Source organism: Scomber scombrus, chromosome 16 (assembly GCF_963691925.1).
Source record: "Scomber scombrus chromosome 16, fScoSco1.1, whole genome shotgun sequence".
NCBI classification, from domain to species: domain Eukaryota; kingdom Metazoa; phylum Chordata; class Actinopteri; order Scombriformes; family Scombridae; genus Scomber; species Scomber scombrus.
Genome location: NC_084985.1, coordinates 27,813,963 through 27,936,984, shown reverse-complemented (window position 1 = coordinate 27,936,984; position 123,022 = coordinate 27,813,963). Strand labels below are relative to the sequence as shown.

The following is a 123,022-nucleotide window of genomic DNA, read 5'->3' as shown; positions in this document are numbered from 1 at the left end:
CATTTAATGAACTTACTAATATACTTTTGTTATCTTCTATTTCTTCTGTTTTTAACCAACTCAGTTTGGTGAGTTTAGTGACAGTAAGATTCATGAACATATCACTTAAAGACAGGCTGGAATCTGTGTTTAGATCTCCTAAGATCTGACATGATTCTTAAAGTTGGAATAGGACAAATGTGTCTTTTTACATGGTTGATCTCAATATATACTGTATCATGAGTTCAGTTATACAATAAATATATAGTAAATCATCAGCAGTGTATGATACTGACAGATGTTACTTTGAACAGTAATAACTGTAAACTTCAGTGTAACTCAAGCATTTCTTCTTACATGTTCCACTGACTGTAACTGGTAGGTTCGTCAGAAGCATGCGTCGTGTCATAGTTAACCTTCGGGGTTTCTGAGCAGACTTGCTGTGTAAACACAATGTACTTCCTGTGGTGAATCACAGGCCACACTGAGGGAAACAAGCAGAGGGAGGATGAGGAAATAGATCCCTTCAGGCTGTGGGTGTGGGTGAACATGCAGCTCTCGAATGCTAGCCCTCGTGAACAACTGCCTCAGCCAAACAGGAGGCGAGTGCTCGGCCGCCTCAGCCAATCACAGAGCGCGTCTGAGGGCAGAGCAACGCATGCAACATGCTGGTATCGTGATATGATCATAATGATGCTGCCGGCTACAGACACCTTAAACATGAGAGTCAGGTTTATTAAAGAGCTCAGAAGTATACTCATGAATGTGTCATAAATAAAATACAAGGTGTATCCCTAATGTGTTTTAATAATATATTCATAATACAACCAAACTGTCATCTTCATCAAATGTATATCATACAGTCAGTGACATACTGTCAGTTTGAGGAATTGGGATCAGACCACAGGGACAGTGAATATCAGACTGTGGCTGAGAGTTAAGATTAGTTTCAGTGAATGAGTGATAAGTCAGGACTGAATCAGAACAAAAGGACGTCACATAGTCTGTCGTCTGCATCCGACTTTTAATTACTGTTTAACGGCTGCTTTCTTGGCAGAGTCTTTGGCTTTGAGTCAACACAGTTCAGACCTCAAACAAAATTCCCCAAGACACCCAGATCTGTAAACCAAAACAGAAATTGAACACAGTTAGATATGATGTAATGCTGTGATCCTTTGTGATAATGGATAAGTGAAATGTTATCAGAACACTGTAACCCAGACTGTAATTATACTTTATCAGTGAGAGAATGAACAGAGGGTGGAGTTCCCTTTTAACCAAGTGACCAAGTGACAATTCATTTTGGGGCATGTAGTCATCAGAACCAACAGGGGATAGAAAGGCCACTGTTTCTCATTGTTAACAAATCCGTGGCAGCCTGTCCAGTGTTCCATTTCCGGTCACTCCTTCCAGCCTCTCTCTCTCTCATTCTCAGGGTTTTTTTCATCCGTCCCTGAAATGAAATGAAACATGTTCCTGAGATGACTTTTCATACTCTAACATAAATGAGTTCCTGCTACACACAGCACTTGATGTTACAAGTTAAAAAAAGTGATATATCAATCATTTGTAGTATGTAAAAACACTCCAGCTCTCATGAACATTCGCCAACACACTAGCACGCAATATTACATCATTGAAACTTGTTTTTGTTCATACCCATAATACACACCCACACCCTCTTCTGTTATCTTTACAATGTTTCACCTGTCACAAAACTGTTTACACTGTTTGTTTTACTCTGTTCTTTTCACTATGTGTAAGATATATGAAATGATTTAAAAAATGTAACATAGATCTTTTGCATGTTACATTAAATACATCATTTGAGATTTAAATGCAAAATTTGGTAATATAGAATATCATTTTGTTAGTAATTTTACCTTTATTTGATAGTTGATAGTGTGCATAAGTAGGTTATTTTCATATTAGTATGCTGTTATTTTATATTTCATATTTAATACTAGGCTACACAGTATCCATGGTAACGATGCTGCTTTAAAGCTCATCACTGGGGGAGCAAGTCAGGCCAGGCTTGTGACCTGTAAATATTCATCTCTAGCCTATCAGAGAGAGACTTTATTATCAACTACAATTGTATTGAAATCCACGTGTACTGATCCATCTGTATCAATGCTGTCTTTGTGTAATTTGTAATATATTAACCCTTACATACTCTGAAATATTCTGACTCATAATTAGTCTCTGCTCCAATTAACTTTCATACGTTCTCCATCAGTCATTAATAAATGTTTGATTAATCCTTAATGAAGAGTATATTCTATTTATTTATTTTTAAAGACATTCACAATCACTATGTTATGGTCAAGTAAAACATTTGATAGAATATGAAGAAATTAACATGTTTGGAAAAAATAGTGAAATCTGGACATCAGCTGCACAAAAATGATGCATTTTATTTCCATTTCTACATATTTAAGGTCACATTAGTCAAAGTCCATCCAGGTCCAAATTTGACCCTGAACAGTATGTAGGGATGAAGTCTTTGGGCCTGGTCAAGAGTGGACCCCTTGATTTGTCATTTAATGGTTATTGATCATTAGTATTGTAAGTTTCCTTTGATTAGTAATATTATTATTATACTGAATGGTTTTATGAGACCAGGTTTGTAGCTCCCAGATCACAAAGTGCTTGTAAGCAATTAACAATCAGCTACTAACAGTCAGCTGTTCTTCCACCATCATCATCATCATCACAACACAAAGCAGAGACTGTAGGCTGTCACCTCTATCAGAGGTAACAAAGAGACTTAATGGGGCTGTTATAAACTAGAAGCCTTCCTGTTAAACTCTTGACCTTTGTGACTTTCTCTGATGATCTATACTTTACAAAGACCTTAACTAAACACATAGAGTATACTACATGTCCTTACTGAAGTAACACAGTTCTCCATGCAACCCTTACTGGGGTCACATCTCCTTACAGTGATTCAAAGAACACAAACACAGAGCTGGTGCAGCAGCAGTCTCACAGTATATGTCCTACATCTTCAGAATGATATACAAGGAATGTCTAGCAGGTGAAACCATTTCTGTGAACTGACACAGGATACAAATAGGGCAAGACATGAAGAGTGCATGGACTGCTGAGATAAATATGGACTGGTTAAACAAAGAGAGACATGTTACTGTACATACAGTAGGTGGTGATGTTATGTTATGTTGTGTTGTGTTGTGTTGTGTTGTGTTGTGTTGTGTTGTGTTGTGTTGTGTTGTGTTGTGTTGTGTTTTGTTGTGTTGTGTTGTGTTGTGTTGTGTTGTGTTGTGTTGTGTAGATGTAAAGAGGGCATGGACTACTGAGATTAATATGAGTGGTTAAAGAAAGAGTGGCATGTTACTGTACATACAGTAGGTGGTTATGTTCAGTATATACAGTCATTTCTACCAGTGAATCTCAGTGTAGTCTTCAGTCTGTTTTAATATACAGTAATGAATTCAATGCATTGCACATTTTGTGGTTTAGACTAAAATAAATAAATATAATTTTCAGGCCAGCATGCCAGCAGAAATATGCCTCTCAACTCAGTTTTATTTTTTTAAAGAAAAAAAGCTGACATGTTGGTCAACATACTGTAGGTTCCCCATAGACATGTTGGGTAATCTATAGACATGTTGGGTAATATAAAGAGAAAATGAAAATCCTACCACAATACTCACTTGTAAATCAGAAATGTAAATCAGTCTACAAAAAATGTAATAAAAACCCAAAGAGGCAGACATATTCTAGATCACTGTGTCTTGAACAACAATGTTGGCTTGTCATGACATGATTCATGCATTTTTTCAAAGAGTTCTGGAACACAATAATTATTTACGCTGCTAAATAAAGGCGTCTATGCCAACAAAATCTTTAAAAAAAAAAGTCATGTTATTGACCATAATTGTAGTTTGTAAATTGAGTTTAACTACAAAAAATGACCCAAAAAGTAGTTGAAATACTTGACGCAGCACAACATATGAATGTAGTTTAACTACCAGCAAGTTACAGCTAATTGTAGTTAAGCTATGTAGTTCAACTACATGTAGTTTAAGTCTAACCAACACTGCCTCTCCTCTGCTCTTCCTACTCCTACTCTATCAGACTCGGTCATTTTAGTTGGCCATAATGCAGGATCGCTGATATTAAATATCTGATCAGTCTCTGATCCATCCTGCTCAGACTATCTGACGGGGCAGCGGACCCCTCCTGCTCCACTGTGATTCTCTCTCTTTCTTCTCTCTCATCGGTAGCCTGACTCTGTCCCTCTGTTGCGGGGCAGCTCTCCCGCATCACTCTCTCTGTCACCTGACTGCAGCTGGATCTCTAAAAAAAGCTTTTATGTAACTCAAATATTACACATTTTTTCCACAAATAGGCCCATTTTGAAAAATTATTCCATAATTTAATGAGGGCCCAGTTCATGACTCCTGTGTAGAACTGGATCAGTAGCTCCTGAACAGGTTGAACTTCTGGAGCTGGTGCAGGAAGTTCATACTCTGCTGGGTCTTTTTGATGACTGTGTCAATGTTGAACTCCCACTTAAGGCTTTGGGAGATTGTAGAATCCAGAAACCTGAAGGATCTCACAGCTGACAGTGCTGTTGAGTATGGTGAGGTTGCATGGGAAGGCAGCAGTGGGAGGATTCTGAGTGTGGTGAGCTCCAGATTGTTGTGACAGCACCACAGGACCAGCTGTTCAACCTCCCATCTGTATGCAGACTCATCACTGTTTTGTTTCAGATGAGGCAGATGACTGTTGTGTCATCTGCAGGTTTCAGGAATTGAACAGACGTTCTCCTGAGGTGCAGTCATTGGTTTAGACTCAGAGGGAGAAGAGCACGCATCCCTGAGGGACGCCAGCACTGACTGTTCCCCTGCTTCAGCTGCTGCTTCCTGGCTGTCGGGAAAGTTTTGATCCACGGACAGTTGGAGGCAGGCACAGTGAGCTGGGTGAACATCAAGCTGAAATCCCCCTGGGGAGTCGAGGTGTTGCAGGACCTGTTTGCTTGATGGCAAACAGGTCAGTGGATGATGCCTGCATGACTGAGTGCTATAGCACTGAGTGCTATTAGCACTGTCATGTTGACTGCATCATCCACTGACCTGTTTGCCTGGTAAGCAAACAGCAGGGGGTCCAGCAGATGGTGGTCCTCGATGTGGGTCTACACCGGCCTTTTGGAGGACTTCATGACTACAGACGTTAGGGTGACAGGCCTATTGTCGAAACCTATACCTGGATATCCATGTAGGGATATGCTCTAATGAGTATTTCTGGCAGCAGGACAGTGTGTGTGGGACTGAGTCAAAATAAACTACAGTGTGTGTGTGTGTGTGTGTGTTCATGTCACTCAATGAAACAGTGTGGCTCATTGTAGCTCGATGACAGAGGAATAACATATATCAGGCTTTGGATACACACACGCAACACTTAAAACTAAAAACTTTAATACATGGTTGCAGAAACATACATGATGAGTGTGGAAATGATATGAATCATACACTTTGGCCTTCACAGTCAGCAGGTGTCAGCCCAGCTCTCAATCAGTCAGCAAAACACAAAATGAGGGAGTATGTTTTGGGAGATGATGTTAATCCCTCCAGTAGGACTTCACACGCCTGGAGAATCTCTGATAAGATGAACTGAAGCTGTTCTGGAGGCTCGTGGTGGAGCAACACATTACTGATACACTTTATGTTGTGTTTTACTGTCATTTGTCAGTTTGGTTTTAGAAAATCTGCTGTAAGTTTAATAATCTGACCAGTCTATGGAAATACTGATGTACATGTTTACACATAACGTCCAAAAGCTCAGTCTTTAACCAGCGTTTCCTCTGAGACTGCTGCAAATCTGACAGCGTGGCAGTGAACAGTGGGACTTAAAATAGAATCCAACATGAGGTCCAGCTTGTAATATAATTATTGTAATGTATGCATTGTGTGTATTTAATATATATTCACTCACATAACTTCAGAGACATGTTTGATGCTGTTGAAGGTTTGAATGTGTTGTTGAGTTCTCTCGTAAGTCAACTTGAATTTCTGTGTGTCCATATATAGACATTTGGTATCAACATGCGATTGTAGTTATGTTCATACCAAACTAGAGATTATAATTCTACCCCAAACCAAAAAAGTTTATACATTTAAACCACTCATCTCACTTCTTATTTCTGCCTTTATTTTATGATTTCATGTGTTCTCCATGTCCTCTAATGTGTTGTTTAGCTTGTGTGAAGTCAGTTATGTAATGTTGTCTTGCACTAATAAAAGGGTGATGAAAAAAACTGAAGGGGGCCAGCCTCCGGTTTCTCTTCCATGTTAGTCTTTCTAGGAAAGCAGATGGACAGCGGACATGTGGACAGACGCGGGTTTAATTAGTCAACCTTTGCTCTATATCTGACTGTACCCTCCCTCTGCCTCCAGACAACCCAGCCTCCTCCCCCCCCTACACACACACACACACACACTGGTGGCACAACATTTGCACATTTTCCCACACCTTTACACCTTTCTCCAACCCTCCACCTGTTCTGCATTATTAATTCATATTTATGTTATGTTTATATGTATCTGTTTTGTTGTGGCAACTTCAAATGGGCACAAAACTAAAAGGAAACATTACATTTTGCTGCCAGTGGTTTGTTCAACGTGCTCATAGATACTTAACACTGCTGCTAAGTGTCACACACAGCCCTGTGGAACAGTGCTTAATGTGAGAACACACAAAAAAGCAAAGAGGATGTATAGAACAGGAAGGAAGAGGGACAAACATGAGCAGCTTAGCACAGACACTGGAGACAGGGGAACAATTAGCCTGGCTCTGCACGAAAGCAACAAAATCTGCCTCCCAGAACCTCTGAAGCTCATTGATCAACATGTTATTTCTGCAAAAACCACAGCGTCAAAAAATAAAACAACATGATTTCACAGTGTGTACCTGTCAGTCTATTTATTGGCGAGAACTAGAAACTTCTTAGAGACAAAAATAGAGTGACTCACTCCCCCATAAAACCATATCATGTTTTTTGAACGCATTGGTTTTTGTATGACGTGATGAATGATGGTCGGGGGGGGGGGGGGGGGGGGGGGGGGGGGGGGGGTATGGTCCCTCTGAACACCATACATATCCATGCTACTCCCCTCATAGCCATAGCTAGAGTACAGCAGAGATGCAGAGCAGCAGTCCCACAGAGTCTGTCAAAGATAAAGTTTCCTTATCTGTTGCACTCAGAAGGAACCAGACGTCAGCAGAGAGAGAACACTCTGAAAGGAAAAAAAAATCCTCAGGCATGTGGCTGCACGCACCCGTACACCAGCTGGATTCACTGTGTGTAGAGGCTTACACATTTTAAATACATTCACACAGATGTTTTGTTCATAATACAACACAGATCCTGAAGAACCATGATGTCTATAGAATATAAAAAAACATCACATGACATGTTTCAGTCACAGAAACACTGGCTCTTGCTGTAGTCATTCCTCCTGTTCATACTGACCATTAGTAGATCTCTTCATAATGCACTTACAATGGAAGTGATGGAGGACAAAATCCACAGTCCTCCTTCTGTGTAAACATGTATTTAAAAGTTGATCTGAAGCTAATATGAAGCTTCAGCGTCCAAATGAGTCAAATCTTCATCTTCTATGTTTCAACGTTACAGTGTTTTTAGTGTCAAAGTCTTTTTGTTACTATACTTCCACCACAGCTCAACAGGGAAACACTAAGAGGGAATTTGATGCTAAAAAGACTGTAAATGTGTCAGATATCACTTGATATGACTAACTCACACTGATGAAGCTCAATAGAAGCTGATCATCTACTTTTAAATGACTGTGTGGACACACTGTGGATTTTGTCTTCCATCACTTTATATTGAAAGCACATGTGAAGGAGATCTTTTAATAGTCAGTATGAACAGGAGGAATGATTACAGAGAGGAAAAACTCTTTACTGTTCATATGAACATCTGACTGCTGCTTTAGGACACTAGAAAAATTGTGAACCTGTCCTTTAAAAATGCAACAACATCTCATCACAGTATAACATCACTAGTCCTGATCAGTTCTCAAAACATCATTTAGATCAGCATCCAGACAGGTGACAAGAAACTGTCATGTCACAACAGATAATAGTGGTTTACAGTTTGGTATTTCCAGATATGAATGTTAGCTAATATTCTTTACACAGTAAATGAATCCCAAATCCTGCTCTGTGGCAGACTGACAGCTCTCATGCCAGCATTGTTTTTCAGGTTATGACTCTATAACTGTCAACAGGGTTAGTTGCAATGACATAATATTAGTTTCCAAAATGAATATGCTTTCTACAGTCTCCATGTGTTGCTGAAGACGGCAGAGATGTGAGTTAACTGAAGGAAAAAGCAAATGCAGAGTATTGATATTGAACATTTCTTTATTAAAAAAAGTTAACCCATAGGGTTTCATACAAAAATACTTATTTTAAGTATCAAGAATGCATTACAAATATATCTCTCACAAATCAGTCTTAAACAGTGATTATTATCTTTGAACCCTGAAAGAATAGAAGTTGTGAAACCACCACAGGAAGGATCTCACAGTGAAATGTTGTCTAGGACAACTGCAGATCAGATAGAATGATTATCCTCACATGAGGTAAGCTCCATCAGTCTGGAGCATGTATGTTTTATAGATCGTGTTTGGCACTGGCAGTGCTCAGAAACCACCGCTCACCACCAAACCTGGGTTTGGAAAATAAATGTGAGGCTTTCAACAAGTCTGGAGTGTTTTACCTACAGGGTTCACTCTAAACATCAGAAACATTGTTCAAACTTAACAAATAAATGCTTGTAGGCAGTAGTAGAGCAAAATGCATTCATAAAAAAAGTGCAATAAAAACAAGAACAAACCATAATTGTTTTCAAACACTGATACATATGAAACTATGGATGCTGCATGAGACTCTCTCTGCATCCAGGAAAGATTATTCTACATGCTGTAATTCTCAAAGGCAACAATATTCAAGACTAATTCTTAACAGCAACACAAACTGACTGGACAGAAGTAACAAAAGGAGGTTTTTTCTAATGAATCCTTAACAGGTACAGGGTTTGACTGGAATGAGGAAAAGACAAACCCCTAAAAAGCAAAGCTGTCACAGCAGGTTTGGGCATGACTCATTTAACGCTTGGCCCCAATAACAAAGTCATAAAGTGTCTGTGATAGGCAATGAGACCCTGATCAAGAGTCTCTGGAAGGGACAGCTTATTCAGATACGTAGTGCTCCACAGACTGTGTGGCTCGACCTTCACATCCACGACCTGAAGAACACCACCATGAACACTCAGTCAGGATCAGCGAAGGCGATGAAGCGCAGTGAAGACAGCTGATACAACAGGCAAGTGTCTTTCTGTCCACCCCCACAGTCCTGGCTTTACTTCTCCATCCAACACATCTTCTCTGGAGTTTGGACCTTCTGCTCCTTTTGAAGTGCCTTAAATTAACGGTCCCTGAGAGCTGGACCACAGTTCTAGAAGCTCTGCTGGACTTCAGAAGACAGGAAGCATGCGAGCGTTGCCATTGAACTCCTCCTCAGCCTGGAAACATATGAAGTACAGATTTATTAGATAAGCATACATAACTACTTATTAGCTTGAGTGAGTGTTTTACAGTGACTCATGGAAACCATGTGTTTGAAACACCTACCTCAGTGTAAGGTGGCGGTGATGGGAATGGGAATGCGTTCATGAAGATTGGGCTGTCGTCACCATCAAAGTCATCCAGGAGTGGAGTGAGGGGCTGGTCCAGGCCGCAGTCGCGGGGGATGTCGCTGTAGCTGGGCGGTTCAGAGGGCATCCTGAGAGACACCCAGCTCTGAGAGGCGTTGCTGACTGAACCCTCCTGACTGCTGACGCTGTTGCTGCGGCTGCCCAGACCGGCAGTCCCGATGACCAGAGGCAGCTCCAGGATCAGTTTCTCACTTCCTGGGATGTGGACATAAATCTAGAAAAAGGAACACAGACATAAACATTAGCACTGATTTTAAATTCCCAGTTTTCAAAAAGGTAATAATTAAGATTGATGGCTGCATGTAGAAGCTTAAGTCTTACCATGAGCGCGTACTCCACACGGATGATGTTGCAGCTCAGCATGGATGGTTTGATCTTTGGAACCCTGATGCTCTTTCCCTGCCAGGCGTCACACATGCCAGAGATGATGTGGTTTCCACGCACTGATGACAGCTTCTGACGGAAGACCTTTGTCCGACCGTTGGCCTGATAGATGTGTTTGGCAATGATGGCTGCTTTGGGCACCACGATGCGGGAGCAGGTGTTCTCAAACTTTGCATTGATGCAAATGTCTTCACCTTCACAGAAGCCACGGCGGTCGATCTTAGCATTAAGTGACACCTGACCATCTGGAATGAACATGCAGGTGACCTTCTTCTCCTTCATGCCACCTGTAGGAGACTGAGGAGAAACAGGAAACTTAGACTCAACTCATTTGGAGGTTATGGTTATCAAACTCAAGCAGCACTCTCATATCAGTGAACTCACCAGCAGGTCTGGGGTGTTGACATCCAGAGGCTCTTCCACCTCAAAGGGTTTCTTGCACTCCAGAGGAGGCTGCTGTGGCCTCTCCATCACGGCCTTCACAGAGTAATGGACATACCCAAATTTGCCCTTGTATGAAGACACCAACTGCCTGTGAGAACATGAGTGAAAAGTTAAAACCAAGTCTATTCCATAAAATAAACCTAAATGAAAAGCCTCACATTCTAAGATGGATTAAGAGAGCTGACTTACCCTTGCTGTGGGAGCTCAAATCCAAAGGTGTACTGGTATTTGTTGCCAGGCCTCAAGACGACTGATCCATCAGAGTCTGGAAGAAGAAAAGGAGAATTCATTAGAGCCTGTCATCCATCAATGACACCATACTTCTTATTGACTCTGGTGTGGCTGGCAGCCACCAACAGCATTTTAATAGAACGTGGGGGGACACCAGTGTAACTTAATAAGTATCCATATTAAGTCCGGGGAGACTCCCTCTACTATCACTGTACTGAGTTTATCATTCCAGGAATTAATCTGCTGTCAGCCAGTCATTACTCAAAGTCAACACAGCTATTCACACTAGTAGAACATGCCAAAAGAAACTGAATATATCAAAACACTTCTAAACTAACAAAACTGCTCATTTCAGACATCCCAACCTGCAAAAAGTCATTTCAGGGAGTTTCGTTCCGGGGGGGGGGGGCGATCGGTGTCGGTCTAATAAGCAGCAACACAGAGCTATAAGGACGCGTTGCATTTATAGTCACACAAACACAGTCACTCTCTAGTGCGCGCTCTGCTCGCTCACTCCAGATTCCGGGAGATTGAGTCTCATTAGCAGGCGTCAGGGAGCCGCTATCAATATGCGGGAGACTCCCGGAACTTCCGGGAGAGTTGGGATGTCTGTCATTTAAATGACATTAACACATATATCGACAGTGTGCTAACTTCTGACAAAAGTTCCAGTTTGTACTGTGGTGATATTTGACTGCGGAGGGTTACATGATTTTAATAAAGTGTTCGTACCTGTGGGCTGGTCGTCAAGCCGCAGAACCTCTTCATATCTCAGGTATTCAGCCTCCTGACGACAACGCTGCTTTCCTTTAGCATATTCCACTTTAGCACAGCCCAGAGCCCGAACCTTCACTGCGGACACACGCATCACCTCGTTCACTTCCACCTCCACCCGTCCAGACACCTTGTCTCCTCCGCAGTAAAACGTCTTACTGGGATCAGAAAAAGCGACCTGGAAGGTTTTTACTCTCTTTGTCATGGCCACCATGATTGCGAATAAAGGTTATCCAACAAGGAGCTAAAAACCGTAATGTAGTAGAGTAACGTGTAGAGCCGTGTGGTCGTTAGATAGAGCCGCTGAAAAGCGATAGCTCGTATTCGGAAGCTCTTGCTTCCACTTCAGTCTGCTGTAAACAAAGAGGGCTCGGTTGCTTTTATACGTGGAGCCTGAGCTGCCCATGAGGAGCCAGAATGAACAGCATGGCTCAGCGCGTGCACACCGCTCCCATTGGTGGAAAAGTGTTGTTTGTGTGAGCTCTAGCCAATCAGCGCCCTGAGCCGACGCGTGGACAACGCATGGCTGGGGGAATGTACAGCATGCTCAGCAGATGTAGCACAGGAAATGGAAGTTACACAGAGAAAAAGAACATTTGTAGTAAACATATTGAAACCAGGTAACGTGAGTTATGTGTGAATAGATCAGAATTGTGAGTCATCAGGTGAAGAGTTTCATCCCGAAAACTCAGTCAGTAGGGATGGGCTGGAAATAGGTCACAAATACAGACATACATGTATAAAATAGCATGAATACGTTTTCACATAAGATGTATTTCCTAATAGTATATACTGATATAATTTAATATAGCCTATAATTAGGTTCAAATGAATGTGTTAGTTGGCAACAGACACATTTATTATAGGATAAATAAAGTAGTTTAGTATTCGATTGGGCTGCCTTATGAAAATGTGGTTGTAAAGTTATACAGTCAGTACAAGTAAATGTACTGAATTATAATGAATGTATTAAGGCCTTTTATGTATTTGTTGTAGATTTGACAGTGGAGGCAGGATGAGAGGGGAGATGGATGAGAAAGGTCACCAGCTGGACTTTAACTGAGGATGTTGGAGGTTCATGTTTAACCAGGCCAGTGGTTCCTAACCTTTTCTTGTCAGACGTGTCAGATGAACTCAAGTACTACGTCATCTAAATCTGTTCATTTAGATATAATAAATGGTATACTATTTAACTTTAAATGACATAAATGTAGATATTGTTGCCCATGCCAACATGTGGTACTGACAGAGCGGATGCTGTATGTGTTTTTTTGGTTGTTTTTGTTCTTTCCATGTGACTTGAGGCTGCAAAATGAATTGCGGGGATAAATAGAGTTGTTTGATTGATTCATTGATATTGTTACAATATGTTTTCACAGCTCTAATGCTGTCAGTCTTAATTAAGGTTTAGTTAGGTTTGCATTTGTACTACTAGCACTTAGGGTGGCACAAGATAGACGTTTCAACACTGGGACATGTCATCCATGTGGACCTAAAGGCTCATTGTTGCCTTTGATAACAGCGGCTGATTAGTTGATTTGAGATGTGAAAGTGGGTCGCTGATGTTAAAGGACAATGATAATGTCGCATCCACCCTGTGGTATATGACCCACACTATTATAAAGTCAAAACCACACCTTAGTTACCGCACTATATTCACACCTGCAAAACAAGTATATCAAGGACTTAAAACATCAGCATATTCTGCAAAATAAGGCCTCTCTACCTACAGTTACTTTTAAAAGGGCAAGAAACATAAGCGGCAGCACGTAACAGAGCATGTTAACATTGTGAAAGGTCCAACTGTCAACTCACAACTAAACCTCTTCAAGGCAGTATGAAATGTGGGGCATGCGTAAACTGCATGTGAAGTCTTTTAACAAAGCGCTCTGTTTTAATACATGCACAGTAGCAGATTTGGCAGTCGATATATCAGTGACACTGCAGGTCATTTTCAGTGCTTATCAGCTGGTTCTCTATCACGACAGAGATAAGAGTTTACACTGAATTGTATTGATCTCTGTGGGAAAGTGAGGTAATGAAGCAGCAAAGAATTTGGACCAATGCTCTCCAGCAGCTTAAAAACCAAAACATACTATAATACAAACAATTTAAAATGATTACTTTTATAAGTGGTAGAACTGTGTGTGTGTGTGTGTGTCTGTGTGTGTGTGTGTGTGTGTGTGTGTGTGTGTGTGTATATGTGTGTGTGTGTGTGTGTGTGTGTGCGTGTGACCCCAGTAAGGTCAGTTTCACTACCACACTCACAACTTCTGCAAATGTTTCAACATGTGTGCATGCGCATATATATTTACAATGTGCACATCATGCACACAACCAAAGTGTATCACTGTGTGTACAGTTGTTTGTTTGTTTTTTATTTTTTTTATTTTAGTTCCTTATCCATTTGCTACCTGCTGTATAGAGAGAGTGTTTCTTGCACTACTGCACATGTAACTATACCCATGCACGTGCTGGCAAAAAAGCTATATATATATATATATACACTGTATGTATATGTTACATATAATGTTTGTTGCAGGGATGTTGCATAGGATTGCATTTTATAAATAAATGTTTCTGTAACTTTACCTTGCCCTTATAGGAGTACTGAAGAAATGCACAGAGATACAGTGTCCTCATATTGTTTCATTAGCAGAAGTCTTGTTATTTGAGGAAGTGGATACAGTGATCCAACATGGCGTCTAATTCTTTGCAGTCAGTCTTGTTGGTGCAGATGACATGAGCATCAGTCCATCTGTGGCTCTGCACGGCTGCCTGTATTACTGTGAGCTTTAAATATATATAAGAGCTAATGTTTCACACTTCGATGAAAATAATATTTTGAATGTGTGGCATTCTCTTCTCTTATAGCGCTTTCCTCTTTAATGTGCGTAGTGAGTGTGTGTGTGTGTGTGTGTGTGTGTGTGGTGTCATGTGACCTGCACAGCCAGCTGCTGTTCCTTGTGGTTTGGACTAGAAGCTGTTTTGGATCTGTTGACATCTCTTTGTTCCCTTCTGTGAACTTTCACCTGATTTTTTTCTTAGACGCCATGATTCCATCAGCAGTATTTTCTTTAAAGGGACACTCTGCCCAAAACCTCAGTCATATGAAAATGAATCACCCCATCCTGAAGAAGTGCAGGGCGGTTGTGAAAGTTACCAGCTTGCATTTTCACTGAGAATGTAGGATGTTATGAAGGTTAACTGATCCGTCCTGACTTTACGTAAAACAAAACATGTGTGCATGTATGGTTTGCAGTGTTCTGTTACATGTTCACTGAAATAGAGACTTATATAATCAGGTGGGAATAACTACCTACCATGTGCCTGCTGTTTTGTTGTCAAGTAAAACTGTTGATGAGTGATGTGTTTTCAGACGAACTCAGTAAACAGAAGCCAGTCCAACCAATGAATTAGTTAGGTGCAAGGTCAGCCAATGAGTGAGCTCCAATAGAATGAGGTAATGTGCACAAAGCGGTGCATGCACCTGTCCTGAGCTGCACAGGGTCATGCATGTCGACTCATACTGAGAGAACATATGGACGAATGGAGAAAAAATACTCAACAATCTATAATGTTGACTCAATATGAAAGGGAGAAGTAAAGATGGTTGTCTGGAGACATTCTTTTGTGTTACCCAATCAGAAAAGACTCTCCTTTTTTTAGGATGACTCCTATTAAGGACATAATGAAACCTGAACTCATTGTCTGCTTAAGAGCTGACAGTTACTCTGTTAGTCAGAGCTGCTGTTAGTGTGAACATGCTGCCACCTAGTGGAGGAAAAATGCAGCTACAGAATACATAGATATATGGTATGTTGGACATAGATGTATTAAAAGAGCTAATAATATACTTTATTTGTATGGCACAAACTAAAGTTACAAGATGCTTCACACAATGCAATAATTATATTGAGAATAACATACAAAGCAATAATCAAGCATAAATAGATGAAACAAACGAAACAAAGAGCAGCAATTATACAGTATTATAAAAATGCCTGTCTGTACAATAATACATCTAAGCATAACACACAATACATCTAAGTCGTTTCTAGGAGGATCAAATAAATGACTTGTAATACTTCATGTTTAACAGCATCTATTCACATCTGTTGATGGCTCCTCCATTAACTGGCTGATACTAACCAGAGCAGCTTGTTGGTGCTCAAATTTTATCCTGCACACATTGGGAATGAGGAGTTGGCACCAATAAATACAATAAGCTACATTAATACATATCCCTTTCCCCCCAAACAAATTAAATTGCGATCACACATAATCCTCTCCTGTAGACATCTCTGAATACATCATGGTAGTGACTGAGGATGATTCGGTTTGCCCTTAATGAGAAACTTCACATTTAAGTGTGAATCAGCAGTTAACTCTAGTACCAATGCATACCCTGAGACATGTGTAGCCTAATCTCTTCAGTATTTGGGCTGACATTTATATCAACATTGTTTTTAAACCAAACATCCATGTCAGCCCTTTTTGTACATTGCACTGACTGATCTTATTGTGTATACTATAGAACTAAATGAACTGTATTCTATACTGCTATCAGGTATTGTGTGTAGATGGAATATGCAGATCTGTACACAGTAGTTTCTAGAACTTCACCTACTTCCATTGTGCTCGAAGAGAAAAAAGACCCAGAAAGTGAAAGCTCCAGCAACTCTTTTATAGAATAACTTCATTAATAGTTTGACCTCAGAATATGCTGATCAGCCATGATTCCTGTAACAAGGTTTATCTTGACACTAAAGTCACCCGTTTCTACTTTGACCGTCAGAAACTATACATCCTGTTATCCTCATTGTTCACATATTAGACAAAAAGACAAGTGACGAGGTATGGAAATACATTTTTTTTTATTGCACACAGTAGGAAAAACAATACAAAATGTGAAGCAGTGAACACATCCGTTTTTGTAGATGTGACGTATTACAGAGGAAGTGATAGATCAGTGTTGACAGCTGGTCTCAGATCTGCTGCTTCTGAAAATAAAGAAACAAAGTGTTGAGCTATTGCACTCAAAATGCTACACTGACTTGACTAACAAATCACTTTAAAATAACAATGTTACAGTTGATCAGATATGATGTAAGACTGGCAATGAGACAAAGGCTGGTTCATGTACCCAGCAGAACCTCTGAGCAGGCTGCTGCAGAAGCCCACTGGGATGGGATTTAATTTCTGGTCATGTCCACAGCAAGTCAGGAACTGGAATACCTGAAAGCTTTGGTATATGACCAATCACAGAGCAGAGAGGCAGTGTGTTACTCACAGTGAAGCAGGCTGACAGTTTCCTGGGATGATATCTCCAGCATGATTCAGCAATCTGAAATTAGATAGTTCTGTTTAAAATACATCTATAGTCTCTTACACATTTCCTATATTTTCACAAAATCTCATGTTAAGCATCAGTCCCATTTTCTGGATTAAAATTGTCTAAACAAAAAGCATGACATCACATCTTCATGCATCAGAAGGATTCTTGCTATGTAACATACTGATTTGCCATCTTGAATCAGGTTTTCAACATCACCAAAAGTGGACATACTTTGATATAAACCCTGTTGCACTCAAAGTGCTACACTGATTTAACTAACGCACCACTTTAAAATAACAATGTTACAGTTGATCAGATATGATGTAAGACTGGCAATGAGACAAAGGCTGGTTCATGTACCCAGCAGAACCTCTGAGCAGGCTGCTGCAGAAGCCCACTGGGATGGGATTTAATTTCTGGTCATGTCCACAGCAAGTCAGGAACTGGAATACCTGAAAGCTTTGGTATATGACCAATCACAGAGCAGAGAGGCAGTGTGTTACTCACAGTGAAGCAGGCTGACAGTTCTCCTGGGATGATATCTCCAGCATGATTCAGCAATCTGAAATTAGATAGTTCTGTTTAAAATACATCTTAATACACACCTAATACATACATACACATTTCCACAAAATCTCAGGTTAAGCATTAGTCCCATTTTCTGGATTAAAATTGTCTAAACAAAAAGCATGACATCACATCTTCATGCATCAGAAGGATTCTTGCTATGTAACATACTGATTTGTCGTCTTGAATCAGGTTTTCAACATCACCAAAAGTGTGTCCTGCAGTTATATCCCACAGAGCTCATTGCAGGGAACATATGGGTAAAGCGAAACTACAGATTTGCTCTCTGAGGCATTTCCAACGACATGACTCTACAGATCAGTGTCTGTCGGGATAGACCTCAGTGTTCAACTAATAATCACTTCTTTCTGTTCACTCACCTTTGTTATTGAATATCTGCTCAAGTCTGGGACAGAGGCTCACGCTGCATTAGAAACCTGCAGGAAACACATGACAGTAAAAAATCAGACAGTTCAAAGGGAGCACTTCTATTACTTTAAAATACTATATTTCAGTCAATTCTATTTGATTTAAATGGAGCCAAATCTAACTCTAGACACTTTTTAAAAAAGTGGTTTCAGAGGACGAGTTCAGATCCATGATTAACATAGGTTTTCTTATAACAAAGGTGTCAAACATACAGCCCACAGGATAAGTGATGCAAAGTCTGATGGCAGACTTCAGGAGCAAGTCAAACTGAGGAGCCCGTTTCATGGAAAATGTGGCTGTGTGGCCCTGGAACTAAAATGACTGACACCCCTGTCTTAAAGGATCTGTGTGTTTCAACACAAATACCAGGACTCCACACACATGCAGTGAGGAGACCAACGATGCCATATGTTGAGATTCTCTAGCACTGACTTATGAACAAACCAGCTGATGATCCAACTGGCTGCAGATACCGTACAGTGCTGTTACTGACTGTGTCATCATAGAAAGACAAACCCACTTACCACTGTCACAAGCTCAGTCTCATGTTTCTGTTCCATCAGCAGCATGACCTGAAAGACAAAAATGACTACTTTTAGTAAAAGGGAGGGGTAATGTTACTGTGGAGTCAGTCTCCACAGGTCAGCATGTGTCCTGCAGTTATATCCCACAGAGCTCATTGCAGGGAACATGTGGGTAAAGCGAAACTACAGATTTGCTCTCTGAGGCATTTCCAACGACATGACTCTACAGATCAGTGTCTGTCGGGATAGACCTCAGTGTTCAACTAAAAATCACTTCTTTCTGTTCACTCACCTTTTTTATTGAATCTCTGCTCAAGTCTGGGACAGAGAGGCTCACGCTGCATTAGAAACCTGCAGGAAACACATGACAGTAAGAAATCAGACGGTACGCAGATCATCTCAAGTTTATTATTTCACTGGAATCAGGACTGGGAGAGCAGGTAGGCTGTGACTGCCTGCACTACACAAACACATCTGCTGGTTTGAGTCAACACTGAAAACAATCAGAGCCCTAAATCATCACTAAGTAGAGCTGACAATGATTTATATCTTTTGGGTTCATGATAATGTCTTCATGTATTGATTGAATTAAATACCATCTACATAATGGGACAGATTGTTTCCATATAGTCAAGTTTCATTTAAAACCGTAATCACATTGACTGAACCCACATTAGCTTTCCGGCTCAAGTCCTGTCTCAAAGGGAGCATTTTTATTATTTCAAAATACTATATTTCCATCAATTCAATTTGATTTAAATGATGCCAAATCTATATAATCAACTATAGACACTTTAAAGAAAGTGGTTTCAGAGGACGAGCTCAGATCCATGATTAACATAGGTTTTCTTATAACACCCCTGTCTTAAAGGATGTGTGTTTCAACATAAATACCAGGACTCCACACACATGCAGCGAGGAGACCAACGATGCCATATGTTGAGATTCTCTAGCACTGACTTATGAACAAACCAGCTGATGATCCAGCTGGCTGCAGATACCGTACAGTGCTGTTACTGACTGTCCTGTAAAACATTTCTGCTTCCTCCTGCTATCAATGCTCTATCCATCCATCTTGGTGGGGTGTACTTACATGCTTCAATGCAGAGAGCTGAGGGGAGGAGGCTGTAGAAGGAACCTGCAGGAGGAAGAGGAGAGGATGAAGGACATGTTTCCAGCAGCATTATCACAGTCAGTTATCAGAGGGTCTTGTGTTGTTCAGAGAGGCAGCTGTCATTCACAGTTCAGAGCAGTTGAACATAGCCAATCATCATAACAAGTCAGCAGTGGATGTGTTCTGGAATAAAACTTACCCTGCAGGCTGCTGCTTTGCTCTGCTCCTCCACCTGCAGACACACACACGTTTAAGTTCTACAATAATAACAGCAGCAGACATTAACAACATGTCACAGTAGAAGCTGTCACTTCTCATAAGTAACACTGCTGCAGAGAGTTCACAGCAGTGGGTTGCAAGAGAATGGGTTGCTCTTTGCACTGTGTGAGCTCCACAGCCCACCTGACAGGACCAGAGCTCACACTGTGCCAAACATCTTAGACTGGAATGATGTGCTGGGCAGTTAGAGTAGACAAACACTGACTGTGGCTTCACCAGCAGGTACTATGTGCAATAACACTGATTTATGACTTTCACATTTATCCACATCAACTGTATACAGTAGGGTGATGGGAGTTAGTCAGGAGAACTGAGCTGTTCACTCTAGTCTGTAATTCTGGCCAGAGAGGCTTCATTTATTGTCTTCCAGTGACTACAGTAAGAGCCATTATCAAGATCACACATACTAACCTCATGTCCCAGAGAGGTAGGGCATACTGCCGGGCATCTTCATCATCACACTCCCAGCAATGAGGTCATAGCCTACAAAAAGGGAGGAAAGGCATCATTAAAACCAAAATACAAATGATCTATCAGTGACACCAGTGTACAGAGGGTGAATGTACCAGGCCTCATTGACACCGTTCAGCAACCATCAGTGCAGAGGTGAAAGCAAAACCTGATGTTCTATAGCCACACTGATACTCTGGGATCAGCCCACTGAGAAGGACAACCCCACTGACCAGTCTGTACTGTGGCACTGAGGTGGACTCACCCACTGGCGGGGGTCACATGATTCACACATCTGCCTCCACCCAAGCAGTCATTTTTTGGAACATGGCAGGTTTAATATTGCTTGTCAACCTGGGTCATTTGCTGTCACTATGCATTACTGTTGTATGCAACATTTGACAAACCTTCTAGGCCAGTTGAGGACACTTGTTGCTGGTTTGAACAGCTTCTTCAAAGCCATTTCTCAGGCAATTCTCCATTTCTCAACTAAAAGGTGTCAGCAAAGACATCAGCTGTTTTCTTCTTTCAGCTGCCATCTACAATCAAAGAAACAGACACTTAATGACAGACACACGCACATGTGCGCACACACTTTTGTTCAAATTATTTTCTGTAATACCGTGAAATGGAGGCTTTAAATAAGCCCATTCTGTATCTTCCTGCACTGTTATGTCATGTATGTAAAGTTTAACTTGTGCAAATAATCTAAACTATTTCCCTCTGTAGCATTCAAAGCAACATGTTAAATAGTAAAACAATTACAGGATTAGCACTAGCTGTTACATTTGTTTTATTAGTTAATTCATCTCTTCAGAACAGTATTTTACAGCTTTTCCCGCTTTGTTTGCAGTTTCCCCAAGTAATAGAAGCATTGAGTTTGACTTAAGACACTACTAACATGCTGTTACACATTCATATTAGCATTAAGCTAACTGCTAGCTAAAGTAACTCGGCCACACGAGGCAATGCAGGCGCGACATTTGAAGCCGTCCCGTTATAATTACAGATTAAACCTCCCCGTCTGAAGCACAGTGTTTATATATGAATATTAACTGCTACATATGTTAAAAATAATGGAAATATCTTTAGAAACTTGCCTGTTCCACGCACTCTCGTTCAGACGTGTTCGTTCAGAGGAGGACAATGTCGGAAAGAGCTTTCTCGGTCCTGCTGAGTCATTTATAAGATTGCGTTACGACAATTCCAACTGCTTTTTGACTCCGCCGCTGCGCGTCATAGCAATTCAGTAAGCAGCCAATCCCCCAGTGCCGTAAAAAGTTTTATACTAACGCTCTATGTCCCCACGAGTACGCTGTTTACTCACTTTATGTCATAAAGTTTCTATTATTATGATCTTTAGAATCATTTACACTCACTTTTCTTAATATTTCTGTGTTCGGATAGTTGACTAGCGCAGTTTGCGAGGCAGCATTCTCTCACTCTTATTCTATATGTGTGTCTGCATTACTGTTTGTGTTTTATGTGATGCAGCAGACTGTTTTATCAAGCTGTTCACAAAAGAAAAATATTGGATGAGCCTAGAAATTACTATTTCAGACTAACTCCTTGTGATTCTGTAATTCCGGGTTCAGTGGTCTCAGAACAGATGAAGGATGGGACATGAAACCAGATTATTATTATATTATGATGAGAATGACTCCTGAGCAGAGTGTACAGCTCAGGTTAACATAGTCCTGATAAGTCATATAGTTGTTAACCCTTACATACTGTTTGGGTCATATTTGACAGCTGTAAAAACAAACCAAAAATGAAAATATTTTAAAATGTTATACTTTTGTATAGGTGCTACACATTTTTGTCCATTGAGGCTGTTCTGGGTCAAATTTGAGCCGTACTATCTATTGACATGTGTTTATGTTAAATGAATAGTTAATAGTTGTAATCATTCTTTTTATGATGTAGCAGTGAAGACTGATGGCTCTAATGGTTATACAATAAACCCCACAGTTCCATAAAGTTCTTGTCATTTTCACTTTACATTAAATACATTTACATCATTATTGCTATGTTATATTTTCATGTCTTAGGTAAAATAGGACATGATGATATTGTGTGATAGTAGATGTTTTTTCTTCTCTCTCTGCTCTCTGAAACATGAATAATTTAATCACACATTTATTGATCAGTCAGATCCACTATTGATGCTTTCTAAACACATCTGTGATTTAAAATTTGGTATAGACACTTTATGAGGGGAACATACTGTCATGGTCTAAAATATGAACAGTATGTAAGGGTTAAAGTAGAATTACATTATCAAGCATCACTAGTCCAGACTTTGTCCAATGTACTTTACATTAATTACATGTGCTATAAACTAACCACTGGTGTAGTAGTTTGTGTGTTGTCCATTTGCATTTGTCATGTGTCTCCCATGTGAAACCACTCAATGTCCACACTGCACTTTTCTGAGAGCATACAATAATTAATTTTCATTTACCAGATCATTCAGACAGACTTCTGAGGCACCAACCCTCTGAATCCTTGTTAAAACCTGCTCATATGTTCAGTGTTGGGCAAGTTTGGATGTGAAGACCCCAAACTCTCACATCTACTCCATGTTTAACACAAAGCAAGATGACTGTGTGCAACTTCAATGTGAAGACATGTGATTTGTTGACTTGGATCAGAGCAAGACCGACACGCTTACCATCACTTAATGATTAATTGTGTCATTTCCTTCATAAACTGAGGGCCATGTGTATCCATGTCCACTACAGAAGGATCAAATTGGAGCTCATGTTTTGGGAGTTTGCCATCACTGGCTGAATTTAATTATTCAAGTTGACATTAACATCACATTGAAACTCACTTTCTGATGTGTGGTCAACCTTTCACACAAGGGCATTCAAGTGTATACATTTGAGCTTTCATTAAAACCTATTTTACTTGATTGTGTGTAATCTGACACAAATGTTATCAAGTACAATTTTAAAGAATGCCAACAGCCCTGAATAATGCTGACTAATGGAAGAACAAAAATGTCAAAGTACTACATCCTTTAAATAGAAAAACAAAGACAAATGGATACTTGGCTTAAAACCCTCTGCTCACATTCTTTTTTTTAACAAATAATTTAGAAAAGGTTTGCATTGAAAATGTTTAAGATAAGACAACAAATTAACCCAAAATCCTTATCATACAAGTTTTTTCAAAAAAAAAGAAGTAATTCAAATATGGTTACAAAGGAAGGTTAACACAACAGAATAACTGATCAGGATTAAACCATTATAGATCTGTCCCAAATTTAAAACGTGTTTTCATGTATAAAAAAAAAACAAAGGTTTACAGACAGCAGAGTGTTAATGTTTAAAAAGGTCCCTTCACACAGTTATTCTACAATTAAAAGGGTTTTGCAGGAACAGGGTTGATGTAGAATTGCGTTGTGGTTGAAGCACATTCAGGTACTCTGCTGTTCCTTCACTCAGAGTCCTGGACTGTCACCGCTCGCATCTAAATTTAACTATTATTTCTCCGCACGTCAATTTGGTGCATGACACTACTGTGTGAGTTCAGCTGTACAGTTCTGCAGTAACTCTACATGTGCTTATTCAGTCGTTCAGGGTCACTCCATGCTGTCTGGGTCTGCCTGTGCCATGTAGGCATCCAGCTCAGCGTCCAGGTGGCCTTTGGTCTTTGACATGTAAGCGTCCAGCTGGTTGTCCAATTGTTCGCGGGTGACGGTGGGTTGGTGGATGCCACGGCCCCCCCGCCCACGGCCACGACCGCCGCGGCCGGCGAAACTGCCACGCCCACGCAGCCCACCACGGCCTGTCAACACACACACAGAGCAGTGGTGACTGGAAAGCACTCAACGGTTAGCCGTAGTTAGATTTTAAAAGCATGAATAATAAAGAAAATCAAACAGGTCGCCCCTCACCTCTGACTATTCCTCCTCGTGCTGCTCCTCTGGACAGAGCTCCTCCACGGCCGGGGGGTCCTCCACGGTGACGCCCTCCTCTACGCATTGCCATACGGCCAGCAGCACCACGGCCTCGCATGGGGCCGCCTGTAGCCACTCGCTTCCCTGTGCAACACAAGACGCACACATTTATAACCATGACAGTGGATCCGATGATACCGAAGTGTACCTTTTATCTATCATGTTTTCTAGAAATGTGAAATGAGAGCTGCACCTCTCAGGGACAGAGCACCCCTCATCAGTCCTCCTCTGCCTCGTCCACGTGGGCCTCCTCTGGTCATCCCTCTCATTCCTCCTCTGCCAAGAGCTCCTCCTCTCATCAGAGCCCCGACGGGCCGGCCCAGCCTGGCCTGGATGTTGCTCTTTCCCAAGCGCTGCTTCAGGCTCTGACAAAAGTTATTCAGACACAATCAGGACTATATGAAATGCTCACAGGTCAGTGATGGCTCAACTAGTTCATCAGTCAGCCACTTGATAAACTCTACACATTACTGCTGTTTCTAACACCTGTCAGGGCAGGCCTCTTTCAGCCATATCATTTAACTATTGAGTCAATTGAATGACTTTTACATTTCAACGTGTATCATTATTTTTTACAGTCATTTCTCCGTACTTGCATACATTGAAATGAAATTCCATTTCTCCCCACAACAAAAACGGAGCAATTGCAGAATAGAACAATTTAAACAAATTTAACTACTAAAAATATAAAATTACTAAAAATATACTTAGCAAAAATATATTAAGGTTCGAAACAAAGTAAAGGAAAATAACTACAAAATAGTACAAAAGCCTTAAAATAGCAAACAATGTTTTCACCTAAAGGCTGTGTGAATAAGACTAAGCTAGTAAACATGGATGTAAATATAGGATTCTAAATACTTAAAATTGTCTTTATAATGTTTTATGAGAAAAGAAATGCATTCAACATGTTAGATCTCATAGATACACACAGTGGGCCTCAAGCAAGATTCACTCATACAAAACAAATTCTCAAGAGGCACATATGACTCACTTAAAAGGAATGTTTTCAACCATCTTTTTCTGTCTAAGTGGCTAAAGGGGACAACACATTTAGAAACTGAGCGAGAGCATTCACCTAGTTGGAGAGAGGACTTGTGTACAGAATGTGTAGCTTAGTGATAGTTTAAACATTTTCAAAGTCAACTCTACTCATGCAAGACTTCACACAATCACACTTCTCCTTGAGTGAGACTTTGTTAGACATAACAACAAATGGGCCAGATAAAGTGAAAGGTAAAGATGTGTGGTGGCTTTCATAATGTTGTGAGACACTAAAACAAACATTGAGGGGTGCTATTGACCCAAAGGATTACACTGCAGTCTGTTTAGAGGCTGCTGGCTGAAGCGCTCTCACTCATTCTGGACCAATTTCAAAACTTGTTGTCCCTATTAGTCACTTAGTAATTTCACTTTAGGAACATTTCTGGCATTCATAATTTGTCCTCATACAAATGTTCAGAGGTCTGAACAGAGTGTATGGGTGATCTAGATCTGTCGCAACTGAACAGAGAGTCTGCTTTTCAGAGGAAAACATTTAACATAGAATAGTAATGATTTCATCTCAATGAACCTAGAACTTAAATATGATACTTAAAAAGAGAAACTAAAACAGAATGAATGCAAAATTAATACTGTTCAATATATCACCCATCATCATCATGGCTGCCAGTTTACAGAGAGGTTATTTTTAGATTCTCATTGTTTTTTGCTTCTGTGTCTGCAGCTCTCTGTAGTATCATGTGTTGCAGTTTACAGTGCAACATTGCCTACTCAACACTATAATATTCATTCCTGTAATATCTGATCACATTCCTCTCATATTAGTCATAGTGCTTTGCCTATGAAACACTCCTAAACGTAAGGCTCTGTAGCATATGATTCTTGTGAATGAAAACACAGGGAGCAGAATAGTCTTATATGGTCATTTTAGAGGGGGGGATTAGAGTAAAAAAACATTCTCAAACATGCACCTCCTTGTGAACAGGTGACATCCATCACACTGAAACAAATGATTTACAACCAGTTTGGGCAGTTAAGAGAAATGGCTGAATTTGACCTGGAACACTCAAACCTCACACAAAAGTCAGTTTAAGGAGAAGAATAAGAACATGAGGTCACATGGGTTTTGTGGAGTAACATTCAATATAACATATCAACTGCACTGGACACCTTAAGCACTTCACTCAGTTTACTAGTCATGTTTAGTACTACTCAGCCTGTTGAAACAGTTGTACACTCAGAGTTGCATTATGTGTATATGGAACTGAGGGGAGTAAAAATTGGTATCTCGACCCATTATCAGATCTGTCACACACACACACACACATTTCCCCAAGTTTTTGGAAGTGCATTTCGAAATCAGTCAATAGATGGGTTAAGTTACTGCTGATGTAAACATTCCCTGCATTACTGATTCATATTAAAAGCTTTTAAATGACTACATAAAAGCAGCCTTTCATTGAGTCGCATTTACAGGAAATTCTATCTGTGTCTCAGTGCTTCAAACTGGTCAACACGACAAGATTTGGAGCTCTTTGATGAGCAGTAAACTATTCATTTTAGTTTGCCCTGCTATAAAATGGAGTTGTGGCTTTCTGTGACTGTTAGCAGAGCAGTGAATGTGCTCTGTAAGTGGGGCGAGTGCCTGCACTAACCGCAGATATAGCTATTTACAGCTATACTAGTATGAAGTTAGCAGCAGTATGGTTGTGAAGTGCAGTGTGTGTGTACAGTTTAGGCTCATTTTAGTTCAGGGGCCACATACAGTCCAATTTGATCTCAAGTGGGCCGGACTAGTAAAAGCATTGCATATTAAGCAATAAATAGTATGTATGTTATATATAATACATATTATAACTTTACTGTAATAATCCATCTAGGGTTACCATGGTAAGAGATACTGATAAAAATGTGTCAAAGCCCATCGAGGTAAATTCATCCTTCAAATCTTAATCACACTGCAGTGTCTCACATTGTCAATGATCTGAAGTTGGACATCAATGGGCCAATCAGAAGCCTCAACTGTGAACAGTGAGTGAAAATTAGTGAGACTTGCAATGTGTTTTATTGAAAAACTGGAATTATTTTTCTGTAATATTCATACTTTGCGAAGTGGGCCGGAATGCACCCCTTGGTGGGCTGGTTCTGGCTCGCGGGCCGTATATTTGACACCCCTGGTTAAGGCTATGTGAATAAATGCTAAAAACTAGTCACGCCTATTTCATGTGTCCTGCTTGTTTCTGCTGAAAACAAGCAGAGACTCAGGAGGATATGAGAGCAGCTGCTGCACACACTCACACTTCACAATTGCAGTCTCCATCATTCAACTGAGTACTGATAACACACTTAGTATTTAACAATTCGCAGCTTTCTATTTGATGAATGTGGGCGCTGATATGTGAAAATTAACTAAGAGGTTTTATTAAAAAAAATGTTTTAAAGACGAAAAAACAAAAGGCAAAACGACTGTAAGGGGGGATATACGTCTGTCCATATATATCACTAGTAACACAGTAAGACATTTAGCTGATATCTGTTTCACATTATATTGTGTCATTTAATTGTTGATATCAAACATTGATTCCTGCAGGTTTCAGTCGGCTGCACCAATCAATATTATAGTCTAGAGAAGACTGTGCATATTTCATGCTGTGTGTGCTGCTCACTAGCTACTAGGGGTGTGACGAGATCTTCAAATAAAAGAACAGTCATGTATTTCCGCATTGAAGTTTCTTAAAAATAGTTAAAATCTTGTCTCGTCATCTCGTGAGCTGAGTATACCGTCACACCCCTATTAGCTACTGTCATTAAAAGGTCATTCTGAGTCTTTAATAATCATTGATAAATCTTTGTTGCACTTTTTAAAAAAAAAACTACTAATCATGTGATTATCAAACCAAAGTCGCATCGCAAACATCAGCATTACTGATGAGTGTTGTCTTGGAAAAACAAGAAGCTTGATGCCTCCTCCATTACCTCACACTGTTGTAGTATTACTGTAGGTTATTTAACAGTTTACAACATAGCTCTGTGGTAAAAAGCTCCACTGACACTGTGTTTGAACTTTCTCCTCACCTGTTTGTGATTGAGAGCAGCTTGCACTGACGGCCGGTTCTCCATCTGCTGGGCCAGCCGGCGATTGCGGGCACTGGCCAAATGCTGCTGTTGCATGGTGGCTCGAATGCTAACCGCAGTGGGCTGCTTGTTCTTCAGCATGTTAGTGAAGCTTTAGAGGTGGGAGGGAAAAAAGAGGGAGGAAGTAAAAGAAGGGGACAGGGGATATACAGAAGAGGAGGAGGAAGCAGGGTTCCACATCAACTCATTTCTCATGTTATGGTTGTGGCCACAGAGACTGAGGTGGCTCTTTTGTCATTTAAGACTCGTAGGCACTCATTTTCTCTCTCAATCATATGACAAACCAGAATTATTTATACAGTCATTTTTGCATGTGTTTCTTTAAAACCAAGCACAAGAAGAAAGGCTACTCAAAGATAAAACAAGAAGAAACAGAGTAAAGAACAGACTGAAGGACAGAAGCAGAGGAAGGTGCCAGGAGAGCAGCACAATTTGCCACTTACAGGCCTCCAGCTGACTGGCCGGGGTGTCATCATGCTGCAGCAGCAGAGGCCCTGGACGTGAGGAGTGCTCGGTAACCCAGCCACTTACAGCATGGACCGTGACAAGTGGGTGAACCACTGAGTGACTGAGCAGGGAAGGCGAGGTGGGAGGGGGAAAGGGGAGCTCTCGGTCACGTCCAAGCTAGGACTGGGTACCTGGTGTTTTATAGGCTTGGAGCAGAGAGAGAGAGTGAGAGAGAGTGAGAGAGAGAGAGTGAGAGTGAGAGAGTGAGAGAAAGTGACAGATGAGGAGGATAAAAGGAGCATGTGCTTTACTTCCACTGGTTTGAGAGAGAAACGTCCCTGCTTTAGTGTAAGTTTTCCTCTCCCTCTGACAGCGTATACATTATGTATACTGTGATGTGTAAGTAACAGGGAGCAGGAGTGCCATGGCATTTTCAGGACAGTGGTCTTGTCTCACATAGGCTTACCCAGTAGGACCACTACCCTCTCCCCTTGTCTACATGTGTACACTGCTCACACAAGACATCCAGCCCAGGCGAGCCCCTTCTGCTCCACCACGCTATCACATTTAACTCTGCCTGTGCATCAGCACGTGTTAACAGGACTGATGTTGAGTGAGCAGTGCACACAGTGGGGCCAGTCAGAACAGCATCCATGTCGGATCCGGTTGCCCGACAGTAGCCTTCCGCAGAGAGCACTAGAACCTTCACAAGCCAAGGCTGGCCCCCTTGCATCTGGTGTCTAACTGCTGACAGGGTGCGTGGCGCCTCACCGCTCATTCAGGGACACTTTGGTGGTGCTTTTCAGGACAACTTTTTGGGAGGAGGCAGCACTCATTTTGACAGGCTCCACGTGCAGGCTCCTGAAAACAAAATGGGACAGAAAGTTAAAATGAGGTCACGAGAGAGATTTACACTGCAATAATATATGACTCATGTATGAGACTTATTTTTATTGTCATATTTATTTTCAGTCTAAAGCACAATGTGTAAAATGTCGAAATCATGAAATCATTATGTTTAGTCAAAAAATAATGCAGTACTGTCAAGACAACAGGTGACTGTCTCTGGCTACCTTGTAGTGAATTTGATGTATGAGAAGAACAGTCTGAAAATGACTCGGCACACTAATATGTGCTCTCTGTTTGTGTTAGCTGACAAAGTATCACTGACTGCATAGTTTCCAGATTCTACATTATACAGTCGGTTTAATGATGTGCTCTACTTAGCCAAGGTATCTGGTATCGACAGTCAATAGCTGTGTAGGATAACTTGTATTTTATGCTTAATGGTAGCATTGAATGGAGATTCAGGCCTTTTATAATTGTTGCTCAACTGTCTTAAAAAAGAAAACCATCCGTTTTAATCCTGCAATCGTAATTGGACCCAAAGCTTTTTGAAGAGGAAAGCTGTTGTATTAGATTGCTGTTGTTCTTAATAATGCACTCAGTCAGTTTACAGCCCCCATGGATGCATCTCTTCATACATGCTACATTTCAAATAACAGTTTGTGTTGCTTCCTTTACTCAGTTCAGAAAAGCTTCCAAAAACACCCCCACCTCCTTTTATATGACCCATTTCTATTAGATCCTTGAATTAAGCTTGTTATTGCTTTAGACGAGCTGCTAAAGCCAGCTGTTACAGAACAGTTATCATGAACCAGGTTCACTGAGTGGGTGATGTGACACAGTTAACACCACCCACACCTGCCAGGCCATAATTTATGTCACTGTGAGACAGACATATGCACTGGAGTATGGGTAGCAGAGGGGCTTCCCTTCTCATTTACAATGGAATGACCGTGAGGGTTTGATTCCAACACAACAAGCTGGTTTAGATCCGGCTTTATGCCTTCTACCTCCTCCACTTTACATGGAGCTGTATCAGTGTAATTAATTAAAAGGTTCCCACCAGTGCTCTACAATGAAAGTGCCATTGTTCATAAACACAGAGCTCAATCTATCAGGAATATTATAGCTAGTCCAGGGAAGCTGGGTTACGTAGTTTAGAGTTACGTAGTTTAGAGTTACGTAGTTTAGAGTCAGGAATACAGAACGTCCTTCTCGAACCTAACAAACTAGCTAAACTTAGCGTAGTTAGAATATAAAGAGGCCTTATATAAGCGGCCCGGTTTATCAGCTCTAGCTGTAAATATATGTGCTGAATTATATAAGACGGCTAATTGCAATTCAAATGTTTAATACATTGCAGCAGTTTTTACTTACAGTGAATGTATCGTTGGTGGAGAGAAGCCTTAGAGCCAGCTCGGGTTAGCTTCAGTAGCTAGCTGGTACTAGCACGGTATGTTCTCCTGCTTAGCTAACCTATGCAATGCTTCGCTTCAGAGCTAACGACTGTAAAAGAAACGAACCAAGTCTAATTGAATTCAGGTGTTCTTTTCCCAGAGTAACTATAAAATGCTAAAGACAGGAGTCTGGCGATACGTCTTCCTAAAATGGTGCTGGCTAAGTGACTCTCCTCGGGAAGAAAATGGAGAGGTTATGAAGACTCCAGCGTCATTATGGTACGTAGTTTCCGGTGTGGCTGTGTTGATGATTTACTAAAATGGCTGCTGCTGCGTTAGTAGAGACTTCTGCAGGGAAAGATGTTATTGCCGAAGGATTGCTCGATCTACTGAAACCAGCTATTCAGCAGCTGGACTTGCATGTCCACTCAGTCAGGTAAACCAGTGTCGTTGTTCTATCTTGAGTTGATGATCTTTATTCATGCGGATCACACACCTCTTCTGTCTGTCTCATAACTCGTGACTTTGTATATGTCTACTCGATGTGTATAGCAGCTTGTTATAGTTCATATTTCCTGCTGTCTACGTGAGATCTCACTTCAATACTTATTTGCTGTGTATGTCCTTTTTAAATGTTTGTTCAGGATGTTTATGATTTCAGTGAAACTTCCTGTTTCAATCATAAATATACACTAATTTTGCAGAAGCCTGCTGCATCTGCTCTTCACAATTCTGCATTTTGACACAATCCACTTTGCGATTATTGTAATGATTTTGTATCTTTGCAGAGAGAGCCAGGTGGAATTAAGAGAACATATAGACAATCTTGCCACAGGTAAATAACTATATCATGTTTGTTAATGGATGAGTTCATTATTTTAATACAATTGCCATGTGCCCATAAGTGCATTGAAATAGTTTTGGTCGATGTAGTTCATCCTCAGAGACCCACCGATATATCAGTCAACTGATATTATCAGCCCATATTGACCTGATCACAGATATCTCTGTATCTGTGTATATGTGCTGATATTTTTTCTCAAAGATATATATATCCTATATAAGGATATATACATATTAAATTCACAGTTTACTGTTTCAGTGCACTGATGTCATTTTATGAAAAATCAAATGTATTCTTAAATAGTAAAATATCATGACCTCTAGTATATATGTTTGTCACAGTGTATGGTAACCACATCTGCAAAACAAAGTGTTTGTGTACTTTCTGTTTATGGGTCAATGACGTATAAGGATTTGCAACAACTCAATTGTAGAATAATAAAAAACAAGCATATCTAATGCAGTAGTTCAAACATTCAGAATGTTGTGTACCTGAAGATCCATATTATACATTTGAAATTAAGTGATTTTAGTGGGTTTTTTCAAGATTAATTGGCACTGGCCTTAAAAAAAGTCATGTGGTGCGACCATGATTCATCTTGAAATAAATCAATTTACTTAACACGCTTCACATCTTTTTTTTTTTACAAGTTTTCAGTAATATAAAGTGTTTGGAAACAAAGTATCTGAATTTTTTTTAAAATGTTTTTAAATGATGATCTTTTATTTATATAAGATATTTCAAGATGAATCATGGTCGCACCAAATGACTTTTTTTTCAGGCCAGTGCCAATTAATCTTGAAAAAACCCACTAAAATCACTTTCAAATTGTAATATGAATTTTCAGGTACACAACATTCTGAATGTTTGAACTACTGCATTAGATATGCTTGTTTTTTTATTCTAAAATTGAGTTGTTGAAAATCCTTATACGTCATTGACCCTTATATAAGATTATCAACCGAAATGTCAATATCTGAATTTGTTTTTCCTCCCTAATATCGATATTGGCACCACACCCAAAAATCCAGTATCAGTCATGCTCTACTTCTCACCAAACTGGCTTCAAATAGATCCCTTTTTTGAACAGAAATGCCAGTCTAAGTGATAGAGTAATGCATTGTCAACACTCTTTTAAGATTCAGCTGACGCCAATATGATTTCATATCATTATCTTGGACCAGCTGAACTGAAAGCTGCATTTTTACACAGATCTGGACTGTGATTTTTTTAAATTCAAAACTTCAAAACTTAAATTTATAACCCTTTAAAATGGATCTTTAAGAAGGAATATTGTTCAGAGTATGCACAGAAAGAACAACTACAACAAAAACAACATTTCAGTGAATATACAGGTGTGTCGGTACAGTTTTAGCACAGGCTTCAAAACATGTAACTGATATGAGGATCCATGAAAATGTTTAATATATTTGAAGTATCTTAAATAACAAATGTGCTTGCTGATAAGTGTTTTGCTCTTGTGTTTCTTTTAATGTCCTTTGCAGAGTTATGCAGGATAAATGAACATCAGAAGGTGGCTTTAGACCTGGACCCCTACGTAAAGAAGCTGCTGAATGCAAGACGTAGAGTAGTGCTGGTTAACAACATTCTGCAGAATGCTCAGGTCAGTGCAGTCTTTGGTGTGAGACTCCTGTTCAGATATATCTGAATGACTGTGTGTAATGGTAAAGCTGTTGTTCATAGTGAGAATATCACCAACTCTGCAGCTTCCAGCAGCTCCACTGAGCTTTGTAGCAACTTTAGCTTGTTGTTTTGGTTTTTAAACTTTGCTTTCACCAGCCTGGTTTCCAAAAGCAGTGGTTTCAAATCTCTGATTAACCACTGTACACTGCTGATCAGCTGCTTATTATGGTGGAGCTATTAGTAGCTAAAGAGTCAGATATATAACTGCTACCATTGCTACTACCACCCCTATTACCACTGTACTACTTCAATTACTAGTATCACCATCACTACTATTTTACTATTTTCACTACCATCTTACTATTATACTATTATTACTGTTGCTTCTAGAGTTCACCTGGTACCCCCCCCCCCCCCCCAAAAAAAAAAAAATACAACAGACAAACTCAATGTATCAAATGAATCTCAATATTTTGTCCCCAGGAACGTCTGAGGCGACTCAACCACAATGTAGCCAAGGAGACAGCGCGACGAAAGACCATGCTGGAGGCATCAGGAGTGTTCACCTCCCGCTCCCCCAGTAAACCCTGAGTTTCCTCCTCTTCCTCCTCCTCTTCCTCCTCCTCCTGCTGCTTTGCACAGCAAATACTGTGGACTGTCCCGACCAGGAGGGACACATCAATACAGGAAACTGTAACACGAGGAAGACGAGTCTTCCTTTGACCTTTAGAGAGCTGTTTGTCTCATGGCATGCTCATGTTCTGCACTGCTTTGTCTGATCTTGTCATAATAAAAAAAAGCCAGGCTGCCACCTGCTCAATGTCAGGCAGCTGCAAATAGGTTAATGTCTTAATCCTCTGATGAAACGCATCAGAGAATCAGCTTTACATTATCACCTGATAACACTATATCACACATTTATTTGTAGTTTGTCCTATCATCAAGTCAATTATGTTCCGGCACTCTGAGGGTTAATAATTTATATGCACTGATTCTACAGTCAAAGACAAATGAGATCAATTATTCTACAAATGAACAAATGTTAGAAAAATGTGGAATTGTGATGTCACTGGGTATGCAGCAGGATAGATGATGATACTTGGCTGCAGTGATGTTGTGGACCAAAATAACAGATTGTTGTTTCACTGCTTGAAGGATTGCAGTATTGTCAGTCTCCATGTGTTCTTCTGCTCTCTGTCTTTGGTTATTGAACAACATGAGAAAGTTTGAGTTTAGCTGACTTTTATTAGATTGAAGTACAGAAACTGCTTTGGGAGGCTCTGCTGACACAAATGTGCTGTAGCAAATCAACACAGAGCATATTGATTGGTTTAATATTAGATGATGGAAATCAAACTGGAGAATGTTGTGTCTCCATGATTATGCAATATAATGCCTAAATACTGCTTCTGATTTCTACTTTTTGTTCAGATATTTGTCTTTGTGGATGTTTTGTAAAGTATACATTAACATTGTGTTCTTATCTTTTTAAGCTTGTGCATTTCTTAAATGACTAATTCATCATAATGCTTTCTTAGTGCCAAGATGAGACTACACTTTGTTTGAAGGTAACACTACAGGAAAGGCCATATCATTACTGAGTTCAAAAGTTTCAAATTTCATGGCAAACTTGTTGGTAACATCATTTCACAACTTTACTATTACCTATTCATTTCCTAATAATTTGTTGAAATTTAGGTTTTTGAAACAAATGTGAGTAAAAATCAGGCAGTTTGAGGACTTTACATGATGTACTGCTTCATTTAAACCCAAACAAATATTTCAGTATTCATTTATTATTGGACACTTAATTCTTCTACATACATGTTGAATTGTGTGCTTACCTGTAGACAAATAATTCAGTGAACTGACTAAAAAACTTTAATTGGAAGAGTAGCAATGTAAAAATGTCACTATTTACCTCTAATTAGTAAATGACATAATTCTTTACAATTATTGACCAGAATATACTCTCTTGTGACTATGAATATCCACATTTCATTAAAAGTCAACTATTGACCACCAAAGTGTTGGTCAGGGGAAATATGTACCTGATCTTTGCACTAGAGGAAGAGGGTGCCCAAATTCAGGAGGAGTCATCCTCTGGGGACCATCAACTTTATTATTATATTTTTTCTTTTGTCATCATGGTGGATCAAAGTGTTGAGGGGCTCAGCACTGACAAGCAGATGACGTCCTGGAAGGTTTAAAAAAAAAAAAAAAAGTAGTAGAAGTATTAATTGATTTTTGATTCCAAAGTAGCAGATCTATATGATATTGGAATACTGGCATGTGAGTATTTTCACATAATCAATGGGGAATTCCCTATATGCTCTTTAAAAAATCATGTGAATTATAGATTCTATAGCTGAACTCGTTTCTCCTAGCTATATGACTGAACTAATAAATGAATTCGAGTAACATGTTGCAGGGGTCATGAGATTTTAGGATGTAAAAAATAGTGTAGCAGCCAAGAAAAGATAGAGGAACTGTAAAGTGTTGGGCAAAACATTGAATCAGTCATAGTTGTTTTTTTTCAACGTGTTAACTCTGCTCATAAAACGAGGGGAGAGTTGCTCAAATAACAGTTGCAGTTCGTGTGTGTGTGTGTGTGTGTGTGTGTGTGTGTGAAGGAGGGGGAAGGGGGGGGGGGCTAATCTCAGCGGCGCCACCTTAAAAAAACAGTCTCGCGGGCCTGTCAATCTAGACGAACCAGACAGACCCTGACTCGCGGCCCTGCTGTGAGAAGCGCCACGCGATTGGCCGAGAGCGGTAGTCCCTGTGAGACCTTACCGCCTATTGGCTGCGGCGTGTCGAGACACCGACGCGCACGACGTCTCCCCTCTATTGTTATTGTGGCGTGCGCGAGAGGAACAGGCAGGATGCACGAGGAGACAGTGGGGCTGATAAAAGGATAAAACAACTGAGAAACACCAAGCTAGCGCACTACATCGTATGAAAAATAAACACTTAGCTCTTTACATTACGGCAACTCACAGAAAAAAAGCAAACCTGTAAACACAGAGCAGTACACACGTCTAACACAGAGGGGAATAAACACAAATACCAGCTCTGCTCAACACATACAACAACGTAGAGAAATCTGAGTACAACACTTCAGCTCAAAGATCTGTTCTGTTCCAAGTTCTTCTTCTCCACTCCGGCTGATGTGTAAGTAAAAAAAACAATTTATCTCAATCGTTTTGTTTTCTCGTGCTCTCGCCAGTATTCCAACCAGACCAGACAGCCGAGCATATATGAGGTGGAAGTCAGTCAAATGAACGTTAGCTTGCTAAAATTGTTGCTTACTGTAACCTGCTTTTATCCTCAAACAAACGCTGTCCTGCTTGTCTCGGTGTCTCAATGTTACGGTTCGTACTGGGCGAGATGTGTGTTCAGTATTGTGTTTTTCTCGGTTTACATTAGCTCCCGTGGCTTATTTTACCCTCTATTCGTTCAACTTTAAGCAGGTAGGCAAATGAACCCCGTGTAGAAATGAATCATGTGTCATGTATGTGTTTATTCACTATGTACGCTGGTTCTTTGAAACATGTTGAGACGGTGGACTTCGTGACGCATGATGACCAATATGGGGGTCAGAGAAGTGAATGTATAGACAAGAAATTGGAAACTGTAAAAGAACAAAATGCCAGAATAAACAGGGGGACTCCTATAGTAGAGGAGGAATTACAATTGACAATTCTGAAAGAAGAAATAGACCAAATATATACATGAATATGACCAAAGTAGCCCTTTATACGTTCTAGAGCAAAATGGCTGGAGGAAGGTGAGAAGAATACATGCTATTTTTTTTTTGCAATGGAAAAAGGACATTTTAAGAGAAATAATATTACATCTTTAAAAATAGATACAGCTATAAATTCCAATCCTTCTGATCTAGTGAATCATACATTTCAGTTTTATTCTGATGTATATAGTTCCAACTGTATACAAACAGTGAGAGAAAAGTGTCAATATTGTGAGATCATTTACTCCACGAATATCAAATGAATTTACGCTTGATTGTGATAAAGCTGTCTCAAAAGCTGAAATGCTTGAAGTTGTTAGCACTGGTAATGGACGGTCTTCCCATTGAGTTTGAATGTTTTTGGACTTCAATTTAAAGTCTGCTTTCAGTATGTTAAATTGATGTTTCAATAATGAAGAAATCACTGCCACTATGAAGCAGGGTGCTATAACACTGCTTCCTAAACCAGACACAGATCATCTGTTGATCGATAACTATCAATAACCAGAATATAAAATACTCTCACTAATCTTTGCTCACTTTGTGAGGCAGCTGGATTCAGGAGGTCACGACATCATGAGATTACTCGAGAATCCATCTAGTCAGGTTTCAAGTTTTGTGCGTTTGTCATCTCATGAATCCAGCTGCCTAACAAGGTAAGAAGATGATAGACAGTGATAGAGAGATGGTTCATCCAATCACCCACCAGTTACTTTTTTGAAAGTGCCAAACAGTTTCTGTGGTAACTTTTTTATAATGGTTTGAAACCATGAGGCACGTCAGGGTAAATCTGTGCCAGACACTTACAAAAAGTGAAATCATAATGAAACTCAAACTGGTTTCATTGCTAATCGACACAGAAGTCATGATAACTACTTTTATTGGATGATATATAGTCTCAGAAATAATCATGATAAATGATATTATTGTCATTTAAAGATTAACTTATACCACTGATATAATAATAATATAATAATATGGTAATGTAAGGGGGGCGGATTGGAGAGTGGGTGCTACACTTGTGTAAAAACACAGACTGCCTTTATGGTTGGGGACAGAGTTATTTACCTTTAATTCTTCTGTAGTCTCCACTCAGGATGAACACAGTGAGGAATGGAGGACACTACTAGCTTAGCCAATGTGACATGCATTAGCATAAATCATTTTCATTTCAGTTTACAAAAAAAACCCCATCTTCGATATGGATTGGATTATTTATCCAATAATCTCTCTAAAGGAAGTAAACAACACTTTAATTCATTTTTTTGTAAAAAGGGAGATTTTAGCAGCAGGCTGGAGAGGTAAAGGAAAATGGAGAAACTGAACTATACCTTCAAGTTAAAATGGATAAAAGAATATTTGAAAAGTCCAGAATCTCTTTGGTACTGTGCTTCATACTGCAGAATATCTTTAGAAGAATGGCAGGCCTAACGTTTATATTACTATGTCATTCTGATGGAACAACATTACCACAAAAGTTGTCGGAGTTTCATCAACAGGTTCTTACAGCAGCAAAATGATGCTTTATCTATAATTTCTCTCCCCACAAAACTATTGTATGGAACAATGAGTGCAATGAGATCTCAGCAGCTTCTTCTGTCATTCATAGAGAATATCAAATAGTAATAAATGCTCCTCCTTTTTTATAGAAATATGACATCAGTGCACTGAAACTGTAAACTTCACTGGGAATTTAATATGTATGTATTAAACTGAATTAGGAAAAATTATTAAATATACATAAAATGCGGCCTATATATCTTTGAAAATAATATCAGCACATATTGGACAGAAAAAAAGAAAAAAAATACCGATACACGTATATCTGAGATATCACGATAATATCGGTTGGCCGTTATATTGGTCGGGCTCGACTAAATACACCTGCTCACACACTGTACTGTTTGTACAGTCTTGAGGACTGAACCTGATTCACATACTTCCATTTTATGCTACATTCATTTGACACCTGTTGGTTTTGGGGCTGCAACTAACTTTTATTTTTATTACCAATTAATCTGCTCATTATTTTCTCAATGAATCATGCAGTCTTCTGTAAATACCCAGAATACATCTTGTGTTATCAGACCAACAGTGCGAAACACAGAAATTCACTCATTAACCCAGAACACTAAGAGACTTAGAGAAGTAGTTTGGCATTTTAGCTTGAAGGACCAGTGTGTAGAATGTAGTGGCATCTAGTGGTGAGGTTGCAGATTGCAACTGACTGAATACCCCTCAGCCTCCCTCCTCTCTCCTTCCAAAGGCTGATTTATGCTTCTACATTGTGTCGACGTCAAGCCGACGGCGTACCTACACAGAGCTCTCTGCGTCGCTGTGAACCCCTAACCGTCCCCTGACCTGCACCTCCCCACAAATGTAACTACGCGTTGAGGCAACGCAGACCACAAGGGCTGTGATTGGTTTGCTCGGTTGCAAAAAATATCCACAGTAATAATTAATAAATAGAACAATGTTGTGTGACAATCATGTGCATTACAACAAAACACTGCAGAAACTCAAAATAAATCTTTTAGTCAAAATAAATCTCATTACACTTAAAATAAGACTCATCACCAAAAAGTAACTGTTTTTAAACAACTTTCACTTGTTTCAAGCACATCTTCACTTGAAATAAGTAGCTCAATCTGCTAATGTGGAGCAAGTTTTTTTAAATACCATTACACAGAAAATATAGTGTGAAATTGTCTGTGTCATACCTGGGAAGGGACTAGAGACACCACTCTGGTGGTGAATTGCACCGCGACGAAACACAACGCGATGGAGAGATGCAGAACTTCGAAAAGGTGCACGACGGTGTCGGGGCACCGGCGTAGTTACGGCTAGGAGGTTACGTAGAAGCATAAATCAGCCTTAAGTGTGTAGGAGAACATACGGTGGACACATAACACGTGGAAGACATGAAAGGTCCTCTCTAGAGTCAGTGTTTGGTTTGTCTGTTCTGGGCTACTGTAGAAACATGGTGATGCAATATGGTGGGCTCCATGAAAGAGGACCTGCTCCCTATGTAGATATAAAGTTGTAATTTTAGGTGATTTTACCCCTACGAAAACATACTTATGAATATTATATTCTGAGTCCATTCTGCCACATGCCACTAAATTCTACACTGCACCTTTACAAATGACTGAAAATGTCTTAACAAAAGCAATTCATTCACTTTTAATTGAATAATTGATTAGTTGACTAATTGTTTCATCACTAGAAGATCCGTTTCTTAAATTTAGATTTTTACAAAAAATAGATTTAACACCAGTTTATAAAGTAGTTTAAATCAGTCAACCTGTTGATCAGCTACAACATTAAAATACTTTCCATGATAATACCGCAGTGCTATAATACTCATAAAATCATCACTTTGTATAAAAAGCAGTATTACTTTTGTTAATAATAATGTGCATTTATTTAAAGGAACAATCCACCAATAGAAGCACCATAATGTTTGGTTTGGTCGGCACATGGAGTCCAACTCAGTCTGTGAAAACACCTTTATTATGTCTTGTGAGAAAAACCTGAGTGATGTCATCAGGGTCTTTTCAGTTTGGGCTTGTTACAGATCAGGAGTGTGTGGATTCAGTGTGGGAGATTGTAGGATTGCAGTATTAATGCAGCACAACATCTACTTTAAGGATCTGAATACTTCTACCACTGATCATCTCTAATAACCATTGGCTTTGCACCCACAACTGGCTTTGACTAATTCCTGGTCTCCCCGCTCTACTAACAGGGACTGATTCAGAGTTGGGCCATCATGATCCCAGTGAACTTTCTGGTCACTCATTGGCTGATCAACTTAATACCAGGTAAGCATGTATAACAGCAATACCGAGTGTTTTAGATCTCAATGGCTGTAGTACTCTCCAATATTACCAACACTAGTAGAAAGGTGGCTAATGTAGAAACTAAAAGAAGACTGGACATTTGAATTTGACTGTCTTGTGGGTGGGATGTAACATGGAACTGGATGAATAATACTAACCAGGGGACTGCTGCTTTGGTTTCAAGCCAAAACTACCATAAATGAACGCTGACCTGTTTTTCTAGTGAGCTGATTTAAAGGATGGGCTTAGCATTTTTCAAGACTGTCTTAAAACAACAGTCAGCAGCCCAAATGAACAGTGAAACCTTTTTCTTGTAATCATTCCTCCTGTTCATACTGACCATTAAAAGATCTCTTCATAATGCACTTACAATGGAAGTGATGGAGGACTAAATCCACAGTCTATTTAAAAGTTGATGTGAAGCTAATATGAAGCTTCAGCCGTCTGAATGAGTCAAATCAAGTCTTCTATGTTTCAACGTTACAGTGTTTTTAGTGTCAAAGTCTTTTTGTTACTATACTTCCACCACAGCTCAACAGGGAAACACTAAGAGGGAATTTGATGGTAAAAAGACAGTAAATGTGTCAGATATCACTTGATATGACTAACTCACACTGATGAAGCTCAATAGAAGCTGATCATCTACTTTTAAATGACTGTGTGGACACACTGTGGATTTTGTCTTCCATCACTTTAAATTGAAAGCACATGTGAAGGAGATCTTTTAATAGTCAGTATGAACAGGAGGAATGATTACAGAGAGGAAAAACTCTTTACTGTTCATATGAACACCTGACTGCTGCTTTAACACAAGCTTGAAAAATGGTGAACCAGAATCCTTTTATAATAAAGGTTGTGTTGTCTGGTTGCATGTTTGGCTTGTTTTCTAGCTGTCCCTAATTTCTGATGAAACTTAAAATATCATTCATCTCCAATAACCATCCAGTTGACAGCATCATGCAAACCAGCTTTGTTTGAATGCTGGTTTGCTTCATTGTCTTACATCAACTGGCAACCTTATAAGAATGTCGGCAGTGCAGTATGACCAATTAAACTCACCCTTTCAGACCTGCTATTATGTGTGTCATGTGTTACCTCAAGCTTTTGGTGTGTTGTTTGTTAAGATCCTTTTAACTTATTTAAACCATCTGTGAGTAGCCTGAAAAAAGATCTCAACATGGAATAAATCAGTGACTGTATTATTCTCCATGCCTCCATTAGTAGGATTTAAACCCACTGTGTGTTTTCGTTAGTAAACTTTATTTAACTGGAATACTTTCTTTTAAGGGAATATTCCACTTCCACCTGCTCCTGTAACACTGACCACAACCAAGCATCAAAAAGTGATACTGCAGAATCAGATATATTCTCTTTTTATTCCACCCATGATCATTTATGTCAAAAACCTGGCACCTACATTACCCACAATGCAACTTGACAGCCAGATTAGTCGGAGCTCTAGTTATGCTAGTAGAGGCCAATGTAGCCTGGGATCATGGATGTGTTATAAGAGCTGGTTAGGGCTCTATTGTGAACTTTTGATCCATGGAGGTTTTATATGTGTAAAACTTAAATCGAGCCCAGAAAAGCCATTTAAAAATCTGTCACGTCATCACAATGTAAAGTCTGTGGGCTGAGCAGGAAACACTATTACACATGTTCAGTGGGCCACATAATATAGAAGATAACTCTGAAGCTAGAAACTTTTTTGGTGTATGTGCCAGCTGAGCGATTCTTATTGGACTGAATGGGCGCCATATTTGATCTGGTATCCATCTCTTATAATACATCCATGCCTGAGACTGCTAGACGTAAGCAGGGCTGAGGAGTGACATCACTTGTATCACTTTATCAGCTTTCACACAGCTCAATCTGGACACACAAAGCTCCTCAGTTTGTCTTATTGCACCATTTACACATGTTCTGGACATTAGTTTCATTTCAGGACATTTCCATCTAATCACTACCATCTTTTTTTTGCTTTCTTTGACCAGAAAAAAAGGGATTAGCTGTTGGTGGCTTGATAAGTGAATAGAAAAAACATGGAGTAGTTCAACATGGGATACAGGGTCCCTTCAGATGCTTAAAAAGTCTTAAAATGTCTTCAATTTAGTTTTTAATATTCTAGGTGTAAAATGTGTTTAAATGTGTGGAACTGTAAGAGTTAGGTGTTACATTAGATGTGAGCTGGTGCAGAGTGAATGAGTGTAATTATATTTGTTCAGTTTATGTTATTTATCATTATTATCATTATTTTCTGATTATTTTACATAACCAACCAATCAACTTATTCAAGTAAAAAAGAATCAGCAGTTGGAACTATAATGAAACTAATCATTAGTTACAGTCCTCTATGAATGACTTCAATATGAGCTCCATTTAACTCACTACAACAGTCAAATCTGCTTTTACATTATTATATCTCTCATTGTTATATGTACTTACATGAACAACTTACAACATGGTAATGCATATTATTACTGAAATGAGTTAAGGATCTAAATACTTCATCCGCCACTGTTTGCTGAGCAATTTTAATACAATAATATGTTGTTGTTATGATAGAGGAAAAGAGCTTCACATAGAATAAATACATAAAGTTATTAATATGGAAATGATAACATAACTTAGTGTTGTGCTTATCATAATTTTATCAGAAATAAGTTTGTTATTGCACTGTCTATGTCTCGCCTTTTTCAATTTCAGTAATACTCATAACTGTGTATACAGTAGTCTAATTTGTTATATTCTTTTGTGGCAGCAGTGGTTTTATTTTTTCCTTAAATAGGTTTTAAAAAGGTCTTCAAAGTTATTAAATGTGTACTTAAAGCGATGGTCCGGTGTAATTTTGACCTAGCGTCATATGCACCATTACGTCTATCTAATCACCGCCTCAGCCCTTTTTTTATCATTTGGTCGCAAATTAGTGGAGTTAGAACCATCAGCCGAATGGCTTAGTACAGGCGCTAACGGACCCACCAGTGTATCTCGTAAATTACTCCACTAATAATGCCTGGATTGTTATCAAACTTCTACATTAGTACAAATAGGGTCTTTACTCATAAATCGATGCATTGGAAAGTTTGTAAGTACACCAGGAGTTTATTAAAATAAACACTTACCTGATGGCTTTTACTCTGCTGCTACTGCTAAAGCTGTAAACATAGTCGAAATCTCGCGCGATCACTGAAATCCCGTGTGGTGGCGCGAGATCCCTCACAGAGCACATCTCTATATATATAGATACTGTATGGCATGTTGTCCTATCCTTCTACGCATGTTGATGTCTTCTGCTGTACTCTCGCTTCTTGCTCCTTCTTCACTACTACTACTGGTCTCTTCCGGCAATAGATGTGCTCTGTGCGGGATCTCGCGCAACCACACAGGATTTCAGTGATTGCACGAGATTTAAAGAAAGCTGCACTTCCTGTGCAGCTTTCTGCAGAGAGTCTGTGATGAAGCCGGTCCCCCAAAAACCATTTAGAACTTTAAAAACAAGTAAAAGAAGCTTGAAATCTGTTCTAAAAGATACTGGGGGACAATGAAGTGCAGCTAAAACTGCAGTAATATCTGTATGTGACTAATGTATGTTTCAAAATGTATCAGTCAGCAGCCCAGAAAACATCTGCTAGTGAAAATGAAAATCAATCTGTAATTTAAAGAGGATGAAGCATGAAAGTATTGGCGCTTTTCCACTATACAGTTCTTGCAGTACTCGGCTGGACTTGACTCGGTTTGGTACCAGGAACGATCTTTTCCATTACTATAGTACCTCCTCAACGTGTGCGGGGTCGTCATAACACGGCTGCGTGAAACTGCCGTGTCTTCGTTTTATACGCGACACAAACACATAAACAATGGAGGACATTGAGGCAGTGGTGTACTTGCTGCTCTATGAGGCTTTTTGTCACACACAAAGCAAGAACGTTGAGCCGTATGGCTGTAACTATGGTTGTAACGCTGCTGCCGGTATTTAAAAATGCCTGGTTTGATTCTTATGTGGGACGGCTCATGACTCTTCCAGTGAAGACTCTCTGACCAATCAGTGGCCTGCAGTCTGTTGACGTCATCTTTAGTATCGGCTCGGCTCGCTTGGAACCTCACCAGAGCAGATTCTAAAAAAGTACCAGGTACCAGGTACTATCCCTGATGAAAACGCAAAAAAAACGAGTCGAGTCGAGTAGTACTAGAACTGTATAGTGGAAAAGCACAATATTATACAAGTGTTATTCCAGTATGAGTGGACAATATGAGCTTATTTAACTTAACAAGCCCTCCCCTTCCTCCTCTTGTGTCTTTGCAGCAGCATCATGTCGGTGAATCCTCCGAGCAGCAATGACGCCTGCCTCAGCATCGTCCACAGCCTCATGTGCCACCGGCAGGGCGGAGAGAACGAGGGCTTCGCCAAGCGTGCCATCGAGAGCCTGGTGAAGAAGCTGAAGGAGAAGAAAGACGAGCTGGACTCGCTCATCACCGCCATCACCACCAACGGTGTACATCCCAGCAAGTGTGTCACCATCCAGAGGACGCTGGACGGACGGCTGCAGGTCAGTACTTAGGAATTTCTACAGATTTGGATTGTTGTGGTCCCAATATGATTCAACATTAATTCAGCGTTTATATATTCACAACATTAGAATAGTAATTTTCAGTTAATATCAGCTGCTAATGACTGATAAGTATTTATTTCATGAATATATCCAGCAGGTGGCAACATCACATCAATCATATATTGCAAGTAGCCAAACAAGGTGATGGCACATAAGTCAAAGCCAAATTTGCAGACTTTGTGAAGCTATTGTTTAACATCTTTCTCTTTAAACTTGTTCATTCTGTCATGTTTTATGGTGCTGTCACACTTAACCTGCAGCGTGGTTCAAATGAACTCTGCTGTGTGTCACTTTGGTTGGTTTTGTTGAGGCGGTCTCTCTGCTGCAGACAAAACAAGCAGACTGAGACTGGTAAAGAGGGTCTCAGCTCACCTCCAAGTGAACCTTGCTGTAGTTTTGTTAGACCTGTGAAAGCAAAGCCTGTACATATGTGATTTCAGTATATTATTACATCCATCAGCAGATCGGAAGTGTCAAGAAAGTGATGTTTTGACCTGCATTAGTAAATGTATTTGGTATCCATGGTAACATAGATTTGTCAGCACAGGAGTGTGTGTTCAAACAGAGGTGTGTTGTGTGTTTGACTAGTTATTAAAACGTCAGTGAGACGTAGCAACGTCACACTAACTATCAACCCCTGTCATAGTACGCAAGTCAGTCACCAGAATTAGATTCTCCTCCATGAGTCAGGATGACTTCACAACTGTTCAATAGATTAGTTAGCTGTCAGTCCATGTGACATCATAGCTACAGCTGTTGATTTGTTTGTAGTAAGGTTGTTAACAGTCAGCCTGGTTACACATTTGTACCAGTGGTCAGTCATGGTCCTGCTACAACCACCAAGCAGTTCCCCCAAGACACATCAACTCAACTTACAAACCATGTCATGTTTAATGTGTAACTACTGTAGAATAGTTCCAGGTTCATCCATGTGCACAGAGTCATGTGTGTGATCATTTACAGGAGGAGGTCCAGATAAGTGTATCATTTTGTAGCATTACAATATTTATAAAAACACACAACACATTTAGACATTAGTGAGATGAAAAGTGAAACTAATATGCTCACTAAGGCCCGATCCATACTGGATTTTGGGTCCAATGCTGACACAGATATAAGGGAGTTAAAAAAAATCCCAATATCGATATATCAACAGATAATGTTATATATAGAGAATTTATACATTATCACACATTTATTACAATGGTCCCTCAAATCTGGTTAGCAAACACTTTCCACAAAGCTATGTAATGGAGGAATGATGTTTTACAGTTTAAGAGTAAATGTAATTTTTATAAAATGACATCAGTGCACTGAAGCAGTAATCTTCATTGTGAATTTAATATGTATATATTAAACTTGAATTAAGAAAAAAGCTGTCTCAGCCAATAGCCATGTTTACAAGAGTTTGACTAGTTTTAATATTGGTGGGATACTGAGTTAAACGTTTCCAGCAGCTACTTGCACACAGATTTCATTTGAACTTGTTCATAACACTTCACTATAAGCTTATTAAGTTCACTGTGGTTGACTGGTAGTGAATGAACCATTGCAGACAGAGCAGGTAACATATTGCATGTTTAAGCTTGTTGAACAGCTGCTTTGATTAATTACTCTTGTTTTATTTATCATGAAGCGTTTATCGGACTTACAGTAAAGAGCATAGTTTTATCAGCTCCAGCCAAACTTCCTCTTTCACTTCACTTGGTTCACTTCACTGCTCTGTGTGTGTATGTGCTCTGTCACAGACTACTTTGGGGACAAATATCAGACTTAGTGAGACGAGTTAATTGGGTGACTGCTTGTCCAATTGGAGACAAAGTGTTTTTTAGGTGTTTCTTTGGGTTGTTAAGGTTAGAGTTAGGTTAAGTCTCCAGGAAATGAATGTAGGTCTATGTAATGCCCGAAAAAATGTGACCACAGTTTGAAATGTGTGTGTATTTGAAGAGGAGCTGAGCTTCGTCCCTGGTCAAATACTGACATAGAGAGCAGAGGACAGGACAGAACAGAGACCATACATGACACCATAGTTCCCATTCTTTCCCCAGTAGCTCCAGTCAGCTGCTGAAACTGGGAGAAATATTGTGATGTTTGAAAATAACCAGAAAAAGAAAAAAACCTGTGTACAAGTCTCATTGGAAGCACAGTATCCTGCTCTCTAAATAGACTCAGTAATGTAACACAAACTGATGGGGCCCCCAAGCAGCCAATCTTGGATGAGCCCCTTCCTGTCCGCACTGACAGGGAGCAGGCTGGTCCATTACTGAAATAGTTGAGGAAATGCTTTTATCATTTAAACCTTCACACATGCATTTTTAACATGCTTCACAGTTGTCATTTTAAAGAGAAGCCTGCAGAGTCTGACATCTGACTCTCCCCTCATCTGACCCTGTGCCCCACTGCTTTTAAACACACAACTGAATACATGTGTTATTTTGTAATGCTACTGTAACTATCACCTGATGGAATGCAGCCTGAACAGCTGACAGGATTTGCTGTTCCAAACTGAGTGCAGTGGAGGTCAGCGAGGAGACGTGTTTCTGGATTCTTCACTGCTTGTAGGACAAAGAGGAGCTCTTCAGATGATTAACACTCTTTTATGTCACTTACTAATAACATTAGTGCCTCTCTCCACTGCTTTAAGATCAAGATCACATTAAATCAGCATGTTGTGAGCTGGTTATCAGAACATTCAGCTTAATCTTAGAAACACTAAAGAGATGATTGTAGACTGCAGGAGAGAGTTTATATTTTCATTCCTAATAATTATGTAAAGAAATGCTTGTCTCTTCATCACTACCTAATAAATGTGTTGTTATGGACATCAGTGTTGGCTTTGCTGAACTCTGTCATAAGCATTTATCTATTTATCCTCCCCTCAGCAGCTAGTGAAGCTCTAAAAGATGTTAAGAACTTGTGGTCATGTTATTGATCATCTGAGCTGCTTATTATATAACTAATTAGTTTCTATGCTTCAGAGACACATTTATAGTAATGACTGAAAGCCCAAGTCCTCCTCATTCTGTAGCAAGCTGGGTGATTGACAGACAAAAGACAAGATATATCGGTCAGCCGATATTGGCTTATCAGATATATGGGTATCGGCACATGTTGTCCAATATGCACTTTTTTTTTTTTTTTTTTTTTTTTTACATTATATACGCAGTGTTTTATGTGTATTTAATCCTTTTTCTTAATCAAATTAATGTTTATAAATATGTTTAATTACTTATGGGAATCAATAATGATTCAATTCCCAGTGTAGTTAACAGTTTTTAGTGCACTGTGTTTATAGTTCAACTGTAAAATATCATGCCTGCATCACATATCTTTATCACAGGGATTTGAAAAAAAACAACAACATACATATTCTGTATAAGATAACTGGCCAATATATCAATAACTGATTTTTTTTTAATTCCCTTATATTGGTATCGGCATCTAACCCAGCCCTAGTTCTAACCTGTTTAATATCTTTTAATATAATCTTCATCTCTGTCCACTGCATAAAACAGAAGTAAAGAGCTGATGCAGCAGGTGTTTTTACCTCCTTGTTATCCTTTTCTTTGAACTTTTTTAAGAACACCTTTTCTCTACACGTCACAGTGTACATCCTCCTCTCACCCCAAGTCATGATCAGAGCGGATACTGTATACACTCAGGTCTTTTAGGATACACTCAGGTATTGGGCTTGTTGACAAGCAGACCTGATATGCAGCAGGGCAGTGAGATCCTGACCTGACTAAGTTGAATTTAGTCATGTCTGGATTCCTCTGAACTGAGTGGACCTGTGGATACCTTTAGACTAAAGCACAGAACACCTGTTACTATAGTTTTTACAGAGAGAATTGGTCATCTTACTCCCACATAGCAACGTTGATAGTTCATGGAAGACAATAAACACTGATCACAACAACAGAATTATTGAATTTAACTGAGTTGGTGGGTTACTCTGAGCATTTGGTGTAAAATAGTGACTGTATCAGGCAGTGTCACCTCAGAGGAAACTGCAAACTGCCTCCAGCTGTGTTCAGACCAGCATCAGTCCTGAGCAGAGACACAGTCCTCTCATTCAGTTGACAGTGTGTGTGCAGTGACATGGTAAACACAAACACAGTAAGGGTCATACAGAAACATAGCTCAACCTGCTCTGCTTTTGTCAGACTGCAATGTGCCATCATGTGGCAAGTTACTGTGTCAGCTAATTAAATACATGCAGGTACACAATCCAGATGATTGTGTAACATCTAACATCTGTTTATGTTGCTGTTGTTGTGAAGAAAACAGTTCTCACGGTGGTAACCTTTAATTGTCTCATTACATTAAACACACCGTGCAGTGTTTTGGTGTGTGATAAGACTTTAACCTTTAAACCTTTAAACATAATATTGCCCCAAATATTGTAACATTGATCGGCACTGATACTGGATTCTTCGGGGCGATGCTTGCTGATATTGATTGTAAGCGCTATCTTTTCCAATAAAAGATGCTCTTGTCTCTCGGTTTTCATGCCTCCATGTCCGACGCGCTCCGTGCGTTGTTAAAGGGTTTTCCAGTTTCCATGAAATCCAAACACTCTTCTCTGGTTCAATATATTTATTTTCAAAAAACTTAGGTTGCTTACCGCAGCATGGAGTGACAGACAGATCAGTTTAGTTCACTTCCTTCTTTTCCAATTGTTCAAACAAAAAACAAAAACAACACATAGCAGCGGTCTAAAACTGTATGGCTGCGTGCCTAAAACCGAGAGCTCCGCCGGCCCCACTAGCCAACACTAATATACCCAGGTGCTGCAGTCACCTGTCTATAAAGAGGAGGCGGAGGTGAGAAACGGCATCAATTATGCATAGTCATGCCGGCCTCAAAATAACCAGAATTAACAATAATCAGAATTTCATAATTCTTACCAATTCAACTAATAATTCAAACCATAATATTTTATGTTCGTATCTCATAATTAATTAGATAAATAATAATAGTAGACCAGAAAAAATCAAATATTCATCGAAACATAAATCAAGCATTTGGCTCCAACATTCCGGCCCCTAATTGGCATGTAGGAACAAATGTCAATTATCTAAAACAAAACGGAGGAGCCAAAGTCCTTTTCTTTTTTACAATCAGTACAGTTTCAAAACATTTTTTTTTTTTTTTTTTACAAAAGTCCATTATGAAGTCTGTAGATCCTTGAAGACGATGTACATTGAGTATGTACGAGCAAAGAAGTCCAAGGATGTGTGCATGTGTGTGTAAGTGAATCATGGGGGGGCTGTGGGGGCATGTGTGTGTGTATTTCAGACTCTCTATGGAGCCTCCAGGATAAGAACAAGTTTGGTGATAGGCCTGCAGAAGGTGCTGGTCTTGGTCCGAACTTGCACTTGTCTTACAAATCCCTTGGAATCCGGTAAGGTTTCTGTGACTTGGCCCATAAGCCAAGAGCTTCTTGGGGCTGTATCGTCAATGATTAGGACGATGTCTCCTTTGTTAAAGTTTTGCGTTTTCCTTGTCCATTTGTGTCTTTGTTGAAGTTCAGGCAAATATTCTTTTATCCATCTCTTCCAGAACATATCTGCCATGTACTGAACTTGACGCCATCTCCTCCTGCCGTAAGAATCATCTGGACTGAAAACTCCAGGCGGTATGGAGGGTTTTGTTTTGAGAAGTAGGAGATGGTTTGGTGTCAAGGGTTCCAAATCCATGGGGTCGTTGGATGCTTTAGTGATTGGTCTATCGTTAATGATAGCTTCTACCTCACAGAGTAAGGTGGCAAGTCCTTCGTCATCCAACGTTTGCTGGTGTAGGAGAGTGCTGAGAATTCGTCTTATAGTACGGATTTGTCTCTCCCAGACTCCTCCATGGTGTGATCCTGCAGGTTGGATAAACAGCCAAGAAATGCCTTTATTAAGAGCAGCAGTTTGAATCTGAGAGTTGTCCAGAGTTTGAACAGCTTCCCGCAGTTCACGCTCTGCTCTGAGGTTGGTCCCATTATCCGACCTCATGACTTTGACAGGGCCTCTTCTGGAGACAAATCTCCTGATTGCATTTATGCAGGAATCAGTATTGAGAGTATGTGCAATCTCTATGTGAACTGCCCTGATATTGAGACCTGTGAATACAACTCCATATCGCTTGACAGTAGACCTTCCACGCTTTATGTTGAATGGACCAAAGAAGTCTACACCCACGTTGGTAAAAGGTGGTTCATCTGGAGTGACCCTTTCCTTAGGTAAGTCAGCCATGAATTGCTCACCTTTCGCAGCACTCATCTTCTTGCAGAGGACGCATTTGGAGATGATTTTTCGTATGGCTGAGATAGCTCCTGGTATCCAGAATTTTTGTCTCAAACGTGATAGAGTATGACTTCTGCCACTATGTCCAATATTCTCATGGATGTGTCTGATAATGAGTTTTGTCACATGGTTGATTTTTGGCAAGATGACAGGGTGTTTGGATTCTGATGGCATAGCAGACTTGCTTAATCTACCACCGACTCTTATCAGTCCATCCTGCAGAATTGGTGACAGCTTATGGATATGGCTGCTTGTTTTCACTGCGTTTCCTTTCTTTAAAGCGGTCATCTCATCTGAAAAGCTTGTTTCCTGGCAGAACTGAATGATTGCAACTTCAGCTTCTTGCAGATCTTGCACAGAGAGAGCTTGTTTGTCCTGTTTGTCCTGTTTGTCCTTTTTATTCCCAGGTAAATCCTTTTTCTTTGTAATTGCCAATTTTAGTGTAGCTTTGACACGAAGAATCCAGGCCACAGCTCTTTTAAGGCGGTGCCAGTCAGAATACCATGAGAGCATCCTATTGACGGTGTTTCCGCTCTCTTCCACAACAGCAACGTTTGATACAAGCACCTTAACCTCTGGATCCTCAGGAGTGAGGGTTAACTCTGAATCTGGTGTCTTAGGCCATTCAGATTCGGGTTGCTGAAGAAACTCTGGGCCGGAAATCCAGGTCATAGACTTTAAGAAGCTGGGTACAGAAACACCTCGTGAAGCACAGTCAGCAGAATTCAGACTGCTGTTGACATACCTCCACTGAGAAACATTGGAAGCAGATCTAATAGTTGCGACTCGATTGGCGACAAAGGTGTTAAATCTAGAATTCTCATTCCTTATGTATTTTAGCACTGATGTGCTGTCGGTCCAGAAGACTGATGGCACAAGAGGGACTTCAAGCTCTTCTTGTAACATCCGATCCATTCTTACTGCTACAGTAGCTGCTGTGAGCTCCATTCTTGGAATAGTTATAAGCTTTAGAGGAGCCACTCTAGCTTTGCCAATAAGAAAAGCACAGTGAACTTGCTGGTACTTATTTGACATCCTCAAGTAGGAGACGGTGCCATAGCCACTCTCACTCGCATCAGCAAAATGATGAAGCTGTGCTGAGTCAAGTTGTCCTAAACCATCAGGTTTGGGGCATCTCCTAACCTTGTAGTCTTCCAGCAGGCTCAAGTTTCTCAACCAGGTAGACCATTTTTGATGGAGACTTTCGGGAATTATCTCATCCCATCCAAGCTTCAAGCAGCAGAGATCCTGCAAGATCTGTTTAGCAGGAAGGATGACCGGAGCCAGCATTCCAAGCGGGTCATAAATGGAACTAACCATAGATAAGATCCCACGCCGGGTAAGTGGCTTGTCTTGGAGCTGGATTTTGAATTTAAAGGAGTCTGTCTCAATGCACCATTGCACACCTAGTGCTCTTTCGACAGGCAAGATGTCTTGGTCAAAATCCAGGTCTCTGACCTCCTTGGCTCGGTCCTCCTCAGCTATGGAGAGAATCAACGCTCTGCTATTGCTGATCCACTTGTTCAATCTAAAGCCTCCTCTGGCGCACAAAGCAATTAGGTTTTGAGCAAGGGTAAGTGCTTCATCCTCACTCTCTACAGACTTGAGACAATCGTCTACATAGAAGTTTCTGAGCACTGTAGAGATGGTTTCTGAGTTGAATTCTGCCAAGTTGTCTGTTGCACACTGCCGCAGAGCGAAGTTCGCACAACTTGGAGAAGATGTAGCTCCGAATATGTGTACAACCATTTTGTACTCCTCAAGCTCTTTGCTCCAATCTCCGTCAGGCCACCAGAGAAACCTTAGAAGGTCAGAGTCTTCCTCTGGGACTCTGACCTGATGAAACATCCCCTCTATATCAGCCATGAAGGCAACAGGTTTCTGACGAAGTCTAGTGAGCACACCAACAAGACTATTGGTCAAGTCAGGACCTTGTAGCAGATGGTCATTCAGACAGGTACCCCGATAGCTAGCACCACAATCGAATACCACCCTAAGCTCGTGTTTTTTTGGGTGGTACACTCCGTGGTGTGCTATGTACCAAATCTTCCTGCTCTGGCTTGTCTTAGCTTTGTCTTCCGGCGTTAATTTAACAGCAAAGCCTTTGTCCAGAATGTTAACCATGAACGTCTTGTACTCTTCACAGAACTTATTGTTCTTTACAAACTTCCTCTTCAAATTGAGTGTCCTTTGTTCGGCGACACAGCGATTGTTTGGAAATTCAGTGTCTCCTTTCCTCAATGGCAGTCCAATACTATAATGTCCATTTACCAACTTGATGGACTTGGAGACGCTTTCCATGAACATTCTGTCCTCCTGTGACATTTCAAGGCGCTCTTCATGCCGACGCTCTGGGAAGTCTTGTTCGATTTGCTGCTGCAGCAATTCGTCTAGATTGACAACAGAAATCCTGTAGGCCATTACAATCTGTTTTCCAGCTTTTGAGACACTGGTCTTTCGAAAAGGACCATTTACAGTCCATCCCAATGCAGTTTTAACAGCATATGGTCCATTTTCCTTGCTGCTTATCACTTTCCATGGCTCCAATGCCTTTGGAACATTGCTGCCAATCAGCAGACCAATATCTGCATCAATTTGAGGGAGGTTAACCTCTTTCAGATATGGCCATTGTTCCAGATCCTTTTCTGTAGGAATATTTTCCTTTTTTACAGGGATTTCCTTCTGCATGTAAGTATCAGGGAGACCAATGTATTCATTGCTGTCTAAGCTACATATCTCCAGATCAGACGCTGTAGCTGTCTTGACAACTTGCTCTTTATTCATTGTGCGTAACAGTATGTCAGTTGCCCTTCCAGTCAGTTGTAGCTGCCTGAGAAGTGCCTTGGTACAAAAGCAATCAGTGCTGCCTGGATCTAGGAAGGCATACGTTGTGATTGTTTTGTTATTTCTTTTGTTTTTCACTTTCACAGGGACGATAGCCAGGACGGATTCAGATTCACCGGCCCCAGTATCACTCGATCCATGTTCTTTATTCTTTATTTCCACCAGACCACTTGTGATAGACTTTTCTTTGTTGTCTTTGAAGGCTGTTAATGCTTCGCTATTGTTGATATGTAAAGTGGTGGGGTGCTTGAGTAAACACACTTGGCACGTAAGCCTTTGAGAACATCCTTTGCTCATGTGCCCTGCCTCTAGACATCCAAAGCACACCCCTTTCTTTTTCAGGAACTCCAGCTTTTCTTTGTGGGCTTTCTTATTAAGTTGATAGCAGGAGTCAAGTTTGTGAGATCCATTACAAAATAAACAAAGCTTGCCAGGTCTTTTAGTAGCAGATGGACCAAGGAGAACAGTGCCCCCTGCTGTGGGCTCTGTAACTGGTGTCACGCTGGTGACAAAACCACTCTTGCTCCTATTCTCCCTGCTAGATCTTGGCACTGGTTGCACAGAGGAGCTTCCTCTTGTGGTTGGGGTAATGTCCTTTAAACTGCCAAATACTGGGTGAGACAATACTTGAGCCTGATTATCCACAAACCGCACCAGGTCTGCAAATCTAGCTCTTCTTCCACCCTGATCTTGTAGCTCACATGCTTTGAATCTCCATTTTTCTTTTGGCTTATAAGGAAGCTTTGAGGTAATGGCTTTCATGTTGGCTGGATGATCCAATTCCTCCAAATAGTCTACTGTATTCATAGCGTTGAGGCAGCTATTTAGAAATAGTGAGAAGCACCTTAAAGCTTCAGCATCTTCCACTTTTATAGCTGGCCAGCGAAATGCCCTATCCAGGTAGGCTGTTGCAACTGTGTAGTCATCTCCAAAGTGCTTTTTTAGCAGTCTTTTTGCCTCCACATATCCTCTGCCTGGTGGCATGTACTGGCAGCTGCGTACCAGCTCTTGTGCTTGGCCAGTTGTAAACTGCTCCAAAAAGTGAAGTCTGTCTTTGTGGTTGTCCGTTCGCTCCTCAATTCCATGCTCGAAAGCTCTCATGAAAAATTGGTATTCCAGTGGATCACCTCTGAAAACTGGTATAGTGAGCGAAGGTAACAATGACATATTTTGTTGTTTTACAAGAGCTTCTGTTATCTTGTTTTGTTTTTCCATGATTCCTGACAAATTGTTTATGCTATTGTTTTCTTGTCTAGGCACAGTGTCAGGCATTTCAACTATGGCAGGTGTGTGCTGCTGCTGCTGCTGCTGCACACCAGATCTCCTGTGCGTTTGCATGTCTTGTCTTGGTAAGTACTGCATGTCAGGAGCTCTGCCAGGTTGTAAGGAGTATTCAATGCCAAGAGCTCTGACATGTGGTCCTTGTGTTGTTTTTGATCTCACCACCTGTGGCTGCTGCACTTGTTCAGGTAAGTATTCATGAGCATGTGGTGGTTGAACAGCTCCTTTTCTAAGATAAGAATTCATCCCATCAAATCCATCAGATGCTTCAGAGCCCTGTTTTGATCCCATGGTCTCCAGTACATTGATTTTTGCCATTGCTGCTGCAAGTTCTGTTTCCAGTTCCAGTTGTTCTTGCCTTTTTTTTAATTGTTCTTGTTGTGCCTCAAGGTCATGTTTTTTCGTCAGGGCCGCAACCCGCTCCATAATAGCAGCCTTTTCAGCTTCTGCCTTTATGCGAGCATATGATGTTGATGATGTGCTTGATGCACGAGACTTGGACTTGATCTTTGATTTTTGGGAATTTGAAACACTGTCACTAGGTCCGATGTCATCAGAGTTTACAACACTGGGTTGCTTGTCATCTCCAACAATGGAGGGTGAAATTATTTGATGTCCATTTTCAACACTTGTTTGTCTAATTTCACTCAACCATATTTGCACACCCTGTCCAAAAGCAGTACATTTGTCCATGTTTTGATTAAGCCACTGAGTTTGCTTTTCAAGTTCATTTTCAGGCAGAAAACTCTTCAGTGATTTCTGATATTCACATGCTTCCTCACAAAGCCTGTCCATTTCATCCAAGTGACCTCTTATTTTATTTGCATTTTCATTTGATTGCATGAGCTCTTTCATTGTTTCCATTAGTACTTTGGTTTGTTTGCATTTTGAGTTTCTTGCTTTTTGAGTGTTTGCCAAACACAATTCCAAACCTTTTGCAGTGAATTTAATAACCCTTTTTTCCTTTTCAGGTTCCATCAAATGTTCATATTCCATTCCAGTTTGTGGCTCAACATCACCCTTTTGTGGCTGAATATCAGAAAGACTCTTAACCATGACATCTTCATCCATTTTCCCTTTGTTCAAACGTCACAAGAACACACATGAAATCCTCTTATTCCAAGTTTAATCATTAGTGATTTGTTTGATTACCACAAGTGTTTGTTTGAGTGCACACTCCATTTAAGTTGTAACATTATAACATTCAATGATGTATTGCCGGATCGTTCCCATTTTGAATGACGTCATGCTTCGTAGGCGTGTCCACACACTTCATTCATTCAATTTCCAGTTGACAGGTAGCGTAGTAAAAGCATATAAACATTTGCTGATGCTCCGTGCACATAAACGTATTCCGCAATTGCAAATCGGAGATGAACCTTTATGTGTCCTGCTTGACTGCACTACAAGCTGCTGACGTTCCTCGTGCAGTTGAGTTTTAGACGAATGTAAGCGCTATCTTTTCCAATAAAAGATGCTCTTGTCTCTCGGTTTTCATGCCTCCATGTCCGACGCGCTCCGTGCGTTGTTAAAGGGTTTTCCAGTTTCCATGAAATCCAAACACTCTTCTCTGGTTCAATATATTTATTTTCAAAAAACTTAGGTTGCTTACCGCAGCATGGAGTGACAGACAGATCAGTTTAGTTCACTTCCTTCTTTTCCAATTGTTCAAACAAAAAACAAAAACAACACATAGCAGCGGTCTAAAACTGTATGGCTGCGTGCCTAAAACCGAGAGCTCCGCCGACCCCACTAGCCAACACTAATATACCCAGGTGCTGCAGTCACCTGTCTATAAAGAGGAGGCGGAGGTGAGAAACGGCATCAATTATGCATAGTCATGCCGGCCTCAAAATAACCAGAATTAACAATAATCAGAATTTCATAATTCTTACCAATTCAACTAATAATTCAAACCATAATATTTTATGTTCGTATCTCATAATTAATTAGATAAATAATAATAGTAGACCAGAAAAAATCAAATATTCATCGAAACATAAATCAAGCATTTGGCTCCAACATTGATATTAGGGAGGAAAAAACTTCTGATATCAATACATCAGCTGATAATCTTATATATACAGAAAATATACATAACACACTTCTTTTGCAGATGTGGTTACCATACACTTGTGACAAAAGTATGTACTGGAGGCTGTGATATTTAACAGTTTAATAATAAATTAGATTTTCATAAAATTACATCAGTGCACTGAAAGAGTAAACTTCACTGTGAATTTAATATGTATTACATTTAAATGAGGAAAAATGATTAAATATACATAAAATATATATATATATATATATATTTTCTAACCTATATATCTTTAAAAAATATCGCACATATTGGTCAGCTTAAACACCAATACCAAGATATCTGTGATCAGGTCAATATCAGCTGATAATATCAGTTGACCGATATATTGGTTGGGCTCTACTGTGAACTATGAGCTTATTACTATCACTAGTAAGCCAACAGCTGATTTCTGTTGGTTGTGGGTTGGGACATTGATGTGAATGTAGAGTACAAGACCATGTAGATTTTTGCTCTGTTGAGCTTTATAAGGCAACGTTACATGGATTTCTCTGAAAAAAGGCAAATAACTACTGTTATAATGAACACAACAGACTGGAACCAGCATCAATTGATAGTATAATAAATATATATTATACTAAGAGTACAATAATATAACAATAATACTACAGAGCTGACATGAAAGAGCTTTGCTTCTGTCCTCTGTTCTATGCTCAGAAAAAGGAGAGCTTTGTTAGTACATGTTCATTCAGCAGTAAGAATGTCTGCTGTCTAATATTGCACCACATCAGAGAGCACACTGCTGGCCACATCGCCCAGTGCAGATTCTTTATGCCACACCTTTATTCCACAGGAAAACCAACTCAAATATACATTAAGTATAAAGTCCTGTTTGACTGTTTGTAGCAACTCAAGTGTTGAGGCCAAAAATGGAAAACAACAGGACAAAAAAACACAGTGAACCTCTGCTCTGCTGCTCTGCTGTGTGGAAGCCTTATATTTAAATGTAGGTTTGCTCCAGGCAAACATTTTATCATTCAGACCGCAAGCAGACAGACAACATCACAAACATATATTTAAACACACAACCCAGTATTGAATAACAGGCTATCCCTCTAAGGTTTGCATAGAGAACACTGTGTAACTGATTCACAGAGTGACGTCCAGGCTGCTGAGAGCAAAAATGGAAGTAGAATAAAGTGGCAGTCCTTGGAGTAGATTGATAGTCCAGCACAGACTGTACTGGCAGTGTTGTAATGATGCTGTGCTCTCTCCTCAGGTGGCAGGAAGGAAAGGTTTCCCTCACGTGATTTATGCTCGGCTGTGGCGCTGGCCCGACCTCCACAAAAATGAACTCAAGCACGTCAAGTTCTGCCAGTACGCCTTCGACCTGAAGTACGACAACGTGTGCGTCAACCCCTACCATTATGAGAGGGTGGTGTCACCAGGCATCAGTAGGTTCACAGCTTCATACTTTATCCTGAAATGAGCTGATTGATGCTTTGTGTTCTGTAGTTTTCATTTTTTTCATTTCTGCTTCTCTCTGTCCTCTCTCACAGTTGGTCTCAGCCTTCAAAATACAGGTGAGCTCTATTTGACAGCAGCACATCATCATTTATATATACTACACGCTCACTCATGGCACCACTTCTATTTCTTATTCATGTGATCACAAACATGTTCACCTCCCAAGGCCAAGAATTTCATTACATTTTCATATGTTTCAATACAGTCACAGCATACATAAGGTTAAGACACTATTAAGCACAGTGGATTATATGATTCTGTATATGTTGTAATAATGAGGTGGGCCACATTTAACCCTCACATACTGTTCATATTCTACACCCTCTGGATCAGTTTTGACCCGGTCTAATCTCCTCATAAAAAGTGTCTATACCACATTTTGAACCACAGATCAGTTTAGAAAGCATCAATAGTGAATCTGACTGATCAATAAATGTGTGATTAAATGATTCATGTTTCAGAGAGCAGAGAGAGAAGAAAAAACAGCTACTATCACACAATATCATCATGTCCTATTTGACCTAAGACATGAAAATATAACATAGCAATAATGATGTAAATGTATTTTATGTAAAGTGAAAATGACAAGAACTTTATGGAACTGTGGGGTTTATTGTATAACCATTAGAGCCATCAGTCTTCACTGCTACATCATAAAAAGAATGATTAAAACTATGAACTATTCATTTAACATAAACACATGTCAATAGATAGTACGGCTCAAATTTGACCCAGAACAGCCTAAATGTACAAACATTTGTAGCATCTACACAAAAGTATAATATTTTAAAATATTTTCATTTTGTGCATTTTGGGCCACTTTAGAAAAAGTTATCAAATTTCAGAATAAAAGAACAATATTAGGGGTGTTTTTGCAGCTGTTAAATTTAACCCGAACATTATGTAAGGGTTAAAGCAGGCTGAGTTAAAGTTATAGCCTCTTGTTAAATAAAGGTGATGATAAGTTTGCTCATCAGTCCTTTGAGTAAATAAGAAATTCTTCTTATGTCAGATAAAAACATTAAAAAAAAAACTAAACATAAGAATTAAATGAGAGTTAACGTACTGAATTTCTGTGCTTACACATAAAATAAGATTCACAGAATTCCTTATTCTCTCATTGGTCATGAATTAAAGCTTCAAGTATAAAATCAAATCCTGTGAGAGAACAGACAAAGTGTTCTCTGGTGTCACTTTTCTCCAACTCAGCACTGTTCTCTAGCACTGACAGCTCTCCTCTCTCTGTAGACCAGGCCACACATAGAAATGCTCCTGTCATATGGAACAATGATGTAACCCTAACCCATCTATAGAGATGATAGATGAAACCTGCAGTGGCACACTACATGTCTGAAAATGGCTAAGCCCACCAGGAAACTCTAACAGACCACTTTCCTTCCTTCAGATGTGGCTCATACTCAATCATGAGGTGTATGCTCAGCCTCACAGACTGTGTTCTAACCACAGGAGGGAAAGTGTGTGGTCTCAGTGTTAGATTTAAGAACACATCAGGACACCACAATGTATTTCACAGCAGTGTCTCCTGGAGGGGATTCCACTCTGTGTAGTTTAGTGGTCACTTTGACTGAAATACTGCCTTTCAGATCATTTATAGCTGGTCAAAGTTAAAAGTGGTAACCTGGCTGCTCGGCTATATGACCAATAACAGCCTTTTTATTAGACTGTTCATTACCTGAGCACCAGTGATATTCAGGGCTTGGCTGGTTGTTTTCAGATTTAGTAACATCACTACCAGTGAATGTGGCCTTTACATGCACTACCCTGCAGTGAGTCCTCCACTCAGTCTATCCTCCTCCTGCCTCCTACAGCACCACCAGGCGGGCTGATCAAAGAAGAATACATCCATGACTGTATACAGATGGACCTCCCACCTGGCATGCCTCTGTCTGACCACCAAGTGGCCCTGAAGCTGCCTCCTCCAGACCACTACGGCCAGCCCCTGCCCCCTCCACAGCTGTCCTCTGAGCCCCATGGACCCCCACCTGTCACCAGATACACTAACCTGCCTGTCTCACCCAAAGGTCTATATTCATTATTGAATGTTTCCATATCTATTATTAAATGTTTTTATCAGTGTGTGCAGAAGGCAGGTCTCATGTGTTCTCTATGTCTCTCAGTGTCTGGCTCCGGCTCCATGCTGCCACTGCAGGCCGGTCACAGTGACAGCCGCCTCCAGACCGCATCTCCGCAAGCTCAAGTCATGACTCCAGTACCACGTCCCCCAACCCCAACCCAAACCCCTCCTCAGCAACAGGGTCCCCAACAACCCCAGCAGCCCCCACACCCACAACAACCCTCCCTACCTCCTCCTCACGGCCACGTGCAGAACGGGTACAGCAGCAATAAACACTCTCAGAGTCAGGCTGCCTTCCACAGTGAGTTCACACACACACACACACACACACACACACACACACACACACACACACACACACACACACACACACACACACACACACACACACACACACACACACACACACACACACTACACGCCTGCATACCTGTCTTACATTCTACCCTTCAGTGTTTTTCTGTGCAGGTTGGGTCAAATTTAACTTTGAACTTTTTAAATAAAGCCAAACGTTCTACAGTCTTTGGGAAGCAGCTTTTCTTCTAGCGCCACCATGAGGTTAGCATTTGTGCAATTTAGTGAAATGTCTCCACACCTATTGGATGGATTGCCATGAAATTTGATACAGACATTCATGTTCCCCTCTATGAATCAAGCAGCCATAGTTCAGTACATGCAGTGTAATGGCTGATGCTGGTGGCAGTTATGCAAAACAGTTTGACACCAGTTGAAGGTGTTACAGATTTGAATGCATGGTCAGTGCATGATCTGTATGAAGAAGCATCAGTAATATAGTGAGTGATTAGAGAACACTGAGTTGTTGCACTGTGTTTTAACATCTAACATGAGTCATCTGTTACTTTGCTGTATTGTAGCAGTTTGGACAGGCAGCAGCACAGCCTCCTACGCTCCAATAGGACCCCCCCTGCAGAATGGACGTGGTCACCAACAACCTCCCCTCCATCATCCAAACCACCACTGTAAGATGATACAAAATCTCTGTTTTTTCTTTGTTTTATATTAAGGTATTAGATTATAATATAGTAAAATACCTTTATATGATCTTAATGTCTACAATAGCCATTATTAGTTGTTGTTGTTGTTGTTTGTTTGTTTTGGGCTAATCTACTACCTCTGCTTCTCAGGGTCGCAGCATCACGGTTCAACCTCTTTCCCTCCTTCTGTGTCCAATCATCCAGGTAAGACACTGTATGAAGGTAGATTGAGACATTAACCTTAAACTCCACTAGGACACCGGTGTATCCGGCCAATATTACTGTCTTTTTTGCCGGTTCAGTTTTAAAGCTAACTACTGATATACTTGTATGAAACTAGATGACCTAAGACATCCATTGGTACCAACCATGTCATGCTAACTTGTCGAGAAGGGGCTAAATAACACTCCAAAGGTAGGCTAAATTTTGGTGAGGGCAAAACAAAGGGGTTCCTTGATCTCTCTGCTAAGATAACTGATACAAGTATGTTCCATGGGTACCCATGAGTCTCCCCTGTACAACCATGCCCACTGTTCTCATGCAGGTTTGGGCAGAAACCATGCAGTTTGCATGCAGTGCAATCATGTTATTTTAGCCTATTCTAAAAATGGTATATTGTGTGTACTGGAGTCTCTACAGTCTTGTAATTACATAAATTGGGCCCGACTGGAAAACTGAGACTCTTGTAGATTCAATGAGCCTCATTGTATTCATGTGTGATGATGTTAGTCCTCATAGTTCATTGTAGTCAGACCATTTTTGAAACATTTACCTTCACTTGTATATAATGACCTATTGTGGTAATCACAGCCTCATGATACTTTACAACCACAGACTACAGATACCCCCCCCCCCCCACACACACACACACACTAATTATTATTGCTCTTATTACTATAATTGTTGGAGTTGCTATACTGTTCCACTCAGCTATAAAAATGGATTTAAATGGATTTTTAAAAAAACACTTTCATCTTTATTTGTGTAAAAATGGTACCAGCAGACCTTAGAATATCAAACCTATATCTTTAGCAGCAGCGAGGTGTAACATTTTAACAATGTTGTGGGGTTTACCTGGGTTAGTTATGGAACACCACATGATATGATGCTTTGGTTGTCTTGGTATTTACATTGCTAAATGTCTGAGTTACTTTCTTCTGTAATCTCCAATTGTGAAAAGTTCTTGATACCAAATCCCAGCATGGCTTTTTCTATGGTGTTTCTCCAGGTCTCTGTGTCTTAATCTGGTATTTAGTTTTGAGCATTTTTATCAATTCCTGAGTGCTCATTTTGCACCAAATATGGTATCAACCCCACAATTGCCGCAACAGCTTCTCCATCATAATATCTAAAGTTTCAACATTTGAACAGGTGCCTAACCAAAACACAATGTTCATTACAGATTTGACTAGAAGAACTTGACACACAGAGCTAAGCTGCATCTCTAATGAATCTGCAGGTTCCCAGCTTTCACATGATGTATGTCACTTCTATGTGGTGTATACTGTTGAGCTGCTGTCTCCCTCTGTAGAATAAAAAAAGACAAATATGAGTCTACTGGAAGAGGTTGAACTCTTATTAAAACATGAATGTTGCTTTTATTAATTGGTGCTGACAGTAAATATTACATTTCTGTAGAAACATATTTGATAGAGATTGATTATTGTATTGTTTATAAATGATGTGTTTTATTAATAATGTGTTTTTTTGAATGCAATTTCTTATTTTATCTAAATATAATTAGATACTTAATAAAAAACATAAGTGATATATCAGTTATATGTCAGTCTGTCACACACAGTGTTTGTTGTGTTGTCATTGCAGGACCAGAGTTTTGGTGCTCTATCTCCTACTTTGAGATGGACGTTCAGGTGGGTGAGATGTTTAAGGTGCCCTCCAGCTGCCCTATAGTGACTGTGGACGGTTATGTCGACCCATCAGGAGGCGATCGCTTCTGCCTAGGCCAGCTGAGTAACGTCCACCGCACAGACGCCAGTGAAAGAGCCAGGTGTGTGGTGACATCAGACATTCTGTTACTCTGCCTCATAAATGCAGTCAACCCTTACATACTGTTTGGGTCAAATTTGACCAATTATAACATTTGGAAGCAATTAAAAACCCACATCATTTAATTTCTTTTAACCTGAAATTGTATGACTTTTCCTACAGTGGCCTAGAATGTCCATAAATGGAAATATTTTGGGTGTTAAAGGTTAAATTGTGAAGCCTAATATTCAAATATTGTTGCATCCTTCACTTTAAATAAATGAACAGAAATAATTATGGCTGTTATGTTCTCATTTTAGATAACATAAGGTCATATGTATTTTCACTATAATAGCGTCAAATCTAAAGAAAACATGAACACAAAATACATTTGTGGTTCAACATTTGGAATAGACACTAATTATAAAGGAATAAGCTGGGTCAGAATGTGAACAGTATGTAAGTGTTATGATCACACCTCAAACAGTCACAGTTTGACATAAGACTATGTTAGTAGGATAGATTTAAGCTCTCAGTATGCTTTAAACAAGCTTTAAAACAGCTGTTTAGAAAGGCCTCATTTGAAGCCTAGTGAAAAAAATCAGAGCCAGAGAGAAATTCAAAGATGTTTTCTGTCACATAACCCCGGCCCACTGCCCTCACAGGAAGAAAGTTAGAATTGTCTCAGAGTAAAAGTATAATATTATTATAATAAAGTGGCAATTCATTCTTTGTCCTCGCACTTCCTGTCTGTCACTTGACTGTCAACTGTACGATAAAACCAAAACACTTTTTTTTTTTAAAGAAAAGAAAAGAAAAGACAAATAGTGAAAGTCATTGGGTTTTATAACTTTATAACTAGTACAGTATTCTGTCATTCATCACACAACACAGCAGAGCTGTATGCTGGTTTTAGGATCTTCAAAACACAACTGTACACATGAACAGTCAGGCAGTCCTACACCATGCACATATAATCCAAACTACTTAATTTAATCCTAATATACAACATGTTGTTATCTCAAAATACATATAACAACCTCTTTTTCCCCCATAATATTGTGACATGTATCCTTTATTCTTGTAGGATTATCCATTTTAATGGTTATTGGTATTGGTATTGTCAAAACTTTACAACCAAAGGAACATCAAATTATAAAACCTTATTCCTAAAATGTCAGATTTTCATTCATTTCATTCATCTGTTTGGAAAAGGGCACTTTTCTCACCTTGTGAGGCAGATGGATGAGAGTCCTTATAGGATGCTGATTGGTCTGAACCAGCAGTGGTTGGGACACAGGCAGCTGACTTGAAACCTGTGATCTTATGATGTTGTGATCTGAATTAATTTCAATTCAATTCAATCCAATTCAATGCCTTTATTGTCATTGCACAATGTATAACAAAATGAAGTGTCTCCAATGGTACATCATTACATACAGTAACTAACAGACAAGTAGACACATTACAGTCTGAATTCTAAATGAAAACAGTACATGTACTCAGTTATATTGCACATACTGAATAGCACAGATGATATTGCACATGATCAGGATATTATTGCACGTGTACAGGATAGGATTGTACTTACTGCCTGATATACAGCAGTTTAGTCCTGTGCTGCCTCACAAGCTATCAGTGTTGTATTAGTTCAGTATGTTGTGATGTTCCACCTCTGCTTCAATGATGTCTTTCTGTGTGTTGCAGGCTACACATAGGTAAAGGGGTGCAGCTGGAGTGTCGTGGAGAGGGTGACGTGTGGATGCGCTGTATGAGTGACCACGCTGTGTTTGTACAGAGCTACTACCTCGACAGAGAGGCGGGCCGAGCACCAGGTGATGCTGTGCACAAGATCTACCCCGGAGCCTACATCAAGGTCTGGATCCAGCTCCCACGCATTCATCATTGTTATTAAACTATTGTGTTAATGTAAGAAGAGCAGGAATAATAACCTCACACTTCTATTTGAAATGAGACATTATTATCTGCAAGTGTACTGTAAAGTGTTACTGAATAATGAATGTTATGTTGTGTTGTGTTGTGTGTGTTGGCTAGGTGTTTGACCTGCGGCAGTGCCACAGACAGATGCAGCAGCAGGCAGCGACGGCTCAGGCTGCAGCTGCTGCTCAGGCTGCTGCTGTGGCGGGAAACATTCCTGGTCCAGGCAGCGTCGGAGGCATCGCACCTGCAGTTAGTGAGTGTGACATCACATCAATAATACATGGTGGATTCTTATTTGAGATGCAAGATGCTCTGTGCTGAACCATCTGTTTATGTTGTCTTTATTTAGGTCTGCATTAGACTGTGCTACTTTGGCAGGTTCATGTTATATGTACAATGTGCTGCTGCTATGGTGTAAAAGATTGGTTACTAAACTGAATAATAGGTTAAGACATATCCATTTGTTACTTTAGGAATTATCAATTATCAATCAATCATTCATTAAGAATCAGTCGGTGACAGAATGAACCTTTCTGTGTGATTTGATGGGGAATGACTGTGATGGAGCACACTGATAGGTGCAGCTGGTTTGATTCCAGCCAGGGATCTTTGTTTCATGTCATACCCATCATCTCTGTCTCTCTTTGTTTCCTTGACTGTCCTCTTCTCTGTCCAATAAAGGCACAAGTGTCAGATAGTGCTGTGATCAGATGCTGTATATCTGATGTGAGTGTCTTGTTGTCCGGCAGGTCTGTCTGCAGCAGCAGGGATCGGCGTGGACGACCTGAGGCGACTGTGTATCCTGCGGCTCAGCTTCGTGAAGGGCTGGGGGCCTGACTACCCCCGACAGAGCATCAAACACACCCCCTGCTGGGTGGAGGTCCACCTGCACCGCGCTCTGCAGCTTCTGGATGAGGTGTTGCACACTATGCCTTTGGCAGATCCAGGGCCTGCTAACTGAGGATGAACACCATGTTCAAATTCCAATCTGGATCCTATGAATGTGCGCTCACACACACACACACACACATACACACACACACACACACACACACACACTTGAATATTTCTGCTTCAGGCCAAATATACTATCTAATTGATACACAAAGGAAACCAATCAAGACACACAGAAATCATAAATGACCAACGACACATTATGCTTGTAACAATCAATGTACACATCACACACACACACACATATGCACACGCACACTCTAACCAAAACGTCTGTGGCCAGGCAGACATAAAACTGCTGATGTCTTGGGGATTTTTCTAATGCTTTACTCTCTACAATCTCAACTCCAACATGAGGGAGTTGGATCTCTGAAGGTAAAGATTTTGACTTTGTGTTCTGACCAGTTTGTCTCTGTCCTAAAGACATTTGTATGCACTGTAGAATTCCAGGGATGTTTCAGAAATCCAGTTCCCCTATATGCACTTTGGATTTCTTCTCATTGTAGAAGCATCGTGCACATTCATTAACGGAACACACACAGACGTGTAGAAATCATGCATGATTCAGCTGCAACAAGCTGCAGCTGAACATCCAGGAGTCAAAAACACTCTAGATAACTTAACTGCATACCTCTGGAACATGCTGTCAGTAAACCCACAGCATGACAGCTCTCTGTACGTCTTATGAACAGAACTGATGTATAAATATGGATTAGGGATCCAGTGTTATGTCATCTCTGTGCTCGTACTGTGCTTTTCACTGTCTGTTGATTGAAAACCCAAAACTGTTAGCACCAATAGCTCGTTAGCTCCCTTATTATACGCTCAGCTCAAGTTCTGTTATTTTTATACCAAAAAGACTAAAACGCCAAAAAAAAATTTAGCTTTAAAGTAGTGTTGTCGTTCTTTGTAATGAAACAGTGCTACCCTGTATGTAACCAAATGGTTGGTGCAAATCACCAAAGCCAGAATACCTCATAACAACAGTGCATAGCTCTAAACCGCACACACACACACACACACACACACACACACACACACACACACACACACACACACGCACACACACACACACACACACACACACACACACACACACACACACACACACACACACACACACTCTCTCTCTTCATCGCTGACAGGCTGCTCAAGTTAGGAGGAGTCATTCAAACATATAGAAAGTCATTACTTGCAGTGCTGGGTACATGAACTGCTATCTCTTACTTTGGAATATTAGTTACACTCTACAGTTTTACAGAATTATGAACGGTTACAGGAATGACGGTTACAGGAAAGATGGTTACAGGAGAGACGGTTACAGGAAAGATGGTTACAGGAGAGACGGTTACAGGAATAAGCGTTACAGGAGAGACAGTTACAGGAACTTGTTATGGTTGTACAGTAAAACAGCCAGCAGTCAATCCAGAGACAGAAGCCTGAGATCCCCAATGATAAGACCCGTGCAGGTGGCACCAGTACCTTCTGTTCTCCTGGATATCATCTGTGATATCTTCTAGCATTCCAGGCCTGGTCCTAGCAGTTTATTGGAACTCTGCTTCTGCCACTAGCTGTGTGTGTTTTGTCATCAAAGAATAGGGCCCTGCTCTTTAATACAGGTTTAACTAATCCAGGATAAACAGATCCTCTGAATTCTCAATAAACTAAGTGGCTTTAAAAAGAAGGCAACATGAGTAGAGAGTTGAAAGCATCATCAGTATTTATATGATTGGCTGAGCACTGATCATATGATTGTAGTTACATGAGGCAGGTAGGTTGGGAAGCCTCCCAGCATGCATTTTGTGTGTTCTTCCATTATTATTAGCGGTGCTATTTTGTTCTACATTGTGCTCTATCATGTTTCCAGTGTCCACACTTCAGTTCTAATATACAATCAGTTATTTGTGTGTTCAGACAGATTTGCTTTGTACATTGATAAAACCCTGCAGTATGTGCATAATGTTTGCTTTTTATGATAGATTCAAATGACAAGTTGCTATCATAATGTCATAGTTTAATGTCAGGTTTCCTGTTTACAATGGTCACAATGTTTGAATTGAGCCCATTTCTTTCATTTTTAAGAGTATTATATTTACTTAGTTGAATATTTTGTGTTGAGCAAAAGTAACAAACACACAGCTGAACATGACTGAAGGTTTAAGGAGAACCACAAACATCAGTGTCATTTTAGGGTAGAAATGACTCTTATCTGTTCTGACAACATGTGGATATAGTTGGTTAAGCAGAAGTCATATATAGAAGAGACAACAGACAATAAAAAGACAATATAAAGGAGGTGTAAGAGTATGATAAAGCCAATAGTCAATAGAGTTGATTATAAAGTGCAAAATAACATGATTTAGCTCTCCTGTCCTGCTCTCATGTTCACAGTAAATAATAACATGATAAAATATACAACAAAATAAAATCAGTGCACTTCAAGAAGAATCAGTTAAACTATGTTAAGAAGAGTGTCACTGCATTGTAAGAGTATGTCAGAGCTTTAGCCCTTCTGTAGCCTTACTGCCATCCCAGCCAATCAGCAGTCAGCCAATCATATCAGTTCTTTTCTCTCTCTACATATGTTGCCTTTATAGCAAAAAAGGAGCACACTATAATCCAAGATTATTTTATCTGGGTGAGATTAAATGTAGTCTGGATTAGTTGAACAATCCAATCAATTTCTTTTTTTAAAATAGTTTCTTTATTGACACTTTGCATCCATAAAACATGGCCTTATAAAATATACAGGTATTGTATACAATTATCATTAGTTCAAGAATGTTGTATGTCTGTTTTTTTTAATGAAATAGAAATAAAAATCAAACAAACAGTAAAACAAAATAAACAAACAGGTAAAAAACTAGAACAATCCAAGAAATGCATTCCTAGCTGAGATTTCAGCGGTCACACTTCCTCAAATGAAAAGTGGATATCTTTCACAGTCTGTCTTGTTAGGACAAAACACCCTGTGTGTGTCTCCACTAACAGTGTCTACCTTCCAGTAGATGAATGAAGGTTTGTTGCCAGAGCAAAAAACATGAACAGTAAACCCTACATATGATGAAAAAACACCCACTGGATGTGTCTAACTCAGGCTGCTGCAGACTTGGAAAGGATTCACTTCAACTCTTTCATCATAAGCATGATATTAGATAGACTTCCAAATAACTGATAATAATGAATAAAAACAATGTCCTTCAGTTCACCAGTGATTTCAGAGTTCTAATAAACTGCTCTTTGAACTGGCTGTTAGATACTAAGATGAGATCTGCTGTGTCATGGTACAGTAGAATCAATATCACAATCTCAAATCTTTAGACAAATCAGAACTGTGCTGTACTGGGAATACTGTCCCTCGATCCGGATCCAAATGTGAATAAATGCACAGATGAGTTGAATTTTTAGAGGCGGGGGTTTGTGAGGCGAGAGGCGGAGTTTCATCCTGTCAGGAATCTGTTTGGAATCTGAGAAAACATGAGTCATCGGATTCAAGCTGCTTTACAAAGATCAGCCGTAAACATATGCATATTCGTGATTCGTGCCTTTTGTTGTCAACAGTAGACGCACCAACACTGGATTGTAAGACAGACGCTATAGTTTGTCTTTAAACATAGAAAGATTCACATTGCACATATTTGATTTGGTTTTCATCTGTTGGAGATCTTTCGATGATATTCTGTGGTTCCCTCAGGTATCCGTGTAGCTCACTGAAGATATCAGACTGGTTTATAGTGATAGACATAACTATTAACAGAGCACTCATCATACCTGAGTAGTATTATTTATTGCCTTAGTCTTGTGTGAGTGTAAAATATGACTGAGTAAGCTTGGCACTATTTTAATCTTAGCATGGACGACACAATTAGATGTCATATTTATCTGTTCTCTGCCCATATTCAGGGAAGTACAAGTGTTCGAGTAGGCGCTCTCAGATAGTAAGCAAATTCGTCGTCGTCATCATCATCATCATCATCATCATCATCATCCGATCTCTACAATCACATCACTGCAGATCACATCAGCTCCATGATGTGTCCAGAAATGCTTTGCAGTTAACACCTGTACGTCCTCACTGTGTCTCAAGACTGATGTAACCATGCAGAGAAGTTCCACACAACTCAAACCAGCCTTCAACCTCATTACATGACAAAGCTTGTACAGCTGTTTGACTGGATGGAGTTTGGTACTGTCCAGTGTGTCAGAGTTAAAGACTGATGTTACTGCTGCTTCTCATACGGGACCATCATCAAATATGCATTTATTCTTCAGTTTTTATTGGTCAGTTTATTCTTTTTAAATGTTGTTGCATGCTGTCTGTATACAGTCTTTGCATTGTTGTGTGTTCAGCTGAATGAATTGGAAATGTACCAACTCAACAATGTCTGTTTTTATTGAAATGAACACCCACTACACCAAGAAAACTGTTGAGGAAGTTAATAGTTCAAGGAATTGTTGAGCTTACCATCTTTGTCCAGAACTAGTGCTGGTTTCCTTGAGAGCTCAGCAGGGCTGGATTAGTACTCCCAAGGCCCCTGGGCACTGACACTCATGCTCATTCCACTAGTTGATCATTTTTCCCACAAACCTAACCACCGCACATTGTGGCCTGCTAAACAATCATCAATTAAATCAATTATCAATCAATCCATTTTTATGTATATAGCGCCAAATCACAACAAAAGTCATCTTAAGGTACAATCATCACTTGCCCAGCTATCAAATTGACAAATCAAACAGTTCATCATGTTACTTATTTTACTGGAAACAGCTTTTATTTTATTCGGATTGGATGTCGCTGCTGTCGGGTAGAAAACCTTGTAACTCCATGTATTGTTTTGGACATACTAGGTTTCCAACAGCAACGATAACTATCAGCATCAAAAGAATAGCTCAAACTTTGTGTCACACATCTGACAGCTCACACACAGGACCTGCAACTGGTTTGAATGTGCTGCTGCATTATAACACACACACATACTGTACACACACACACTCCAGCCATGACTGCCTCTACGCCCTCCCCCCCACTCCCAGCCAGACAATTCATAGAAATCATATTTGGTCCAGACTCTAGAGGAAGATGAACAAAACAAGTCAAGGTCCACTAAATAAAATAATATTTAATAAAAAGCTTTTTTCCCAGACAGTATTCAGTTCATCAGTGGATGGAGTTTGCTCAGACAGACATTCTATAAGAAAAAGTGATAATCAGACATGAGAGAAATCTCCTCCATCTGCTGAAGAATCCTGTGAGAGGTGGTTAAAAGCTCTGAAAACACTAGTGAGATAAGACTGTTTTTGTCCATCCCATTTCTGGAATCTGATTTCTGATTATACCCACTGTTTCTACACCATCATCATACCACTCAGAGGAACTATTATAGTAATCATAATGACATGAGTTGAAGCTGCAGTTCTGCACCTCGCTGTACAGCTGCACCATTTTTCTCCACACAGCCTTACCATAGACTGTAACAGTCCATACATACATACATTACATAGATCTTCTTTTAAGAGTGCTGCATTCTGAGTAGAATGTTGGCAGTAGTTGATGTGACACACAGGGAGCTGCTTGTGCTCCAGAGAAGAAGACAGAAGGCTGGATAAATATACTGCTTTTTTTTATTTATTAGAGTCCTGCACATATTGAAGAAGGTTGAGGAGTCAGAGGGAGTTCAAACAGCAGACAGGGTGTGATGGAAAATGGAAAAAAGTTTTTATGTTACATATTGGGGGAAAAAACATTGAATTGGTACCACAATTTTCAAAAACAGGTTCAGGTTAAATATTCAAAATATGTAATTTATTTATTGTCATTTCTTACAGTGTGATGTAGAGGGACAACATGTAAAACATTTCTGGACAAAGTCTGATTTCATCACATACAAAAACCACCAATGATCCATTTATCATTCATCACTGATCTGTTTTAATGTCTTTTGTGAATTTTGTTCAGTGTCCTAATGTTGACGCAAGCAGAAAAAATCTCTACATCATCCCATTCATAAAACATGACACATTTATTCTGACACTTGATATAAAAAATATGTACTAAAGAATTTCATTTGGCTAGAGTATTGTTTTTGTTTTTTTAAAATCTTGTAGTTATTTTATTGTAAATATGTGCTGCTCTTGTAATGTGGACTGTATATTCAAATAAAATAAACATGACATTGTCATATTTATACAAACTTTGTTGATGAAGTCTTGCTGCCAACTGATAACACAATCACTATCATGCTTCACTCATCAAGTACACTGGGGAGGACTCTCAATTTACACAGTCTTGTGTTTGTCCCTGCAGTTTTTGTGTTATTAGTGAGATTGATATAAACGTATATAGTTGCACTATTATGTATTTACATGTTTAGTTTTTTATAGAAACAAACTGAAGACATTGACCTCATTGTGTTTCTCCTCTGAAACTGGACCAACACACTCACCTCATAATGATACTTAGATGACTCATAGAGGGAGAAGAAATGAAACACTTACCTCATGATTATCACATATAATGACACTTATATTGAAATATACCATGAATGCACATACGGGCCATACATATACACTGCAGGTGTTTTGCTGTCATTAGTCAAGTGTTTAAAGAAGTAAGAAGTAATTCATTATCAATAAAATCTTTCCTAACGAAATATGGAGTTCAGTGTGTGATAAAAGCTGAATAGATGATAGGAAGCAGTGGTAAAGTACGGCTGTTCAGCACATGGTAATACAAAGTGAGTGTCCTACAGGCAGCAGAACATGTTATGGGTGAGGGGGCACAGAGGGACACTCTGGACTCTGGAGATGGATGTTAGATGCCAATGAGTCTTTACATTAAACAGCTAAAGAAAGTTCCACAGACAATTCAACACCTAAACGTATCTGCTGGTACACACTTAACACAGAGTGAGACTGGAATAGCGTATGTATGATGTCACGGCATCCACAGAAAAGAGGTCAAAGGTCAACACCTCAATGTTATGTTGTCACACATACTGCTCACACAAAGCTGTTTGCTTAAAAGCTTATGTTTATTCTGAGTACTGATTTACTGTGAGCCAGTGAAGACTTCCTCCAAATCTGTTCTTTGGAGTGTGAAGAATCTTATAACACCTGACTGATACGCACAGTATAATCACACAGTTGAGGAAAAATGAGGATGGCAATCACATAGTTTAACTGAATGTGACACTGAAGAATTACAGTCATAAAAAAGACTGAAACACTGCTGAGGACAGACACCACTAGAACATGTGAAGAGGTGAGTTGGGGTCGGCTTATATAATGCACGAAATCATGACATTTAATGTAATATTTGAAACAATAAAACTTATCACATGATTTAACTACAGCGGTCATTTTATTGAAACATGTTTATGGAAGCAAAGCTGTTTTAAGATGTTTAATAAGGTTTCATTTTCACAGCAACATTAATCACAATCTAACCACATTACAGCAGTAACAATGTAGGAACATAAAATGAAACTTATTCCATGATTCTATTGTACTAAAATCAATCCTGACACTGCCTTCAAAGAACCAAATTAGCTGGATGAGAAAGAGCAGGATTATTTGATCCTGATAAAAACATGTTAACCTGGATGAGTTGATCCACACTCAACCAGTGAGAGGCGGTAATGTTACCCAACCACTACACACTAACACACCAGGAAGAAGAAGAAGAAGAAGAAGAAGGACAGACACGGAAGAGTTCATCCGTGTGCGAGTAAAAGGAGCTAGTAAACAGACGGTTCCGTGCTAACATTCTCCTCAGAGTAGTAGTTTTAAAGCACTAGCCGTCAGTTCCATTGTAGCAACATTAAGCTGCTAGTTAGCAGCTAAGAGTAGCTGACATTAACAGGCAGCAGTTTGACAGCTAACTAGCTTAGCAGCTGTGACAGGCCGACAACAACAAGCTAGTATGGACTCTTGGGTTCGCTTTAACTCCCAGAGCCAAGCAAAGGAGAAAATTATTAGGTAATGTTCTGACTTTTACTAACAATAACAGTTTTAAATAACGTTTTGAAGCTCACTGTAGCTGCATATGTTAATGTAGCTAAAGTAGTTAGCTAGTTAGCCAAACTGCTAGTTTAAAGTCACGTTAGACAACTGATAACAAGTGTGTGTTGAAGCAGGCTGACTACAGAGATAATACTTGAAATAACTCAGCTGATAAGTTATTGTGAATTGGTTTATTCGACATTTTACTTGTAAATGAGTTTTCAGGTTTAATGACAAGCTGAACAGACACTAACACTGAGAGCTGCACTTACTACACACTTCTGTCTACACACAATTGCAGTTTAAAACAATGTGCTTCCCAGAAGTTTGAGTACTTAATTAACATGAAAGCTATTAAATAAGTTTATAGACCCAGAAACATATTAATATAATGTTACTTCTTACACATGCACTCACAGCCTGAGTGGCACATATAAACACAGCTGTGTTCATTTGAATGTCATTATTATATATTCCACATGATGGAATAGGCTCTGGCTGTGATCATTATAAACTGATATGATGTGTGTCTGTTGTGTTGATTTAGTTGTTAAACCAGATTTAAGTTTGTTTTAACTTGTCTTACATTATTGTGGATCCAGGAAAACAAAGTGTGCACTCAGATGGTACCTGCTTTGTGAAACAGCTCTTACTGATCATATGTTGTGTGTTGATGATGTGTGTGTGTGTTGTGCTGTCACAGGGCTGCTCAGTATGCCTGCACTCTGTTGGGCTACACGCTGCAGAAAGGAGGGGCAGCAGCTGAACTTCGCAAAACCGTCAGTCACCTGGAAGCGCACATGAGCCTGACGAGAAAGCGTGAGTGGAACCGGATTGTTCGGCTGCTTTTTCCACATATATAAAAAAAAGTTGAGGATTTGTGGTTGATGTGTGTTTGTGTCTCGCAGTGCTGCGTCTGGGAAACTCCGTGGAGGCTCTGGAGGCGGCAAAGAGGGCCATACACCTGTCTGACAGCGTGCTGAGACTCACCCTCACCATCAGCCACCTCAACAGAGCCATGTACTTTGCCTGTGACAACGTCCTGTGGGCTGGAAAAACAGGCCTCATCTCTAAACTGGACCAGAAGAAGTGGAGTCAGAGATCTTTCAGGTGAGTGAGGGTTTTTTTTTTGTAGCTTTTATGTGTTTTAACAAGTACATCTATCTATCTTTGTCAGATAATCAGTAACCCTTTCTCTAGAGTCTAATATGACCTGAAGCTGATGTGACATGTCATCATGTTGCTACACAATAATAACCCTTAACACAGCGTTAAACCTGATATACATATAATCAGAGCTGAGCTAGTGACTGAGCTCCTAACAGAGCCTACAGTGTGTCAGAGAAAGGGCCACATGCAGAAACGATGCATTCACATAAAAATCATGCATACATCATTTCCTGTACATAAACATGTATTTTAACACAGAATGGCAGTGAGAGTGTGAACACTTCACTCATTGTTCAGAGCAGACACGCACATGTTTTCTAAAGTGATCTGAGGCTGATGTGATGAAATGGAGATGAAGTATAAGCTGAGAGATTAAATCTTTTAATAAAACATTGTTTATGTTGATAATCAGTTTTAAACAAATTTGTAAAATGCCAATCAAAGGTACATTAATTAAAGTAAATACTTTTGTGTGATTCATTTGATCATTTTACAATTTACATAAGAGTTCATATTGGATTTTATTTATTTTATCCTCAGTTGTGTCACACCTTGTAATGTGGGTTTAGATATGAGCACTACAAACTATTTATTGATTACATTTCTAAGATATGACTTATGATCCATGTGATGACTTATTAATATGGACACAATAAAGAGCCACATAGCTGTGCGTCATGTTTGCATGTGATCATAGTTGTTCTGCTGTTAGTGAACCTAGGCAGTGCAGCACGTGCACATGTGCAGCGTTCTTCAGTGAATGAGATTTAAAAAACACCATGAGTACACAGCTTTATAATCTGTATGTATATTTGTGGCTCTGTGTGTACCAGGGCCCGACCCATACTGGATTTTTGGGGCAGATACTGATAGTAAGGATTTAAAATATTACTTTACCGATAATTTTATATATAAAGAATATATACTTACATACATTTTTTTTTGTTGCAATGATCCATTAAAACACTTGTGACAAAGATCTGTAATGAAGGCATTTAATGAAGATATTTTACCATCTGGCAATAAACTTAATTGTATAAAATGACATCAGTGCTCTGAAACTGTAAACTATACTGGGAATTTAATGATAATAAATAAATAACTAACTAAATAACAAAACACATGTTACAAAAAAAAGTATGTATTAAACTTGAATTAAGAAAAAGGATCAAATGAATATCGGCACATATTGGACAATATATAGGCCATACCTATATGTGATAGGTCAATATCGGCCAATAATATCGGCTGCGCAATACATCAGGCGGGCTCTAGTGTGTACACACAGTTTTAAAATGAATGAATGTGGCTGCTTTAGCTCCATATTAACCTCTGCTACTGTGGAAGTGTACATGTTGATCAGACTGTCTCACTTCTATGTGTGAACTGTGTGTGTGAACATGTGTTTGAACCCTGCAGGTACTACCTCTTTGCTCTGATCCTCAACCTGACTCGAGATGTGTACGAGCTCCACCTCCTCATGGAGTGTGAAGCCCGTTACAGAGCCACCAAATCACCGCTCAGCACCACCCAGCCCTCAGACGAACTGTCCTCCCCCTCCTCACCCGCCAACACGGCTGCTGTGGCCCTGCCCGTCATGTCGGCGTGGATGCGCAGACAGCTGCACCTACTGGTGACTGTGCTCTACAGTAACCCTCCGCTGCTGATGGACCTGCTGAAGAACAGTTGTGATATCTTCATCCCACTGGACCGGCTGGGGATTTACCCCACGGGGACAGGTTTTGTTGGGGCGTGTGGCCTGGCTTCCTCTGTCCTCTCCATCATCACCATGATCCACCCCTGGCTCAAACTCAAGCCATGAACTCAGAGACACAGAGGAGGGTCAATCTGAGGAGCCACAGCAAGTCACAATCTAACAGAGTTAACAGACTCATACTGTGAAGACTGCAGCTGCTGCTGGGATCTGCTTTTTATATAAGTGGCAGGACCTTAACATCCTTAAAATGATCTCAAAATAAGAGTCAGGGTTGATGCATGAGGAGTTTGTTACTCAGCATCACACACTGCATCCACTGGTTAACAGCTCACAGCTGATTACTGACCTGCATGTCTGCTTGACCTCAGTTCCAGCTATGCTCCAGACTGAAGAGAGGTTTAGTGATGCAGCACAGAGTCTCATACTGTAACACAGCTAGACCCTGACCCAGGACCACCACTCTACACATCAATGTCTGTCAATGTCACTGTGATTGGTCCAGCCTGCTCTCATCCTCTGAGCTCTGTGTTGATCAATAAGATCAATAACACTGAAACAAAACCTTTGAGTTATGAGGGTCATCAGTCATCACAGCCTCAGCTAAACCAGGTCTGCTCTGTATTCTCTGCCTCCTTTGCATCTGCTCTCTAACAGGCTCACATTAGATAAGACCCACCTTTTTTGTGTCTGGCAACCAATCAAAACAACCTGTGATAATGACCCTGAGCTTTAATCATGTTTTTGTGTTTGTTATAAACTTCCATGGTCCTGTGAGGTAGAGATGCAGGAACATGATGTAGCGTAGTAATGATCAAACTTGTATTTCATTTAAGGAGGAAAAGTGTTGCTGCTGACTTTTAACCAGCTGTGACATGTGGCACCACCCTCTGACCCCCACCAGTCTGAACTCTCTCACTGTAGACTTACAGCTGTCTGAATGAAACGTAATAATAACACACATTCACAGACAGAAGCGTTATTGACAAGACTTACTATAGAAATTTCAAAATAAGACTTCTAGTGTAAATTCTTCAGAATAAACGTGTTAAACTCACTAAAAGGACATGTTAAAGTACTGTTGACTTGTACTAGTGCTAAAAAATCTTCTGTTTTGGAAGAACATAGGAATATTTTGAACTGAACAAAGTCAGTGGTTTCTTTTTAAATGACAGTACTACTGAAATTACACTAAATTCTCCACTATTGTCATGAAGATGCATATTCCAACTGCACATTCAGAGCTCTTATGCAGCTATACATCGAACTTCTTACAAACCAGCACCTCATTAAACAGGTGTAAAACATCAGCTGTGAGTTGGGGGGAGATCAGTGATGCAACATGAATCTTTTAACTACTTGTTTTTTTGTAGCTTTAATGTGTTTTCTCAGATCTTAGCAAATGATAATGTCCAAATGATTTTATGTGAGATGAGGAGAGTGGAGGGATCACAACATGCAGCGTGGAGGCAGGTTACTTAATGCTTGTAGCAGCAGCTCTGATAGTTACACATGAGTTCAGAGTCATGGAACTGATGTGCTGTAAGAAAGCGTGTGAAGTGGTGCTTTAACTCTGTTCAGAGCAGCTGCAGTATTCGAGTATGAAGCCTAAACACTGCTGCTAATGGTAAGAAAATATCATTCTCAATAATCATTTTATAACATCAGCCTGTATGATCTTATCCAGTGGTGTCCTGAACTGAGTGTTAAAGGTTATAGCTTTCCCTCCAGATTCTCCTGTGTTAAATATCAGCCGTCCTTATTCAGTCACTCATACTGTAGATAGTCACTTGTCAGCATTCTGCGTCTGACCTGGATGAACCTTTTCCCTACGAGGAAGACGACCTAACAGGAGTTCACAATGAGTTAGTCTGATGTCAGTGTGAAGAGAGTTTGGAGTCACTTTGTCATTTGAAAGAAGTTTCAGGTACTCACAGTTGTACTTAGTGTATGAATTGTAGATTAAGAGAGCATAAATGAGATATATTTATATTTAGAGCAAATACATATTTTCTAAATTAGAAGCTGAAATATAGCCATCACTGCCCATATCTGTACTATTCTGACTGGACATGCTACCATAACATAACTTTAATTTTCTTTCAGTATTTGTGTCATGCATATCACTGTCAGTTAACACCTGCAGTATGTTCTAATGTGTGGGTCTTTGTTCTGGTTTCATGTTAAAAACAACCTGTTCAGTTTAATTATGTTGAGATACTGCTGCCTACAATAAAGCACATATGTGTGGTTGGACACAGTGGTCTGTTTCAGCTTCATGTTGTTGTCATTGTGACACACAGAACAACACCCAAGATAAATAATAAAAAACAAACACATTTATTCAGTCACTCTGACTGTTTACAAAGGAGAGGTAAAAACTAAAAGTAAAAACATCATAAAAATTGAAACAATGAATGGAGTCTGTCCTTCTTTTCAACACATGATGAGACCAGTCCATGTGACACGATGAGCTGAGCTGAAGGGACTCCAATAAGCTTACTGAAGTTTACTGTGGAGAGAGCAGAGGATGATGTTAGAAATAACTACATGTCACAGTGAATAGGCTAAATCATAAACACCATAACTCACTGAATTATCACACATACTAAATATTTGTGTAATACAAAATACTTTAGTATATAGAATAGTTTAATCTAAAATTATGCTTTTTATACCAGAATACTTGTTAATTGCAGAGTAAGATGATATTACGACAGACAGTCAGTTGAGTCTACATCTTATAAGTATATCATATTCTCTTATTGTATAGTAATATGAACATTACTCTATATAAGTATAGTAAAATACGTATACAATGATGATTTTGGAGTGTTTTTGTGGAAATAATCAGGAGGGTGTTTGGCTGCTGTATCCAGGTTTGCTGTCAATATGGAAGCTCTAAGTTCACAATAATAATGTCAGATAATAGCGAGGTGTTCTTTATAGAATAGTTTGGACATGCCTGTTCTATGACTTATACTGATGGCTATAAGATGACTACCTGAATATCAGCAGGTTGGCTTTTAAATTCATGTGTTTGCTGACCTTGCTCACCTGGAAGCTAACAGACCAGCTGAAAATCAGTTCAGTCCATGTCAGAGTTTGATTGTTAGCTTTCACATCAGAATGAACAAACTGCACTAAACTGGACAATGACAGTTTGTTATATAAAAGCTCTTCAACTCAAGTCTTATGTTAATGTATGGTTGAAATGTCAACAACTCATTTTGATGATACTGGTAGTTGTGGAGCCGGCCTGTCTGTGGATCTGTTATCACACATATATACAGATCCACAGACACATGTCCACTAGAACCCCAGCTGTTAGAATGTGCAGACGTCTCTGACCTCATCTGTACTCGTCATCACTCCTGCGTCTCCATGCTCTCGTCCTCCCCGTCTCCTCCCTCCTCCAGAGCTTCATCTTCCTCCTCCTTCCTCTCTGGAGGTTTCTCGTAAGCTTTCTCTGACGGAGTGACGATCACACCGTCCCATGTAGACATCTCTGTGGCCAGATCTGTGACAGCGACCGCACGGTTAATATATATGTGGTGGACAAAATATTGGAAACAGCCCTTAATACGAGACCGCAGCATAAACTAGTATATAGAAGAGCAACCATTATCTAGGATCTATATTTTAAGCTTCAACATACAAATACACCTAATAGTTCTGAGTGACTGATACAGATGTTAACATCATTTGAGGCTCTGTGTCACACTGAATAATAAGACTCTTACAGCTGGCGTCTCCCTCCAGGCCGAGGATCTTCCTGTAACCTCCGTGAGACAGAACCCTCACCAGGGTCTGAGCTGTGAAACACACCATGTCCTGCACACACACACACACATAAATTCATCATCAATAGGTTCATCAAACACTTGGGAGAGCCTTCACTTATATAAATCAGATCGATAAAGTGATGTGTAGTGGGTTTTTGAGGACCTGGTCCATTTGTGTGTGATAGCAGGTGATGAGGACACCTAAATCCCAGGATCACACCTACCTGCTGTTCCAGAGTCATGACTGTGTGGACTCTGAAGTTTCCGCTCTCACAGGGGTCGGTGATGCCCACAGAGCCAGGCAGGAAGAGACCAGCAGCCAACATCTGCAGGCAGCGCCTTTAAAACACATCACACAGTCCAACATAAAGCTGAGAGAACACACACAAACAGAGGATGTACAGATGTGAGACAGATGTGAGTGGGGACCCACCTGTAGGCCACGTTCAGAGACAGAGGCTGCCTGGATGGGTTGTTCATCACTGCAGAGTGGCCCTGAAACAAAGAGGACACCAGACTCACAACTATGACCTCATCACTGATCATTCAAGGCTTCACATGGTTTTATTTTTTTTTTTATGTGGGTGTGCTGTGTGGTCACATGATGTCAGGACTCGTAGCAGGCTCGTGGTCTTACCAGCAGGTCCAGGATCCAGGGTGTGAGAGGTTCAAACCCAGGGAAGCGCAGTCTCAGGTCCTTCAGCAGGCGGATCAGCACTTTGACCCTGAAGATGATGGACATCAAATCATCCAATCAGATCACAGTTCTGCATGAATCAGCTCTGGTAATGAAAGCAGCGGCCAATGAGAGTTAAAAAAAACGAAAAAAAGAAATGTCCTTACGTGGACTGAGAGGCATTCTCCTCAAACCAGCGGGCGTGTCTGATGGCGGCGAGAGCGCTCTGCAGAACCTTGATGTCCACTGAGGAGACAACAAAGACAATGAGACACTGAAACCTGCAGCAGTTATAATGTGACAGTGAAGAGATAACATGAAATGAGAAGAGTGTGTGTGAGTGAGTTCGTACAGTGCAGCTCAGGGTCCAGCTTGCGCAGGTTAGGGGGGACGGTGGTGATGAGGATCTTGACGGTAGCGTCGGCTGAACTGATCTCAAAGCCCGTCTCATTGGTCAGCATAGAGAGCACTGACAGCAGCAGATACACACAGTCACACACACATCAGCATCACATTATATTAACTATGTTACTCTTTCATTCAGACACTCCACAAGTAAACCAGGTTACTGAATCCACTTAGAGAAACAATGAGCTAGACTAACTGTGGCCACAGGAGATCATCTATTACATCACTCTGTTTTTAAAGCCTGTAGTGTGTTACTTGTCACTGTGTTATTACCTTCAGTGGGGTCCTGTGTGCGAAGAGTCTCCACTACCTTGTTGCCAAGAGCAGCCACTGCCTCCACTGTAAAAGACAAAACAACCATCACCTTTATTTGATGACATAAGGCTAAATCCTACATTACACAACATCTGGTTTAGAACATGACAATTAACAATGCAGGACACCTGTTATGCTTCTTGTTGTGTAAACAGTAGATTGTAGCAGTGTTGAGGATGATGTTCACAGTAACATTATATTAGCTTTGGCATTTTTAATATTATATAACACTTCTAGCAGTAAGCTTTTTTTCCACAGGTAGTGAGAGAGTAAATAAAAGTTGTATCACTGAATCCTCACACATGAGAACTCTGTCTTTAGAATAAGAATCAAACAACAAGCTGTTTTTATGGCAATATGTTGCAGAGAGAGAGACACCAGACTCGGGACAGCTGTTCTCTCTCTATTCTATTCTGTCAAACTACAACTGCTGCTGCTAGAGCTCCTCTAATCATTTAACACTACTGACATTTTAGAACATATTTATCTTTGTATCTGGTACTTTTTCCAGTGTGTCTGCCTCACAACTGAACTGAACTGCCCACCAAACCACATAAAGGTAATGATGTTTGTCCTGCTGTGAGAATGCAGTGTTGTCTTTCCTATCAGAGACATTCTGGTTGTGGAACACGAGACGGAGTCTAGAATCTGGTCCTCATGGGTCAATATAAATATGTTAGAGGAAACTCCAGGTGTCAGGTTGTTAAAGGAGTTGTTGGATACTTCTCAATCAATAACAAGACTTTTGCCAGTTTTAGACTTTTTATCAAGTTTTTAAACAACAATTTAAATCGTTGGCTTCTTTTGTTAAAAGAAAAACATATATTGAAAAAAAAAATGGTTCAGCACTGTCGGGGAAATGTTCCTATTCCTAACCCTACTGTTATAACTGTGTCAGCACCAGACTAACAGGAGTCAGTGACATATGGCGCTTTTCCATTATACAGTTCTAGCACTACTCGACTACTCGTTTTCTTGCACTTCCACTAGGGATAGTACCTGGTACTTTTTTAGTACCTACTCTGCCGAGGTTCGAAGCGAGCCGAGACGATACTAAAATGAGTCAACAGACTGCAGGCCACTGATTGGTCAGAGAGTCGTCACTGGAAGAGTCATGAGCCAGCCAACACAAGGATCAAACCTGGCATTTTTAAATACCGGCAACAGCTTTACAGCGATTTGTTTCTTTAAAGGCTGATGTATCATCATCATCATATGGAAGCATGTGCACATTAGCGGCAGCTGCTTTAGACAGTCTTACAGTCTGGATTTTTATATTTTTAACCTTTTCAATATTTAAGCTGATGACATCACTTCCTACTGATCACTTACATGTTGGGAGGATCTTGAGGATTACAACCAGGTCAGCGACATTGTGTCCCGTTGTCATGGTGCCCTTCTTGTAAGAGCCCACCTGACGCACCTCCTCAATTTGCTGTGAAGAGACAGAACACTGATGTTATTATTCACAGGCTCCAAATCCATTTACCAGGGATGCAACGATACATCAGCCAGATATCGGTATCGGCCGATATTCCCCTTGTTGACTAACATGGGCCTAAGGTACAATTTGCTGATGTCAGTGGTCGATGGTTATTTCAGGTCAGACTCAGACAGCTGTAGTAATAGTATCTATGGAAGTACAGACAACTATCATTAAGGAAATAATTGTATAGCAGGCTAAAGGGAATTTTAAGCAGTTGTTTTACAAAAAGAAAAGTTATGATGGGCGGCTGCACTACCTTAAACTATTCAGTTATTTACTTTTTTTACAATGATTTCTTTGTTTCCCTGTGGAATAAATAACATATGTCTTAATTAGTAATACAATGAGCTGTGAAATGCCACATCACGCTCTGTAATCTAAACTACAATAATAAGCTGATAACACAGTGTCACAAACATGACTCACCACTTCAAAGTTGCCGGGAGCAACAATCAGGTTGTCAATGACATTGTTGATTTTTGTAACCAGGGACAAGATGGAGGACTGAATGGAGGAAGAGAGGTTTGTGTCAGTGGATTGAAACAACACTAATGTGTATGTGAGTGTAATCTGGTCAGTGTGTGTGTGTGTGTGTGTGTGTGTGAGGGCTGACCTGCTCTGCTGGTGTGGGGCTCAGGTCCTGGTTTCTCTTCAGCAGACACTCATTAAAGGCCGTCTCATCAGGTGCAGGCTTCACTCTGGGGAAAGCCATCTCACACTGAAAAACAACAGGATGATTTACTGCTGTCCTCTACACACTGCTAGTTTATGATGGTACATTTGTTAGAACATCAACTCCACAACATCTCTCACACACACACACACACCGTAGAAAAGTAACAGAACTGAGCATGTTGTGGATATCTCATGTTTCTGCTGGTTTGACCTCTCACCTTGCTGCAGTGATGGACAGGTCTGTGTACAACAGGAACCAGTGAAATAAGTGTTGGGTGTGGTTACAGGTGCAGCAGAGTACATTACTGACCAAACACACAACCACACCCATCTGTGAGGCTAGATGTGGTCAGAGGTCAAACACACTGAAGTGCTTCTTTTCTTTTTCTGACCAAATGTTTATTGCTTTTGTTCATTTATAGTTTGATATGAATACAGGACACACAATATGAAATGAACTGTTATACTAATATAAACACCACGTCAATCAAAAACACAGACAACGTGTATCTTTGTCCAGGGTGTATACATGTATATGTATATATACATACACACACACACAACAATACAAATAAAATAAACAGACCACGGCTTTCAACACCATAAAGGACAGTGATGTGATTTTCAGCCTGTTGCGCCTGTTCCGTCCTTCTCCTCCACATGACATCATCTTATTTTACATGTTAAAGTTAAACCTCCAATGTATTTTTTTACTCACCACATAAAAATCAAATGGGATGTGTGGTACAAATGGACGGTACCTAAAACAAGGAGGAAAAAAACAACAGGATTAGATTCAGTAATAATGACTGCAACAAATTATCTGATGTAAATAATGTGGTGCAACTATTCTATACACTGAGGTAGTAGTGGGGGATATGGACGGTATCATTAAAGGTGTAACACAAAATCAGTGCTCAAGGTTCAATGTGTTACAATACTGTTAAAATTTGACTGAAGATTGAACTGAAGATTTGAGGTTTCTTTAATCATTCCCACAAAGGTTCACAAAAAAAAGAAAATGCATTTTATACTTTTTTGGAGTTGTTGTGCTTATTTGTAATGCAAAACAAATAAATGCAAATATTAAAAACTTCATTTCAAAAAAAGTGGCTAATTTGATGTTCTATAAATCATCAGAAAACTGTGAGAAAAGCCCATCACCATCACAGTATGCTGGAACACAAGCTGACATCACTTAAACCTATAATGCTCATTTCCAGCTCTGTATTTATGTACTCCACTACTAGAATCCACCAGGTTTGCATGATTTACAGCTCAAAACACTCTTTATTTGGAGTACAAGGATGTCTGTCAGGCTTTAATTATGTACTAATTTTAAGACAGGACTTATGTGGCCTAAGTGTGCACTGCTCTGCCTGTGTGGTACTGATCACTGAGACATTGATCTGGACATGACTATGTAGGGTTTAGCATATGAATCCAATGGCACATGTATATAATCTCAGGAATTTCTACATATTATACATATATATTGATTTATTTACAAAGAGATTGTTACTGTATATAGTATTTTATCACTTTCACCCCTACACTGCTACTTTTTCCCCCCGGCTGTACTGCTGTTACAATTTCAATTTCTCCCAAGGGGGATCAATAAAGTTACATCTTATCTTATTTTCTACTGTAGCCCTAGTTAGAATCCATTTATTCCCAGTGTTTAATTTTGGATAGCTTTGGGTGATTTCATAGAAGTGCTTTAAATCAGTTTCATGACAGCAGTTCTTAGACAGAAGGAGGTTATAACTGAAGAGGATATTTTCATTTGAAATAATTCAGTGTTCACACCAATTTGAAAATAATGTGTATTTCAGTTTTTGTAGGATGACTTTGTGGAATGATCTGGATGAAGAAATCAACAAAAATAAGTAAAAATATCACACAGTTCAAAAGGATATAAAAAAAAGTAATTTTGCTAACTACAGAAATAAGGATTCACATTGTACATATTGATTAGGTAGTGTTTGATTATGTAAGATGATGAACACAAAGGTTTAGTTATGTAAGATAGATAGCAGATAGTTGGAATGTGTGAATCTTTAATATAAAATAGATATATAGAGATAGGACTGGATAAGTATGTTGCTTCTTCCTTTTCAGACATTAAATGCTTATTTACGTTGCTTAGTTGTTTTTATTTTCATATTTATAGTTCCAAATGAAGTTTAATTTAATGGAAAATATGATTAACATTACAGTGAATCCACCCGTACAGTAACCCAGCTGGGATATACATGTGAGCAGCAGCTCGGTGTCTGGACTCACCCCTGGACCAGTCCTCCACGGGACCCGAAGCGGCCTCCCCGACCCCTGCCGCGGTCCCCTCTGCACACACACACACAGCAACATGTTGGAAATACTCACATACATTTACTCCACAAAAATAACACTAACAATAATGACGAGGTATGATTTCCACTGTTTGCACCCTCAGCTGCGCCTCTCACACACAGCTTCATTCATTCAGATGGAGATGCCTGGCTAGGTAATGTTAGCTGGCTAACATCAGCCAAGTGTTGTGCTGTAAACTAACTTATATCAGGGTAATATTTCCTCCACCGGTATGAAATGATATTTCTGTGATAACACAGTGGGAATAATAAGCACATATGTAGCTAGCCTACATGGTAGGTAACGTTCTAGCCAACAATGCATGCAGCTAGCTTCAGGCTAGGCTAACTCGACCTAGCACATACCCGGGCTATGACAACTACAGTCAACACTTTGCTTGTATTCATCTGTTTTAAAGTAAATGATTTCATGTTAAACGAAGTGAAATATAAGTACCTCATTGCGTACGACGTTTTGGTGATTAAATGTGAAAATTAGAGGAGACGTGTTCACCGTCCGTCAAGAAAGCACAGACCGGCTGCAGCAGCTGCTTCCGGTTCTTCTTCTTCTTCTTCTTCTTTTGGTTAGGCAGGCTTGACGCATCAACAGCGTATTGCTGCCCCCTATAGTCAGAAGTCTTCATTAATTAACTAGGAGTTGAACTGGCAATTCCCATTCATAACTAGTCTCTATTCCAATTCCCATCGATACATTAATACAGAGTGTACTCTATTTATCAATGGAAAACATACATTCACACATATGAAGAATACATACACATACATAGAAGACTATTTTTCAATAAACACAGGTCAAATTTGTACATTTGTATATATATTTCCATTTTTTGTATACTGTGGGTCACATGGGGGGGGGAAAGTCTGGCTAAAAGAAATGTGTATAGGTTGTTTTTGCAGCTTTCAAATAAAAAAAAAAAGTATGTTAAAGCACGTTAAAAAGTTAAGGAAAGATTTGAAGTTCCATCACATTAAGGATTTTTATGGAAATGTTAATGTTTAAAAAGAGTTGAAGAGATGAAAGAAGTTAAGTATTTAAATCTGTTTTTGTGAAGATTGGCACAACAAGAAATTAAAGTAGCAGCTGAAGAAGTGGAAGCAGTAGTGATGAAGTGGAAACAGGCCAACTGATATTAATAAGGTTGGCAGGATTTCTGACAGTTGAATGAGGCACTCAAAAGAGTTGTAGTGGCAGCTAAAACAAGAAGATGAAGCACTGAATTGAGTTAAAGTTAATAATTAACCAATTTAAGCACTGAAAATGATTGAAGCAAGATTTTCAGATGAATGACATGAAAGAGTTGAAGCAACAGTTTAAGTGGAGGTATTGATAAGAGTAAGGGCGTTTTCACATCCATAGTTTGTTTGCTTTGGTCTGAATCAGTGGATGATGCCTTTGGGTCTGTTTGGTTTCACACTGGCAACATTTCAAGTGAATCAAAATTTTATTTATAGAGATCCGACATTCCCTCATGAGCAGCACTTGGTGACAGTTTCAAGGAAAATCTTCGAGAGAGGGAAATGGAGAGAAGGTGAAGAGGGAGAAAGGAGAAGTAACAAGGAGAGGGTGAGAGAGAGAGAAAGAGAGAGAGGGAGAAAAAGGGAGAGAGTGAGAGAGAGGCACAATGACAATCAATCAACACTTAGAATGTGGAGGCAGAAACAGACATCAGAACATTCACTGGGTCCAGGACACTGTTCAGGCCACCTGCAGGAACACTTAGACATATTCTTGAATGCTTTGGATGGTCGACGATGAAGTAAGACAACAAATAAAGTTTCCTCTGTTGATCTGAACACACCCATCAGGGATGCTGGGTGGGGTGTGGAAGGGTTGGGGCATGGGGCATGGACTAATTTTTGTGCACCGTGTTGCCCCACCCTGGACAGCGTTTTCCAACACAGCAGTGGTGATTATACTGAGCTATTAAAACGCCCATCACAAGGCTTTACTTTCAAACTATAATTTAAAAAATGTAAGAAGTGAGCAGCTATTAAAAAAACTAAGCAGTAAGATGTTCATATAGGATCTCTGTGGCAATAAAAAAAAAAGTATATCTAAGAGAAATAGTCTATGTCAATCATGCTCATATCAATCATGAAATCTTAATAAAATCCTCAACCTTAATAAAAACTCAAATCATCCTGAGAGACTGGGAAAGTGTGGAAGACTTTAATTGCAAAAAAAAAGGCAGATATCCCATAAGGCTTTCAGCTCAGTCAACCCTGGCAGTGTTGTATACAGCAGCAAATTTAAGATTAAATAATAATTGCAGTACTGAGATTACACAACACACACATATCTATCAAACTTAGTTGAGCTCTCTTTTCTAGCCAAAGTAAACACTGAAGGTGTACATTAGGCACATGTGTTTTTACATATGAATGGTGCAATCAGTGATATAGAAGAGATATCATTCATTTCCGGACCAGCCTCTAATCCCTGCCCATTCTCATACTGAATGAATAAAAGCCTGAACATGAAAGAGAGATCAACAGAAATCATCAGAGTAATATTAGACAAAGGTTTACTGGCTGATATTCACCATGGAACAACTGAGATGGCAGTGGACTCTGTGTTTAGTGATGATTGGTCTTTCAGGTAAGAAAGTCATACATGGTGTACATCTTTAGTACTTTTATGATGTCTTGGACCTGCTGATGTTTTTATTGTGTATGTTAAATTTTGTGCACACACTGCAAACCAATTTACCTCTGATGATAAAGTTGATTTAATATTCACGTGTTCATTCATGTCTGAATGGCCTATCAATTGTATTGTGTTTGACAAAATATGACAACAATGTCCATGTAACAATCATATAATTAATCATATCACACAATATTTCTGTACCGTTGTAATCGAGTTATAGATTTTCTTTACATTCAGCAGAGTACTTTAAGGATGTTTGGCTCAAAAGTTGTGATTGAAAGTTAATTTTTGACCTTGGAAGGTTTTTTTAAGTTGCAGTAGCAATTACTATGGTCATATTGTTCCATCTTGGTGAATGCTCACAATGCACAGGCGAAAAAATCACTTACTTCTCAAGGGAGGAAAAGGTTGAGAAAGACTGCAGCAGTCTTTACCTTATGTTACAAATTAGACAGGAAACATTAGTATGTGAGTGATATTCTGGTACCTGCTTCTCTCTAATGACATAATGTGCCACACTGAAACCTACAGGGCTCACATCTGTCCAGTGCTTCAGCCAGAAAGACTTTCTTGGTATGGTGCAACTCCTCAGTACTGCAGAGACAGACTACCTTGTCCCAATGGAGATCACCAACAAAGACTTCACACCCGCACTGCAAAACCCAGCATCTGAAGAATATCACAGCTTGTATAAAGAAGTCAGTGACTTGGTAAGAGTAACAACATCAGATGATGATAACCACTTTGGTACCATTTTAGTAACTTCTATTGAGAACAGTGAACTCAGGTCTGTATTGTATGAGGATTTTTTCCTTTTGCAAGTTTGAAGGAGATTTCACTCTACAATTAAAAAGTTACACATCTTGGCATCTTGAAGTCTGATTTGAGTATTTTTGGACTCAACATATTAAACTTGAATTAATTTATCCCAACAAACAAAAAGAATAGAATAGATAACATAAAATGTCTTTATTGTCATTGTACATTCAGCATTTCTCCACCATCATTACATTAATGGTAGACTTTAAACACCATTCCGTGGCAAATATGTTTTATAGAAACATCTGTAAAGTTCACTGCTAGTGAACAAGTTAAATGTATATAGAGGGGTGACTTGGACCTTTATTCTCCTATGATCCTGCTACAGTGCTACACTTGAGCGGTGGTGGTGGAGATGAAAATATAGTATGTTTTGGTATACATTATATAGGTTATATAGATATTAATTATACATTATATAGCTGACATATTCACCTAAAAAAAGTGACTTTATAGTCACTGCTTTCTGAAATGTAACCTGAGTAATGAAAAATCAACCTATGACCACAACAACATTTTTATTTCAGGTGAATATTATTGTTTTTTTAATGGAAGACCCAAGTGCATATACTCATTATGCCTTCAAACTCATATTGCTACGGTCATGAGAACACTGTTGCCAAGCAACCCAGCCCTATAGCCCTAGCATTTACGTCCATATTGGACAAATCAGCACCTCATAATATACAATTTAACAATGCCAAAAGTGACAATTCACAGTGTATTGTATGCATTGAATAGGAGTTTGTCTTTTATGTAGCAAGAACATATGTAACAGTGTAGGGCTTGAGGTGGTCATTGTGTATGACTCTCATGTTGGACACAAGTCCACCCACAAACCTGCAATAAATGTTCACCTTCTTATTGACCATAACCACAATCTTTACCAAACCATACTAATGTTACCATGCTAATATACTGTAACTGGAAAAAACATGTTTACTGTTGGCATTTGATGCATTCTGGATTTGGTGACATCCAAACTGCTAGCAAACATAGACACTGTCTTCAAAAATGTCAATAATTTTGAAATTGATTGATTTATGACCAAAATATTCATTCAAGTTATGTTGAGGAAAGAAATAGAGTAGACAAGAAGGAAACGGAAAAGATAAACTGTCTTTAGCACCAGCTTGTGTGGAACAACATGTAAATAACATCTTATGCAGTAAGAACTTTACAAAGTTGAGAATACCATGTCAATGGGTTTTCAAACGTTTCTGCATTTACTCTTGTTCAGAGAGTCTTGCCACAGTCTAAAGAGTGCAACCAAACGAGAAACTGTAGCTATTCATAGGAAAGCACATGTCAGCTAGTCAGTGATGAGAAGGGATAACCTTTAATGCATCCAAATGGAGATTGGTTTTTGGTCTGGGCTGTGTTGGGATTAGAGGTTTACACAGTCTGCAATCCAGCTGCTGTTGATACAGAAGTTAAAAAGTAGTAAATACATACTTGTACATAATTGTCACTACACTGTACTAAGTTTTGTGTTTCAAAGTTAAAGTATATAGTTTTGATTTGTAATTGGATTTTTTTGTTTGTTTTTTTGCAGCTTGATGCAGTTTATGGATGCTCACCTGGTTGTCCAACAAGCCCGTACTACAGAGGTGTTCACGGGATGACTTTCAGGTATCATCAACTTCACTGGTCTCTCTGTCTCAGTCTCTAAGAGGAACTGTGTGTGTATATATATATATGGGTCAATGACGTATAAGGATTTGGAACAACTATATTGTAGAATAATAAAAAACCAGCATATCTAATGCAGTAGTTCAAACATTCAGAATGTTGTGTAACTGAAGATCCATATTATACATTTGAAATTAAGTGATTTTAGTGGGTTTTTCAAGATTAATTGGCACTGGCCTTAAAAAAAAGTCATGTGGTGCGACCACGATTCATCTTGAAATAAATTAATTTACTTAACACGCTTCACATCTTTTTTTACAAGTTGTCAGTAATATAAAGTGTTTGGAAACAAAGTATTTGCATTTTTTAAACATTTTTTGTAAATGATGATCTTTTATTTATATAAGATATTTCAAGATGAATCATGGTCGCACCACATGACTTTTTTTTCAGGCCAGTGCCAATTAATCTTGAAAAAACCCACTAAAATCACTTTCAAATTGTAATATGAATTGTCAGGTACACAACATTCTGAATGTTTGAACTACTGCATTAGATATGCTTGTTTTTATTATTTAAAATTGAGTTGTTGAAAATCCTTATACGTCATTGACCCATATATTATTTATGAAGCAAACAGGTTTTGCACCAAAGAACTTCAGTTCTACAAGACAGATACACATTAGAAAAGATTTGTTTTCCTTTATTTTATTCTTATGCACTTCCATGCATACAAAACCAATTTGTTTCCCCCTAAAATCCCATCCCAGAACAAAAAACAGTCCAAAACAATACATAGTAATACCAGAATATAGATTAAAATGATTTAAAAGCAAACATAAAGGGCACCTTTAAGTGTCCATACAAATGTATACAGATAAAAGCATAAAGACATGCATAACAGATGGTGTGAAAATAAAACTAAATTAAAATAGAAACAGTTTACACACAATTTTAAACCTAAGAAATCAGATAGAAATAAAAAATATATTAAACACAATTAAATGCCAGAGAATGAAAGTGTGTCTTAAGGTACATCTTCATAGCATCATCAGACTCAGCCCGTCTAATGGCCTCAGGCAGGCTATTCCCGAGCTGAGGAACCGCTACAGAATAAACCCTGTCCCTGTTTTTTCCACGAATGGGGCACAGCCAACATGACATGGTGGGAGGATCTCTGGGGCCTGGTAGTGCTGTAAAGGATGAGAAGTTCTGAAATGTATGTAGAGGCAAGACCACGAAGAGATTAATAGACAATTTGGGACGGCTGTGGCTCAGGAGATAAAGTCCACATGTCGATGTGTCCTTGGAGTAGATACTTAACCCTGATTTGCTCCTGATGGCTGCTCCAACAGTATATGAATGTGTGTGAATGGTTAGCTTCCATCAGATGAGCAGGTTGGCACCTTCTTATCATGCAGTCTGATTTAGTCAGAAGGTGACTGAGTTTCTGGGCAATAATAGTGCTATGATGTGGGGGGCCAAAGAGTAGGATCTCTGTCTTTTCTTCATTTAACTGAAGGAAGTTATGAGCTAACCAATCTTTTATGTCTTGAAGACAGTTTTGTAGTCAAATTACATTAGCCTGATTTTAGGAATTGTTTTTTTCTCACGTTTGTTGCTTTATCAGTAAAGTCTTGTACTTTAGGACCTTGGAAAGAGAGAGTACGATCTCTGATTTTTGATTGCCAACAATTAGCATTGATAGAGGTGTCAGCTGCAACCGAAAGAGAAGGTTATCAAGATGGACCCGGCTGGGGATCTCACTGAACTGGAAAGAAAGGTGTTTCCGGCTAGTCCAGAACCTCCAGTACAGCAAAACCTTGTTGGTATATAGACAGCGCTGCAACCTGATTAATGTTGCACAGTGTATGTCTGGTGAAATTAGTTGGACCAAAACCCCAAAACTGGGGTTGTATCAGGGCATCTATTGTTTTTTTTTCTTGATAGGTAGGTATTAGATGTTCTGCTGGCATAGTGTACATGATGAAGTTGTGTATTACTTTTACTTTGCTGTGCTCATTATGATACTTTGTTTCACAGCGCTGGAACTCAACAATCGGTAATTGCAGATGCAACTGTAGCCTTCAAAAAGTACTCAACCAATCCATCCCTTCTCCGTGTATTCTTTATGAATGCTAACAACATCAAACCCCAAATTCTCCACATAGATGTGGACTATACATTACGTAAGATCTAACTTTTTACATATAATTCAGTTGTTCAACCTTGTTGATGTACATTTTGTTTCTTAACTGACGTTCTACATGTGTTTTTTCCTTTAGAACACCCAATAGCAATTGAGACAACAACCACTACTGCAAAACCTACGACTACTACAACTACACCTACAACTACAACTCCCACAACTACAACACCCACAACTACTACACCTACAACCACAACACCCACAACTACAACACCCACAACTACTACACCTACAACCACAACACCCACAACTACAACACCCACAACTACTACACCTAAAACTACAACACCTACAACCACAACACCCACAACTACAACACCCACAACTACAACACCCACAACTACTACACCTAAAACTACAACACCTACAACCACAACACCCACAACTACAACACCTTCAACTACAACACCTACAACCACAACACCCACAACTACTACACCTACAACCACAACACCCACAACTACAACACCTACAACCACAACACCCACAACTACTACACCTTCAACTACAACACCCACAACTACAACACCCACAACTACAACACCCACAACTACAACACTTTCATCCACAACACCCACAACTACAACACCCACAACTACTACACCTAAAACTACAACTCCTACAACCACAACACCCACAACTACAACACCTTCAACTACAACACCTTCAACTACAACACCCACAACTACTACACCTAAAACTACAACTCCTACAACCACAACTCCCACAACTACAACACCCACAACTACAACACTTTCATCCACAACACCCACAACTACAACACCCACAACTACAACACCTTCAACCACAACACCCACAACTACAACACCCACAACTACAACACCTTCATCCACAACACCCACAACTACAACACCTTCAACCACAACACCCACAACTACAACACCCACAACTACAACACTTTCATCCACAACACCCACAACTACTACACCTAAAACTACAACACCCACAACTACAACACTTTCATCCACAACACCCACAACTATAACACCTACAACCACAACACCCACAACTACAACACCTTCAACTACAACACCTTCAACTACAACACCCACAACTACTACACCTAAAACTACAACTCCTACAACTACAACACCTTCAACTACAACACCCACAACTACAACACCTTCAACTACAACACCCACAACTACTACACCACCAACTGCAACACCTTCAACCACAACACCCACAACTACAACACCACCAACTACAACACCCACAACTACAACACCCACAACTACAACACCCACAACTACAACACCTTCAACTACAACACCCACAACTACTACACCACCAACTGCAACACCTTCAACCACAACACCCACAACTACAACACCACCAACTACAACACCCACAACTACAACACCACCAACTGCAACACCTTCAACTACAATACCCACAGCCACTACACTCACAACTACAACACCCACAACTACAACACCACCAACTGCAACACCTTCAACTACAATACCCACAGCCACTACACTCACAACTACTACAGCCACAACTACTACACCTACACCTACAACTCCCACAACGACAACACCTCTTAGTACACACTCTTACACCTCTCACACACAAGTGAAAAAAACTACAACTGTGAATCCTCATGAAAATCGCACAGATGTTCACCATGTTTCAACTGGAATGCCCAATCATTCCCAGACACCAGGTGGAGGCAGCAGCAGCAGCAGCAGCAGCAGCAATGGTGACTGGGTACCTGGATGGGCTATTGCCCTATTGGTACTGGCCTCCGCCATCTTGTTACTACTCATAATCATCTTTATCATGATGGTGAGTTATCAAAAAGGTTTCAATCAATATCATTTCACATTCCATCGTTTTTATTGCTAATTTCTATATACAGTGTTACCATAACTGTTTATTTTGGTTACATCATGGTCTGTAAATACCTCAAACTCTGAAAAAACTAGATCTAAAATTAAATCTGAAGCTGTATTCTATCTAAAGAGCCACCAGAGCCAAACTAAATAAAACATCTTGTGCATCACACACATTAAAATCAAGTATTTAATTAATCATTAATTTAATAATAAGCCTTTCTCTTAACGTTCAAATACAAGTATAACAAACTGTACCACTGGTACAATTAGCCTGGTACTGTGAATACTGACACACAGGAACAGAGACGTAATCAAAACTGTGAAATTAGTATTTTTAATTGACATTAGATTGAATCATTATGTATGTACAAATGTATTAATTGTCTTATCTTTCAATAAGGAGAGATTAATGGGTAAAATATAACAGTATTTTTTGAATTTAGAAATAAAGAGAGATTAGACAATAAAATATATTTGGACATCAGTGAGGAATTCAAGCAGAAAGACTATAGGTCAGATATGGTGATGTTGGAATTTTGCATGACAGGATTTTGAAAGCCTGGGTGATGAAAAGAAATAGAACAAGAGGAAATGGCAGATAATTACCACATATTATACCTTTACACTGTAGAGGTATAAAGATGGGTTAGGGTTAGGGTTAGGGTTAGGGGTTGTCAGATCACTCTTTGAGCTCTGTCTGTTTTGATGCTTTAATGTTTCAGTTGGTTCGATGGTGTTGTAAGAAAACAAAGAGCGACCACATGGATACTGCTAAGGATCCATACTACAATGAAGCAAAACAACCCCCCCAGGACTCTCTGCCAGTATACTCACCCCGAACCCCAATGGCACAGCAACCAGAGTCAGCCCCTGTCATCATTGTAAGTACTGCAAAGCTATACTAACACCTGTGCAGAGATACTATTTTATGTCTGTATTTGTGCTTGTCAACATATCTCAAAAAATGTCCATTTGTTGGTCTTGTTCATTATTAGGCTGATGTGATGTTTGAATTTAATCCTCTCACCCTTTTCAACAGGGGGGCTCACCCAAGAAGAACAGGATGGGGTTCTATGCAGTCAATCCTTGAGATAATCTGGATGAATGAAGCCATCAAGTAACAGGTATTAAGCAGTGCAGAGTTTAATCTTCCAGATCTAATCTTGAATTCCACAGTTGCCCTACACTACCATCGCTTAATTACATTTTACACTGTGGAAACTGCAAGCAGACAACTCTTAGCTATATTGTAGCCTTCTTCTGCAGTGTGGCCATCAGTGACTTTCACTTCAGAATCTTAAAACTGTTTTGAGGAACTCATGGTTACTGAGTGTCCGCACAAGGTTTAAGGAGATTTCAGGGTGCCCAAACTTTTGCACATGCCACAATCATGTTTTTATCTATTTTTTTTATTTTTTTAGTTCAGTTTATGACATAAAAACTAATTATACATAAATTATTTTGTTTGTTGTCCCTCACTATGTCTTTATGGTGATTATGATTTTTTTTAGACCCTGAAGCAGCAAGTTCTTCTCTATCAGTTTTGGAAATGATCTTTCCCATTATTTCAAATACGCATCGTCACCAGGCTGGTTCCTGCAGAGTTTACATGTTGGAGATACAGAGTTGTTATCAACAGCAACATTACCTCTCCCACTCTCATAACAGATCTTAATCATAGCCTACTCATTAGAAGATTTATTTGACAGTTGAGCTGTTAGACAATACATTGAGGTTGGGTTTGTTTGCTTGTGTATGGATATATACGTTTGTTGAACAAAGCCTTCTCATGCAGACAACTAAGGGCGTGCTTTTCTATTCATAAATGTACTAATATAGGAGTTAAAGGCCACAACACAAAGCCAAAATTGCCTCAAGTTTGGAAACAAAGCAAATGTCACTAAGTCACCCTCAGTATATAGAAAGAAGCTTGTATGTTTCTGTTAAAGCCACGGTGTGGCCAACTCAACATATACAATATTTCAGGTCAGTAGTTTTGCTACCACTTTAAATAATAGTGTAAGTGTATGATGTATAATACTGCATACTTATGGTCACTGGTGACCAGAGGCGATTTTAGACCTTGAAATTCGATCTCAGCCCCCCGAACAATAAATCAATAATTATTGTATTTTTTGAACACTTGCAGGGTATTGTATGTAAACTTGTCATTAGAAGCTGAGCCCCCTTAAAGGTGTGATCCTAGAATCACCCCTGTTGGTGACATTAATGTAAAAAATAAATAATGAATTAAACACAGCCTTTTTTTTCCTTTGGTATAAAGTATATAAATGTTTTTTCCAAACATTTTCTTTCATGCCCTCATTTGGCAAAGTTCTTTTTTAAAATAATGAAACTTGGTTTGGTGGTTTGTGCTTATTCTTCCAGGCAGACTGCACTGCAGAGGCAGAGAGAAGTAAGACGAACTCCAACAGTGAAGAAACAGTCTGGATAGTTTAAATCAGTGATGAGCTATCAATAGATGTTATTTATTACATTTTATTTTGCCATATTTCAGTCATATGACTAGAATTCTGATGTTAAGATTAATATAAGTAAATATTGTATATACCAGTATAGATAATTGTAACATTCTTTTTATGCATTGTGAGTATTCATACAAGCCAGTGATGAGTGACTGATGTGCTTTTTTATTTGAATAAATGTTTGTCTGTATGATTTTAGGAACATTGATCACATGACGAATTCATATGAGCTAAATGTGTAAGCCTGAATTGTTATCATATTTCAAATGTATTTTGAATGGTATGTTTTATACTGAAAAATCAGATTAAATGTATTTTATATTTGATTGAAGGAACATTTCTGTGTATTAATGAGTTTCATTTCAGTGTGAAAACACAATTCTCTGTCATCAGGATGGACTTGCTAATAGATTCCTTATAATACTCAGTTCAGGGCAGAAGAGACTTTGTGTTTGGGAGGTGAAAAGTCTTAAAGGATCTGAAGCATATTTGGTCAGAGCACTTTGGCTACAGTATCAGATCCAGAAATATACATCCACACCAGTTTAGCAAAATAACAAATAGCCCCCCAAATACTTCAGTGTCATGAGGAGGAGTTTGGGGGGGAGGGAGTTGCAGCAGTAATCAGCATTTGCATGAAAGAATCAACACATTAATAGAGAAAATGTATAACAGCTGATTTAAAGATTTGGATGAATATGATTGGATGATACTGGTCTGTAGCAAACATAACATATAATAATAAGTGATGATTGATGTGAGGGAAACTTCAGTGCTCCTCTAGATATCAGTCTTATAAGCTCTTATTGTTCTTTTTCTTCTTCTTAAATTATTGTGAAATATCATTACTGTTAAATGATAATTAAGTGCAGCTTTTTCCTACAATAATAATGGCTAAAACTTCCAGTTGAAGTTATTAATGAGGAGAGCATAGGCATTTGTAAACAGGGAAGTCCTCATCACAATGTTCAGTGACCTTCTTCTTACTCACTTAGATTATTGTGGAACTGATTGTCTCTCAGCACTACTGCAGTGTAATAGAACAGGGTGAGACCACATTCACTGTGTGTGTACTGACGCTGTTTAAAGACCAATGTATACACACATGTATATACAGTACACAATATTGTAGTTCTCTGTGGGCACTCACACCACTGGTTTCCAACCTTTAGCCATATTTTACAGCTGAGTCAATTATTCCTGACAAACGAAATTGTGTATTTCATATTATATTTAATACATAACAATAACAATATCAGAACAATTACTAATTGCAATGAACCCAAAAAGTGAACATGTGTGTAAAACTAAACATTTGAATACATTTTGAATGTGCTATGTATTGTGTAATATTGCAGAGCATCAGAGATTACTTTCCCTTTTATTTTTGGAACATTTTCTATGTCTGATCATTATTGATATTATTATCATTTTATTTTGAATGATCATGCACACTTAATAGGCTTCTTTTTGACATATTCAGTTCACATTCTCTTCAAGCTGATTGTTTTAACTGCATACTGTTTTGGGTTGTTTAACTGGCTTGCTACAATAGCTTAGCATAGAGTGAAAGCTCTGTGAATAGAAACTATGCTCATGTCTACACCACACCCTTATATCTTCATTTATTTTTCTAAATCAATAGATATTTTAAAAATAATAATGGCATTCAGTAGTTCTCTTGAAATAAATGAATAAAAAGCTTATTGGACACAATTACAGTAAAAGTATATCAACTAAAAACATGAAAAAAGGTTTTCTTACACCCCTTAAAAACAGAGGACCCCCAGGTTGGGAACCAGTGACTTAAACTACTTCTCATCCCCCACTGATGCCCAGTGCAGCACAATTTCACGAAAGCTTTCTAGTAAATGAGTTACAATGTGGAAGAACATTATGGTATCAGTGGGTATGTCACTCATAATGCTGAAATGTCCTTTTTGATACCTTTGTTTAACCAAGATGTGCCCCAATGGAACACTCCCATGTTTAATGTCTGCATCACCAGAGGGCAAATGAATGGTCCAAGTGGCTCTTTGGTCAGCTCAAATGTGTTGCTCACGTTGGTTAAAAATAAATGTCAACCAGAAGCTACTCTTCCTTTATCCAAGTAAGAGTATAGCAACCCAATGACACAAAGATATTTTGTAGTATTTCTCAACTTATTTATGGGAGTTCCATAATAAAAGACTGAAATATACTCACTTGATTGAACTGAGATGGCTGAAGCCTCATATTAACTTCAGATAAGCTTCATAAGAACGTTATAAATATACAGTATTTACACAGAATCAGAGCTGTGGATTTTGTCCCCCATCACCTAGATTGGAATCTAATGTCTCCATGTTCTCTCAACTCTCTGAAACCAAAAGCGGAACTTGATCTGGATGTAAAGCTTTGGGTTCAGTTCTTTGCCACAGCGTCACCATGCCATCAACACTAACACTGACATACTATCATTCATATACACATGATATCATATACAGTTGAAACCAGAAGTTTACATACACTGTATAAAAAGACATAACCTTTTTTTTCTCACTGTCTGACTTTATATCAGACGAAACTTTTCCTGTTTTTAATCAGTTAGGATTACCAAAATTATTCATATTTGCTTAATGCCAGAATAATGAGAAAGAGAATTATTTAGACCACGTTTTATTACTTTCTTCAAAGTCAGAAGTTTACATACATTTCATCAGTATTTGGTAGCATTGCCTTTAAACTGTATGACTTGGGTCAAACGTTTTGGGTATCCTTCCACAAGCTTCTCACAATAGTTTGCTGGAATTTTGGCCCATCCCTCCTGACAGAACTGGTGTAACTGAGTCAGGTTTGTAGGCCGCCTTGCTCGCACACGCCTTTTCAGCTCTGCCCACACATTTTTTATAGGATTGAGATCAGGGCTTTGTGATGGCCAATCCAAAACATTGACTTTGTTGTCCTTAAGCCACTTTGTAACTAATTTGGCGGTATGCTTAGGGTCATTGTCCATTTGGAAGACCCATTTGCGCTCAAGCTTTAACTTCCTGGCTGATGTCTTGAGATGTTGCTTCAATATTTCTACATAATGTTCTTTCCTCATGATGCCATCTATTTTGTGAAGTGCACCAGTCCTTCCTGCAGCAAAACACCCCCACAACATGATGCTGCCACCCCCGTACTTCACAGTTGGGCTGGTGTTCTCAGGCTTGCAAGCTTCCCCCTTTTTCCTCCAAATGTAACGATGGTCATTATGGCCAAACAGTTCAATTTTAGTTTCATCAGACCACAGGACATGTCTCCAAAAATTAAGGTCTTTGTCCCTGTGTGCATTTGCAAACTGTAATTTGGCATCATGTTGCTTTTGGATTAATGGCTTCTTCCTCGCTGAGTGGCCTCTTAGCCCATGTTGGTACAGGACTCGTTTCACTGTGGATGATGACACACTCTTACCAGCTTCAGCCAGCATCTTCACAAGGTCTTTTGCTTTTGTTCTGGAATCGATACGCACATTTCTCACCAAAGCACGTTTGTCTCTGGGACACAGAACCTGTCTCCTTCCTGAGTAGTATGATGGCTGGACATTCCCATGGTGTTTATACTTGCATTACCAATTTACAATATAAAACTTTGGTACAGTGACAGAATTAACTGAGCAAACACTGACAATAGGCTATATGCACAGCTCCAAACTCCAAAACTGATTAATCCAGGTGTGTCTGACCATTGCTGTTGTCACTAGTTAGGTCAGACACACCTGGATTAATCAGTTTGTCCAATAATGTAAGACAGGAAATAATGGAGCTGTATTGAGTTCAGGAAGTAGTGGAGCTGTGCATAAAGTTCATTGATAGCCTTCAAAACATGAATGCAATACTGAATGATATTGATAGTATTTATAAAAAACTATTAGAAAATAATTAGTTTGTGTGTTAAGTGAGTGAGTGAGTGAGTGAGTGAGCGTGTGTGTGTGTGCGTGTGTGTGTGTATGTGTCTGAAAACAAGGGGCCCCTGACAGCACTGTGACGGTAACAGACACCCCTCTCAGTGGTGTCAGGTGCACCTCGTTGCCCTCAGTCCAAGGTTCCTTACTTATCTTGGCCTTGTACACCTGGCGATAAAAGTTGCATTTGAAGTGCTCCCTAGTTTTAAAAGACAGACTTTTGAAGTCCCTTAGGAGGCTTAGGAGTCAAGAAAACCTTTGCCTTGCTTGCCGCTGCACCACTCTTTCTCCTCTCTTTCCTGAACTGATCCCTCAAATACTTCCACTTCTTCTTGCACTCAGTTTCTATTGAATAGACAACACACAACACACAAAAGCAAAAATGAGTGTGGTGATTCTTACAGTGTCTCTTATCCACAGCTGTTTATACTGTAGGACTGATATGTTGATAAGTCTGCAGCCTCTGAGATGCAGCACAGAGCACAGTGCCATTACGCACAGCCTCACTGTTTATTCAATCAGCTGATGACACCAGGCTGCTGCAGTATAACCACACACACCATCAGCATTGCTTGTCAAATGCTCCGTTATAATAGCAATCTCTAAAGTGACAGCGCTTCTGGATGTTAAAGGGAATGGGAGATGACACTGTGTGTATGCCCTATGCAACGACGAATGAATGAACGAAACTGGCGGCAACTTTTATGGCAGGCAAAGCAAGTATGCAATATTTTCTCTCCTTTATTACAAACATATTGCACATTTAAAAGCTCACCAGACAAACCAACTGCTTCAGCGACCCTCTTCCATGCATCGGCCTTCTGTAATTGGTCTTGGTAACTAAACAGTGAGACGTCATACAATACCGGCTGTCCTGCTAAGGCAGCTATTAATATCTCCAGCGCCATTTCGGAACGAATGTTGTTGTTTCGCTGGGACCCACTTGACCAAGGGACGTCAGCATATTTAGACATTCCCATTGGTTATTGCATGGCTATTCGCTTTGTGCGCTCTGGCGCGTCATAAAAAGTTAAAAAAATGTTCCTGCCTTGTCCGCTCGATCCGCTCCGCTCCGCCTTTTCCGCTTTCTCCGCTTTTTCCGCCTGGCTCCCAATCAGTCGGGGAGTTCCGGTCCTCTGAAATGAAGCCAATGCGGAAGTAACTTAAAACTGCATTCTATCAAAAGGCCACCAGGGGGCGACCGTTTTGGTGTCAAAAAGACTTCCGTCTCTATACAAGTCAATGGAGAATTCACCAACTTCTCACTTCATTTCTAACCTCAGTAAATGTTTTCAAAATGTGTTTATGGTCTCAATCGCTAGTTTAAAGCCTTCTTCAATGAAGTATGATGTTCATTTGGGACATTTTGGACTCCCTGATTTTATATTTGACGATAAAGCAGGGTATGCATCACGTCGTGATTGACAGGTTGATTGGTTCACAGGTTCAGGAGGGCGCCTCATGCTCCTCCTGATGCCCATATAAGTAGAATCCCTGTTTTTTTTTTACCCTGCATGCACCGGACATTTCCAAGATGGCGCTGTCCAGATCCGAAACTATTCGCTTCCAAGCAGCAGTCCACAAACCAATGGGTGACGTCACGGATGTTACGTCCATTTTATATACAGTCTATGCTCCCAATAGAAAGTGAATGACTTTCGCATGCTTTGTACGCTTTGTACGCTTTTGATCTGAACGTAAGGAACGGTGAATCGACAATGGTGTAATGATTCAGTTCGACTCCCAAGATGATTCTCACCCGACCATGACATTATTTTCACAGGGAGAGCAAAATCCTGACATGAGAGCAAAGACGTTGGTTTTGAGAGAGAGAAGGAAAACGTTTTGAGAGAAACACGTTTTTTTTTAGAGTAACTGTTTTCACAATGATAGCAAAAAATATATATATTTAAATGTTTATAAAAGTATTTTGAGAGGTTTTTTTTCTCAGAAATAATTTTTAAAATTTCAAATGTATATTCTATGAGAAAATACTTTCTCTCAAAACTTTTTTTAGTCTCAAATATTATTTTTTGCTATCATTGTGATAACTTTTTCACTCAAACATTTTTTTTTCTCTCAGATCATTTATTTTCTCGCATGTAATAAAGACACAGATCTAACTCCATAGTGTGTCCTCTAAAGATTGAAACCCGGCTTTAATGTTATATTCCTAAAGCAGACTAATCTTAATGTAATTCTCTATATTTTAGTATCTAACATAATGACTTATGATGCAGCATAGATTATTTTAAATGCATGCAAATGTGTTACACTTTACTTAACACCAACAATGAAACATTATGATGAGGTATGCTGCAGCATCAATATGAACTTCACTTTACTTATAGCATACATTGATAACTTATGATCCTTCATGGTGTATTATAGCATCCTATGAGTCCTTATACCAGTTGATTGTTGAGGTGTGTGTATAGAGGGGTATAAGTAGTCATAATGTATTATAAGCCCCATCAGTCAGCCTGTAGTTTATAACCAGTCAAGAGCACTCATAAGACCCTGGATTTATAAGTCATTATAAGCTAGATTTATAGTTATTCATAACTGTTGATATAGTGCATCATAAAGCATTATGTGTGTTTATGAGTCTAGTCATAATGCATTATGATTGATTATGATGAGCATTATAATTCACTATGAATGTGTTCATAATGCACTATAGATGTGGTCTTCATAGAAAGTGTTACCTGTCTTTTTATACAGTGTATGTAAACTTCTGGTTTCAATTGTATTATTATATATATAAATGTAAGAGTTCTCACAGACAGTTTATGTACCACAAATCATAATGTGAAACTTTATGCCTTCAGTCCAACTGATAGTGTTTGCTATCACATATTTAAGCAGTGTCTCACTGCCGGTCGTGGTATATTATATGACAGCTAAAAGGCGACATTATATAATACATTTTAAATGATTGTACGTACATATGACTCATGTCATTATGTTGGTAGAGTTTGATTGATTTATGAATGAACTGTGCACAGCCCTTATGATTATAGTAACGTAACAGAGAATTAGTCTGCAATTGTGCAGACTAAACGTGAATAACAGATGTCTGTACCCAAAGGTACATTTGTCAGAAAAGTACCCTGTAAGATACAGAAATGGTCCTTAAAGTGATAACTGTGGACTTTTGTTTCATCTTAAAGGTACAAAATCATTGCTGACACCAAAGGGTACAAAGGTGTACTTAAACCATTTATTTAATTGCACTGAAAGGGATTGAAGTGCAGTGGTGTAGTGGTTAGCACTATCACCTCACAGCAAGAGGGTTCTGGGTTTGAACCTCCCTGCCGGCTGCATGTTCTCACTGGGTGTTCTGGCTTACTTCCGCAGATCAACAACATGCAACTTAGGTTAATTGGTCACTCTTCAATTGTCCGTAGGTGTGAATGGTTGCAGGGTGTATCCCGCCTCTTGCCCAATGACAGCTGGGATTGGGTCCAGGCCCCTGTGACCCTCTAGGTAAGTGGTATGGAGAGTGAATGGATGAAAGGCATTGGTTTATATCAATCAATCAACAATCAATCAATCAATCAATTTGTATAGCGCCAAATCACAACAAAAGTAATCTCACTTTACACATGGAGCAGGTCTAAACCGTACTCGTCATATGTAAAATATTGATTTTGTGTACTAATTGTTCTTTTGGTTTATTTTTTGTGAATAAATGTTTTTGTATTTAAATTTAAGGATATGTTTTTCCCTTATAAAGGTTCAAAATTGCATGTCACTCCAGCTGTACCAGATACCAATTAGATAGATACCAATTCCTTGAGCGACAACACCTTGGTACCCCTTTAATTCCATTCTTGTACTTGTACTAATTTCTCTGTGTGAACTCCACTTGTGTGAGTTGTAATCACAACAGCAGAACAAAACTCATTTCAGACAGCAACTCATCCAAGCTTGAAGGAAAAGTACTCTGCGGTGGAGCTGTCATGCAAGCAGCTTGTCTGCTTATTGGAAACATTTGCAGTTTGTTTCCTTGTCTCAAGGAGATGAAGATTAAACCATCAACGCTATTATTAATGCACTATGTACAGTACATTGTTGCATTGTATTCATGGGAAAAGGCAGGTTTTGTTTACAAGTACCGTTAGTTTTTTTAATAATAAACTGATAATTATATCATTATTAAGTGAGGGTGCATTGTTGTAATGTTTGTTTACTGCTTGCCAATAAGAGTTTAATTGTCTAGAAGAATGCTTCCAAACCAAAGATTACTGAATGGGTTACAATGCAGCCAGGAAGTATCAGGACTGCAGTGTATTTGCTATGGTTTTGGCTCTCTATTCCATCACTATAATGAGAGAGAGAGAGAGAGAGAGAGAGAGAGAGAGAGAGAGAGAGAGAGGGAGAGAGAGAAAGAGAGAGAGAAAGAGAGAGAGAGAGAGAGAGAGGAGAGAGAGAGAGAGAGAGAGAGAGAGAGAGAGAGAGAGAGAGAGAGATAAAGAGAGAGAGAGAGAGAGAGAGAGAGAGAGAAAGAAAGAGAGAGGCTTTACTTGGAATGGAACTGGAACTTGAACTTGAGAAGACATCAGCCTGTGGATGTTTTCATGTAATCTCATTTTCGATGAGCAGCCTTGAAGTAGTTTCGGTGTGGCACAAAGCACAAGTGGATGTTGCACTTGTCACAAAAGACGTGTGTCTTTCCTGTACAGTATGGCACCTTGCATCTGGAGCCTCATTCTTTTCATTATAATTTGGCCTAATGTGGTCAACCATGTCATACTACACTTCAGGTAGAGGCCTTACATCCTGAACTTGTCTGTGAGCTGGTCTTTGGGGGACAAGCTGTGGTTCTGGAGACATACTGGGTCTTCCACGTTTTGCTGCCACTGTTTTAAGGACTCTCACCAGACACTGGGCCACATTCATCTTGAAATGGAGGAGATCCAGGATATCTTTGGTCTGGATATTGGCCCTCTTGGCAACCAGCCTGTACTCCAACCAACTGTTGACCACAGCCACGTCAAAAGCATGTGTAATCATTTTCAGGGTCCACTTTTTTGACCGAATTTCTGTACCGTACAGACTGACTAGTTTATTAAGCAGGTCAACACCACCCATTGCTTTGTTATATAGCTTAACCACCTCTGGACGGGACACCATCAAAAATTGGGCCTTTCTTTTGACCCACTGCTACACTTCATCCATTCTGCCAACACCAGCGAAGTTGGAGGCCATGACAACTGGTCTGTTGTCATACCATTTGACCAGTTCCACCTTATCATCATGGCTACCAACTTCATCATAGCTTCCTCGGCTTTTTGGCTATCTCTTTGTCAGACTGTATAGGAGACCTGGCAAAGCGAGAGACCCTTGCTTGTCCCAGCGGCATGAATTTTCCTCTCAGCCAGCAGCTCCAGAAGATTGTGAAATAATTGTCAAAATACAACTTGTGGTTGGCCTCTGTGATTCGCTGGCTAAGATGGTACACCACTCCAGCTCCAAGTCCTAGCTGCTTCCTGTGCTCTTGCAATAGCTCCATTGAAGTGCCTTGGTGCATCAGAAAGTCGTAGGCCATGCCACTTTTACCAAACAGGAAGTATATATTCACCCCCCATGGGCGAAATAGAACCATTTGTTCATCAACGCAAAGGTTCTCCTCTAGTGGAAGCTCCAAGCATCTACTCTCCGTATGGCATCATAGAGAGGACGTACCTTGAAAAACACATCATTGTTCTCAGCTGGCTTCTCCAAATTGTTGACCAAATGCAAATGTGAAGAATCTGTCACGGGGCATGGTGTTTTGAAATGTGGTGGATGTCCATCCCAGCTTCCCAGTAGATGGAGACTCTTGGCATTTTTATCACTCCCATAGCAAGGTGGAGACCGATTAGGGTTCTGATCTCTCCTGAACTTGTCCGTTTGAAACTTAGTGTACCACTTGGCATGGCATAAACATTTGTGTTGTCGGCCATCAAATTGAAGATCTCATCTGGTATATACTGTTTGAAGTATTCATAGGGTCTCATGGGATGATCCTCATGAATTGGAGGATTCTCAAAGGTAGTCAGGATTGTAGTGAACGGCCTGTGACGCCACTTGATTTCTTCTTTCCTGGTTACTGTCATCTCCTCCTGTCCTCCTCTATCATTACACTGTCTGTCTCCTCTATCTCAATCTCATCTGCCACATCAAGTTCTTCTGGCATGCATGTAACCTCTCCACTGTCCCTCTCTGAATCTAATAACAAAACAATCACATTTTAACTTATTTTATGTATTCTCTTGAACTAGACTACTTACTGTACATATAAGACATTAAATTGATGAAAACCACTTACTAAGAATTAAAAACACTCTTAATTTCTAAACTTACCACCTCCTCATTTGATTCAAGGAGTCAAGTTATAAGATAACTCTCCATTTACGAGACGTTCAAGGAAGTCTTCGACTTTATACTATAAAAGAACATTATGTAAAATATATATTTAAAATTGTATAATCATGAATAAATAAACTGTGACACCATACTTTACCCATGAAAAGCTTACAGGTATTTTGTCTCTTTATATACTGACACTAAACATGTGACTCGCCCAACTCCTGATGTCCATTGCAATGGACATCGGACTTTGAAAAAATTCTATAAATTAATGATATGATATATGTTCAAAATAACTTCAAATATTATCACTTGTAACAGTTAAAATTATACTTACAGCTAATTTGTTTGGCTAGCATGAACATAAATGTATACCTTTGATTGAAAATGGGCCCCTCTCTGCAGTCGCTCTGCCATGCTTGTCTTGTCCGATCTCTGTCCCTCTTCCAGAGCGTGCTCAAAGTCATGACAAGATTGTGATTGGATAAACAGGATCCAATAAGTAACCAGCATTGCTGACATCATTCAATTACAGAGTATTTATTGGTTTAGAGACAGAAATATGTCATGTCCATTCTAATGGACACCGGGTCCATAGGGTCCGAAGCATTGTTCACAGCATTGTAAAATGCTTATGCTGTTCTCTGACTTGCTTACATTTGGATTACAGATTATGCCATCCATTAGTCCACCAGCCTTCTGACTGCCTCGTGGATTTACTCTGTGGCACATGTGAGCCTCCTGTTATTACTGCAATTAATCATCATAGTGTGTGACCTAAACTGAACTCATCAGTACCTATTTATATCATTTATCAGTAACATATCCGCTGCAAAAATAAGTAGGCGTGGTGAACAGTTGTACTCTGCTTTGAAGAATGTAAATATTTGATGGTGATGCATTTCACATGATTGTACAGAGATGTGTTATGCTAGCATACAACACATACCTGCACCAATTTGAACATCATAAATAATAAATAATAATAAATAAATGGTATTATGCTACCACAGTACTGGGCAGGAAGCAAATGAGCTCCTGGATGTTGTGTTTACAGTTATATGTGATTAATTCCACTCTTTCTTCTATGTTTGAGAAACAACATTGAGTCAGAGCTGTTAATTGGAAGATTAATTGCTGTTGCATTTTCAGTACAGCAGTGAGCAGAATGGACCAAACACAATAGCACTTTAAAAAAAGTAACAGTACAATGCAGGGTGTAACCAAATATAATGTTAATGTGGCCACATGAATGTTGCAAAACTACACACACACACACACGCACGCACGCACGCACGCACGCACGCACGCACGCACGCACGCACGCACGCACACACACACACACACACACACACACAAAAACACACAGGTAAACTACTTTTGAGTTTCATCTCCTGTTATTTCCATTATTATCTTTCTTTTACGCAAATATTGCCACCTTGTCATGTAATGGCGCTTTTCATCTACACAGTTCCAGCACGACTCGCCTCGACTCGAGTCATCATGTAATTTTATTTCAGTCAAACTTTTCATCCAACACTTTGGATCAGACTCTTAACTGTACACATGATGAGGATATGAAGGTTCCCCAAAGAAAAATCCAAATGATTTTCTTGACCCTGTGACTTAAGCTTGAGTGGCAAATGTCCCACTTGTGTTCACATTAAATATTACAATCTAATAAGCTAATGATTTAAAAAAAAAATGCACTAAGCATATTCATGCTCCTCAGAGGATTAACCCTCTCCTTTTGGGACACCCCATGGAATGTTCTTCAATGCTGCTCAGGACAAAATGTCAACCACTAAATAATCATCGATGCAATCCGTAAACTGTATATGAAATAAATTGTTTTGATTTTGGGGTGGTTGTATGTGTGTAAGTATCTTCTGTCTTTGGTGTCAGACGTGAATGTCCTCCTTGATATTTCTCCGTTCTCCTTGTGGATGACTTCAGAACTCTATCCAGTGGATGCTGTGAGTGGTTTTGTTCTGGTGTTCACAGATAAATTATGTCGGCTGTTTCTGGTTTCTATCTGTGAAACAGGCTCTTTTGCTGTTTCACTGATGTTATGTTTCCCACAGCTGTGATATGGTGTTATTGTTATGGTAATCATAAAAAAACATCTCTGTTGTAAATGTGTGGTAACAACTTGCTCCTTCCACTGTTGAACTCATTTGAAGATTAAAAAAGAACTTCTCCAGGATATACAGATAAGGGTACTCCATGTTAAAAGTGCCTTGAGATAACGCTTGTTGTGATTTATTGCTATATAAATAACATTAAATTGAGTTGATATCTTCCAGCAGAGATTACACTGTATGCTTTTATTTCACTTCATAGGCACTTATTGGTGCAACCCACAACCAGATGGCATAAATAGTGGAATTTCAATTTGCACTTATTATTCTTCTGAACCCTTAGTGTCAGTCTGATTACACTCAATGAAGAAGTTGTATTTCATATTGAAAAAGAGCTCTCATGAGTTCCTGTAAAGTAAATCTGTTTTGGAAGCAAGGGCCTGGCCAGTGATGTCAATGCAGATAATCAGCGTCATATGAGAAATCTTATCTTTGTAAAATGTATCAAGTGCTTTATTAAACAGTCATCATTTTTCATTCATTTAGATGTTATTCAGATAAAGGCCATATAAAGGGAGTGCCTAGCACACGTTAATAATGGAGGCACTACGCACAAGCATGCTGGCAAATGCATAATACACACACAACTCCTGCTGATAAAACAGTTGGAATGTCATTTGAACATCCATCATACGCATAAAACAGCTATGAATAGCATAGCTGATGTGAACATGAATAAGCAAATAATCAGTCTATTTTATATATATTAATAGTACTTACATTTGAATATGTGTGTCCCCTAACAACAACAAACAAATAAACAAACAAAAACAATAAAAACATAATAATCATCATCATCATCATCATTTAATGTTTGGACATATGTGAGTTTGCCAATACCCTGCATTTTAATATATTAATTACAATGATGGGAAAATAATTCAAAACCGTTTGCTTGGTAAAAGAAGCAAAACCATAATGAACGTGTTCTAAATTATTACTGTAAAATAACCTCAATTATTGTATTACAGTGTTCAGAAATATACAGTCATCACTGGTCTCCTTTAAAAGAGAAAATAGCCAAAATGAATGGCTAACGGCTAAATTAATCAACAGTGATTTGAGAGGAAATTGTGGGATTTGGGAGCAGAATGTTACATTTTATAATGTAAGTAGCATGGTCCATGATGCTTATGTGACTGTAGAGTATTTACTTGGTTGTCAGTACTTGCCAGTACTTAAATATACTTACAGTACCTGTTTACCTAAATGTAGTTATGACACACAGAATGTAATATGCCCATGCTATTATTTCTACTTAATTCATCAACCAGGCCTGGATTTTGAATTTGAGGTCATTAGTGTTTGTTTCCACTCTGACAGACTGCTGCTCTCTGCTGACACCTACTGCTCTCAGTAGTGAACTGCAGGCTGCAAATCAAACATTCTGTTTAACACCTGTCTATCCGTCTGTTCCTATAGTAACTGATGCTTACTTATTTGCTGTATGGTAGTGACAGCAGGTCAACGTGATTTTATTTCCTGGTACAGGCTCTGACATTTAAAGCGATGGTTCAGCGTAATTTCGACCTAGCGTCATATGCACCATGCGGTCTATCTAACCACCCGCTCTGCTTTTTTTTTTCATTTTGTAGCAAACTGGTGGAGTTAAAGCCATCAGCTGAATGGCTTAGTACAGGCGCTAATGGAACCACCAGTGTATCTCGTAAATTACTCCACTAATAATGCCTGGATTGTTATCAAACTTCTACATTACTACAAATAGGTTCTTTACTCATAAATCCATGCATTGGAAAGTTTGTAAGTACACCAGGAGTTTTACTCTGCTGCTACTGCTAAAGCTGTAAACATCGTCAAAATCTCGTGTAGTCACGTGAGATCCCCGCACAGATCTGTGCCATCAGGGTAAGTGTTTATTTTAATAAGTAAGTGTTTATTTTAATAAACTCCTGGTGTACTTACAAACTTTCCAATGCATAAACATAATCTAACTTTGATTATATGATATGCATTTTTTTTTTTTTAAATGTTGCTTAAATTTAAAACTCATGTTTCCTTGTGTTGGACAAACAATTTGTCCAAATGGGACATTTGGGTACTAAAAAAATAGAAACACATAGTAGATACGTCAAAAATAAGAGGGGATTTGTTCATATATGGCTTCTTACATGAGGTCCAGTGAATCCTACAACATTCTCTCAGTATAGATGTGCATATCCTCAAACACCCATAATGCTGAAAGTTACTGAAAGCTCCTTAACTCATAGTCACTGGCATAATGCAACTCTGCCATGGGAACAACAGATGTAAAATACTTCAGTTAAATGCAAATGCAAGACTTTTACCATGAATCTATTCAGTGCTGCTCTTACTGTTCCTCTTCTCTGTACATAAGAGCACATGCTTGTGTTCGTGTGCCTGTAAAAACTGTGAAATACAAAATGTGGTATTAATAAGTTAAAGTAAATTGAACCTGGTGTACAGATGCTTCTCTGAGTCTTCATGAGTTTTACATAAAGGCAGAAAGAACATGACAAACTCTGACTTTACATCACAAGCTGTCTGTGTGACACAAGATCAAATATCTTTACAAGCTGTCATGTTACTAGTAATAGTGGTTTGTATTATTATGTGCATCCATGACCATGACAGTTAAAAGGTTATTAAATGGAGGATTTAAGTTTGGGATTTAACATGAAATGCATTTTGTCCACAAGGTGGAGCCAAGAGACAACCAGGATTTCCCGCATATTGATAGCAGCTCCACAAATGAGATACAATCTCCCGGAATCTGTAGAGCAGGCCCAAAGTAATGCGCGCGCATAGCGCGCTATGCAAATGTTTTTCTTATATAAAAATAAAATCTTTGAGATATACAGAGCTCTATGAGCAATGTGCCACGCTCACAGTATACCAGAACCAGGTGTTAAGAGATGGCATAGACGAAATGTGACGAACACACATCAGTAGTGTAGTATTACACCTACCCACTAGAAAAGGTCCCGAATTTACTTGCCCAATGATATGTATCAACATTAATTGCTAGACAGAGATATGTTCTGACATACTGATATCTTTTAGCATTTTGTGAACGGACGCAAAAGCTCATTGGTAACAATGCAAGCGTCAGGCATTCTGTCACTTTTCTTCAATTTAAGGTATTCTCTGAACTATATTATATGGTAATTAGTAGTTTATTCTCTGAACTACAGTCATCTGCAACTTCATTAGGAACACCTGTTCAATATAATCCAATCCAATACAACAGCTCTGCTATAACTTCTGCCCTTTTTTTTTAGAAGTTTATACATTTTCAGCTTTTGTTGACATTGTCAAAAAAAGTGATAATTCTACTTAGTTTATTACTGAGGTCATACTAAGTGGTGGTGGTGTACTTGGGTGCATTACATTGCACCCTAATACACCACAATCACTAAATAATAAACATAAAGCAGAATTTTCACCTTCTTGTCAAAAAATGTAGTATAAGCTTCATAAATGTAGATTTAGAGCTGTTTCATTGGATTGAATTAGATTGCACAGGTTAGGCCATTAGAGTATTTTATGTAGTTAAATTATTCTCTGAACTATATTTTATAGTAATTAAAAGTTATATAGTATTATACAGTTAAGTAGTGATATTCAGTTTCAGTAGCATCACGTTTTTGTTGAATTCCTCACTCTCTCTCTTCAGGTCTGTTGAATGAGAAACATCTGAGTGACTTATTATTGGTGTTTTGTAACATCAGCTGATAAAACGTGCAGCACTGCAGCATTTTACACATTGCGCCGTTAATATCCCCTGTTTAGTTGGAGCCGTTCATATACCCTGAGCCGCAGTGGCGTGCACAGATAGACACTATGTGGTGCTATAGCACCTGCCCTTTGCCCTCTGGACCAAGCAAGTGCCCTTTTGAAAGTTTTTTTTTTTTTTTTTTTAACAGTTTACTGTATGTGGCCCATGTTGACATTATAATCTATAAATGCTCGACGTTTAAAAGCGTGTGATAATAATGCCCCAATATGCCCCCCCCCCCCCCCCCCTCCGCACACACCTCTCTTCCTTTGTCAACGTGAGAACAAACGCGCAGAACTGACACAGACGGCGTCGCGTTGCAGCAGCAGTGCACAGCTTCAGCCCTCACACACCTCCTCCCCTGCCCCACCAGCCAGGTAACACATAAATGAAACGATTCGAGTGTATTGTTTGCCCCCTAAGCCTCAGTTGCCAAGCCAAAATCAATAATAGATTTGACGTGATGACCACCGAGGAGGATGCTGCTCTATAGAATGGTAATGCTCACTCTTCACTCCTCACAAAATGACACTTTGTACACTTCTTTTGTTCTGACAGGAAAAAACATATGTTTCTTATTTTGCAACCAGTACACTGATCTATCATTGTAGCTGCCTAACTTGCTAAAAACCTCCATGTGTGTATATTCCAGAGAAATAAGACAACAGTGATTGACTGATTATACTGAGCTATTAATGAGCCCAACCAGGCTTTATTTTCAAACTTTAATTTCAAAACTTTGAGACATATATGATTATTAAGAAAGCTAAAAAGTAACATTTAGTTGTTCATTAAGCATGTTTATGGCAATAAAAATGTTTAAGAGGCATAGTCTCTTTGATAAAAAAAAAGATGGGAAATAGGGTTCAGGTTGAAAAATACTGAAGTTTCCCTTTAAGTAGTAGTAGCAGTATTGCAAGTAGCAGACACACATATACAAACAAAGCTGGATACAGGTAAAAAAAAAAAAAAAATCAAATCATTGTCAGAGAGCAGGACAGTGTGGAGAACTGTTGTTTCTGTAGATTTAATTTCAAACAAATAGCTCAACAGTCAACCCTGGCAATGCTGTATACAGCAGGCTCAACCAATCATTTTTTGGCAAGCAAATTTAATCCTATATAATAATTGTAGTACAGAGATTTTCTAGCCAAAGTAAACACTGAGGGTGATATACAGCTGATCAGTGATATAGAAGAGATATCATTCATTTCCGGACCAGCCTCTAATACCTGCCCATTCTCATACTGAATGAATAAAACCCTGAACATGAAAGAGTCACACCAGAGTAATATTGGACTAAGGTTTACTGGCTGATATTCACCATGGAACAACTGAGATGGCAGTGGACTCTGTGTTTAGTGATGATTGGTCTTTCAGGTAAGAAAGTCATACATGGTGTACATCTTTAGTACTTTTATGATGTCTTGGACTGCCGATTGTTCGCTCTCTTCCTATTTTATATGTTTTTATTGTGTATGTTACATTTTGAAAATGTGAATATTTGGTTATTCATTGAACATATTCTACTTAGTAAGACTGGAGGTTTTCAATGTCATACGTGGTAATATAAATAGTGTCTGAATGGCCTATTAGAGCCTTGCTTTAAATTTGCATTGTGTGGTGGAAATCTGAAAATAAAGAGTTGACACAATAAGGGCCTGACCGATGATGGATTTGTGGGGCTGATGTCGATACCGATATTAGTGAGTAAAACATATTCCGATATCGACATATCGGGCGATATACAGTGCCTGTAAAAAGTATTCACCCCCTTGGATGTTTTCCAACTTTTATTGCTTTTATAAATTGAATCATGGTTAATATAATTTGGCTTTAAAAAAAACAAAAAAAGAATTTACAAAAACAACTCTTTAATGTCAAAGTGAAAACAGGTTTCTACAAGGTAATGTCAATTAATTAAAAATATATGTGATATAAAATAAGCATAAATATTCACCCCCTTCAAGTCAGTATTTAGTAGATGCACCTTTGGCTGCAATCACTGTCTGTCTGTGTGGATAGGTCTCAATCAGGCTCACACATCTGGACACTGCAATTTTACATTCTTCTATGCAAAACTGCTCAAACTCTGTCAGGTAGCTCAGGTATCAGGTGTGAAGAGCTCTTTTGAAGTCCAGCAACAAATTCTCTATTAGATTGAGATCTGGGCTTTGACTCGGCTACTCCAGAACATTCACCTTGTTGCCTTTAAACCATTTCTGTGTAACTTTCACTGTATGCTTCAGGCCATCGTCTTGCTGGAAAATAAATCTTCTCCCAAGTAGTAGCTCTCTTCAGACTGAATCAGATTGTCCTCCAGGATTTCTCTATATTTTGCTGTATTCATTTTACTCTCTACCTTTACAAGCCTTCCAGGGCCTGCTGCTGGAATGATGCTGCCACCACCATGCTTCACAGTGGGGATGGTGTGTTTGTGGTGATGTGTAGTGTTTGGTGTCTGCTAAACATAACATCTAGTCTGATGGCCAAAAAACTCAATTTTGGTCTCATCAGACCAAAGAACCTTCTTCTAGTTGACCTTAGAGTCTCCTACATGCCTTTAGGTGAACTTTTTCAACTATGACTTTCTCTTTGCCACTCTCCCATAAAGCAACAGTTGTTGTATGCAGAGTCTCTCCCATCTCAGCTGCTGAAGCTTTTAACTCTTTCAGAGTAGTCATAGGTGTGTTGGTGGCCTCCCTCACCAGTCTCCTTCTTGCATGGTCACTCAGTTTGTGAGGACGGCCTGCTCTCAGATTTACACATGTGCCATACTCCTTCCATTTCTTAATGATGGATTTAACTGAACTCCAGGGGATGTTCGGTGACTTGGAAATGTTTTTGTATCCATCCCCTCACTTCTACTTTTCAATAACCTTTTCTTGGAGTTTCTTAGAGGTTTGTTTTGTCTTCATGGTGTAATCATAGTAGTCAGAGTACTGATTAACCAGTGACTGGACCTTCCAGACACAGGTGTCTTTATACTACAATCACTTGAGACACATTCACTGCACTCAGGTGATCTCCATTTCACTTACTGTGAGACTATTAGCACCAATTGGCTGATCATCAGTTGAATTAGGTCAGTCATTTTAAAGGGGGTGAATATTTATACAATCACTCATTTTACAATATATATTTTCAATTAATTGACATTAATTTGTAGAAATCTGTTTTCACTTTGACATTAAAGAGTTGTTTTTGTAAATTATCTTTTAAAAATAATTCCATTATAAAAGCAATAAAAGGGGAAAACATTCAAGGGGGGTGAATACTTTTTATAGGCACTGTATCAAATGTCGTTATCACTTAAAACAAAGATATGTAAAGGAGACATATTTTACAGTTTAGGAATAAACCTTACTGTATTAAGTGACTTTAATAATGATCAATAACTATGAATAAAAAACAACAACAAAAACATGTACGTATATATCAAACTTGAATTAAGAAAAACAATCAAATATATATAAATGCTGCCTATATAACTTCTAAGAATTTTTTAAAAGTATCAACACTTATCGGACAACATATACACCAATACCAATATATCTGTGCTGCTGATATTGACCAATAATATAAGCGGAAAGTTTGAATCATTTTGTTTTCAGACACATTCCTCTTTTTATTTTCTATTTATACAGTACACATCAGTAATCACCTTTGACCAGATGCAATGAGATTGATCAATACAAAATTAAGAATATATACACTTTATCTATCAAGAATAAATCACATTTTCACTAATGTACCTACTCTCTGTGTAGATATTCACTGTCTTGTCCTTTGCTAGTTTACATGCTTCGGCTGACAGTGAACCAGGAAGTGATTTGACGATTAGTGTGTCATGTGTAGTAGATTCTTTCCTGTGTCAGGGTTCCATGATGCTGATCCATTCACAAACAGTTCAAAATGTGGGTTTTGCAAAGGTGTTTCTTGCAAATCTGGTCTGTGGGAATAAACGTAAGTTATTGTGGCAACACAGTTGTGTTCTTCTCCATCACTTTCTGTGGGAAGAACCTAAAGGATATTATTGAACATAAGGGTCAGATGTTGATTCCCATATTTCTGCATTGATACATTTTCTCACCCACCCAGCCATCATGTCCATGTGGGCCCCACATGGTTTAAATGTGGGCTAAGTGGGTACTGAGTGGGCAAGGGCTTGAACTGGACACATTTTGCTGGGCCCTGTATTGTTTCAGAAACATGTGAAGCCTGTGTAGGCAGTCTAAATGGGTCCAATTTAAAGTCCATTCTGATCCCACTTAGACCCCATATGGGCAAACATATGGGGTATATATGGGTCTTGTGTAACACACCCAGATGGACAACACCTGAAACCCTGTCAGAACCTACTTGAAGCCGATATGGGCAAACACAGGTGGGGCCATCATGGACACTGCAGACAAACCCACTTGGTATATTTGCAGCCAAAATATAATCCTTATGCGGCCCACATGGACATGCTGGCTGGGCTACGATCCAAATCTTGCAATGTTTCTTTGCTGTGTTTGGCAAGTGATACGTGTAGATATGAACCAGAGAATGTCAAACAGAGAGTCAGAATAAGAATCCCTGAAAGAGAAATATGGTGAAAATTCATCACTTGGCTTTGGTTTTGTTAGTGTGGGTAAAGTTACTGAAACAGCAAATCTGTGTTTGTTCCAAAACATCGGCCTTCTTTGAATTTTGTAATTTCTCTGCATCTTTCCCTTTGTGTGTGCAATTCAGTGTAGGTCTTGTGGTTTCATGTAATATGTCTTGAAGATATTGGAAATATGTCAGTTAGTAACAGAGGGTGTTGCACTAAAATCAACAAGAAATGTTACAAGTTTGCCATGTGCAAGGAGTGTGTGTGTGTGTGTGTTGGTATGTCTGTAACACACACACTCCTTGTAGCGTCCTCAAGCATCAGTTGAGTATTTAGTGTATGTGCCTATTGACTGTGTGTTTGCTGTCTCCTGCTTCTTCTCTAACTGAGCTATGGCATCATTAATCAGTGTGTGTATATGTGTGTGTGTGAGATGAGTCTCTCACCATGTGTCAGTGTGGTCAAAATAGCTGATTCCTGCCTCTCCTGAGCTGCCACCCCGAGTCAATCAGCCCTGTGAGTTGGATTTTACTTTGCGGGGAGAAAAAAAGAAGTTAGTTATAGATTTGAATTATGCCTTCAACTAAGCTCCATCAGTTAAGAATATCAGTTGAGCCATCCCATGTCTGACACCAGGGTTAAGGTGGAAATCTGAAAATAAATCGATTGATTGATTTTGTGGTACCTGCTTCTCTCTTATGACATAATGTGCCACACTGAAACCTGCAGGGCTCACATCTGTCCAGTGCTTCAGCCAGAAAGACTTTCTTGGTATTGAGCAACTCCTCAGTACTCCAAAGACGGCTTTCTTTGTCCCAATGGAGATCACCAACAGAGTCTTCACACCCGCACTGCAAAACCCAGCATCTGAAGAATATCGCAGCTTGTATAAAGAAGTCAGTGACTTGGTAAGAGTAACAACATCAGATGATGATAACCACTTTAGAAACATTTCAGTATCTACTATTGAGAACAGTGAACCCAGGTCTGTATTTTATGAGGATTTTTTCTTTTGCAACTTGAAAGAAGTTTTCACTCTACAATTAAAAAGTTACACATCTTGGCATCTTGAAGTCTGATTTGAGTATTTTTGGACTCAACATACTGAAACTTGAATTTATTTACCCCAACAAACAATGAAGTATGCTAGACTCAATATTTCTCCACCACCATTTCATTAATGGTAGTGGAATAGACTTTACATGAATAGACTTTACACACTATTCATGTGTCAAATATATTTTATAGAAACATCTGTAAAGCACAACTGCTAGTGAACAAGTTAAATGTATATAGAGGGGTGCATGAGGGAACCTGGACCTTTATTCTCCTATGATCCTGTTACAGTGCTAGTGTGCTACACTTTAGGTGTGGTGGTGGAGATGAAAATGAAGTATGTTTTGGTATACATTATATAGAGATTAAGCTGATATATTCACGTGAAATTTTCAGTTTCCTCATGACTTTAAAGTCACTCCTTTCTGAAATGTAACAATATTATTGTTTTTTTAATGGAAGACCCAAGAGAATATACTCATTATGCCTTCAAACTCATATGTATTGCTGCATACTGTCAATTGTCACTACACTGTGCCACTCTCTGTGTTAAAGTATAAGGTTTTGATCTGTCTTTTTTTTTTTTCAGCTTAATGGCATTTATGCCTGCTATGATATATATAATTGTCCAGAAAACATGTTCTATGGAGGTGTTGCCGGAATGACTTTCAGGTATTGATCATTAATCATGAATGTCACTGATCTCTCAATGATGAAATAATTGTATTTGAGTATATACACTATGCCAAATGAAACACAACTTTTAATGATACTTTTAATGATAGGGAATTATCGTGGTTCGGGCTAAAATGACTTCTTTGTTAAGGTTAGGGAACCTTCCTCTACATGGTTATAATGCAGTCAGTGTTAAAAGACTAGTTCTGCTAGCTTACACATTTCAGTGGATAACGTAAATTACAACAAGAAATATTAATACATAGTACAGTGGTCTACTATAATGTATAATAATACTGGTTCAGAGTAAACAATCACAGACAGAGAGGACCCTAAGATAGTTAATGAACCCTGAGGGAAAGACAATATTAATAACAGAACTATCCAAATTACATTAAACCTGTTAAAAGAAAACCATTTGAACCTTTAGCATAAGTGTTTGTCCCATCTCTAATACACAGACTCACAAAATAATCACATTTTTATAATTTAATTTTTAGGGGAAAAAAATACAATAATAATTTATTTATTAATTT

General features: G+C 39.3%; 7 protein-coding genes, 1 long non-coding RNA gene and 5 other non-coding genes across 20 annotated transcripts; 4 read left to right on the top strand and 9 right to left on the bottom strand.

The window, feature by feature from the left end:
* Window positions 1–8,376: 8,376 nt before the first annotated feature.
* Window positions 8,377–11,951, bottom strand: txnipa (thioredoxin interacting protein a). The gene is made up of 6 exons (XM_062436135.1): window positions 11,540–11,951; window positions 10,766–10,841; window positions 10,517–10,664; window positions 10,070–10,429; window positions 9,666–9,962; window positions 8,377–9,556 (listed from the first exon to the last, which is right to left on the bottom strand). The coding sequence occupies exons 1-6, from the start codon at window positions 11,793–11,795 to the stop codon at window positions 9,509–9,511; spliced, it is 1,185 nt and encodes a 394-aa protein (XP_062292119.1). The 5' UTR covers window positions 11,796–11,951; the 3' UTR covers window positions 8,377–9,508.
* A 4,484-nt stretch (window positions 11,952–16,435) lies between these two features.
* On the bottom strand, window positions 16,436–20,823 carry LOC133996189 (uncharacterized). 4 transcript variants are annotated; one of them, XR_009927198.1, is made up of 10 exons: window positions 20,690–20,823; window positions 20,244–20,315; window positions 19,753–19,785; window positions 19,533–19,577; window positions 18,732–18,790; window positions 18,440–18,487; window positions 17,867–17,923; window positions 17,427–17,481; window positions 16,875–16,928; window positions 16,436–16,584 (listed from the first exon to the last, which is right to left on the bottom strand). It is a non-coding gene; the product is annotated as an uncharacterized LOC133996189 (long non-coding RNA). The 4 variants fall into 4 exon arrangements; XR_009927199.1 differs by having other exon boundaries at window positions 16,436–16,581; XR_009927200.1 differs by lacking the exon at window positions 16,875–16,928.
* On the bottom strand, window positions 17,698–17,831 carry LOC133997101 (small nucleolar RNA SNORA18). The gene has a single exon (XR_009927255.1). It is a non-coding gene; the product is annotated as a small nucleolar RNA SNORA18 (small nucleolar RNA).
* Window positions 18,262–18,399, bottom strand: LOC133997092 (small nucleolar RNA SNORA8). Its single transcript, XR_009927246.1, has one exon. It is a non-coding gene; the product is annotated as a small nucleolar RNA SNORA8 (small nucleolar RNA).
* On the bottom strand, window positions 18,563–18,696 carry LOC133997100 (small nucleolar RNA SNORA18). Its single transcript, XR_009927254.1, has one exon. It is a non-coding gene; the product is annotated as a small nucleolar RNA SNORA18 (small nucleolar RNA).
* LOC133997091 (small nucleolar RNA SNORA8) lies at window positions 19,314–19,451 on the bottom strand. The gene has a single exon (XR_009927245.1). It is a non-coding gene; the product is annotated as a small nucleolar RNA SNORA8 (small nucleolar RNA).
* LOC133997089 (small nucleolar RNA Z40) lies at window positions 19,652–19,720 on the bottom strand. Its single transcript, XR_009927243.1, has one exon. It is a non-coding gene; the product is annotated as a small nucleolar RNA Z40 (small nucleolar RNA).
* A 2,225-nt stretch (window positions 20,824–23,048) lies between the features above and the next one.
* Window positions 23,049–31,312, bottom strand: chtopa (chromatin target of PRMT1a). Of its 2 annotated transcripts, none has more exons than XM_062436533.1 (6): window positions 31,057–31,312; window positions 29,300–29,694; window positions 28,327–28,477; window positions 24,443–24,614; window positions 24,187–24,333; window positions 23,049–24,077 (listed from the first exon to the last, which is right to left on the bottom strand). In XM_062436533.1, exons 3-6 carry the CDS (start codon window positions 28,465–28,467, stop codon window positions 23,872–23,874), a joined length of 666 nt encoding a protein of 221 aa, XP_062292517.1. In that variant the 5' UTR covers window positions 28,468–28,477; window positions 29,300–29,694; window positions 31,057–31,312; the 3' UTR covers window positions 23,049–23,871. The 2 variants fall into 2 exon arrangements, with proteins under 2 accessions (XP_062292517.1, XP_062292516.1); XM_062436532.1 differs by having other exon boundaries at window positions 29,605–29,694.
* A 59-nt stretch (window positions 31,313–31,371) lies between these two features.
* snapin (SNAP associated protein) lies at window positions 31,372–35,578 on the top strand. Its single transcript, XM_062436534.1, has 4 exons — window positions 31,372–31,512; window positions 31,865–31,911; window positions 33,426–33,544; window positions 34,048–35,578. Exons 1-4 carry the CDS (start codon window positions 31,397–31,399, stop codon window positions 34,153–34,155), a joined length of 390 nt encoding a protein of 129 aa, XP_062292518.1. The 5' UTR covers window positions 31,372–31,396; the 3' UTR covers window positions 34,156–35,578.
* Window positions 35,579–36,440: 862 nt separating this feature from the next.
* Window positions 36,441–73,891, top strand: smad10a (SMAD family member 10a). 3 transcript variants are annotated; one of them, XM_062436530.1, is made up of 14 exons: window positions 36,441–36,735; window positions 41,061–41,136; window positions 45,458–45,701; window positions 59,497–59,671; window positions 59,777–59,800; window positions 61,574–61,786; window positions 61,883–62,140; window positions 62,715–62,819; window positions 62,985–63,038; window positions 64,659–64,842; window positions 66,528–66,696; window positions 66,876–67,014; window positions 67,511–67,764; window positions 71,619–73,891. In XM_062436530.1, exons 1-13 carry the CDS (start codon window positions 36,732–36,734, stop codon window positions 67,720–67,722), a joined length of 1,857 nt encoding a protein of 618 aa, XP_062292514.1. In that variant the 5' UTR covers window positions 36,441–36,731; the 3' UTR covers window positions 67,723–67,764; window positions 71,619–73,891. The 3 variants fall into 3 exon arrangements, with proteins under 3 accessions (XP_062292514.1, XP_062292513.1, XP_062292515.1); XM_062436529.1 differs by having other exon boundaries at window positions 67,511–73,891; XM_062436531.1 differs by lacking the exon at window positions 41,061–41,136 and having other exon boundaries at window positions 67,511–73,891.
* Window positions 73,892–74,805: 914 nt separating this feature from the next.
* On the top strand, window positions 74,806–80,859 carry pex11b (peroxisomal biogenesis factor 11 beta). 2 transcript variants are annotated; one of them, XM_062435738.1, is made up of 4 exons: window positions 74,806–74,979; window positions 76,423–76,538; window positions 76,628–76,829; window positions 78,309–80,859. In XM_062435738.1, exons 2-4 carry the CDS (start codon window positions 76,520–76,522, stop codon window positions 78,709–78,711), a joined length of 624 nt encoding a protein of 207 aa, XP_062291722.1. In that variant the 5' UTR covers window positions 74,806–74,979; window positions 76,423–76,519; the 3' UTR covers window positions 78,712–80,859. The 2 variants fall into 2 exon arrangements, with proteins under 2 accessions (XP_062291722.1, XP_062291721.1); XM_062435737.1 differs by lacking the exon at window positions 74,806–74,979 and adding an exon at window positions 75,407–75,695.
* A 61-nt stretch (window positions 80,860–80,920) lies between these two features.
* ilf2 (interleukin enhancer binding factor 2) lies at window positions 80,921–88,857 on the bottom strand. The gene is made up of 15 exons (XM_062435695.1): window positions 88,757–88,857; window positions 88,235–88,294; window positions 86,667–86,709; window positions 85,887–85,991; window positions 85,700–85,777; window positions 85,120–85,222; window positions 83,746–83,811; window positions 83,417–83,533; window positions 83,232–83,310; window positions 83,026–83,113; window positions 82,822–82,883; window positions 82,613–82,727; window positions 82,347–82,437; window positions 81,955–82,123; window positions 80,921–81,115 (listed from the first exon to the last, which is right to left on the bottom strand). The coding sequence occupies exons 1-14, from the start codon at window positions 88,759–88,761 to the stop codon at window positions 81,972–81,974; spliced, it is 1,164 nt and encodes a 387-aa protein (XP_062291679.1). The 5' UTR covers window positions 88,762–88,857; the 3' UTR covers window positions 80,921–81,115; window positions 81,955–81,971.
* A 2,007-nt stretch (window positions 88,858–90,864) lies between these two features.
* Window positions 90,865–98,582, top strand: LOC133995973 (mucin-2-like). Its single transcript, XM_062435481.1, has 7 exons — window positions 90,865–90,919; window positions 91,502–91,680; window positions 93,345–93,421; window positions 95,465–95,610; window positions 95,707–97,442; window positions 98,215–98,373; window positions 98,532–98,582. The coding sequence occupies exons 1-7, from the start codon at window positions 90,865–90,867 to the stop codon at window positions 98,580–98,582; spliced, it is 2,403 nt and encodes an 800-aa protein (XP_062291465.1).
* Window positions 98,583–123,022: the final 24,440 nt, after the last annotated feature.

Coding starts and splice junctions, on each gene's coding strand:
- txnipa (XM_062436135.1), bottom strand. CDS start 11,795: ATGGTGGCCATGACAAAGAGAGTAAAAACCTTCCAGGTCGCTTTTTCT. Junction 10,665..10,765: donor TTTGAGCTCCCACAGCAAGG/GTAAGTCAGCTC, acceptor ATGTTCTCACAG/GCAGTTGGTGTCTTCATACA. Junction 10,430..10,516: donor TCAACACCCCAGACCTGCTG/GTGAGTTCACTG, acceptor GTTTCTCCTCAG/TCTCCTACAGGTGGCATGAA.
- chtopa (XM_062436532.1), bottom strand. CDS start 29,669: ATGAGTGCTGCCTCCTCCCAAAAAGTTGTCCTGAAAAGCACCACCAAA. Junction 24,334..24,442: donor GGGTGCTCTGTCCCTGAGAG/GTGCAGCTCTCA, acceptor TGTGTTGCACAG/GGAAGCGAGTGGCTACAGGC. Junction 24,078..24,186: donor ACGAGGAGGAATAGTCAGAG/GTGAGGGGCGAC, acceptor GTGTGTTGACAG/GCCGTGGTGGGCTGCGTGGG.
- snapin (XM_062436534.1), top strand. CDS start 31,397: ATGGCTGCTGCTGCGTTAGTAGAGACTTCTGCAGGGAAAGATGTTATT. Junction 31,513..31,864: donor TTGCATGTCCACTCAGTCAG/GTAAACCAGTGT, acceptor GTATCTTTGCAG/AGAGAGCCAGGTGGAATTAA. Junction 31,912..33,425: donor TATAGACAATCTTGCCACAG/GTAAATAACTAT, acceptor TGTCCTTTGCAG/AGTTATGCAGGATAAATGAA.
- smad10a (XM_062436530.1), top strand. Junction 61,787..61,882: donor CCTGCCTGTCTCACCCAAAG/GTCTATATTCAT, acceptor TATGTCTCTCAG/TGTCTGGCTCCGGCTCCATG. Junction 62,141..62,714: donor GAGTCAGGCTGCCTTCCACA/GTGAGTTCACAC, acceptor GCTGTATTGTAG/CAGTTTGGACAGGCAGCAGC.
- pex11b (XM_062435737.1), top strand. CDS start 75,640: ATGGACTCTTGGGTTCGCTTTAACTCCCAGAGCCAAGCAAAGGAGAAA. Junction 75,696..76,422: donor GCAAAGGAGAAAATTATTAG/GTAATGTTCTGA, acceptor GTGCTGTCACAG/GGCTGCTCAGTATGCCTGCA. Junction 76,539..76,627: donor CATGAGCCTGACGAGAAAGC/GTGAGTGGAACC, acceptor TGTGTCTCGCAG/TGCTGCGTCTGGGAAACTCC.
- ilf2 (XM_062435695.1), bottom strand. Junction 85,778..85,886: donor GCCCCACACCAGCAGAGCAG/GTCAGCCCTCAC, acceptor TCCTCCATTCAG/TCCTCCATCTTGTCCCTGGT. Junction 83,114..83,231: donor GAGAATGCCTCTCAGTCCAC/GTAAGGACATTT, acceptor CATCATCTTCAG/GGTCAAAGTGCTGATCCGCC.
- LOC133995973 (XM_062435481.1), top strand. CDS start 90,865: ATGGAACAACTGAGATGGCAGTGGACTCTGTGTTTAGTGATGATTGGT. Junction 90,920..91,501: donor AGTGATGATTGGTCTTTCAG/GTAAGAAAGTCA, acceptor TGAAACCTACAG/GGCTCACATCTGTCCAGTGC. Junction 95,611..95,706: donor AGATGTGGACTATACATTAC/GTAAGATCTAAC, acceptor TTTTTCCTTTAG/AACACCCAATAGCAATTGAG.